The sequence below is a fragment of the Sciurus carolinensis genome, chromosome 14 (genome assembly GCF_902686445.1).
Source record: "Sciurus carolinensis chromosome 14, mSciCar1.2, whole genome shotgun sequence".
NCBI lineage: Eukaryota > Metazoa > Chordata > Mammalia > Rodentia > Sciuridae > Sciurus > Sciurus carolinensis.
In genome coordinates this window covers 60585478-60729656 of record NC_062226.1, presented here as the reverse complement: position 1 = coordinate 60729656, position 144179 = coordinate 60585478, and positions in this window count along the sequence as shown.

Sequence of the window (144179 nt, the reverse complement as noted above, 5' to 3'; positions counted from 1 at the left end):
TTGTCAATCCTTCCTATTTTTCAGGACTCAACTGTATGCAACCATTTCTGTGAAACAATCCCTGAATGATCCATCAGTGACAGGGCACTTGCAGGCAGTCACTCTCTAATGTACTCTCCTACCACCCTTACATTTCCCATTTTGCATTTCCCTTTATCACATTACATTTGCTAAATATGGTTGTGTTCACCACATATTATTGAAACTACCTTTTTAAATAGACTACTTTTTTTAAAGACATATTTTGATGACCTACTCAATGACTTCTCTGAATTATTTGCATATTTTGTTTTAGTTTATTCTGTCCTTAATGTCTCCACTGTGTATCATAGGGAACTACATTAACTAGTTTTACAAAAAGCTGACTTTCTGATATGCAAGGACTGGAAAGCAAGAACAGTGAGAAGTCAACAAATTTCCCCTATCTTTTTTGTCTCTGGTAGCAAGACATCTCTGGCAACTGCTGCATCCTTGGTATGTCTCTCTCTCTCTGATTCTCTCTGCTTCCATAGCCCTACCTTCTGCTGAGAGCTTCATACTGGTACCTTGTGGGTGAAGTAAATTTCTGTTTTTGCTAATCCACCTGGCCTCTTAAACTGCTTTTTGGCTTCTGAGTTCTTTCATTATATACCATGTTCTTTTTTTTTTTTTTGGGTGCTGGGGATCGAACCCAGGTCCTTGTGCTTACAAGGCAAGCACTCTACCGACTGAGCTATCTCCCCAGCCTCTATACCATGTTCTTTTATTACTGTCATTTTGTTGGAAATTCCTAGATTGGAATCTCTTTTCCTAATGCGATAGTGAAAGATATAACTATAAACCACTTGCAAGTAGAAAGCACCTTGTTCTTTAAGTCTTCTCAGTAATGGCACAATTATTGTGATCCGTTAAGCAATAATTAAATGTGCGATGAATTAAATTGTGTTTTATAAAGCATGAATTCTGAATGAGAAAATAAATACATAAGGAAGAATATTTTGTCACTTTGACATTTGAAATACAACTGATAATATCTGTCAATTAAAGTACTTCATTTCAAATGACCCAGTCTCAAAAAGAATACCCTTGTTTAAATAAATGCTTAGTCCATTATTTTACAATATTTTCCCACTCTCCATTAAGAAAATACAAAATTCCTTCTCTTTTTCAAGTAAAAAAAAATTCCATCCCTTCCTTCCTATTAGCTTTACCTAATCACTTGAGCAACCTGTGATATGGCACCATCATGCAAACTTGATTCATTAAACAATAAAATAAAATTGTGGAAATTTTTTTTTCAATTTGAAAAACAATCTTAAATTTCTTAAATTTTTCACTCATTTTCCATATTTGCCAAATATTGCCAATTAAGGTTAAATCAATAAAGGAAAGTTTAATAACTATTTGGTTTTAGTTTTCTCCATTTTATTTTCCTAATTGAAGAAGGAGGTCAAAATCTGCAAGAACTCTGGTTGTCACTATACACAGTAACATTTCTGAACAAAATTCATGAAGTAGAGCAAAATATGCAACCCAAACAAATCTTTTGTATAACAAGATCTATTTATAAAGACCACACAATAAAGGTTTTTCAAAAGATGTGTGTACTTTGGAGATAGCTTTTTGTTTTGCTTTTTTCTAAGGGTGATCTTGATTTCATTCAGTTAAAAATAATCACATTGTGCATCCTGAAAAAATATTAATGGCTGTATAAGAGAAGGGGCCATTTTCCAAATACCTTCATCCTCTATGGTATAAAGTAGATGTTCTGATCACTATGCAGGCCTTGACAAATTGGTAACATATAATGCAAAACTTTTGGTATAAAAAAGAATCTGGGAGCAGAGGTCCAATACAGCTGTTGTCTAGAAGCATACAGCTGGTCAATAAGCCCAGGCCAAAATTTCAGCTGCCAAGTGGTAAGATCATTTGTTATCCATTTAATGAATATCTAAGCTTTGATGGAAATTTATAATATATATTTTTTGCCTAACTGAAAAAGAAAACAAAAATCAAACTGGGGTTTACTCACTGATGGTCAAGTAAAAAGATTTTTATGAAAATTTACAGGTGCCAAAAGTTAAACAGATTAATAATGAATACAGCAATATCAACAACAAACCCTTGCTCTACTTTAATTTGACTTGAATTATCATGAACAAAACTATGAAGAATTATATTTTATATATTAAAATCCTCCCTGGACATTTATCTTTAAATACTGCTACATTTGCTGCACTTGAACTTAAATAACTACATTTAATACAAGAGATTTATTCCATCCTTTCAGGCATTTCTGTTGTGTAAATCAAATGCCCATGTTGTGACCAAAAGCCAAAGTAAACCAATTTAAGTTTTTCCCTAATGATCAGCAAATTTGCTCTGGAAGTCATAAAATTATCCTATTCTCCTGTTTATTCTTCTCTATCAGACATATGGTACATAATATAGAATGGAGATCCACTTAGGATAATAGATCATGGCAAATCTTGGAAGCAACTCTGAGTCTAGTTTGTATAGAGCCAGAGATGTGTTTTCCTCTTATTGCATCTCACTGTAAGTTTAACCAGAGAAACTGCAAAGGACTTACTGAACTCATGATCCCCCTTATTCAAATAGACCCAACAGTGTCTAGGAAAGACATAATTACATGATTAGCTATTGAAAACACAAAAGCCATCACTTCAATTAGTATGCAAGCTTTCTTCTGACAGAATAAATGCAGAAATCAAAGATGATTGAGCAGGTGATTATTTCTATTTTTCAGGGTACATGGATGAGGGGGTAAAAGGTTACTTTTAAAAGGTTTCTTAGCAAGAAAAAAATAATCTTTTTAAAGGGATAAACTATTCCCTTGAAAAGGTAGAAGGGTTATCCTCACATAAAGTAATCGTCTTTTAATCAAGACAGATACTTTTTAGTAAATTGCCACCTTTTCTTTTTGCATATAGTGAATATCTAATGCTTTGCAGTAATGAAAATGCAATTTCACTTCCCAATCAAAAAAGTTAATAGCTCTCTTTTCTTATCTCATGAACCTTCTTTAGGGAAATGTATACAATGACAATAAAAATCATGGCATCTTGTACTCATAAAATTCTTCCTTAAAATGTTAAATGCTAGGAGATGTACTAGCTTCCATTGTCCTTCACCCATGCCAATAGACAGAACCGTGTTTGTGGCTACAGAGATAATTTAATTGGTTTGCTTAATAGTACCCAATGTCTATGCTAAATCTAAAATATGGGTTTTAGGGTGCTGTATTATTGACTATGCAGTGCAAGATCAAATCTCTTGCTTGCTTTGGTGAAGAAATAACAGTCAGTAAATATCATGAATAATAATAATTACTGATGAGAGATAAAAGAGGTTTCCATGCATTCCTTCAATGGTAATGACAACTCAGGAAATGACTTTCTTTTTGACAAATCAAATTTCTCTTTTGGGATATAAATATGTTACTGCCCAACATATCAACTACTAACTTTTAATTAGTATCTCATAAATCATAGCAGAGGGACTGAACTTCTCATCTTTTAAAACAACAAGATATTCCATGTTTGACTTATTTCCTATTTATTAGTATCAGTAAATGGCCACAGTCTTTTCATGATATATAACTGTACATAAAATCCAACCAAGACTTCAAACAATTATAAAACAAAGTGTTGACATTTACAGATAAAGGTATGTAAGTGCTAGAGTATGATAAGTGAAAAGATCATAGTTTGTGTTAATACCTTCACCCTTTTATTCCATGTGTTGTTAAAGCCAATTATTTTCTTAAATATCATAACTTGACTATACTAAAACCATTTAAAAGGAAGAAATTTTTACTCAAAATGTTTACTGAGAAGTAAACAATTGCATTTTAAAGCATGTTTGTTATATGTAGTCTAGTTTTATATATCAATATATTTTTTCTTATAGATGTCAAAATTATTCATAGAGGTTGCATTTCATATCTTAGTACTCAGTATTAATATGATAAAGATTTATAAAAACAACAAAAACAATAAAACAAACCAAAATAAAGAGGACTTACAGACTTATTTTGGAAGGTTTGATTTTTCAAAGCAATGTTTCACATTTATTTTCCCAAACATTTTATGAAACCCAGAGACAAAGAATTGAAGTAAACATGTTAGCTAGTACATAATATCGAAAGTTCACTAAAGAGTATTTACAATTAAATTAAAAAGATAATGGGACTTCTATGATAATGAAAGGGTAAAACAGATTCACTCTAGTTGTTTTTAGGAATTAAGGTTCACCTACCAGTTTCTATTAGTGTCTACCCCCTCAAATAAATGACAAATGTAGATACATGTTGACAGAACAGAACAGAAGCATCTTGTGGACAAGATGGCTGAGGTGGGAACCAAGCCCAAGCCAGCTGCCGGTGGAAGTGAGATGATGGCCTTCAAATAGATGATCAATTTGTCTAAATAAGCTGCCTTCTGTAGAAGCTCATTTCCCTCTCAAATCTAAATTTGTGACAAGCCACCCACAATATGAAGCCCTAGTGTTGGATACTTTGGGCATTGTGAAAAGGGTATCTCCCTCCCACACCCATCAATCCCTCTTGGCTTGCTTTGGGCCAGGATTTTTTCTCTTCTTTATTAAACGTGATCTCCACGTGAGGTGCCACATAAGCTTCACAAATACTTTAGCATGACTTAATACAAGACTAGATGATGATGAAGAATAATGGAACTCACAACTGAAAAATTCTGATGGAATACAGGAGGATTTGGAAGCACATAGTTTCTGTGTAGTTACATGGTTTGGGCAGATGTCAGTTTGGAGCTGACACAAACTAAAACACAAACACAACATAGAGATAGAAACAAAATACAACTACTTGCCATTCTAGGTAGTGTGATAAAACTGCTCTTCAAGAAGTAGAGAGGTCTAAAATACACCACAGGAGAAAAATTCCTGCCACTGGAGGATTTCTTAGGTGATAAATGTTCAACTCAAAATTGCTAAGTCCCATTAACTTCCTTATATTCTATTTTTAGAAGAAATTTCCACATGATAGTCCTAAAAATAATTGATATATAATTGGCTTGTTCGATTTCCATTTTTCAACTGACAACCCAAATTTAAAAATTAAGTCCCTTCTCAGTTCGTTGCTGTTAAGTCTCTCTGAAGGCTTTCTTTTCTGGGAGCTATTTTTACTGATCTAACACAGCTGTATACTATAGGGCTTCAAAAGCATTGGCAATGCCATAAAAAATGAACCTACATGTGAACTAACTCAGAATTGCCCTGATCTGTCCATTTCATGGCTTCTCAGCACATTAGTTTACCTCTTTCTACAAGTGCTGCTTTGTAACTTCTAATCAGGGACTAGCTGGGGGTCATTTTTATCTGCCAAAACTTCATCAATACAAAGGGTCATAAAGTATTTTATCATTTTTTTTTTTTACTTCTACTTCAACAGTGCACTCATGTGTTGGATGACTCCACAGAATCAGAGTTGGCTTTCTCTTTCAGTCATTCAGAGACCTACTGAATATCTTCCATTTCCATGAAGTCTCACTTAACCAGAGTAGTGGGCTGTTGATTGTAGTGGAGGGGCTGATGTTGAAGTCTTTTCTAAACACTCCAACCTTAGTGGTAGCTATAGCTCTCACAAGTAGGTGCCCCCACATGTCTACCATATAATCATACTTGCTTCCACTGATTATGTATGATGTTATGTGTAACTTTTATTTGTTTACAGTCTACATGATAAATGTCTACAGGAATTTCAAAGCACCCGGGCATATGTCTATGCCTCAGTTCAATTTTAATCTTTGAGGGCACAAGTGCTCATGCAGAGAATGAGGATAACTAATTTCTAGTTCAAGGTTCTTTTCTTGGATCTACTCTTAAAGTGTATGAGAACAGAAACACAAAACAAAATACATGAAATTTTCTATGTGCCACTATCTATAAGAGAGAATGATGGAGCTGAAAAAAAGTGACTTTGCCTTGGGGATGGTTGTAAAATGAATTAAATTATATATATTCTACAAATATATTTAGAAGATGTAAAACAACATGAAGAACTGACATAAGGTCATTTTAAATCTTAAAAGCCATAATATAAATTTATTTATGTTGTGCTGATAGTTGTAACATAGACACACACATATCTGTCAAGTACTGGTAGGAAACATGGGAAAATTTTTATGTTCTAAGGTGGTGAGATAAGGGTGATAATTCTTTTTTTGTATGCTCCTTGTTTTTGTTTGAAGTTCTTTGCATGGTAATAAAGAATTGAAGAAAAATTACTACAAACAGAATCATATTATGGAGCAATCTAATACTGCCCTAGATAACTGTCATGACAATTCTTAAAATATTAGACTTAACTTTTGGGAGACCAAATTCCAAAAAATTAGGTGAATGCTGCAATTGAAATTAATTTACCTGTCCCCATGCACATGCACTCTTGTTGTGCAACATATAAGTTTTGTGCTGGGTCTTCATGGTTCCTGGGATAAGGTTGATGATGCCACAACTCTACTCTTAAAATTAAAATTGATTTTCCTTTTCAGTTTTCTTGCACCACTGTGTTTTATCATTTCATGTATGCCAAAGGAAAAAAGAATACTCAAATATGAATAACAGAAAGATTAATTCCACAGTCTATCTAAATAAATGCATATGCAACCTGTTTTATTTTTAATTCCTACCTATATTTACTTCAGACAAAGGATATATTGTAATTGGAGCAGTAACACCATTTCTCCCTTTTTTTTTTTTTTTTTTTTTGGTGAGAAAATGGTTCACAACTCTCAAAAGAGAGACAGTTAAAAAAGTTTCTCCTTTCTATAAACTTGATCAGGACCAGATGAAGAGAGTACATTATTTAGAGTCTTAACTTCTCTAATGGAAGCCAACTACATGGGAGATATCACTTATAACATTATAAACCTGTTTCAGAAACTATATTCTATTAGACATATGGAAATTAAATTACTTGAGCACATTTCATCTATACTAATAAATATGCATAGTTATGGACTCTGAAAAAAATCAAGGAGCAACAAGCCACCCAATCACTTAGATCAATCAAAGGGACGGCCAAAAATGAAAAAAAAAGATATAAATAAACAAATGTTCTAACACAAAATTGATTACAACAAAATACCACTATCCTCGATGAAGTCAGAGATTAAATGTAGTTAAGTAGATCAAAAATGTTAGTTAAATGATTGGAGAAATTAATACTATACCAAAATATTATTTTTTGCTAAATTATGCAGCATCTATGCATTCATTTATTCACTAATTCTCAATTTATGAGTCACTCTGTTAGATGGGGAGAAAAAAGGTTCCTAAGGAGAGTTTTTACCTAGCCCTACCCAACTCACTTGTTAGAAAGGAGAGACAACAAAATATAATTAGCACATGATTTAGATTGTGTAGGGTAGGAGAATGCTGGAAATTATGATGTCTAATTTTAAATTTTAATAAATGGATTGACTGTTTCTATGAGGACATGACAATGTAAGGCAGACTATTTGACCAAGCAACCAGTAAAGGCAAAACCACTTAGAAGAGGAAGAGCTAGAGGTGAGTAAAGATGAGCCCTATCATTTAGCACTTAGTTTTCCCAGGTTTTTAACCCCCTAACTTATGAATAAACTTGATGTAATTTCTTCCATTACAAATATCAACACCAAAAACACCTCGAGTATTTCACTGACCTATGGTTTGTGATTTTCACTGAAATGTTATAATCCTATTGACAAAGTTCAGCAAAGAAAACAATATTAAAAATTAAGACAGTCAGGATCATCAAACACATCACCATGTATTTTTTTCCATTGGGATTTAGTAAGTAAAGATTTCAAAAGAACTGGAGCATATTAACTGATAATGGCAAACTTCAAAACATTTGAACCTTAACTCTGAAAGTAATTTAGCAAACCTTGTGTTAGTATATTATGCCTAGGCTCACCATAGAAAGATTTACTAGGAAATAAACACCTTCAATCATATTTCTGTGTACAACTGTAAAAATTTAAATCCGTGTTGCATATGTAGAAAGAATATTCTAAAGTTAATTATTTAAATAACAAATATTTTATGAAATATTAGTTTATATTCAATATATTAATAACTATATATATGTTCTTTTTTCTTGATAAAGGTAGATAATATTATTATTAATTGGATATTTTGGAAGAGAACTCCAATATATATACCCATGCTCATAAGATATTTTAAAGGTATCACTTCAGAATTTACCATGTAGCAGACAATTAGGTGGTATGTTGGGGACTGAAACATGAAGTTAGGGACAAAGCACATCATAAAAATCATTTTATGTAATATTAAACATAAACTTCATCTTCAGAAAGGTTGGAAAAGTATTTCTTTATAACATAGGTAACACTATTTTCAGGATGTCAGAGGCTTCTATTCATACAAGCATTGTCAAAATTTGTTAGGATATAACTTATGGATATAAGAAAAAAATAGAAGAAAGATGCTTTCATAATTTTAGTTGTTCAAAAAGACTTCACAAAGCAACTTCCATACAAATGTAGTGAAGATGTCACAGGACTGGTCAATGTAGAAATTGATATTCTAGCAACACAAGTAAATGTAGAAAATTAACCACTGATTGTCCTGCCTTTAACAGGGTAGAATAACAAAAACTAGGGAGGTAATGGGCATTGAATATTTTCCCCAGTAAAGACAATTCTTCCTTTCAAATTGAATATGACAGATTTGTATGAAAGAGTTTTAATGTAATGCATGCCAGGTTGGCAGCCTGGAATTCTAAGGAGGAAGAAAAGCATAGAAGTCAGCACTTATTTTATTACAGTCAGGTAAGAAAGATTTACCTATAGGCAGGTAGCAGCTTCCTATCACCTGTCCTTGTTTCACATGACAGCTAGATGATCTCCATAAAATGTGTCTCTCTCTTGTATAATTTGCTATATTTTCTCTATGTTTAATATAAATATGTATTTTCTCATGATGTTCTTTTAATATACAGATTATTTATTTCTCAACAAATTTTAAAGGATTGAAATCATCTAAACTAGAAATATAGTGTAGTCAATCTAGATGTAAATAACCCCAAAATAGTCTCCATGTATTTTGGGAATAAGAACACCTGTATATTATACATAAGTTAAATAAGAAATCACAATGAAGCTTTCAAAATATTCTGAACTATATGACAATGAAATACAACTTATCATGTGAAATGCAGCTAAATCATACTTATTGGGCATTTTGATGCTTTTAGGTATATAATAAAAAAGAAGAAAGACTTAAAATCCATGATTTTCACATCTATCTCAAGAAAGCAGAAAAGATAAGCATAATAAACTCAAAGCAAAATACAGGCAATGAAGATAAGAGCAGAAATGAAAACCAGACAATGTTATAGGTTGATGATTGATTCATAAAAAAGACTAATAAAATTGATAAAACTCTGAAAAACTGATCAAAGAATGAAAAAATATAAAGGTATATGTATTCAATATCAGGAATATAAAAGGGAATTGAAACTGCAGATACTAAGAACACAAGAGGGTATTGTGAACAACTGTATTCAAAGAAATTTGAGAAGTTAGGAGAAAATAACTGTCTAGAAAAAAAAAAAGAGAATACCAAACCTAAGAATACCTAGAACTGAGCATAACAAAAGATATGCATAAGTGCATAAATAAAACATTATTAAAAATAAGTGAAAATATATATAATAAATGTAGTTATATAAGATAGTTCATCTATTGACAGGTTAAATATTACCACCACATTGGCTTACCTCTAATCAAAATCCTAAGAAATCATATTGTGAATCTGAACAACATGGTTCTATAATTTATGAGAAAATGGAAAGGACTGGAAAAGGCTTGCTCTACTGAAGATCAGATCTTATAAAGGTAGTATAATTAAGGGAATTTGGAACTCATATAAAAATAAATAAAATAATGAAAAAACCAGAGCCTTACAGTAAACCTATGAACATGGACATATTTCAAAGAAAATGGCGGGGGAAAAACCATTCTGGAACAAAAGTATATCCATGTTTTAAAAAAAGAGAAGACTACCACTTGGTCAACACACATAAAATTCAATCTCAGATTATTGGATATGTAAATATGATAGGCTGAACAATAAGATTTCCATGTTAAAAACAAAACAATATCTCTATGACTCAGTGCTTTAGCAATGATTTCCTAAACAGGACACAATATGACTAATATGAAAGAGGGAAATGATTTTTAAAGAGCTACAATAAAATTCAGATATCCTATACTTTAACACAATGAAAGTAAAAAGAGGAAAGATATTTACACCTCTAACCATAAATTCATAGATATTTCTATTTTAAAAATGAGCAAAATACTTGCAAATACTTCACAGCAGAGGTTATTCAAATGGACGATAAATATATAAGCTGTGGTTCAATATTATTAGTAGTCAGGAAATTGTGAATTAAAATCATACAACTACATGACTATGAGAATGGCGAAAATTTTTGAAACAAACAAACAAACAACAAAATACCCAGGTGACTGAATGTAGGCAGTCGTAGGAATACTCTCATACAACTGTTTCAAACATTTTGGAAAACCATGTGATGTTATCTACTGAAATGAATTCATAGATATACTATGACTTAATCATTCCTCTCCAAATATTTGGGCCTGGGATCATCGGGAGAAAAATAAAAATATGTTCAAAGCAGGACTGACACCAATGGAAGATTAGGTACATGGGTAGAATATTGTGTTAGTTATAGAGAATAAGGAGTATCTGGATTTGAACTCAGCATTGCTGCTTTTCAGGCACATGACCTTGGGTCATGTATTCATAATTTCTTCTTATAGTTTTATGTCTGCAAGAAAGGAGATCCTGTACCTATTTCACAGTAATCACATGAGAATTGAATGAGATCAGAAACAAAGTACTCATGATACTAAACACCTAACTTATGTTCTCAAATATGTTAGTTACTTTTAATAATAGCAAAAATCATGAGTTTTGTGAACTCTCAATTTCTTGAATATGATCGATTTTTCTCTTCAAGATAGCAGTCATTCAAAAAATTTTTAAGTATTTTTTGTGCCTAGCCATAAAAGAGATTAAAATTGAAGTACAGGTGTTTGTTCTCACCTCAATCTACTTTATAAGACAGTTATTATTTGTGCTGAAACTTAAGACTTCACATTTACTTTTAATATAATGTTTTCTGCCTCAGAGCACCAAATTTTTACATTTTAATATAAATTTCGAAGAATGATATAGATTATTTAACAAAATTTATGATACTTGGAAATGAATTTTGGACACCTGAAATATTATTAGAAGATTCTCTATTCATTGGATTTGCTCAAATACAGTATGTAAACAGTTAATAACATATGGAAAATACATCTCCATTAAACTGAGGAAGACAGATTTAAAGTTAATTTACATATTTCCATGCATCATGCATCTTTTGTATTTTCATGACTGGAAGAAATATGGTGTCTTTTTTTCCACTCAGCTGTTTAACATTTTATGCTTGTTTGCTTGCTCCACAAAAACTTCCAAAGGCTCAGAGTAATTTTGGAGAAATCTGGTCAAAAAACAGTTACCAAGATATAAATTATTTTCCATTTTTGGTATAGTCTACTATTTTGAAAGTAATTGGCAGCTTGGAAAATCTTTTTATAAAGCAAACAACTTCTCTCATTTTAATTGAATGTCAATAAAATTTTCAGTGTCAGCATGGGTTACAAAAATGTGGAATTTCATTAAAACTATCTACAAGTCATAGAATCAAGGGTTTATCACTATTTAAACAAATCTCAGCAGGAAGCAAGCAATGTCTCTGACCTGAAGAAGGGAGTCTCTAAATCCTTCAGCCACTTTCTCTAATTGTAGTCATAGACCAATTGCATGGGATTCTTCTAGGAAGCTTAAAAATGGTAGGTTTGTAGCCAATATCTGAATTAGATGGAACTCTGGATCTCCAATTTTAACAAGCTTCTGGGCTAATTTGTATACATATTCAAATCTAAGAATCCACCCGTTAGCTTTTGGTTTGAGGTTCTTCATAAGTGCTCAGGAATCTAAAAGCTAAAACTTGTTCTCTGACTGCCTGCGAGCTGCTAAGGAATCAGGTGGTATGTGTTGAACAAGGAAGCATGCTATAGCCAAAAAGGGTGACGAGGTGTGAGAGGTGCTTGTCCTCTTAGCTCTCAGAGTCTGCATTCCATCATGTTCCAATCTCTTCAGGTTACTAGACTATCCACCTAGGCCTATTAGTGCTACCTAGTAATTAAGCATAATCCTCTCATCAATCATTGAACCACTTTTTTTCAGCTTACAATGATCAGGACTTAGAAGGAAAAGGCAAAGGATCCTGTCACACATTTACTTTAAAATTTCCCATTATGAGCATCTGCATCATCAGTGCTGGAAAAACTTTGCAGATTTCTTCACAAGAATGCATTGGGAAGTATTGTTTCCTGAGGATGTACTTTATCCAAAGTAAGAACAGTGCATGAAATTACCCTTCACCTGAATAGGAGAGGAACTTTAAGTGCCAAAGGAAAAAGACATTTCCTTTAGGAAATGAGAAAACTATGCCTCACAAATGCCATAAAAGTGTATGGTCAGAACAATGTATACCTCTACTTAAACAAGAAGTTGAAGTTTAACAAAGTTAACAAGTAGAATTATTTCAAGGGATGCTGAGACATGGCCATTCTGTGGCGCTATCAGTTTACTCTAACAAACATGTTCGGAGTTTTCTTATTTTGTTTTCTAGCACTAGGGATTGAACGCAGGGATGCTCTACCACTGAGCTACATCCCCAGCCCATTCTGTTTCTTATTTTGTGACAGGGCTTCACTAAGTTGCCCAGGGTGGCATTGAACTCATGACCTTCCTGCCTCAGCATCCTGAGTAGTTGGGATTGTAGGTGTATACCACCACTTCCAGATCATTCAGTGTTCTTTTGAGGCTTATAATCACTATGATAAAATAATAAATACATAAATGAATAAGCAAAGAAATAAATATGTCCCTTCAAATAACTTTGCATCTTAAGAAAAAAACTGACAACATGTTAGATTTTTGTAATTTCATTTTGAATATCTGTTTTTTAGTTTGTTGTTTGGTATACAAATTAGCTAAAAGTAAACTTCAATCCTGAGTCAAAAACCCATCCTGGGTGGGGTATATTATGGTAGGGAGTCTCAAACATTTCTACAGCAGAATTATCTGAACATGATGATAATATAACTTATTTATCCAGAGAAAAGGAAAATATGTGAGTTCAGCTATGGTAAATAAAGAATACTGCTGATGTATTAGGAAAATCATGAAGAGTTTTAAATTCACTATCAGATAATATTATATTCTACAGAGTAGGTCTTAGAAAATGAAATAATCTGGATTCTATACCTCACCTGAGCAAGAAGAAGCGGGGGTGGGGGGGAGGACAAGGAAACTTGTATTCTCTTGGTGTTTTGTTTTGGCGGGGGTTGGTACTGGGGTTGAACTCAGGGACACCTGACCACTAAGCCACATCTCCAGGCTTATTTTGTATTTTATTTAGAGACAGGGTCATACTGAATTGCTTAGCAACTTGGTATTTTTGCTGAGGCTGGCTTTGAACTAGCAATCCTCCTGCCTCGGCCTCCGAATCTTGGTATAATTTCTTGTCCTCCTCTCTCTAATAAAAAAGGCTATGTGTTGGTAGTAAATTCCTCAAAATAAAAGTAAAGAGGTAATCATTTCAGAGTTTTGAACTGTGAAACTTGAAGCATTTCAGATTTAAGAGGCTAGTAGAGTGAAGAGCAGAAAATAAGTATGAATCAGAGGATTCCTATAGCTGGGCCACCTCCCTTTAACTAATAAGTTCTGTAATATTTATAACCTGAAAACAGCTACCTTGTAAAAGTAGATAAGAATACAAATGATAGAGAAGGTAGAATAACTTAAGGGTACAACTTTCTATTGAGGGAGGAGGACTTGTATACAGCAGAAAATACTACTATTGGCTATTTCTAAGAAGTAATCTAAATTAATCACAATTTGTGTTGTCAAAACCAGATCCCTCAAAAATCCCTTTACACATCCAAAATATATACAAATATGTATATATATTATATGTGTATTTGTATATATGTGTATGTGTGTGTATGTATGTATATATATGTATATATGTATATGTGTGTGTATATATATATATATATGTATGTATATATATATATATATATCTCCAGAAAAAAATTCACTTGGGTTTAAATTATGTTATTTTAGAGAAAGAGTTGTTTTATTTTTTTCTTGGAGAAAAGTATATTGTCATAGAATAATATATATGTGGATAATTGTTACTTTAGGCAAAGATTATTCTTAATTACTAGTAATTTTTCTTCACTATCCTCTGGCTATTATCCTACTATATGTTATTGAACAAAGCAGTTACCATACGCATATGAAGAATCACATTTGCTAAATATTTATGTCTCCTGAATATTAGAACAGAGATATTTTGTTTAATTCAATTATAAACATTAGTTTCATGAATCGAACGCAATCTGCTAAGGGCATTTTAGTAGCAAATAAATAAATATTGGATTATAGTGAGTTTAATCTTTCCTTGTCACAACATATTTATCTAGCTCCTGTTCCATCTATCTGTTTGCTTTTCTATAACTCTCAAGATATCTTCACTATCCTCTCAGAAGTCTGGCTTCTGCCCTCACTGAAATAGTGCTTGTTAGAGCAGTTGACTTTCCAAAGCAAACTTTGAAGAACTGTTTTAAGTCTCATTTACCTGAGGCAGCTAACACTCTTCCTGTGTGCCCTCCTTAAAATTTTCTTTGACTTCTGAGACAAAATACTCTTCTCATTTCTCACATCTCTCCTGTACTGGTTTTTGTTATTTTACTTCTTTGCTCATCCCTCAAGTCTTGATACTTCTCAGAGGGACTGCCATTTGCTGTTTTCACTGCCTGTTGCTCAGGGCCATATTTTTGTAATCATCCCACTCCAATTCTCAGTCCACAAGCATCAGATGGGCTGACATCAGGAGTGGGCAGGTGACCAAGATGGGCCAACCAGAGCATTGAATCTGCTTAGCCACAGTCATCAATCATTCACAGTTGGACAAATAACCCAGGGCAGTCAGTGAGAAACAGGATCAAGATCCTTCTCTAAATTGCGGGCTTCTAAGCCTGGTAAGATCTGCACTGCATTACCAGGAGCAAAGAGCCAGCATGACAAAGGAGCCAGCAAAGGGAAAAAAGTCTTGCAGAGAGATGAAGAGTCAGTTTCCTGAGGTTAATAGAAGTGTTTCTGGATTAGCTATGCCTGAAAAATGTGCCAGGATTTCTACATATCAATAGATTCCTCTTTCTCTCTCTTTCTTATAGCCATTTCCTTTTCAAATCTTATTTAATTTCCAGAAACTAAACTAAGGTCTAATAATGATAACTCAACTTTCCTAAGACCTACCTCTCTCATTTGAGTACATTTTTCCTATAGGGAACACACAACATTTGTTAGACACTATCTGAACTCAACAAGAAAGCTTTCTTTTCCTTTGTCAGAAACTCTCTGATTATTCCATATGTCCTTCAAGAATCCCAGAAACCAGATACCAAAACAGTCTCCGATACAGGAGGACAATGACTACTCTTCTTATTGTCCTTTTATCTTCTTTGGTTTTCATTGTATTATCTTTGATTCTTTTTGCAATTTTAATGATTTTAGATTGTATACTGACAATATTTTATGCAGGCTGCTTGCAGAAGAACTTCAGTCTTCTCAGTCACTTACTGCTTGCTATAACTTGGATCTTAAATGTCCCCTGAGGTCTTGTGTTAAAGACTTGGTCTCCAGGCAGCCCAATGGGGATGTGGGGAAGCCTTCAGGAGGTGGACCCTAGTGGGAGGTGTTTAGGTCATCGAGGGTGAGCCATTGAAGAAGGTAATGGGACTCCAACCCCTTCCTCTTTTCTATTTCCTGGCCATGAGGTTGGTGATTTTATCTTGTGTTTGTGTTCCCAGCATGATATGCCAAAGGACAGGCCCAAAGCAATAGCACAAACTAACCATGAACTGAAACCTCTAAATCCTATGATCCCCAAACCTTTTTCTCTTATTATTTTCCCTTATAAGTCTGAATTTGTCAGCTATTTGTAGCTGTAAAAAAACAAAACAAAACAAACAAAAGTCAAAAAAAAAAAAAAAAAAAGCACAAAACCAAAAAAAGTTCATTTATCTTCAGGTACTTCACAGCACCGGCCTTTTTGTCATTTTTCTCACTACTGTCTATATTCCTGCCTTTAATCACAGATCATATAAATCACAGATCTTATCCCTAACTATTTTGTTTCAATCAAAGAATGATTAGGGCTTATCATATATTATCAGTAGCAGTGCAACGTGGTCAATTTGTTCTTTTCATAAGGTAAGTAATAAATTGCAAAAACATGACTTCTACAAAGTTAGAGTGGTGTTTCACAAAATAAAAGTGTCTCATTAACGAAAAATTACATTTTCCCCATTAATTTGAGAGAAATCAAAATTTATATTTTCCCCATTAATTTGAGAATAATAAATTATTTATGTAAGATATGAAAACAACACATGGGGAAATCGACTGAGCTGCAATTTAAATCAAATTTTGTTCCAATAGAGGAGATTGAATCATAGGTTAATCTGTTCAGAAATGAGAGAAATGTTTAATATTTGCAAAGCAAATTATAAAAATGAAGCAGAGAAAGTCAAATATCTAGAAAAAGAGCTTGAAAACCTGTTATATACCTAATGTTGCAAGGTCATATATTTCTGAAATTACAACTTCTGCAAACTTTTTGTTATTATGGAAAGCATACATATAGACAAAAGCCTCAAATGCAACCTCACTGTTTTACAAATAATTATTGAGTATTTGTCCATGTAAGCCAACCTAGGTCAAGGGATGGGCTTTGCCTCCCTCTAGAAACCCCTCTACTCACCCTGTTTAACCATCGTGCCCTATGTTCACTTTTTGAGAACCTTATCTTTATTTATATGTAATAATTCCCATATGCTTTTTAGTTTTACCACGTTTATGTATTCCAAAGACTGAAGTTTAGATTTGCCTATTTCTCAAGCTTAAAAACATTACATTATGTGTACTTTTATGTCTTGCTCCTTTAACTCAACTTGTATTTGTAATCTACACTTAAGTTCTTGAATATGTTTTAAATATTCTTATTGCCCTATAATAGGATATTGTAATGGAAATACCACAATGAATTTATGCATTCTACTGGTGATGAGTATTAGGTCTCTTCCCTCTTAATTTTAACTCATAATTAGTATTTTATGTGTATTTGCATATTTATATGTGGATGCAGATGGACATGAGTTTCTCTAGGACATTTACCTAGGCTAAGTCATTAAGTATGCACGCTTTCATAGATTACAGCTAAAGTGCTTTGCAAAGGGGTTTTACATGGAATTATATAATTTAAAATTAAAAATTCTTGTTTTGCTTTAAAATGGAATTACTACAAATTTAGGGAAAGACACTTAAAAATATAGGTAATAGTTTCTTTGCAGATAGTTTACTATTAGTCAATCTAATCTCAGAGACTGATGGAGTGTCTCAGAAGTGTGTAACCAAAGTTGACCTATGATTGAACATGACTTTAATGCCATAATGAATTACTAGAGATGTGTAATCAAAGTTGACCTATAATTGGACATGATTTTGATGTCACAATAAATTAGGTAAGATATGCTGGTGTCATTCTTATATCTTTGATATTTTTAAACATGAAATATGCTTCTAAAAATGTAATTATTTGGAATATTTAAAAATCCTTTTGGCATTTACAAATGGGTTTAAATGAACAATTAATCAATAGTCTGAGAATAATTAACATTATCACTTCTAAATTTCTGACGACTTGAAGTTTAGCACCTTAAGTATAATTTATAATACTCCAAAAGTCTGTAGTTCTCAGTGTAATTCAGATGTTTGCATTTATTTTTATAAAATATTCCTTCATCTTCAAGTGAACTGTCAATCAAAATTAGAGTCAAGGATATATTCAAAGATGTACTGGACCGAAGATATTCAGTTTTATATGTTTAATATTTTTATCTTTCTGGGTAAAATATAAACAATTGAAATTCTTTATGGTTTAATAGCTGATTTAATTTAGCACCATAGTTCAATCACTTTTTATATACATATATGTTCATATTTTGTGAAAAGAATGAAATCACTGTTTAAAGTTTTAAGTGTACATTTAAAAAAGGAGTATAGATTATTGTCTAGAATAATTTCTAATCTACTTAAATCATTTGATTCTGTTTACATTGCATTGTTGTATTATCACCTACACATCTCTTTGTAGTGAAATCTATACCAAATTACTATGCATAGACAAAGTATGTTTTATTATACAGAATTTAATAACAGTGAAAAGTAGGAACTTTGCAATACTCCCTCCTGTCTAGACACCATTTGAATAGTGAGCACTTGTTGTGGTACTATGTCAGTATCTTGTCAGTAGGAACAAATGTTTAATACAACTGCTGCTTCATTGCAAAATAATATCATTTAAAAAAAATGTTAAGTCAAGAACTTGTAATGTTGGAATGATAAATTCCTTCCATTACTCTCTGAATGATTATTAAAATGTTTCCAAATTTCTTTGAAGTTTTTTTTTTTTGTCTAACATAATTCTCTACTCTTTAACAGTTTTGCTTTTCTTAGGTGTAATTCTTCAAGAATTTGTCTTTATTATTTTTTCTTTTAATATGTGTATTCTTTCCCAATAAATATCACATCTATCTTTATTTGAATTCTAGCTATATATTTCATTGAAACCTGAAATTTAAGTTCACAATGTTAAATCATACCAGAACTTCTGACTAGGATGGAAATAACAAACACTCTCCTGCCTGGTGTAACTATACCTCAGACAGTATACATAAAATGACATTTTTTCAGATATTGGATGTCAGGCAACACAGTTCTATGATCACTGAGATAACAGAAACAAAAAGTACCCTTCAATTATCCCAACTTCCCTTTCGTGATTTCTAGACAAACAAAGGAAGAGTCATGCTAAATAAAATCCAGCAATCTTGTTAAATTTGGGGAAGGTCAAGGAAACTTGAGTTTTGTGGGGTAGAGAAAGAGAGAGGATTGAGATCGGAGAGAAATGACTGTGAATCTGTGAAGATTCCAACAAATTTTTCACTGAGTACTACTTTGTGCATTCACAGAGGGCAGGGGATGAACCACAAGAAAGAGGTGAGTAGAAACATTCCTGAAGCTTTCACAAGGCTGAGAATAATTTATGTTTTACCCGTCAGAGTGGAAAGACTTCATAATACACTGGGCACCAGGAAGAATCCATAGGAGGATATTGCCTTAGTTTCAAAATTAAATTAGCCTTAGCTTACAGTTTTCTCAGGACATGTCCCTACCAAATATCAAAAATAAGACTGAAAAAACTAAAAGAACAACAATTTATATAATTTTTCTTCTGAAAAATAGATTTCACAGGAAAAAAAATGTTGTTGAAATACAGCTGGAACTCTCCTAAGTTGCTGAAAAATGTAAGTCCACAGATATGAGAAAAAAAAAAAAAAAGAAAGAAAAAAAGCAAAGAAATCACTTGAAGTATAATGGAAGAGTCAATGGTAAAGAAAAAATATTAAAGTGCATCAAGAAAAAAAGAAAGAGGAAGGAAGAAAGAAAGGAATGAAGGAAAGGAAGGAAGGAAGATTGGATATTGAGATAGAGAAGGAGAAAGGAAATTTTCATCAGGAACTCTTTAAACCAGAAGATCAGGGAAGGTCTCTTTATAAAATGCCAAACAAAAATCTGTCATCCCAGAAATATTTTCAACTGAAAATGTAAAATTATGGAATATAGAAAAGAACTATGTGACCTTGAAATTGGTGATTAACTACATTGAGCATAAAAAGCTCAAAACATAAAAATTTTAAATTGACTCATCAAGATAGAACTTTTAGTCTTCAAAAGGATACTAGTAGCAAAATAATACAAGCTTAAGAAATGGTATAACCATTTGCAATACATGTATGTAATAAAGTACATATAGCTAGAATACACAGAATCTTACAACCCAAGTAACTCAATTAAAATGCTTTTATTAGTTTAGTGATGAACTAATATGAAAAATAAACACATGAAAATGTGCTCAACATCATTAGTTATTAGGGAACTGCAAAGCCACACCACAATAAGATAATGCTACACACTAAAAAAATGACTACAATCAACAGAACTTTTAATAACAAGTTTCATTGAGAAAAGAACTGGGATACTCATTCATTGCTACTTTAATGGCAAAATATGGAAACTTGAAAGATTCTTTTAAAATTAAACATGCCCTATCTATATGATGGGGCAATTATTTTCATAAGTTTACCCAATCAAAATGAAAGTCTATGTTCAAATAATCTGTGTTTGAATGTTTATGCAAACTTATAAATAATAGTCATAACTGGAACCTAAAAAATATCATTTTAACTAAAGAAGAAGTTGTGACATAACCATGCCATAAAATACTACTAAACAGTAAAAAGGAGTGTTCTGTTGACTCATACAACAAAGTGGATGAGGTACAAAGGTAGTGGTGGTGTATTTCATCCCAAAGAAATGGCACTGATGAGGGAATAGAGGGGTGAGAGAATATGCAGCATAAAGTAAGTAACTTTTCATAATTGATAAATGCTTGTTCCTCTTGTGCCCATGTGATTTGGTTTGAATGAGAGAAGATACTGGTTCTCATGATATAATTTAGAATTTTATTTTCTTACACATTTGAAAGGAGTGGAAAAGTTATACAGAATTATTTTGATGATTAAATGAGTTCTTAAATAGGAAGCATTTAAAACAGTATTTGAAACAGGGTAAACGCTGCGTAAAAATTCTTGCTATCATCATTATAAGGTTGAACAGATTTGCCTTTTAAAAAATTTTTTTCAGCCCAGAAAATGCAGGATGTGTGAGAGTGGGTGCAATTACACATTGGAAAACACTTGGCAAGCTCTTTTAATCATTCATAAAGGAAGAAAGTAAAGTCTGAATAATTTTCCCTCTTCTCCAAGGGGCCTGGAATGCTCACCATTCCATTCCAACATAGTGAGTTATCAGGATGCTATCAGTAGTTCTAGACTCATGTCAATAAGTTCACATTTTTTGAGGACGCTGTCTAGTCTAGACCCACAATAAAATCAGTGTACTTTCTCTTTGGCTGTATCACTTCATTTGTTTGCTACCTCTCTTTTGATGCTTATACTTCTATAATCTTTAGTGTCAATTTACATATTGATCTTCACCTTCCAATGGCATGAGTTTGTGTTGTAATGGCCATGTTGACACATGGAGAGTTCAATGGCAGGCAAATTTTCAAATTATTTATTTTGAAAAAACTAACTTCATCAGAAAGCATTTCATTTCTCATGTTTAATTAAAAGCTGTTGCTCAAAAAGGAGAATACTCATTGGACTAGTTACTACAATTTAAAAAAATGAGAGCCATGTGAACTATGGAGGAAAGCGAATCATATTTGCTAAAGAGAATAAATGATTGTTTATTCAATGATTGTCGATGCTAATTCACAATAAGTGGGGTGGCTAGAAAGGAAAAGAGTTACTTTGGAAGAGGGGAGTGACAGGAGGGAAGGGGTACGGGGGTAGAAAGGATAGTAGAATGAATCTGTGTACATATATGACTACACACCGGTATGATTCTACATAATATACAACCAGAAGAATGAGAAGTTATTCCCTATTTACATATGATGTGTCAAAATGCATTCTACTGTTCTGTATAACTAATTAGAATAAAAAAGAATACAAAAAAGAATAAATGATTGTTATGTTTAATTTATACTCTATATAACAACCTTAAGGGGTTAAGGTTGGCTTTAGTAAAGGAAGAAATCTAAAACATAAATGATAGGTAGACCTAGAAAAGCTTATGTGAGTTCAAAATTTTATTTGCTGACCAGGTTCTGTGACATATAACTGTAATCCCAGATACTCAGGAGGTTGAGGAAGGACGATGGCTATTTGGAAGCCAGCCTGGGAAAATTAATGAGACCCTGTTACAATATAAAAATAGATAAATAAATAAGAGAGAGTGAAAAAAAGAGCAGGGAATGCAATTCAGTGGTGGAGCATCCCTGGGTTCAATCCCCAGTACTGGAAAAATAAAAAGATTTTGCTTTTCTTTTGTTAAGTCGATTTTCATTAAATACTAATTCTGGAATGAATACTTTTTATTGTGAGAAAATGTACTTAGAATTTAGATTTAAACCATTTCAAAATGTACAAACCAGTGTTGTTTAGTATATTCACAATGTTGTGAAACTACTGTCTCTATTTAATTCCCAAGTATTTTCACTACTTCAAAAGGAAATTATACATCCATAAATTACCCATTCCCCAGAAATTACAACTGTGTATCTTTATATATTTTCCTATTCTGGATATTTTACGTAGATGAAATCGCATAATGGGTGACTTTCTAACTTACTATAATGTTTTTAAGTTTCATTCAAATTGTAGCATATAGCAGTACATCATCCTTTTTATGGGTGAATAATATTTTTATGTGGATTATATCATGTTTTGTTTATCTGTTTATTAGACGATGGACATATGGGTTGTTTCTACTTTCAGCTATTATGAATAGTCATGCTAGGAGCACTTGTGTACAATTTTTTTGTTTGAACAGTTGTTTTTAATTCTTTTGAGTAAATCTGTAGGAGAATTGCTGGGGAAATCCTATATTTAATTTACTGAAACAAATCTTGTTAAATAAGATGTACTTTTTGTTATATTGATATTATGTTAAAGTTTATTGAAGATTGTGTGTATCTAGATATACCCTAATATTAATCTTTCTTGAAAATCTATTGTTACATATACATACATATATTTACAAAATACACATATGCAAGTGTACATATTTTATATGCATATATATTTACATATCTCTGGGGAAAAACTTGCATTAATACAAAACATTTCCATTACTATGGATTAATTAACTATATTGTTAATAATAAATAACTATATGTCAGATCCTATATTTAGCACTTAGCACTAAAAACATGAATAAGGCAAAGTCTTATATGTGGTTCTTGCTCTTAAATAATTTAAAAATCCATATGAACATAAACTATATACAGGAGAGTAAGGGAGAAGTACAAAAATGAAAGTGATTCAGATTGGAGATGGATAAATAACTCCTATATGCTTAGACTTAAAAAGATAAAATCTATGATATATGTAAAATGTAAACACATTTATATGAAGGTAAAAATCACTTAGACCATTTAGTTGGCAAAAAATTGGTACCTGGGACAGATGAAAGTTGGATTGCTTCAGAGTCTAGAAGTAAGGTCTTACAACTTGTCTTTATGAACTTAGATCCAAACTGGCATCCTGCCTGATCCCCTCTAAAATTTGGAACTGGCCTTTCTGCATGCTGGTTTCCAACATGGAGTCATGTTTTGGTTAGGTCCCCACCCTGCTGGAAGCACAGATGTAGTAGTGGCTGAAAGATTCTTCTGAGACTGACAAACCAGATTTCCTTGAGAATTCAGGGAAGTTATGTGAACAGCCTTTCCAATTCATAGCAACTTTGGGTCTGTGCTGCTGTTCCCCATGAAAATGGGAGAAAATATTAAAGATTATGAAGCTCAGCTGTTTCCACAGGCTAGTAGTACTTGAAACTCGTGATGTAAAGATGATTGGTGATTTACTTCAAATAAATCTTCTATTTCAATCTTGTATTCCAGTTTTGCATCCCAGAAATACACATAAGCACCCTTGGTATCATCATTGAAAAAGATACTTACAACTGCATAATCAGTTGCAATATAATATGGCATATTTTATATGACTGGTTGTTTATGAGCTTGCAAAATTTCTATTAAAATGGCCATTGTGTGACTATTTAAATATTTTGGTTTTGCCACATTATTTCCTTCACTTGTTTAATAACCACCAAATATACTAAAGAATTAGGTGAAAATAGTGATGAAGAACTTAAAAAAAATAGCATCCCTAGGTTGGTTTATGGATACAGATTCTGACATGCATATAATGAATAGATAATATCTATAAGCATTTTGTACATGAAGAGTATTAATATTATTTCTTTATATTTTTCTTTCTTTGACAGAGTAAGGAGAATATGCCTTCTTCATTTCTTTATCCAAACAATTCATAGACATCAAACCTACGGGTAATTCATAAATGATTAATCAAAAAGAATGAAGATACAAAACTCCAAGTTTCTTAATAGTTGTCAGTGATGACTTCCAGGTAGTTTCTAGCTAAACTCTTCTTTTAATTTTCAAACAACATGTTTTCCAATCAATTACCTCTTATTACACCATGGTTTTCCTGTTTGGTGCTCTGGTATTTTTTGGTCTGTTTTAATTTTTTTCCTCTAATTAATGTTGCCTGTTTTTCAAATTCATTATTCAGGGTTGCTTTTCCTTTGAATAAAATGAATAATATATGAAATGACCTTTAAAGTTTACAAAAAAGATACACTTCAAATAACATTGAATTCCATATAAATCGTCAAATCTGATTCAATTGTCTTTTGTTTCTTTGTGCTTATAAATTCACCATGATATTATTGGTAATGTTATCTCGCAGTCACTAATCATATAAATTCATGAAGACCTTACCTGAACTTTGAGCAAATAATAATGTTATTTCTTTTTCTTTGTATTTATGTACATGCTTTTCTGTGGAGGAAGGAGAGTAGAATCGAAGGAAGAAGGCAAACAGATTCAAAATATTTTTTCTACTCTATTTTGAAAAAAATTAAAATGTACTAGTTTATTCTTGTCTCATCCATTTTTATTATATCTTTGCTTAAGATGAAACTTGATTCATAATAAATAATTAAGCTGTAAAATACTTTAAGCTCATTCTTTTCAAAATTGTGATAAAACTGCTAAATAAGTCCACAATCTAGCCAGAAAGAAAACACAGATGCAGACACACATGTACACACACACACACACACACACACACAATCAAATAATTATAAGACTATAGTTTAAACTGGCAGAGAATGTAAAAATGGAAGCAAAAGGCAGTTCTTTTATAAATTGCTGATCTCCTCATTCATCCTATTTCTATGTTGGCCATTTTGCCTAATAGTAAGGAGGATCATTCTGACAGCTACAACTTGTTAGTGTTTCTTTATAAGACATGACTAGAATATTATAGGATATTCTTGTTATCTGTTTGACATTTTAAGAATATTATTTATACAATACTGAAAGAATGAGGACACAGTAGTCACATGTTCTTTATTCACCAAAATTAGTCATCCTCAATCACTTCCTTGGCAGTATCACATTCATTTCTCAGTTAGCTTTGTTTAGAGAATTGAAATCACTCACTCCCTCACCTCACAGAGCCAAAAAACAACTGGGAAATAGGAGGGTGAGAGAAATCACGTAGTAATACTTATTGACAAAGATCATCACATTTTAATATATATGCAATAAATAAATGTGTTAATGTTATTTATGTACCAGTTAGGAAAGCACTCCATTGTAATACCAGTTTCTAAATAACATTGTAAGACTTTATACTTTATTTACTTTCTATGCTTTGTCCAGTAGCAACACTTATTAAATTTTGCTGCTGAAAGGAAAAAAAATTGTGCTATCCATTACCAGCCTAATACCAGTTAATAAAGTGTTAGTGAACCTCCCTGGAGCCTTCTAACTACTCAGGTGGGCACTTTTAGTTATCCAAGTGCTCCTCCTTTTCACTTTTGCCTTCGGTATATATGACTTGTTTATTTTAAAGTGTTGCTATACTTCCAGTTTCTCTCTGTAGTCACAGTCTTCACAGATGATACTTATTTGTTCAGCAAATATTTGTTAAATGTCTCCTATTGATTGAGGTACTAAGATATAACTATAAATACAATGAACAAGTTCCTGCCCCGATGAGCCTAATAGACTGAAGTAGACAAGGAATTGTCAACTAAAGTGCAAAATATTAGTGATAGCATCTACAAATCTGAAATAAAAAAGTTTTCCTTCTCCTGAGTGGCCAATGTGAACATATACATCCCGCTGGACCAAGACCCCACCTGACCTTGGTCTTCAGTCCAGCCCAGGAGTGATTTAATCTGGGAATTTTCTTTAAATAGATGGGGCTTACAGATGTGATGGATTCATTTTTGAAAACTTTTATAGAAGGTGTAAAAGATTCTATTACTTGTTTTTAGGTAGAAGATGAGTATTTCAGAGTCTATGGAGTAGAGATAACCAAGTGTTAAACCATCCCAAAGTGCTACACTTGATCAAATGCTCTGAAAAGAGAGTATAACACATAAAAGTCAACTAAAAAGTTGTTAACCTACTACCATGTTTACGTTAATAATACTTGTAGTGTGAAATTAACATGAAAAATGAATACCCGAGTGAAGCTCAGAGCAGCCCTGCTGTGTTGCTAAAAGTATCCCCATAACAGTTAAATAAAGAAAGAAATAAATTGCTGCCCAGAGAAGAAGGAGCTTTGAAAATAATATATACAAAGATTAAAAATAGGTCTGTTTTTCAAAAGTAGCATATGTGGTCAAGATACAATTGTTTGCCCCACAGCCTCGCCAACATCTATTAATGTTTGTGTTCTTGATAATAGTCATTCTAATTGGAGTAAGGTGAAGTCTTAGAGTTGTTTTAATTTGTATTTCTCTAATTACTATAGATGTTGAACACTTTTTCACATATATTAATTGCCTGTATGTCTTCTTCTTTAAAGTGTCTATCCATTTCCTTTGCCCATTTATTGAGTGGGTTTTTGAATTTTTGGTGTAAAGTTTTGTAAGTGCTTTATAAATTTTGGAGATAAGTGCTCTGAGTATATGTGGAAAAGATTTCCTCCCACTCTGTTGGCTCTCTCTTCACATTCTTGATTGTATCCTTTGCTGAGAAAAAATTTTTAGTTTGAGTTCATCCCATTTATTGATTCTTGCTTTGATTTCTTGTGCTTTGGGAGTCTTGTTGAGGAAGTCTGATCCTAAGGCACATTTTTACATTGCTGGTGGAGTTGCAAATTGGTGCAGCCACTCTGGAAAGCAGTGTGGAAAATCCTCAGAGAACTTGGAATGAACCCACCATTTGACCCAGTCATCCCACTCCTTGGCCTATACCCAAAGGACTTAAAATCAGCATACTGCAGTAAGACAGCCACATCAATGTTTACAGCAGTTTAGTTCACAATAGCTAGATTGTGGAACCAACCTAGATGCTCTTCATCAGATGAATGGATAAAGAAACTGTGGCATATATACACAATGAATATTACTCAGTCATAAAGAAGAATAATATTATGACATTTGCAAATAAATGGATGGACTTGGAGAATATCATGCTAAGTGAAAAAGTCCAATCCCCAAAAACCAAAGGTGGAATATTTTCCCAGATAAGTGGAGAATGATATATAATAGGGGTGGGGTGAGGGTGAGAGAAGAATGAGGGAACTTTAGATTATGTAGAAGGAAATGGGAGGTAGTGGGATATGAAAAATGGTGGAATGAGACAGACATCATTACCCTATGTACATGTATGTTTACATGAATGGTATGAATCTATATCGTGTACAACCATAGAAATGAAATGATGTACATTTGTGTACAATGAATCAAAATGCAGTTTGTAAAAAATTAAAAGACAAATAAAAAAAGATACAATTGTTTTTCATAGTGTATGCCATTTTAAGCTCTGTTTAGCTTGATTTTCACTGTACCTATTACAGTTCAATATGGAGAAGTATATCGAGTAGGAAAGTGAGCCCACATTAAAGATTTTAGACGTGCTGGAGGAAAGAACTCTCAGAAGGGATTTCCTTTCTATGTAGTCAAGGACAGAAAGACTGGACCGCTCCTGCTCACAGGGAGTTCAACAGTTTGTGTGCAGGGGATGGAGGGGCAGGGATTGGCAAGGAAGATGGTGAAGCCAAGTCTTGACAAATCTTTCCACTGTTCCTATAAGACTCTCTATTTTAATGTGCTTGTTCAACTGTTCCTAAGAGAAATCTTGTTCCTAGCCAAGAAAGGTAATGTCATATCAATAAAAATATTCAGTCACACATAGAATTTGCTGATCTGGTAATTAGGAACAAGGATACTGGTTAGACATGCACTGCTTCTGTTACTCTCTCCCTAAGAGAGATCAAGATAATTGCTTTTTGTGCTTCAGTAATAGTCTATGCATAATATTTCACTTGCTGCAATATTATGCATAGAATAATTACCTATTTCTGTATATATCTCTTTATTTGACTTTCCATTTCTAGAACCTACCTCAGATCTTGGCAGAAAGTTGACACACCATGTTTACTCAATAAATGAATATGTTTACAGGTAGGTCAGGATTCTCTATGGATATTCAAGTTACAATATTCTTTCTTTAAATCCTATCTAAATAGAATTTTCACATTAGAGAGAAAATTGATTATTAATTATTTGTCTAAGAAATAAGGAGTTTGGATGGCATTAATCCAATGAAATCAGTAACATTCATGCTTCTGTTGAAATCTAATCAACCCTTTTAGATTTCAAATTATGATCTCAAATGTGAAAATGATTGGTAGAAGATTATCAAACCCACTGGGCTGTACAGAGCAGTATGTCAGCACCTTTGCCCACATCCACAGCCTGGAGGTTTTTGAAGGTAAGCAGCGCCTTCATCATTCTGGCATTCTATTTTAGTCTAAGTCTACATCAGAAGCCTGCCAGGGCTCTGTGCTGATAACAAAGCACTATCGCTTTTCAAAGTGACAGAGCACAGTGACATATCAACACTAGGACTTAAACGAAAAGCCCCTTCTAATTTAACTGGGAATCTGCTGAAGCTGTATTCAGTCTAGCACTCTTGTTTTCAATTAAAACTTTCTTGTAGCAAGAGAAAAGTTTGGCATATCCTTTCCTTTTTAGAGGCAGTTATGGAATCCAGTGGAAAGGACAGTGTAATGTCAGCCCCGTAACATCTGGTACAGATCAGCTCTTTTCATCTACTAATTGCAGTTCCTATGGTTCATAGAAGTTTTACCTAAGGACTCATGTTGTCTAACGGATCTTTTCTATTATTACCACTGTTCTTCCAGGAATGTCTTTCTGATACATTGCACAAAGCAACAAAGGGGAGATGCTATATCAGTTACTGAGAACCTACTATGTGCAAGGTACTACTGGGATGGAGGAGAAGAGCTCTTATCCATCATAGTTCATGCAATTTCTACTTAGGGTTATGATATAGGTAGGATTCTTCCCTTTCTGAGAAAGAAATTTATTAGCAAAGAAGTCACTTCTGTAGGATCGCACACCAAGTATTTGGTAGAGCTGGAATATCTATGCATATACATGTCCAGTCAGATGCATGTTGCATAGTACCTACAGTACTGATAACATTTTAAAGTTGGTAGCTATGGGTAGCATCAACACACTAACATCATTAAGAATTTTTTTAAAAAATTGTTTTAAGGCACAGTTCCAGACAATTCCCAGGGTGCTAACTGCAGAGAAGTGGCTAAAGGTGTTCAAAAGATAGCAAAACTGATACTATCTTATGAGACCCAGAAACAGGTGCATTCCTTAAACCCCAGTGCCAAAACAACATTTCTTAAGGAAACCTTTCTTAAAGTGCTGATATTTAAAAGCTGTGTATCTCATGGATACTGTAAATGTATACTGCACTTTCACACTTTTTGCTTTAGTCACTAATAATCTCAAAAGTCAAGTTTATTCCCCATTTCTGTGACCTTCTAGAACATTTTATTCATATTGAACTTTTGGTTTATTTTAATCACTTCTGTTTATTTCTCTTTTCCTTGAGGTTTTTCACCTCATTTATTATGTACTATTTTATATGTATATATATATATTTTTTTTTTACAACTATCTCAGCTACTTTGGGAATGGGAAGAGCTATTAATAACTAAACAGAAGTTGGACTGAAGTCACAGAAAGGGTGTGGGTCAAACTTCTTGGTATACTTTCTACACCATTAGATCATAATGAGAACATCTTTCTAAATTGTTAAGACTGCTAGTAGTTCAAGAATAAACTATCCTACTTCAGGAGATAAAAGCCCTCAGCACTGTTGATAAAGAATAATTTTAGTCACACACACGAGCACAGCACCAGTTAATATTTTGGAAGAAGCATTTCCCTTTAGGGATAAAACAAGTTTCTGGCAATTTGTCTCTGAGACAACCATTAAGTACAAAGAGAATTTATAAACATATTTATATATTTAGGATAGCTTATACTCTGCCCCCCACCCTGGGATACTTGGAGCATATTTTTCTCCAAGAAAATATTTTAGTGGATTGGATCCATATCAAATCTCCGTCTTTTTTAAAATGGCATGAGTCAGTCTGCCATCATTTGATTGATCAAAACTTGGACCAAAGAAGGGCAGCCATATGGTACCCAACTCAGGGATGCTATGCTGCAAACTGAATAATCTGGAATCAGCAGATGCCAAGAAGCGGAATGCATAGTGATGTATGAATTAATGCAGACAGACAAGAATAAAAATATTGATGTAATTTAAAATTGATATTGATAAGAGTACATCAGAGAATAGCTTCAGACTTATTTTCACTTCTCAATAAATACGCTAAATAAAAAAACTTCATTTTTACAATCATCTAAATTTGAATATACATTTAATTTCATATTGTTTTACTTGTGAAAATTGTAATAAGACTAGCATTTGAGATATTGCGTGGGTCTAAAATTCAGTCATTCAGCAACTTATTTACTGAGTGCTTCCTAGTACCAGATACTCCTTGAGGTTCTAGTGATGCAGCAGTATGTAAGATAGTCATGCTTCTGTGATGTAGCACATAATGAATATAGGCTATGAAATAAGTTCTGCGCAAAATAGTTTCAGGTAATTACTGTGAGGAACAAAATATAAGGTGATGTAATAAATAATGGGTGGGGTGGAAAAGGAGTTAATTAAGACAGGTACTTAAAACTGAATATTGGTAGAGACCTGAATGGAGGAGTCAGTAATGAGAAGACAACGGGAGAGAAGGTCTTCTGCAGGAACAATAGCAAGAACAGAGGGCACTGAGGTGGAATAAGCTTGGAATGTTTAAGTTAGAAAGAAAGTTTCTGTGGCTTGAGCACTGAGTGGAAGGGGAGGTGGACAGCATGAAATGCATCTGGACAAGATGGGAGGCTCCTGCTGCAAGCGAGACTTAACTTTTCTGGACTTTAGGTTTTTCAGAAGTATTGAGCTGATCTTTGAGATCCCTCCAGCATCAAATATCCTATTAATATAATTCTTAAGAGTTCTAAATATTTTTGGTAGTTCATGCACAATAAATATTTCCAACCTTTAGAAATATGCAGTCCTTCACCAAAAGGGTTAAACCAAATCTATTACCAATGCACCACATTTTTAAAGCACAAGGAAAAATGTACTTATAAAATCAGTTCTCCCAAAATGCTCACTACCATTAACTGGGAGTGTTGTCCATATTTAGAAAATGCATTAAACTCTTTTAGGGTGATAGGATTTTACTTAGTAAACTGCTATTTTGGTTCAGGGAATAGGAAAAGTGTTTCCAGTTAGCTAAACTCTAAGCACATATAGGCGAATATATAAAAGCAATCAACAGTTAAGAAAGCAGGTTTTCAGTCTTTTTCTAAATATCATGCCACTCTTATATATCCCATTAGAAATATTCCTAGAGGGTGAAGGGGATTATCCCACCAGGGCATTGCACTAATTTAAACTTTTTGGAATGAGATTCATTCAGCTAAAAAATTCCTTTGTTTCTACTACTGCACTCCTGCATATATAGATTTGGGGGGTGGTATTAGGGATTGAACCCAGGGATGATTTACCACTGAGCTATATTCCCAGCCCATTTTATTTTTTATTTTGAGACAGAGTCTTGCTAAGTTGCTAAGAGTCTCAATAAGTTAATGAGGCTAAGCTCAAAGTTGCACTCCTTCCACAGCCATTGGAGTTGCTGGGATTATAGATGTGTGCCACAAAACTTGTTTTGGCTTGGCTTTTACAATTTTGACCACTTAACATTTTGTCACCTATCTAGTATCTCCTAGGCAACATGTTAGTGTAGCATGATCAGATGATTCACACAGTCATTTAATTTAACCTACTTTTATTGTGTTCACACTGAGTGTTAGGCACTGTGCTGGGTGCTGAGGACAGAGTGTGAGATAGAGAGACATGATTTCTACATCATGATCCAGTATGGGTGTACTTGTTGAGGGTGGATTGGGAGACAATTAATGGGCTAATGGACAAGGGCAATATATCATGATAATGTCTATTTTGGAGGAAGTGATAAGTGAAACAGGAGCACCAAGGAGTGGTATCTAGCACAGGTTAAATAAAAAGATGTTCCCAGAAGGAATATCTTGATAGCATTTTAGGGAAAAGAAGCAATAGGGAGGGTAAAATGAGACCTGACATATTTCCAAATAGGGTGTAAATAAAATAGACATGGTGGTAAGAAAATAAGTTATTTAAGCTTATCTATGTCAGATTAAGTTATAGACTGACTTTATAGATTTGGTAAAAGGAACTTGAAATAAAACTTCCTATATTGACTTGTTTCCTCTGTACCAACAGTAAATGAGATCATCTGCTTAGGATAAAGTGGAAAGTTATAGGATCCTGAAATATTAAGTACAGGTGAGAAAGTATAACATGATAGCAGTGGGCACTTTAAGTTTAGATGCAAAAGTTGTAGCAGAGATTTTTCATTCCTATCCTAATCCTAAAAGTAATGTATAATATCCAAAAATCATCTTTTGATTTTCTATCTGATCATACGAGACAAATTTACAAGGACTAAATAAGGAAATGAATTCCATCTCCAGTTGACAATATACCTTGAGTTCTTTTCAGCACTTGCTTAGTGATAGAATGAGGAGGATTCCGCAATAGATTTTGAAAAAATAGAGAAAAAGTTACCATGGAAGCCCACAATGAACCAGCCCTCCTAGGCTAGAAGGTCAGACTTGCTTTGGTCAAGGCAAAGCTTCAAGTCAGTAGAACCTTGAAATGTACTTGCACTCTGCAGTTTATCCTTTGGGAACACTCCCTGTTGGTGTCCAGGTGCTCTGATACATATAAAGAAATTGAGGTTTTACTGCTAGATTGAGAGGTCATATGGAGGGAACCTGGAAGATAAAAGATCATGAGTAAAGAAGTCATATGAAAAAGAATATGAAGGCCCAACAAATAACAGGACATCTGGAACTTCCAACACAACTCAGCTACCAACAGAATTCAGTCACATAAGTAATATCAATCATTATCATGTGGAACAAAACTGCCTTGCTAACCGGAATCATAATATATGTTAATGTTGAAGCTAAAGTTTTGGGACAGGTTATTACACAGCAATAGAAAACTGATAGATCAGTTGAACTTTTAGAGCAGATTTTAAATTGTATGCATGGCATGCATGATGAATTAGAACCACAAGGAGGTTTAGCTACATAACAAATCCTAATTCAGCCACACACGTTTTTTCCAAGGGCATTCACCAAGGGCACAGAACTGTTACACGATGGCTAGGGGCAGGAGGAAGAGCTTCCCCCTGAGGCACCTGGAGAATTCTTCAAATGTAAGTCAGCTACCTGGCAGAAATGATGAGACTATAACTATGATGTACATTGAAATTTCACTGAGTAGTCAGCTAAGTTTGGAATAGAAAAAGTTTGATAGAAATCTGAAATCTATGACCTAAGATTCTACAGAAGGTAGCTGAAATAATAATAATAATAAACAGAAGAAGGTAAAGCAAGAAAATAATCAAGATAAGAGCAGAGGTCAATAAAATGGAAAATAGACAAAAGTGCAGAAAAAATAACAAAGCTGAAAGTTGGTTTTTTGAAAAGATTGAGAGAAACAATAATTTATACATTTTTTTCTAATCAAGGAAAAAGATTATAGGAGAAAATGAAAAAGAAAAATAGATGAACACAAACTACTAGTATTAGGAATGAAAGAGTGGTTAACACAGCAAATCCTACAGATATTACAGAATAATTAGAGACTATCATGACAACAAATTGGATGAACTATATAAAATGAAGACATTTATTTAAAAATAAGCATTGATTCCTGTCTCAATGCCAAACAGTAATTTGAGATGGATCATAGGTTTTAATGTTAAAGCAAGAAATAGAGAATACTGAGGTATTCTCTTGAATACCTCAAACCTTGAGGTAGTCAAACATTTCTCATACAAGACACAAAAAATTTACCCTGGACATAAAAATTTTAAACTGAAATTTCAATTTGAAGTTCGTCAACATTAATGCCTGATTATCAAAAAGTCATCATTAAGAAAGTGAATGAGCCTACTGGCTCATTAGTTTGGTCAAGTTTACTCTCCAAATATAAGACAATGGAAAACTGAGTGTGGCATATACTAGCTCTGCAATAATTCTGAAACTGTTTTGAAATGAAAAGTTATTAAAAATTAAAAGCAACATAAAAGAAAATGAATAAGCAAGTGAAACTACAAATTTAGAGAAAATGTTTGCAGTACTTTCTGGCAAAGGATTACATACAGAATATAAAAGAATTCTGACAGATCAACAATACAAAATCAAAGCAGAATTAAATACAAGAAAAAGACTGAAGAGCTATTTCATAAAAGAAGATATATCAATGACCATCAGTCATATTAAAATCTGCTCAATACTGCTAATTATTAGAGAGAAGCATATTAAACCACAATGAGGTACCATATTTGTTGACTAGAGTCCTAAAATTAATATTTCCTAATGCTAACAAAGTTGAAGCAACTGAATTACAAAATGCTAATGGTTCCACTCCTAGTAGTATAAAATTGAACAATTATTTTAGAGAACTGCCTGGCACTTTATTATAAAGTTAAACAAAATCTTACCCAGCATTTTTCAACAATTTGAGCGATTCCCTAAAAGGTATTTATACCAGGCACAGGAAAACTTATATTCACAAGAGATTTGTTTAAGAATATTCACAGCAATTGAAAATAATTCAAGTGGTTATGGGAAAATTGAACAAAAGAAACCATACATGGAAGAATGTGTATTTTGAGGTTCCATGTACATGGACTAAGGAACAGTAAAACTAATTGTGGGTAAATTAACAAGAAAAATTTGCTACCTGTGAGTGCTGAAATGATAGAATTGATTGGAAATTTGCACAAGGCAACTTTCTAAGGGGATGCAGATGTTTTATATTTTTCTTCATAGGGTAATTCCAAGGATATATACAAGTGCCAGATTCACTTTAATAATGTTAATGAACTTAACATTATTAAATCATATCAATATCATAATAAAAGTTAGTACCATTATACTATACCATATAAATCATGTTGTGATAAAGATTACCTAAATCTCAATATAATATTTACTCATTTATACAAAATAGATTTAAAATGATGCAAAATAGAGATAAAATTATTTGTTTAAAATTTTGTAAGTCCCACAGACCATCTTAAACAATAGATAGGCCCAAGATGAAAACCACTGGTCTTGAATATTACAGGAAACAACAAGAACAAAAAGAATGAGACAGAGAATAAGTGAATTTTGGTGCTAGGCTCTGTATTTGCAATCTACTTCCTACTATAGTATTGAACACTTGATTTTTCTAAAAGCTTTTTACCTTAAAACATTAAAGTAATTGCTTTAATGGAATCAGAAAAAATACGTGCTTAACTATTTTTAAAACCATTTGTGTTTATTAAATGTGTATTGTTAGAATCTATCATTTTCCAGAGCTTTTAATACAAAATTTGCTTTGAGTCCAAATTTTATCAGGCAACTGTCAGATTAAAATTCCTCTGCCTTCAATTTTGTAAGCTATTCCAAATTTCATAAAACTAGACTTAATCTGTTCTCTTGTAGGAAATACATCTAAGCCACTGCCCATATCTCTGTGATATACTTTAAAATAACCTTGGTTTGAATTAAGCTTAAGGATAAATGGTGAACATTTAGAAAGGCTGCTTAATACCAAACTGGTCCCTATAAAATAGTAGTTCATTTATACCTATATATTTTATTACTTTTCCCTAAAATGTACATCATCAGAATCAATTCATAAAATAACTGTTATTAATCATTTATAATATTAATTTTGTGGTATCTTAATATAATTAAATGTTTAAATTTCCTTATGTAAAAATACATGTTAATCAATGAAGGACTCCAAAATGATTACTCAGTATAAGTATTGCAAATCATATATAATTTTGACTTCTTAGCCATGTATGACACAAATTTTTTAAAAATTTTATTTAGGCTTATATATTTAATTAAGAAAGGTTTCATTCAAAATATTCTACTTTGATAGGCTATATATTTAGTTCAATGATGCTTACTTTTTGGAGAACTCTTTTGAAATTGTCTTCATATCTATTTTGAAGCAGAAAGCACACCAGTCACCTGACTTTGTTATAAATTATTTAACCACAAAAAATATTACTTTAATATCTAGCTATCATTTTTTCTTATATTTGTATGGACTTCTTTCCTATATGCACAATAAAACTTTTCTTGGATTATGTACTTAAAAATGTGGACTTTTTTAAAGGGGCAAGTCTGAAAGCACTAAATTTTAGGCATTTTATTAAAGCAACTTCATTTTATACTTTTAAGAACTTTGTAATTTTATTAAGTTTAACTATAACAGCAAATTTTTTAAATGTAGAAATTCTGCAAATTCTAGTCAATAGCCCACATTTCTGGTTAGGGTAGGAATCTGAATATATCTGAATTGAGGTAGAAGTTTAAGCTAACCTGAATCTCATGTTATTTTTTAATAGATTTGTTTTGTAAAGCAGTTCTACATTCAAAGCAAATCAGAGGAGAAGATACAGAAATTTCAAATATACTCCACACATGCAAAGGCTCCCTCTTCATCAACGTCCCTCAACAGTGTCCTATTCATGACAATTGATGAACCTGTATTAACACATCACTCTCCTTCACAGTCCGTTCTTTACATGAGGGTTCATTGTTGGTGTTGTCACCATATGAGTTTGGTCAAATACATTATGGATGACATGTATCACCATTAAAGTATCACAGAGAATAGTTTCTCTCCTCTCTTTGTAGTCTGTGTTCTACCTATGCATTCTGCCCTTCTGGCAACTCCTGGAAACCTTGATCTTTTTTCTGTTTCCACCTTTTTTCTGTTTTTACCTTTTCCAAATGTTTGAATCATCAGTAGGGAACCTTTTCAGATTGACTTTTTTTTACTTAGTAACACACATTTAAGTTTTCTCTGTGTCTTTACATGACTTGATAGCTCATTTTCTTTTAGCACTGAATAATACCCCATTATCTGGTATACCACGGTCTATTTATCTGTTCTCCTATTAAAGGATTTAGTTGTTTCCAAGTTTGAGTAATTATGAATAAAGCTGCTTTAAACAGCTGTGTGCAAGTTCTTCTGTAGACATACGTTTTCAGCTCATTTGAGTAACTACCAAAGAGTGTGATTGCAATATCATATGGTAAGAATGTGTTTAGCTTAATAAGAAATTGCCAAACTGTTTTCCAAAGTGGCTATACCACTGTTTTCCTATCAGCAATCCATGAGAATTCTTGCTGCTCAACACTGTCACAGCCTTTGTAGCCATCCATTTTACAGACTTTGGGCAAATGCATGGGTATGCAGTGGTGTCTTGTTTTCATTTGCATTTCACATATGACATATGATCTGGAGCATGTTTTGATGTTTATTTGCCATCTGTGTATTTTTTGGTGAGGTGTCTTTTAAGATCTTTGACCCAATTTTTGTTGGGTCGTTTGCTTTCTTTCTGTTGAGACTTAAAAGTTCTTTGTGTACTTTGGATAATAATTCTTTATCAGGTGTCTTTTGCAAATATTTTCTTCTATTCCAGCTTCTATTTTCATTCTATCCACATTATCTTTCATAAAGAGTTTTTTTTTTTTTTTTTTTTTAATTTTAAGGAATCCCAGTTTATCAGTTATTTCCCTCATGGATTTTACCTCTGGTGTTGTGTCTAAACAGTCGTTGCCATACCCAAGGTCTAGAAGTTTTACAGTTTTGTGTGTCACATTTAGGTCTATGTTACTTTTTTCTGAAAGTTTTAAGGACTATATATCTAGGTTAACTTTTTTTAAGCAGGTGCAGTTGTTCCAGGATCATTCATTGAAAACACTTTCTGTACTCCTGTACTCAACTGTGTTATGGTTGTTTCTTTGTAAATTATCAGTTGATTCTATTATTATCTATTTCTGGACTTTTTTTTCTTTTCCATACCGGGGGTTGAACCCGGGAGCCTTCTACCACTGAGCTACATCCCAAGCCCTTTTTGTCTTATTTGGAGAAGGTTTTGCTAAGTTGCTCAGTAGGCTTTGAACTTGTGATCCTCCTGCCTCAGACCCAGGATAATATAAGATTACAAGCATATACCACCATTCAGGCTGGGCTCTTTATTCTCTTCCATTGATGTGTTTACCTATTCTTTCATTACTATCACACTATCTTTATTATTGTATGTCTTTAAATCAGGAAAGATGATTCATTCAACTTTGCTATTTTTCATCAATGTTGTTAGCTATTTTGAGTCATTGCTATTTCCATGTAAAGTTTAGAATCACTTGGTCAATAGATACAAAATAATGTGCTAGTACTTTGAGTGGAACTATATTAAGTCTACAGATAGTTTTGGAAGAGCTGACATCTTGAACGTATTGTCTTCATGTGCATGAACATGGAATACATCTCTAGTTCTCAGTTTTTTTTTCAGAACAGTTCTGCTGTTTTCTGTATATAGAACTTGTATGTATTTTATTAGATTTATACCTAAGTATTACATTCTTTTAATTGTCAATATAAATGGCATTGTGTTTTTAATTTCCAATTCCACTTATTCATTGCTGGCATATAAGAAAGCAATTGAATTTTATGCATTAACCTTGAATTCTGCAGTACTGCTATAATCACTTATTAGTTACAGAAGTATTTGTAGATTCTTTTTGATTTTTTTATGTAGAAGATCATGTCATCTGCAAACAAAGTTTAATTTCTTCCCTCCAAGTCTGTATAGCTTTAATTTCTTTTTATTGTTTCAGGACTTTTATTGCCAGGACCTCTCATGTTATTTTCAAATCAAAATAAAATCTCAGATTTTGTTGAAGATGCTCATGTATTTCTATGTTATTTCTTTTCTCTATGTTTCAATTGCTCTAATTAATGCTCCTTTATAGTTTCCTCCTTAGTTAATTTTGCATAAAGTCTTTGGTTTCCTCATTTAGTTTCAAAGTTATTCCTTTCACTTTATCTTGTATTAAAGTATTGTAATTTAACTCTTTGATGAGGTCTGTATCCAATTTCCCATTAGTGTAACTATATATTACCCAAATTACCTCCTTCATACTTAAAATGCTGATAGCAACATAAAAGTTTGAAAATGTCCCTATTTTTGCCACAATATTCTGTTTATAGTAATAGTAATAATTATTAATGTTTATTGACTATAATGTATTAAGTACTATATTAAATACTAAATACCATATACTGTGCTATACATGTGTTTTCCTATTTGAGCTATAATGAAAAATTTAAAACCTTGAGATTCATTGAATATGTATAATCTAAATAAACATGACAGAGATATCTGAAAACAATGTTCCTCAATAAAATACCTTTAAAAGCACCAGAGAAGTAATGGAAATTATGACAAGAGTAGAGAGTTGAGTTCACAATGCAGATTCAAAGAATTGTAATTTTATTCCAAGGGCTAGGCTTAGGGAATGAGTTACTTAACCTGCTAAAACCTCAGAACCCTCACCTGTAAAACATGAGTAATAATAGGTTCTATGTAAGACTGTTTGAAAGATAAAATGCATGTGAAATGCCTAGTTTGGTCACTGTCACTTCCAAAGCTATGGCTTATAGTTGTTTCGTCTTGTACTGGCACACCGTAAGTCATCTACATAAAGGAACTTTGCACTTCAAATTATTTGACTCTTCTTGTGACCCAAAAAAAAACTCATATTGTGTCACAGTTCTCCTTCACTGAATGAATGGAGTTAAATGGTTACATTATTTTAATTTCAAATGAGGAATATAGAACCCAAGAAAGACAATCATCTTTGTTTTCCCAGTTATATTTTCTTTATCTTTTTTCCAGTTTAGATAGCTTTCTTTAAGACATGTACCAAGAGGTATGTCTGATAGTGGTAATTACTTTCAGGCTAAAATAAACCAGTTAAACATTCATGGGAAATTAAAAATTCCAGAGAAAATAGCTTACAAAATACTACAAGTGATCATTATGCTCACATGGAACTCTATTTATCTGCCTGATTTGTTTGAAAAATGAATAATCCTTGAAGTAAAAGAAAAAAGGCATAGAAAATATCATGCACAAAGTTAAAAGATGGAACACTGGGAATAAATGTGGGGAGTTGTGAGCCCAGTGGTGATTCTGCAGGTCACACAAGAACGAGGGGAGCAGAGCTCTGATCATCTACAGGCAGACGCCTTTAAACATCTGAGTCTTTCAAGAAAGATTACAGAAAGGCAAGAACTTAGGAGTAGAACTACTGTGCTCTGACAAACTCTAAACTCCAGGCTCCCAAAATCATGCTAGCCACCAAGAACGTAACTGGCAGTCAAAATGAAACATTTTTCAAAAGAATACAACGTATGCCATTTTCCCCAAATCATAGTATTCATGATAACAAGCACATAATCAGAAATCACTAGACTTATGAAAAGACAGAAAAGTATAGGTTACATCCAGGAGATAAAAGCAATCAATAGAATATGCACCTTGGAATTGTCAGACAAGGATTTTAAAACAAAGGTTCTAAATGCAATCAATAATATTTTTTAAAAAGATACATTTAACAAATAGGTAGGGAATTTTCAACAATGAAATTGCTACAAAAAAAGATTCAAATGAAAAGTTAAGAAAGAAATGTAATATGAAAAATTCCCTAGGTAGTCTTAAGAGCAAAATATATGCTCTTATATATATACAGAAGGAAATAATAAGTTGAGTAGTGCAAAATGCCTAAACTGAAGGATGCAGAGGAACAAGGGTTGACACGTGTCTCACATACTTGGAACATTTGTGATGCAACATACATTTAACTGATGCATGAGAGAAAAAGAAAAAAAATGTTTGAGGCAGAAAAAATGTTCAAAGAATATTTTCCAAAACTTTCTAATTATTTTCCCAATTTGATAAAAAGTACTAAACTACAAATCTAAGAAATCTCAGTGATATTTAAATACGATAAACACAAATAGATATACACACATTTGGAAAAAGCCTAAGGCATATCATAGGGAAACTGCTAAAACTGAAAAATAATGAGAGAAATTTCAAAGAATCCCAAAGAAATAAGCTTATAAAATTAAGGATAAAAATTCTGACTATTCTTAGAAACAACACGACAAAGTACAATGAAATAGTATTTTTCAAGTGCTAAAAGAGGAAAAAAAAAACTCATCCAAGATTTCTTTATTTAGATAAAGCAAAGTTTAAAAAACACATTTGCTGAGCAATAAAATATACATTGTCGTCTACAGATACATACTTCAAGGAATGATTAAAATTATTCTTCAAAACAAAATGGAAATTATATCAGCAAGTACAATCCACAAAACCAAAGAAGAGTGCTGTAAGTGGTAAATAACAAATGGGCATTACAGAAAATAGCAAGAATATAGATCCATACCCAAATTTACCCATTATTTCATTCTATGAAACTGGACTAAAATTTAGGCTATTCATTGAAATGACAAAGATGGTCAGAGTTTATATGAGAACATAATTCAAGTATTTGCTCTTTATGTAAGATATATTGCTAATATAATTATATAAATAAGTTAAACACATAAGGATGGTAAGAAATAGACATTATAAATAATGGTCATAAGAAACATGGAGTGATGTGTTATACAAAGTTGACTTCAAGACAAGAACTACTATCAGAAATAAAGGCTATTTTAATAATTATAAAATAGTCAATTCATCAATTAGAAATAGGCAAAACTAAATGTGTATATACTTAATAAAAACTTCAAGAATAAAAAGATGACAAGAGTAAAGGGAGAAATAAAAAATACCCTGATTATATTTGCTTACATTTTTATAATTGCTCTAAGTCAGGAAAAGTAAGAATATATAGTATAAAAAATATAGAGGATAAAAGATTTGATTAGCACAATTAAAACTATTTGATATATTTGATATTTTTAGAATACAACCAATGTCAGAATATATCTATTTTTTCCAAGAAGAAAGCAGAGAAAAATAAGTTTAGACTAGGCAAAAGTTTTTGAAAAGACACAGTAAGTACAAACCTAAAATTAAAATAAGTTGAAAATTGTGCTTTATTAAAACTTGTGAAATTCAGCTCATTAAAAGAAACTGTTAAAATGATCAGGCAAACCACAGAATGGGAGAAAATTATGGGTGTAAAGATGTATACACACATGATATCACCTATTATATACTTACATATAATATATACATATATATACATATATACAACTATGTATAGGTACACATATATAATATATACATACAGATATATACATGTCATAATATATTTACATACATGCATATTGTACTCAAACATGTACACAAAGGAGTTACACTGATAATATATGAATAATTGCTCCAACTAAATAAAAAAAACAAATGGAACAAAAAATTAAACACTTTAAAATAAAACTGTACAAGTAGCCATTAAACATATAGAAAAATCTTCAGTGCCATTAGTCATCAGGAAAATGCAAACTGAAACCATGAAGAGATGCTCCTCTACATCTACCAGAATGAATAATGACTACTACTGGTGAAGATGAATTTTAAGTATTTCCTATGACCTAGCAATTCCTTGCTTTGTTATTTACTCAAGAAAAATTAAATGTCACAAAACACTTGAAACAGATCTACACAAATATACTTTCATTGAATTTTTGACAAAATGTAAAAGCAGTTCAATGTGATGATAAAACAAATGGTGGCAGAGACATTGGACATATATAGGCAAAAAAACAAACAAACAAAACAAAACAAAACAAAAAAAACCTTGACTTAAACCTCATATTTTTGATGAAAATTAGCTTTCAAGATGGATCATAGACTTAAATCTAAAATAAAATTATAAAACTTTTTGAAAACAAAATTCACAGCAAAATATCTTGAGGACCTAGGGCTGGGCAAAGATTTCTTAGACATGACATCAAAAGCAAGATTAGTTAAAGAAAAAAAAATATATAAATTGGACTTTTTGCCAGATAGATAAATCAGATTAATTTTTGGTGTCAACTTGGCTAGACTATAGTGATCACCTGTTTCATCAAAAATGTACCTAAATACAGTTGTGAAGGCATTTGGTAGATGTCATTAATGTAAATCAATGAACTCTGAATGAAGCAGATTACCCTCCATAATTGGGGATGGAGTTCATCTAATCAGTTTGAAGTCTTAAGAGCAAAGATTGAGGTTTATTGAACATGAAGAAATTCTGCCTTCAAATACAGCATACATGTTTTCCCTGAGTCTTCAGCTTTCAGACTTTAGGCTGCGATATCAACACTTAGTGAATCTCCATCCTGTCAGCTAGTCCTATGGATTTCAAACTTGCCAGATTCTATAAATGAGTAAACCAGTTCCTTAAAATCACTCCCCTCTAAATACATGCCATATCTAAATATTTTTATATATGTTCCTCTCTCTCCCTCTCATATACATATATATGCATATACTTGGTTTTGTTTCTTGTAAGAACCCTAACATAGAGTTCATTAAAATTAAACATGTTTGCTTTGTGCAAGGTCCCATGAAGAGAACAGAAAGATTCACTCTGGGATTGTTTGCAAATCACATACTTGGCAAATAACTAGTATTGAAAATAAAGGACTCTGAAAATTTAACAGTAAAAAATGAATTAGAAAATGAGCAAAAGGCATGAATAGGTATTTTACCAAAGAATTTACAGAGATGCTAAACAAACACATGAAAAGATGATCAATATAATTAGCCATCAGACAAATGTAAATAAAACTACAAGAAGATATCACTGCATACCAATTAAAATGACTAAAATGAAAATTAGTGAGAACACAATATGTTGGCAAGGAAGTGAAGAAATGAGATCACTCATACATCTCTGGCGGGAATGTAAAATGGTACAGTTATTTGAAAAAGTAGTTCGGCAGTTTCTTAGTCTTCAAATCTAATCATGTCAATAATATATGACTCAATGATTTCACTCAATGTGTAATTCACTGATATCCCAGAGAAACAAAGAACTTTACATTAACATAAAAATCTGTATATAAATATTTCAAGGAACTGGGGCATGGAAGTTCTCTTTTTTAATGCTAACCAACCTGACCTTTAATAAGGCTTATAAAATTACAATGAAAGGATCAGTAAAAGTTTAATTGCTAAATATTATAAAGCTGACAAATTGAGGTCAATCCTTATAATTTTTAGAAATATATTATCTAAGATAAAGGTCTCTATTCAGTAAAGGTAAATAATTCCAGTTACTGTATTATAGTTCTAGCTTTCCAATGATGGTACTAATGCTGATTATATTTAATCTTTTATTAATACTAGTGCCTTATTGCATACATGATAGCATCTTAGTGGAACAGTGCTAGACTAGATATGACAAACATAAGTATGGTTTTAAAATAAATGTATATGAAATGTCTATTGAATGTTGATACATTCAAAATTTTACATATATATGGTAAAAAAAATCCATATTCAGCTATCAGAATTCTGAAACATGTTTCCATGAAACTGGCTATGATCTTTGAGAGCACAGGCTGAAGATACTACATTCATGTTTGGCCCTTGTTTGGCAGTTCTCATTATATCCTCTACCCTTTAAGCTTTCCTTAATTCAGCTGGACTCCCCATTTAATGCCAAAAGAGTACATGCCAGTGCTACTACATGTAGGTTGTGATAAAAAGCTGATCATATTACTCTACCAACTAAGCTCCATTGGACTAGACCAGAGTTAGGCACAGTACCTCAAACCAATGTATGCATCTGCTAGTGGTCAGTAAGATAGAATGCTGCAAGAAGATACCCAAAAAGAAAATAAAGACCAAGTGGAACCAGGAGATGATCTCTCAGGGAGAAGGAAATGAAGATAAGAAGAAATATGCCAGACAGAATTAACAGAGATTAAAAAGAAAAAAAATGTGGGACAAAAAAGTAAACTGAAGTCATGAGGTCATGAGGTAGAAGAAGCCATGAGGTGAAAGAAGTATTGGATATGCAGAAATCATAAAGTTGTATAAGCCTAACTATTCATCACCATCCACTGAAGAAGGGTTTTCTAGGTATACAGATATGCCCCACTAAAGAATCTACTCTTAGTTTGAGAATAATCGATATTCACAATCAATATTCACGATCTCATTTGCTCCTCAGTTAGGACATGTACCTGTATTTAACCTTTAAAAATAAAGACAAGGAGGCTTAGAGTGTTTATGGATTTGTTCAGTCCCTCTGAATCCAAAATCCATGCCATTTCCATTATTCTACGTCAACTCTTAAACAAAACAAAACTGAAGAAAAATGAGAGAAGTGATTTTACTTTGATGAAGTACCTTGGTGAAGTTATCTTGTGACTTAATAATTTGGAAAGTGAATTTTTCAATCAAATCCAAAGAAATATTGAATATTGAATAATATTACAATTTTGTTCTTTGCACTTTAGTTCTGGTTTTGAAACAAATTTTACCAATATTCAGGAGGCCTTCTTTTATGAATAAATACTTGCTTCTATCTAGTGAGCAAATAATAAGTTCTTTTTAAGAATACTCTGAAATTCACCTACTAATCTTCAGACATTGTCTTGAGCTCAGGATTAGTGCTTGAGAAGATTAGAAATTCCCAGGCTCAAGGTTAGCACTTGAAAGGACTCTAGATATTGCTATGTTTTAATGGAGCAAAATCACGTTGTGCATGGGTTCATCTCAAAGGTGAATGCTTCGTGCGGCAGTTTGCTTCATTTCCTAATACAATTGAAAAGTCATTTGCTGACTGTAAACCAGTGGCAGGTGTGCTTTCGTGTTGACAGCTGGGGTTCTGACATGGATCACAGACAAGCTCTGCTGGCAGCACTAGAACATCTGGAGCATTTGGTCAGATTTCAAAAGCTAATTTGAGTGGACTGTCTTATTCCATTTCAGAAAATAAAAGGAGTTATGGACACAGGGACCACATTTGCATTGTGGTAGCTCAACAATTTATTCAATTTCTTATTTATTAAATATGGAGGCGAAGGCAGCAAAGCATACCAACAACCTTTGTCTGAAAATATAGTCCGCAACATAGTTTATTTCAATCCTTTGTTTTTATGATTACGTCCTTTGAATATTTTAACAGCAAGTAATTGATAGAAAACAAACTAAAATTTAATTCTGAATCATTCATTTCTGAGAAATCTTGATAGTGGTTTATGTACAGAAGACATTTAATAATTATTGAACTAGTAAATAGTTCTTTTCTGATTTCCTAAGAACAATATTCATTGCTACCAATATTGCGCAAGACAGTATCACTTAATATTCAGAAATGCTCAATGAGATTATAGCAAATGCCATCATCCCCATTTAACCATGGGGATTCTTAGACAATTAGGACAGTTGTCCAAACCCTATGATGGGGTGGTAGAAAAATGGATTTTTCCCAGGTTGGGATTCAAAACTCTTGCTCTTTCTACGGTTTCTAAATGACATTTTGGGGACTTAATTTGCTGAATTTATGAGGTTGGTAAAGAGTACACTTTTTTTGAACTACCAATTTAAAACAAATATTCCAGAACACATTGTGGACAATAAAGGAATTTCTACCACTTTGTTTATGGTGTGAGCCATTTGCACCTTGAAATTGTTAGAAAAATAAATATATCTCAAAGTTTGGTTGTTACATCTAGACTAAAAAGATAATGATCACGAATTTTTGTCATCTATCATTATTTAATTGCTAATTATTGGGCCTTTTGAGACTAAGGAAGGAAAGTAGAAGCTATAGGTTCACACTTTCTGACAGCAGAGTTTATATATGGTCATTTTGCTTGCTATAGATTCTGGGGGTTTTAAGAGGATCTAGATTGTGATAGTTAACATGACACCTGAAGATTAATGTTGTTTTTGGACATTCATTTTGGATGAGGTAGAAAAGTTAAATTCAAACTTCACCTTCTATTTCTCCATATTACAGTATTTCAAGGGATAAGCAGGCAAGAATCCAAAAATATTAATTGCAAACTCAATCACTGTGCTCGTGTGGGTGTATGAAATACAGGAAACACTACCAAGTAATTTATCTTCACTGTTGTGCCAATAGGTATGTGACTTCTTATGGTCCACACATCAGAGGACGTCCATTCAAATGAGATTTGAACATTTTATGGATGAATGTGTGACTAATGGATGGAGACTAATATATTCTCTGGCCCCCACATTTTTGAGACCAGAGTATTTATTAGTGTACACTGTGACAAATGGTTCTATTTTAATTTTTTCCTTTGATCCTCACTCATTTTTTAGATTACACTGGTAGCCATTTGAATAAAAGTTTTTTTTGACATGATTTTGTGAGGGTGGTATGTCAAATAGTACAGAGGTGAATATCTTGAAAGCATTGCCCTCTGGCACCACCCAAGAATAAAAGAACAATCATACCCACCCTGGGACCTGAAAACACTGTTTGGTGTTTGGTACCTGAGAAATTACCCATGAAATGAACACTTGGGTCTGACTCATTATAATTCAGGTTTAGTGTTCTTCAAATGCACAAGAATCTCTACATAGATACTGAGAAGGAGAGATAAAAAGAATTGCAGATAAAATGACAATTCTTAAGCATGCAGGAAACGTGGATTTAATGGAATTTGTTCTATAACAAACAACATCTAGGAAAGATCATAGGTCAAAATAGTCATAAATTCCAAACCAGGGAAACTGAAGTATTTAATTACTCAATGAAATGAATTCTATCAGGAAAATATGGATTTTAATGTAATCTGCTTATTTATAGTTCTATGTATTCTGTACTACACAAACTTTATTTGATATCTATAATTTAGTCAAACTAGGACTGGAATTTTATCCTGCAAAGAGCATAAATACTCCAAATGAAAATTTAGACTTGAATCTAAAATTAGGTTTGGTTAAAAGACACAAGGACATAATGCTTCATATGTTAGGTTTGAAGGTATTATGACTGCCAGAATGCATGTCTCATAAATATGTTGTGTTCACTGTCTGGAGAATATTTCTTATCTGGTATTACTGATTTCTTATGCTTCTAGAAGAATGTCTTATATCTTATTTTCTTAGGGAAGATACATGACTGCATTCTTGTCTTTTTTTCCTGTGTGCACCTGCGTGTTCTCCATACTCAGGAAACTAGTTACCTTTAAAGCAGGATTATACATTACTAAGTTAACTATAGTGAGGGACTGAATTATTGGTTATATATTGGACAACTCTAACTATTATAGATGGGACATGGTTTGAATGTATCTCCCATTCTGCCAGATTTCATGTCTTAGAAAGAAGATCACAGTGTATTGAAGTTGGGAGGTAGCGAAATATTTTAGGTGGGTTAGGTGTCAGGTTAAGTTACTGAAGGCAATGCCTTCAGGAAAGATTAAGGTAGTTCTTGTGCATATTGTGAAAGTAGGTTGTTATAGAGGAGCAAGACTGGTCCCTTCCCTTCTCACTGGCTTCTAGTTTGCCATGTGATCCCTTCTGCATGTGCTCCCGCCAGGATGCCACCTGCCATGAGCCCCACACCAGAGGCTGCATCAATGAGGTCATAAAAACTTGGACTTTCAAACTCAAATAATATGAATCAAATATGCATTTCTTTACAAAACACCAGGGTTGGGTGTTTTATATAGCACCAGAAAATAGACTGATACACTAAATAACACTTTAGAGTGATTTCTTGAATTTGGCTTCATTGTATTATCATTCCGTTAACTCTACAAACCTGTCCATAAACACACACACACACACACACAATTATACAATATCTCATGTAGTATCTACAACCCTACCTCAGTATCATTTTCCCTAATTGCCTTCTTCCCTGGTTGCTTTCTGTTTTAGAAACAGGGTAAGATCAATACTTGTGGATCTAGTCTATACAAAGAACTATAGTTGACATTAGGTGATAGAATGTATCTCAAATCTATTTTCTCAAGTATAAATGCATGTAAAAGTAGAGACAATATTAGTCATGAAGTAATATGTCCTACTACATAACATGTGGAAAGAATTTATTTGAATCTAATTCCTTACAATAGATACTGCAAATATTCAGAAAAGAATATATCTATCACAGAAAAATATACAAATAGAATGTCTTTTTTTAAATTTATTGTTTGTTTTCTAAACTATTCCCATTTATAGCCTTGTATTGTACTTTTCATTGTCTATAGTGACTGTACATAGATTGTAAACTCTTGAAGGGTTTCGGTTTACATTTCACACTTTGAATTTAATCTATTTCTTGACTCAGTGCCTTGCTACATTATAGATAATCAATAATTTTAATGTGTTATTGTTATAAGGTCACCTGTTAGATAATGAGTGGCTTAAGATACGTAGCCTTTATTTCTTTAAGAGTTGACACAATCCAAAACTCTCATTATTTAGGTGATCATACTACTAAATTAAATCCAAATTTCATAATCTATTCCTGGCAAGAAATTATGAGTTCTCCAATTCATCCTGTTAATGAGAAAGTAAGGTCTCAGAGATTCTCAGTTTGTTGCAAGGATCCTTATTTTTCAGAAAAGGATAAAGGACCAGAACTCTGTATTGTAACCTCAGACAATATCTTCACTTCTACTGAAATGGCATGACTTGATCTGACTTGATCTGAGATGGATCCAGTGGTTCAATTTGTTAACTGCTCTGTCACCATAGGTAATTGACCTAGATTCTCCAGGCCTAGTGCTTGATCCACAAAATGTTGATTGAATGATTATCGTGAGCATAAAAGGCAATGTGCATAAATGAAGGAAAAAGTAGACTCCCAGCACATAATCTGACACTCATTGCCATTCATTAAATGGCCACTACATTTTTCATCACACTATTTGGGGAGAAGTGATAAGTTGATAAAGAACAAGCAAATGAGATAGTATTCTAGTTAAAAATTTTAAAAAAGAATATTCTTCTATTTTTTAGAACTATGGTATGAAATGTATATAGGGAAAGGCACATTAATTCAAGTCTTAACTGAAATAGAATATTCTACTAATTTTGAAAGAAAGAGGCTACTTATTTACAGAATGCCTGTACTGGAGAGACCTCTTTCCTTTCCCAAATGATAGTATCCTTTTCTCTTGGCTTCAAGGACCCCAAAGACTTTTTGTTCTCCTCCTACCCTAGTTTTGTTTTCTTACTTTATCTGTTGGTTCCTTATGTTCTCCCCCAAATCTGGAACTTCTTCTCAAATGCTGGAGTGCCTCAGGACTCTCTTAGACATTCTTTCTCCATGTCTGTCTAAAGAATTTTCTTTTATCCTTGGACTTTAAATACCATCCCTATGCTAATCAGCATCTGCCTCTTTATCTTCTGCAATGACATATTTCAAACTTGAATTTTAGAGATCAAAATGCCTATATGATACCTCACTTGGGACTAAAAGACATCTTAAATCAAAGTGTCCATACTGATCTCCTGATCTTTTCTGTTCCCTAGTTTTGCTTCAGTCACAATCTTCTTTCTTTGTTTTCATAAAAGATCCCTCCATCCTCAAGTTGCTTAGATCCCAATGTAAGTCACCTTTATTTTCTCCTTTTCTCATATCTCCATCCCATTTGTTAGAAATATATTGGCTAAACTTTCAAAATTTACCTACAATCCAAATATTTCTCCATGCCTCTCTGCTACCATCTGGTCCAAGTTGGCATCACCTCATATCTGGATTACTCTAGTACCCTTTAAAAGTTTATCCTGCCTCAAGTCTTGCCCCTTATTTGCTGTGTTCAGCACAGAGGATCTTGCCTTTAAAACATTGCTTAAACACTGCACTAACTTCCCAATGCTCAGACTTAAAAGTCAAATTCATCCCTGAAATGCACTTCTTCCTGCCCACTGGCAGTGACCTCAGGTCTTCCTCTTGCCTCCTTGATTCCAACATACTGACCTCTTTGCTAACCCTCAAAGTCCTTTGAGTTATTTCTCTTAGGATTAGTTCCCTCTTCTCTGTGATATCTCTATGGTTAAGACTTTTATCTCCTGGAAAAATTTGCCCAAATCTCTTCTTCCAATAAAGTCAAATCTAAGGACTATATTTAAAATTGTGACCTCTCACTCCATATTCCCCTACATGCAAATCTCCTGATTCCCCTTAACCTGTTCTACTTTTTGTCATTTTTTATAAAAAATACATAATCTTCAAACATGCTCAGTCATCCACTAATTCCGTTACCATCTCTTTCCACACTAAAATCTCAGCTTCAATTGGGCAAAGATCATTACCTCTCTTGATTATAATGTGTCTCAAGCAGAAAGATGATGACCTGGAATGCAGTAGCTACTCACTAAATATTTATTATTGAATGAATAATTTGTAGTTATCAAGAAAACAACATTTATTTTTTTTCAAGTGTGTATAAAATTTTAATTAATTACATGGCTTCTGTCCTGTGTTATGAGATATACAGAACCAGTGTTTCAACTGGCCACTTCTCTTTGATGAGACAATGAAATGCTCAGAAAGGAAATAAAGGGAAGGAATATGGCTCAAGATACATTAAAGAAGGTTGCAAGGAGCAAGTTTGTCCAGTAGATTTCAAATGTGAGAGGAAATATGGCTTGGTGTGCTATGCAAATTTGTTGGGTTACTTCATTTTGGAATTTATGGATAAATTTTAAGAAGCTAAATATCATAAACTATATTTTGATGTAATCAGCATAATTTTTAATAATTTTTTAAAAAGTTTTCTTTGATGCATATGCTAAATATGGATCCCTCTGTCTCCCTGCCTCCCGCTTCATTCTGCATGGACAAGAAAACTATAATGTTGGTAGGTTCTGGGACTATTGGAAGTAATGAAAAATTTACCAGTTCCAGAACACAGGAAGAGTCTATACAGCTAAAGCATAGTACAAAAAAATCGAGCAGCCCAGATTCAGTGGGTCAGGCTAGTTGTTGATGCTAGGCTCTTATGCCAAGGACAAAACTTTATATTACACTAAAATCATTCCACAACCACATAAACAAAACCATAAATTTTGCATTAAGTAATATTCTATGCATCCAATCATAATCTATGAAAGGAATCATTGATATATTAATGTGCTCAAGTAATATTTTCCCCTTGTCTTTCTCATGATAAAGAACTAGGATTGACTCATCCTGACAAACAACACACTTTACCTGAGCATTTAAACCATGACTCTATTTAATCTTATACAATATTTTTGCTTTTTCCTCCACATAATTTAGTCCAATGGTTCTCAAACTGAGTTGGTATAAGTCACTTCAAGAAGTAATAAAGGACATGGAAGTTCAGGCTCCATTAAATAGGTGAGGAGTTGGTTTGTTTCGTGTTTACCATGTACTCCAGGAGATTTTAATTCCATGAATGTTTGTGGGCCATAATATATTCACCTGGAGCTTGTCTCCTAAGAAGCAATAAATTGAGTAAATCTTAGCCACAGAACTTACTAGAATCACCTACTGAACTTTTCAAACTTTGGGTATCTGTACCTAACTTTGGAGATTCTTATTCATCAACAATGAGGTAGAGGATGGAAATCTCCAAACAGAAAAGCTCTCTGAGTGATTCTGATCAGATTTTCCAATGAAGAAACAGTGCCCAAATTCTTGGAGTACACTTCCTTCAAATTTTCATTAGGCTGGAAGAACATTTCTACTAGAATAATTTATGAACAATATGGGTCATAATCTCCCTGTTGTGGAGGATGAGGGCTAGAGATGAGGAGAGCTCTAGTAAAAAATTCAGAATTTATGACTCCACCATAGAACAAATAAATTAGAATCTCTAAGAATGAGATCTAAGAATCTACCTTTTCAATCAGCTTTGCTAGATGGTTCTCCTGCACCCCAAATTTTGAGACCCTCTAATTCAGAGTTTGATCTTCCTTTAAAAATTTTTTGAACTCATTGAGCAGAATCTATGCAATAGGATACGGGAGTTTGTATTTCTTTCTTAAAATCTTTGAGTACATTTTTAAAAGGAATCATATTTATGAACCCATGCTTTAATATGCAAATATGCAATTCATGATTTCTCATCTCCATGAGTTTTTTTGTTTTATTTTTTGACTAACTCTTGTCCACAGAACAACAGAACAATGGCTCTGTTTGGATTTAGTAGCACTTTTAAAACGAATTATGCAGTTTGACAGTTACATTTTAATTTTCAACCTTTCTCTTCTTCCTCCAGAAATTCATGCTAAGCAAAATAGAGATTAATATCTTCAACTTCTGTGATACAGATAAGGTTAACCTATGATTGAACATGTAAAATTTTCTTAAAAAATTTTAGATGAATGATACGTACTTTTTGAATTGCATGCACCAGAGGTCTTCTGTTTCCTTTTAACTATGTTAATCATATATAGTCCCAGTCTAATAAACACAGTTAATAAATATTTTATTAAAACTTGATAGTAGTAAATAGTTTCATAAAGTGGAAAAAATTACCTAAATTGATAAATATAAAATAAATGTATTTATTTCTATCTAATTTTGTCACTCCCAGTAAACAATTTTAATCTCACCAAACTCTTCCTTCATCTGTTTGATTAGAAATCTTTCTGAACTGAAAAAATAAACAGATTCTTAATTAACAATTATGAAGATGATGCAGAAACAGAGATAGTCCAGAGTGAAAATGTTTAAAATGGAAAGATTCAAGTGCTGTGGACTAAGTGATCAGCATGAGAGTCTGCACAAGGACTGGAAGAGAAGCATGGAAATATTGTTCAACTGAATTCTGCAGAGTCTGCACACAGGGGTGATGATACATTTATGGAGGTGTCCTCTTTCCTCTATTTGTTTTTATTTTTGTTTCTTTTCATTCTTAATGATACCAAACTTTTTATTGGCATATGAAAAATATTTGACATTTTAAGATATAAAAAGTAAAATAATGCTTCAATAGCTACAAATATTAAAAATTATATTTTTAAGTATATTAAGTATATTTTAATAATCCCTTTTTACATTTTTCATAGCATATTCCCAGAAAAAATTATGTGCATTGTTCATTTCTCATGCAATTATGGAAACAACCAAATGTCCTTGATGAAAAGAAAACAGAACATTAAACTTTGGCCCTGCTCCCTGGGATTTGGAAGACCTTATATATTGGAGCTGTCAAGGATGGAACAAAGTTAAATAAGATAAATGAAAAAGATCAAATAACTCTCCCTAAACCTCTTACTTGATGTCATCTATAGTAGAGAATCCATAATTTCATTTTTCTGTTCTCTGATAGGCTGGATGTCAGGTAGATTTATAAATATGCTATGATGGACATAGGATGAATCATTTATTGGTAGCCTTCTCATTTGTGAAAGCTGAAATGCTATGTTGTTAGGACGCCTTCCCCCAGACTTTCTATTCTCCAATGAAGTCATTTTAATCTTTTTTTTTTTCTTGGTTTCCAGTACTTATCTAGAATCCTCATACTCTACTAATTACATTTATAAATAGTCCACTGAAATCAAATTATTGTTTTATTTTAAAGGCTGTTATTGTCAATTTATATGTATTTTTTAGTTCAGGAGAGGAAAATAATTTGTACAGGTTTATCTTTCAAAAATAGCAATATTTATATGAGAATAAGTTAAAGAACAACCATAAGGATTTTATTTTTGTTTAATGCACAATAAAGTTAAATTAATTACTCAAGAGCACAGCAATTAGCAATGATGTTGTGGACAAAGCTTTACATCTCACAGATTATTTTCTACTCTCAACATTCATACTTTTTAACTAGAGAATTGAACCCATTAAAGAGCTTATGTTTCCTAGAGTATCAGAACAAACAAGGTGATTCTTCCTGTATAATCAGTTTCACATGATGATACATTAACATTATTTTATGCTAAACTAAACCTGTGTATTTTATGACATAGAGTGTATCTTTACTATGGTCTTAATGATTAAGTATTATGAAATATAAAAGTGGCATGACTTTGAAAGATTTAAACACTAGAAATTTGAAAAACATTTACATTTGCAGTGGGGTCATTACTGCTTATCGTCCAATCATTCCTTGTATATTGAGTTTTTGGTTAGAGAAACATTTGGGAATTTATGGAAAGTTTTGAGAAGCACTTCTCTAGTCTCTCTTATGTTCTTATTATGGAAAAAGAAAAAAAAATGCTCCAAGTGTTTGTTTGGTTTATGTATACTGACCCTAACACCATTCTGTTATCCAGGCATGCTCTAGAAAACATATGATGAACCTCGTCTTGTGCCATTTCAGAGTGAAGGACAAAGGCTGCAAGAACAGCATCTTCACTGATGAAAAGTGGAAAGTCAGTGCAGAGAGGGGTCATCAAAAGTTAAAAAAAAAAAAAAAATCTATCCAAGGGGAATATAGTAGTAGTCCAATGGGAAAATAATAGAGCACATAGGTGACCTGAGGATTCATGAAATATTCCACAGAGGAAGTGGCATTTCAACGGCAACTTGAAGGAATGGAAGAAAAAGTAGTTCTCTTTATGTCAGTCAAATGTGAGAGAGTAAGTCATGTTCAGGGGAAATTTACAAGGAAGATGAACTGGAGGAAGAGGGTGATTGTTGTGTTACGTGGAGAAGGCAGGAGACTAAAAACAAATTGCATCTTTACAGGTGGTTGTGGATGGGAAAAGCAGCATCATTGAAGGAGAGACCATATTTTTATTTTGTACATTTTAATATCAGTCTCTTGTAAATGAAGAGTTGCTAAAGAATTTTGAGAGGAAATATGAATGTAAACAACAGGAATTGCCCACTTAGTAGGCAATCACCTATTTCATTTGAATTTGATATTCCTGGAGACTTTTCATTTCAAAGTAGACCCACAGTTTTTTTTTTTTTTTTTTTTTCATCATATCCTTGGGGAGAATGAAAATATTCATTCAGGAAGAATGTAGTACACCAAGGAAGTATAATAACAAAAACCCCTGATTGCCTGGCCTAGAGCCATTTCTACTATTTGGCTTCTTAAGGCAACTTTGGTTTATTTAAGCTCTCCATCCTTCTCTGTGCAGCCTTGAGCATCCATTGCCTCAGAGCATGTTTTTCAGATGTAGAGGATAAGCATGATTTTTTTAAGCCACTGGCAATTGGTCCTTTTAGGCTGGAGTATATGATACATTTAGTCAATAGATGTGAAGGGATGGATAGTTGCCAATAGTAGGTAGTTAGGTATTATTCTTATAAAAAGTCATCTTAATTTTAAAAGGCAAACAAAGAAAACAAAGTCCCTTTTCTATCTACTGAGGAAGTGGTATCTGAATATAAAACCTGAAACCATGGCAGACATCTCTCAATGCCAAGAGGAGGTTGCCAAGGACAAACCTATGTCAGGAGACAGGTCCTCTGTGGTATCAGTGAGTCATCCAGGAAATTCTGTTTGTATGTTAATAAACTTTTCTTAGAGTCTAAGCAAGTTATTTTCCTGTTCCTTATGATCAATAGTACACTCAGTAATGCAATTAGAATAAACTTAAAGCTTGAAAATTTTCAAAATTCAAGTGCACATCCTTCTTCTTACCTGTTTGAACAAATGGAGAACCTGAAAAAATAAATGACTGTGTGAGGACACACAATTAAGTGCAAGCCGAATTGGTGTTCCTAAGATCCACAAATATTCTGTCTGCCCATCTTTAATAAATTTTAATCTTTTAATAAGAGCCTTATCTTTTTTGAATAAAACCATCCTCCAGATGTGATAAATAAATATTCAGTAAACATGATTTTCTGACACAGAATATGTATCCTATTTCCAATTTTACCCAACTAGTAGGGAGTTTTGACATTAAATATCCAACCATGACAAAGAAGAAATACATGTAACTTAAAACCCAGTGAGGTAGCCTTCTGTGGATGTATAACTTTAACTACACGCTTTGCTCCATGATGCATAAATATGTTCTTTACCATTCTCAGAAGCCATGTCCTTTAACTACGATTTCATGTAAAATGGCTATTTACTTCTCCTTTACTCATATGGGTAGCTGTATAAGACATGTATACATCTCATAAAGAACTTCCTTGGTGATGATGTTTTAGGAACTAGAGGATGAATTAGTTCTTGCAAGCTTTCCAAAACTGTAAATTCCCTCAAGGACTGGTAAAATAACTGTTCCCAACACTAGCTCAGTGCCTACAGCATACAGATGTCCAGGTGCATTTTTCTGAATTGAAGAACAGAAGGGCAATAGAAAATATATCTATGACAGAGAACAGTCAAAAAATAAAAAAATAAAAACAAGGAAAAGACAAATACATTAGATAAAGTTATTAAGAAAAATACCAATTTTCTAATTTTGTCAGGTAATGGACATGATGCCAAGTTTGAAGTAAATCTTTTTCCTTAATATTTACTCTCTGTATTCATCTTCATAAAATAAAAGCAATAGTAATAATACTACTAAACCATCTATACCTATCTGAACTCTAGTGATAAGAGTTAATGCCCTAGTGATGTTTGAAATATATTAGCATAATGAAATTAAATCATTAATTAAATGGCAGAATTTCTACAAGGCAGAAGGGAGAAACAGATAGTTGAAAAAGAAACTGGTTTACAAAGTAAAGATTACTTTAAAAAATACATTGGAGTTTCAAATTCAAAAAAAAGGCATTCACCAAAGATTGGTATCAAGTGATAACAGTGGCAGTTTATTAATAATCTGTCATGTAAAGCTGACATATTAGAAGCCAAATTCTGCTCAGCTTTACAATGAAATCCCATCTATTTTATTGCTAGCAGAATTAAATATATTTTGTTGAAAGGCTTTAGTAAGCTTAAATATGCTCTAAAAACTCTTTTAGAAATACATTTACTGCTTTTCTAACTCCTAACTATCAACAAGCCAAATCAACAAAAGTCTAATCTTGATTCTTCCAGATATCCATGGTATATCAAACAGGGAGCAAGATAACATATGTATTCTTATACAAGTTGATAAGTTTGCCTTTAGACAAATGGAAAAGCCTTAGCAACTAAATTACTTGTTTCTGACATGTTAGAAGCAGAGGCAAAGCTAGATATAGTGTGGAAATAATATAGAGTAAGTATTAAAAAGTTAAGCCTAGGGGATTCACAGGTGGATAATTTATTTAATCAGAATTTTGTGTGAGCTAGACAGATAGGGACAATCTATCCAAAGGTGTGAAGAGTTGCTAATCCATATGTATTCAGAGCAAAGGATTTAGGTGAGGAATTTTATAGCAAGTAAACATCACTGAACCAGTATTCTTGAAATACCAGTTAAAAGTGAACATCACAAGTAGAATTTGGTCTGGGGATGTAGCTCAGTGGTACAGTGCTTACCTAGAATGCATGAGGCCCTGGGTTGGATCCCTAGTACTGTTAAAAATTTAACACAAAGAAAGAGTAAGAAAGAAGTAGAATTTCCTCTTCTCTATATGTTGGGAAACTTGTACTATGTCACCCTCAATCAGTTAACATATACAGACCTGTGCTAACCTCAGACTTCTAAAAGCATGCTGACCCCTAAGAGTAGGGTTATATAAGATAAAAGGTTTATTCAAGAGCTGGCAGAAAGATTTTCAGAGTTGACTGTAGAAGTAAAGAATTGAGTGAAGTCCAGGGATTTTGATTTATGACTTCCATGGTAATTAGCAAAATGTGTAACACAATATGCTATGAATGTGTTTGGTTAGAGTGCTAGTTTTCACTCATTGAATAATTAAAAGTATACAGATTACTTAATCCCAGTCCATAATATCAGATTCATTTTCCCTTATTCTATGAGTAATGTCTTAAATGAGAGACGTAAGGTTATTTTAAAAAAATTTCATAGTCAATATCTAAAAAGTTGAAAAATATCTTGAAAAATATCACATTAGACTCCTTTGCCTTTAAAATGACATTCACCAGGTAGCAAAATTTCAATACCTACTAAACAAGAGCACACAAGAAGAGGGAGGGATAAAATGAAATCCAGGAGGTAAGCATGTTATCTGAGATTAAAAAAAAAAAAAAAAAAGGCTATGATAACTAGAGATGGACGTGTGTGTGTGTGTGTGTGTGTGTGTGTGTGTGTATTTTTTGCTTATTCTCTAGAAAAGCATTATGTTAAAAAATGCTTAGAAATTCAGCATCTTTCCAAGAGGAATTTTTAGAAATTCAGAAGATCAAAAGAAACTTAGTCACTGTAAACCTCAGTTTCCCCACTTCTCAATTCAGATATTAGGAATGAAAATTTCCAAAGTTTCATAGTTCAAGGACAGATCATTTGAAGTGAATTTCAGTATACCAAATTTGACTTGTGGTAACTGGCTAAGTGGTTAAACTTTACTCACCAGGGAAAGTTTAGCCAAAATAAGAGTGACTTCGCTATATAGATTGTTCCTGACTTACAATGGTGTGACATATGATGTTTTGACTTCACAATAATGCAAAAGTGACACACATTCAGCACAAATAAGACCTGGAATTTTGACTTTCCTCTTTTCCCTAACAGTACGCAGTGCGATATGCTCTTGATGCTGACATAGCATCTCTTATTTTTGCCCCTTTTCCATATCATATTTTCTCATTTTCTACTAGACACTTTTCTTTTTATATAAAAATATGCTCTGTTCTTCATTCCTTTCAAAAATAGTGCTCCTCGAGGCATCGTCACAATGTACACAGAATCACCTTGGAATCCTGGATGAATATGTCCGTTCCTGTGCCTCACTCTAGATCTGGGGAACTAGGCACCTTGGATGGCAGTAGTTCAAGATCTGTTCTATCCAGCCTCCTCTGGGGGAGGCATTGTGCACACATTTGCAGACCACTTCTCTGAACCATTATGCTTACGCAATGTTTTTAACAGTCCTGCATTCTGTGTTTTAGTGTCTCTTCTCCAAGAAAATCTTAATCATAACTGGCAGCCTGCCTTCTAAATTAGACCAGAGGAAGGCTCCAAGTGGGAAATGGAATTAATTTCACTTAGCAACTCGGCCTGGGTTGGGATGAGGCAGGAATGCATTTCACAATATATCACACTAGGAGTCTATGGTTAACTGATTTTTGACCCATATTTTGAATATTTTTGTATTCCTTGTTGCTAGTGCTAAGAAATACCTTGATTTTTCAGCTATTTTAAATCCTAACTTTAGGAGAAAAAAGTATTGTTATATACGACCAAAATTATAAAGAAAGAAGTCTGTGGTTAAGACAACAAATTTGTTATCTCTTTTTTAAAGGGAGAACATTCTAAATGACAAAGCAACAATATGATGAAATAATTTTTTATGTATTTTTTAATTTGTAAAAGAGCTGCCTAAATATTTCTCCTTATTTATGCTTTTATAAATAAAAAAATAAAACTATACAGAATTACTATGGCACATATTTAATATAAAACTGACTCATGTCAAACAGTTCAAATAAAGGGAATGAAATCACATATATAATATTTTGTCCAGTTGTATAAAGATAACTTTTAAATACTATTATACTAAAATATTGGCTGGGTTTTCAGTTATATAATTATTCTCTCAAGGAAGTACACAGAATTTGGATGAATGAGGGAAAAAAACACGTTGCTGAGCATGTTTGTAAAATCACTTTTGTTTCAGATATATTCACTGAGGCCAACTGGATAAAATGTTATTGCCTTTAATTTCCCAGTTTCCCATTCTCAGAAAACAGGTTAATTTTGATTTTGATTTTGATAAGTAGATTAAAAACAGTCCTTAAGAATTGAACAATTATTTTTTTCTTTCCAATGTAGTTTTAGCCAGTAACGATTATTATATAGATCATTCCTAAATTAAAGAGGGTCAGAAGCAGGCCATAAAAGGAGACTTCACATTTTCTTATTATTCGGTGTTGCGTCTGCCAAAATGCACTGGTCAATGTTAACGATGTGACTTTTTCTTGGAAATGCTGTCCATCAGGTACAAATGACTAAACCTGCATCCTTCTGAAACCAGGCAGGCAATCACTTCCTATCTTTCTTTCATACTATATCCCTGCTGTATTATCAGATGATTTTGTTCCATAAGCAGTTTCTCCACTGAACATTTTATAATCAAATTTTTTTAAAATATGGAATATTGTAGGCAGCTAAAAAAGTGTCTTCATGCTTCTTTTCTGATCTAGCTGTACTGTTTTAAGTACAAATCAGAAGACTTGTCTATCAGGAAATATTAAAAAAAAAAAAAAGAACATCCAAGGGTCTTGAAATGAATTCAAGTGTGCTTACCTTGTTTTAATTATTTCCTCCATTTTATATAGAAACATGTAGACAATATTTTCTTTACGAATTCTTTGACTTTATAAGTAGCATTCAATGGATTATATTCATTATTGTTATTACCTAAGAGTAGAATACCATTGTAGATAATCTTTATAACATAGTTACAAAGTTAAACACAGAGTCACACATATTCATATAGTCAATAAATAAGTTTATCAAAATGCTCATTTAAAAATAAACCTCATTTAGCATGGTGACACACTCTGGCAATCCCGGCAGCTTGGGAGGTTGAGGCAGGAGGATTGCAAGTTCAAAGCCAGCCTCTGCAACTTAGTGAGGTCCTAAGCAACTCAGGGAGACTTTGTCTCTAAATAAAATATAAAAACAGCTAGCAATGTGGCAAAGTACTTAAGCACCCTTGGGTTTAATCCCCAGTACCAAAAACAAAACAAAAAACAAACAAACAAACAAAAAACCTAATATGCCGAAATTGCTAAGATTTCAATGACTTTCTCCTGGTTGAATCCACTGGTCTTTTCCATTATTATTCCATTATTATCATCATTATTATGTTTGAGGCACTAGTTGCTATTACTATTCTACTTATTAACATGACTATTAGTGCTGTTGCTTACTATATGTAGTCTTTGCTTTGTGTCAGGCATTGTATTAAATGAGTGCCTTCACATATTAAAACCTGAATAATCATTTAGGACCCACTGCAGTCTTACCTACCACTGAGAAATGATTAACAAAGCAAAGAGTAGGACTGCCTCAGTCAAGCTCCCCGAGGAGAAAACAGCTGAATAGGGATTCAAATATAAGCACTCAAGGCCTGAGAAGTCTTCTTTGCCCTATGCTTTTCTGAATTTCTGATTCTTTATTTCTTCTCAAGTTTCTAAGCTTTGTGGCTCTTCTTTTTATCCTGGGAGTTGTTGGTTTCAGATTCCTCACTCAAAGCCATGCATTCCAAACACCCAGCTTCACTTGCATATACTAGGGTGTTGCTTTCACATGTCCCTTTGATTACAGCAGTACTCCTCAACAGAGATATTCTTACTTATACACAGTTTTAAATTGCCTTGATGTGATTCAGATTATTTTGATACTTTACATATATATGTAAGCATACATATTTACATAAATCAGATCATCAAGTATGTATTGGTCCATTCCAGTATCCTGGGTCTTAGAACTCTGATTTGCCATGCTTTTTCATTTGTTCCATTCTCTCAAAACACTGCCTTAAATGAGAACATAGGTTTTCCTTGGCTGATAAATGTTGCTGACATCTTATAAATATAGGTTATATTATCAACTTTTAGGAAGCCTTCCATACAAATTAATACTTTCTGGTCACTCGGCATCCTGTAAGAATACCCCATTCTCTGGGAAGGCACAATGATAGCAATATTCCTGTATGATTCCTTTACCGCCTTCTGAGTTCCACTGACTTTCTCTGGGAACCCAAGTAGTTATCAACCACCAGCACTGTGCAAACAGCTCTCAAGAACTAGAAATACACAGGCTCTTCTGGATTATGGAAATCCCCCTAAAACCTGAATATTATCCAACTGGAAACATATCTTTTAAAAAAGTGAAAAAAGAGAGAAGCCCAAACTTATAACTGTACTTGGGACTATAGAATCTTGAGCTGTCATCCTCCATCATAGATTGGCTAGGCTATCTTCTTTTGCAAGAAGATAAAAAGATAATAGATATTATTTTGGTCAATTCCTTGCTTTTACTCTTTTGTAACAATTATCAAAGTTTTATCCTACAATCTTTTTTTTTTTTTTTGTACCAAGGGTTGAATCTAAGTACAACCACTGAGACTTTTGATTGAATGCTGGGTCATATCCCCAGAACTTTTTATTTATTTTATTTTGAAACAGTTACTTAGAGCTTCCCTGATTGCTGAGACTGGCTTTGAACTTGGAATCTTCCTGCCTCAGCCTCCAGAGCTGCTAGAATTACAGGTGTGCACCACTGTGCCCAACTCTCCTACTATCTCTTAAAGAAAAATGAATTATACATTCATGAATTATACATGGCTAACTCTCTTTAGGAAAAAACAGATGTAAATTTTGTCCATTCACAGGATAAAAGAAACTTTTGTTTTTCCTTTTGTGGTATAAGTGGCATACTATTAGGAGTTTCAGACAGTTCAGCATTTAATCAAAAGGCTCTTCTTTTGTTTTTAATAGATAAATCATCGTAAAATTCTAGAACTAAAGAAAGGTCTTGGCAATTGTTCCACTATCATATATATGTGTGTGTGTGTGTGTGTGTGTGTGTGTGTGTGTGTAGCAAAACTGAGGCTAGAGAGGTTTACTCCCAGGTAGTCTATTTTCTTATCTTTCTTTGCCACCTAGCAAACTTCATATCTTTCTATAAGAACCAGCTCAAATGTTACACCTATGCCATAGGCATTTCTCATTAGTCTCTCCCATAATACCTGTTCCATGCCCATTTCATGGGGTCTGTCCTCTGCTACACTACAACTAGGTAATGAGCAAGTTTCTTATCTAAGTTTTGGTTTTATTGGGATAAACAGTCCCTCCCTCACAATGCACTGTGAGGATTAAGAGAGAGAATCATGGTAAGGTTGTCTTACAGTTTTTGTGGTTGTGAGTCTTTGCCTTTCCTACCCAGTGTTTTCCAGCGTGAACTATTACTCAACCTAAAGCCAAGTGCCTGCACTGTGTGAGAGACACAGTTCACTTCCAACGAGTCTCTATTGAATGAAGACTTTAGGGAATTAATATTCTCACCTGAGTGGTTCCTGTTGAAATCCTTCTCTGTGGGTCCTTTAGAATAGGTACAATATCTTTGAATTCCTTATGTGTCCAGTATCAACCAAAATTATTTCCGAAAGTTTGAAATCTCGAACAAGTCAGTGCTTTGGTTATGTGACCTTAGCAAAGTTATTTTTACTTTAGAAATTTGATACCAACTTTAAGAAATACATCCTTCTTTGATTTCTCAAGAAGACAATAAAGTCCCTGTCAAATATGTAGAATTTTATCCTTTATTTTCTATTCAACCTTTTCCTGATGCAATGGTTTGACCTTAAAAATTTGCAGTCATCTCTCTATTTCATGCATGGGCAAATACTCTAGCAATAGTATGCAAGACAGTTTTGCTTGATAAGCCTTTGATATAACATATTACTCATCACACTTGAAATTTACATTAGAGAACAATTAACTTCTTCACTTAATTATGCTTCTAGGAACTTTGAAAATTCATAAATAAAATTAAAATTCATGAATACTTTGAAGACTCTTACTTCAATGATTAAATTAAGAAATGTGTTTAAATATATGAGTAAATGTATTTTTTTTCTGGGAAAATATATTTGTGAAATTTTTAAAAATCACTGTTCACAGTGATAAACATATTATTGTGCTATTTTAAGCAGACTCACTATAAACTGATTCACCCTAATGGTATCTCTGATAAAATGTTTATATCCTGTTAGACATACAGATATTCTATAAACACAGAAAACTAACTTTATTAATAAGGGGCATATTAAAATCTTTTACATATATGTAATTCAAACAAACCTCAAAATATGTCTGTTTGAATGTAGGTATCTGTTGATTATAAATATGATCACTTATAATAAGAGATAAGTATACTTCAGGACTTAACACTTTGTTTCACAGACATTAAAATAAGTGACTACTCTTTATTACTACTGATTTTCATATAATATTTTCAGGGATTGGGTCTACCTTGGTTCAGTTCATTTCATAGATTTTTATAGTGGAGACAAAAAAGCTCATTTAAAAAAATCTACACTTAAAAAAGAAAACTGTCCCCAAATGAGAGATGTCCAGAGAGCTTACAATTTTCCAGTGTTTCACAAATACTGTTACCTGGTGTTTTTAAAGTAGAGGCCAATAGTGGGAAGATGGATCCTAAATATGCTCTTTCAAATTTAGAGCATCTGTAATTTCTGTCATTCACACTATTTCATAAAATAACACATACTCCCTATTTTCTTACTCCATATATTCAAAATAGAAATCAAAATTCAATAATTATTGAATTTGTTCAAAATTGCCATTTATTTGGGAATAATAACCAACTCTTTTCCACTTCCTTAACCTTTGCCTTACCATACCGTTCCGGTTCTTTTTAAAGTGGTGTCCTGCACACCCAGCAACAGTACTAGTAATCCAGCAGAATTTCTATGCCAAGTTCTTATTGATGCCATTATATTGTCTTAAAATAATTTAAAATGGGTTAATATATGCATGAACTTACACTAAGCTTATAGGAGACTCCTAAATTCAACTCTAAAATATATTTCTTTCTTTCAATAAAAATATATTCACCCCTTTGAATAGAAAATATGCATTACCTCTTTCAAAAGCAAAATAAATGAAAAAATTTTCTCAAATTTAGTTCAAGATGAAGAGGGGTTCATAATGACAACATCTCTTCTTCTAATTTACCATATTGGAAAAAAAAGGGCAACAACTGAAATAAATACATATTGTGGAGTATTTTAAAGATAATATACTTGCATTTTTAAAATAATTTCATATTGAATAGCATAGGAAAAATTTCTAAGGTCATTTTTCAGGTGAATAGTGTTGAAAATGATCAGAATATGACACTGTAAATGAACATGAAGAATAACATATTTATGCTATTAAATAAGTTTTAAAAAGACAGCAAGAAATGCTCACTGCAAACAGAACTTTGTGGCAATCAGTTGTCCCACCATAGACAATCAGGTATGAGCAACAACACCTTTGATTTTGTCAAAGAAGGAGGACTTTACATTACTGAAAACTCTTGGAAAGTTGATAAAAAGAAGGAAAATTCTATTTTCATTCCTCCTCTATGAGATTTCCTCAAGTTGAGAGGTGATGCTTTCTTGAGGAAATAATTGCAATGACAGTCTTTAGGGAGTTCTAATTTCCACTTAATGCAGTGAATTCTTATTCCCTGTTTCATCTTTTGCTTATATTTGGTAATGAGGAGGTCACTTTGAGTTTGGAATTATTTACGCATTGAATTATCTTTTCCAACTTACTCACTTATTAAAATGTCTAATGTACTCCACAGCTTTCGCTACCTCTTTCCTTTCAGAGACTGCCTCCAAATCCCTATAGATTTGTTCCAAAAACCCCAGAATGTTGAAATCTGTTGATTTAAACATATACTTAATACCAGCCTTTCCACAGCATGGTGAGGTCCCACTAGATACCACTCATCTTTGTGATTTCAGTTCATCTATATTTCTACAAATATCAGACCAGGAACATTATTTCTAGCACAGCACTTTGCCAGGTAATTTGGTATAAGGATGAGTTCTTACTTCTAAATCCTATTATGGTATGCATCAGAAGAACTGCAGATCACACCTTGACTAGAAAGAAGCAAAACAGTTCATTTTTGTTGTTGTTTTAAATTCCAGATGGAATTATTCTCTGACTATAGCCTGCCTTCCAATCCCTTCTTGCCCAATGCAGTTATCAGTGACTTGCTCTGCAATGACATGTTCAAGCCTAGAAGTCATGCCTGTTGTCCTTTTCTCTCACCCTCTATATGTAATCAATTATCCATTCATTTAAGTTCTGCTTCTAAAAGAGACAGAAAATCCATCTCAGTGACTACATTCTGTACCAGGAAAACATACCTCTTTTTTGAAAGTGTTCATCTGCCTCCTCACAAAGTTGTTTCCACTTCTAGTCTGACTCCTCACTAAATCATCCTCCTCAGAGCACTTATCTTAAAATACAAATATTGTGTCCTGTTATTTAAGAGAATTCAGTGGTTTCCCTTGGTATTTACAATAAAATCCAATATTTTTATAATGGTCTGTGAGTTGCAGGGAAAAGAAAAATAAGTTTTCCTTTAAGCTTTCTGAGTTCTTGGCAGGTTCACTTATAACAAAGACTATTATGGTTTGAATGTGAGGTGTTCCCCCCAAAGCTCATGTATGAGACAATGTAAGAAGGTTTGGAGGAGAAATGACTGGGTTATGAGAATCTTAACCCAATCAGTGAATTGGTCCTGTGATGGGATTGAGTGGTACCTGAAGGCAGGTAGGGTGGGACTGGAAGAGGTGGGTCCTTGGGGGTGTGCTTTGGGGTATATATTTTGTATGTGGTGAATGGAGTCTCTCTCTGCTGTCTGATCATCATATGAGTTGTTTTCCTCCACTACACTCTTCCAACGTGATATTCAGCTTGAGCCCTGAAGGAGCCAGCTGCCTATAGACTGAGACCTCTGAAACCATGAGTCCCCAAATAAACTTCTCCTCCTTTATAGTTGTTCTTGTTGGATTTTTAAGTTACAGCAGTGAAAAAGCTGACTAAAACACATATCAACAAAAGAAAACCATATAAATTTATTTAATGTAAGTTTAACATGCTGTGGGAGCTTTCCTGAAGAAAGGAAGACCCAAATAAGTGATTAATCCTAAGTGTTTTATGTAGAAGAAGTGTAGAGAGATGTGAAAGGACAAGGTCTGAGGTAGTTGTATGAACTTGGGGGATATTAACATAGCCCCTTTCAGTCCTCCCTGTGTCCTTTCATATTCAGAGATAAGGATGATGAAACCTCACTCACAAGGGTTTTATGATGCTTCAGGCAAAGGTCACATACTGTTTCTGAAACTCTTCAGCTCATGTAATCAATGTGCCAAGCTCCCATATTTTGGTGAAGCATATACTGATGCCCATCAAAGCCTGCCTCATCCCTCATCCCCCTCTCTTCTACACTCCCTCTCTCAGCTACACTCCTTGCAGGTATCCTTTTTCTCAGATCCTAGAAACTTCTTAACATCCCATCACTCCTCATTCCCTCATGTGGTCAACTCTCCCTTTTAAAGTAAGAACTTAAATATCAATTCCTCAGAAAAGACTTTTCTTTTCTTTTCTTTTTTTTTCTTTTCTTTTTTTAAATTTTTATTGTAAACAAACGGGATACATTTTGTTTCAGTGTATCCACAGAGTAACAGCATACCATTTGCGGAATCATACATTCACATAAGGTAGTGAGGTTTGATTCATTCTGTTATTTTTTACTTCCCAACACCCCTCCCACCCCTCTTTTCCCTCTATACAGTCCCTCCTTCCTCCAGTCTTGCCCCCCTCAAACCCCCATTATGTGTCATCATCCGCTTATCAGAGAGATCATTCGTCTTTTAGATTTTTAAGATTGGCTTATCTCACTTAGCATGATACTCTCCAATTTCATCCATTTGCCTGCAAATGCCATAATTTTATTATTCTTTACAAATATTCCATTGTATGTATGTATGTATATATATATATATATATATATATATATATATATATATATACCACAGTTTCTTTATCCATTCATCAATTGAAGGATATTGAGGTTGGTTCCACAGTCTGGCTATTGTGAATTGAGCAGCTGTGAACATTGATGTGGCTGCAACATTGTAGTATGCTGATTTTAAGTCCTTTGGGTATAGACCGAGGAGTGGGATAGCTGGGTCAAATGGTGGGCCCATTCCAAGTTTTCTAAGGAATCTCCATACTGCTTTCCAGAGTGGCTGCACTAATTTGCAGCCCCACCAGCAATGTATGAATGTACCTCTTTCCCCACATCCTCTCCAACACCTGTTGTTGCTTGCATTCTTGATAATCGCCATTCTAATTGGGGTGAGATGGAATCTTAGGGTAGTTTTGATTTGCATTTCTCTTATTACTAAAGATGGTGAACATTTTTTCATATATTTGTTGATTGCTTATAGATCTTCTGTGAATCGTCTGTTCATATCCTTAGCCCATTTGTTGATTGGGTTATTTGTATTTTTGGTGTAGAGTTTTTTGAGTTCTTTATATATTCTGGAAATTAGTGCTCTATCTGAAGTATGAGTGGCAAAGATATTCTCCCACTCTGTAGGCTCTCTCTTCACATTGCTGATGGTTTCCTTTGCTGAGAGAAAGCTATTTAGTTTGAATCTATCCCAGTTGTTGATTCTTCCTTTTACTTCTTGTGCTATGGGAGTCCTGTTAAGGAAGTCTGATCCTAAGCCAACAAGTTGAAGATTTGGTCCTACTTTTTCTTCTATAAGATACAAGGTCTCTGGTCTGATTTCAAGGTCCTTGATCCATTGTGAGTTGATTTTTGTGCAGGGTGAGAAAAAGGGTTTAGTTTCATTCTGTTTCATATGGATTTCCAGTTTTCCCAGCACCATTTGTTGAAGAGGCTATCTTTTCTCCACTGCATATTTTTGGCACCTTTGTCTAGTTTTAGAAATTGTTTTTATTTGGGTTTGTGTTTGTGTCCTCTCTTCTGTACCATTGATCTACCTGTCTATTTTGGTGCCAATACCATGCCGTTTTTGTTACTATTGCTTTGTAGTATAGTTGAAGATCTAGTATTGCGATACCCCCTGTTTCATTCTTCCTGCTAAGGATTGCTTTAGCTATTCTGGGTTTCTTATTCTTCCAGATGAATTTCATGATTGCTTGTTCTATTTCTGTAAGGTATGTTATTGGGATTTTAATTGGAATTGCATTGAATCCGTATAGCACTTTTGGTAGTATGGCCATTTTGACAATATTAATTCTGCCTATCCAAGAACATGGGAGATCTTTCCACCTTCTAAGATCTTCCTCAATTTCTTTCTTCAATGTTTTGTAGTTTTCATTGTAGAGATCTTTTACCTCTTTGGTTAGATTGATTCCCAAGTATTTTATATTTTTTGAGGCTATTGCAAATGAAGTTGTTTTCCTCGTTTCCCTTTCAACTGTTTCGTCGCTTGCATATAAAAATGCTTTAGATTTATGCGTGTTGATTTTATAGCCTGCTATTTTGCTGAATTCATTGATGAGGTCTAGAAGTTTTCTGGAGGAGGATTTTGGATCCTCTAAATATAGAATCATCTCATCAGCAAATAGTGACAGCTTAAGTTCCTCTTTTCCTATTTGTGTCCCTTTAATTTTTTTGGTCTGCCTAATTGCTCTGGCTAGAGTTTCGAGGATAATGTTGAATAGGAGTGGTAAAAGAGGACATCCCTGTCTTGTTCCCATTTTTAAAGGGAATGGTTTCAGTTTTTCTCCATTAAGAACAATGTTGGCCATGGGCTTAGCATAAAGAGCCTTTACAGTGTTCAGGTATAGTCCTACTTATCCCTATTTTTTCTAGTGTTTTGAGCATGAAGGGGTGTTGTATTTTGTCTTACGCTTTTTCTGTGTCAATTGAAATAACCATATGATTCTTATCCTTAAGTCTATTGACATGATGGATTACGTTTATTGATTTATGGATGTTAAACCATCCTTGCATTCCAGGGATGAACCCCACTTGATTGTGGTGCACGATTTTCTTAATATGTTTTTGGATACGGTTTGCCAATATTTTGTTAAGGATCTTTGCATGTATATTCATCAAGGATATTGGTCTAAAATTTCCTTTCCTCGATATGTCTTTGCCTGGTTTGGGTATGAGGGTGATATTAGCTTCATAGGATGAGTTCGGTAGCGTACCCTCCTTTTCTATTTCCTGGAATACTTTGAGAAGTATTGGAATGAGTTCTTCTTTGAAGGTCTTGTAAAACTCGGTTGAGAATCCATCTGGTTCTGGGCTTTTCTTGGATAATAGATTATTAATAGCTTCTTCTATTTCATTGCTTGATATTGATCTGTTTAAATTGTGTATGTCCTCCTGGTTCAGTTTGGGAGGAGCATACATATGTCTCTAGAAATTTGTCAATGTCTTTGGTAGTTTCTATTTTGTTGGAATACAGATTTTCAAAGTAGCTTCCCATTATGTTCTGTATCTCAGTGGTGTCTGTCGTGATATTTCCTTATTCATCACGAATTTTAGTAATTTGAGTTTTCTCTCTCCTTTGTTAGTGTGGCTAAGGGTTTGTCTATTTTGTTGACTTTCTCAAAGAACCAACTTTTTGTTTTGTCAATTTTTTGAATAGTTTCTTTTGTTTCAATTTCATTGCTTTCAGCTCTGATTTTAATTATTTCCTGTCTTCTACTACTTTTGCTATTATTCTGTTCTTTTTCTAGGGCTTTGAGCTGTAATGTTAGGTCATTTAGTTGTTGACTTTTCATTCTTTTCTGGAATGTGCTCCATGCAATGAATTTTCCTCTTAGTACGCTTTCATAGTGTCCCAGAGATTTTGATGTGTTGTATCATCGTTCTCATTGACCTCTAAGAATTTTTTTATCTCCTCCCTGATGTTTTTTGTTATCCATGTTTCATTCAATAGCATATTACTTAGTGTCCAGGTGTGGGAGTAATTTTTTTTTTTCTCATTGATTTCTACTCTCATTCCATTATGATCTGATAGAACAGAAGGCAGTATCTCTATTTTTGCATTTCCTAAGGGCTGCTTTGTGGCATAACATATGGTCTATTTTTGAGAAGGTACCATATGCTGCTGAGAGGAAAGTGAATCTGCTTGTTGATGGATGGAATATTCTATATATGTCTATTAAGTCTAGGTTATTGATTGTGTTTTTGAGTTCTATGGTTTCTTTGGTTAGTTTTTGTTTGGAAGATCTATCTAGTGGTGACAGCAGTGCATTAAAGTCACCCAGAATTATTGTGTTGTGGTCTATGTGATTCCTGAAATCGAGAAGAATTTGTTTGATGTACAGGGATGCACCATTGTTTGGGGCATAAATATTTACCATCGTTATGTCTTCCTGATTTATGGTTCCCTTAAGCAGTATGAAATGTCCTTCTTTATCCCTTCTGACTAACTTTGGCTTGAAGTCCACTTTATCTGATATAAGGATGGAAACCCCCACTTTTTTACTGAGTCCATGTGTGTGGTAGCTTTTCCCCATCCTTTCACCTTTAGTCTGTGGATGTCTTTTTCTATGAGATGAGTCTCTTGCAGGCAGCATATTGTTGGGTCTTTCTTTTTAATCCATTCTGCCAGTCTATGTGTTTTGATGGATGAGTTTAGGCCATTAATGTTCAGGGTTATTATTGAGATATGATTTGTATTCCCAGTCATTTGGCTTATTTTTGGTTTTTAAGTTGACTTAGTTTCTCCTTTGAGTGGTTTTTCTCTAAGGTAGTTCCTCCCTTTGCTGACCTCCATTGTTGTTTCTCATTTTCTCCTCATGGAATATTTTGTTGAGAACATTCTGTGGCACAGGCTTTCTATTTGTGAACTCTTTTAACTTTTGTTTATCATGGAAGGATTTTATTTCATCTTCAAATCTGAAGGTTAGTTTTGCTGGGTATAGGATTCTTGGTTGGCAACCATGTTCTTTCAGAGCTTGAAATATGTTGTTCCAGGCCCTTCTAGCTTCTAGAGTCTGGGTTGAGAAGTCGGCTGCTATCTGTATTGGTCTCCCCCATATGTAATCTGATGCTTTTCTCTTGCGACCTTCAAAATCCTATCTTTATTTTGAATGTTAGGCATTTTCATTATAATGTGCCTTGGTGTGAATCTGTTGTGATTTTGTGCATTTGGTGTTCTGTAAGCATCTTGTATTTGGATTTTCATTTCATTCTTCAGGTTTGGGAAATTTTCTGATATTATTTCATTGAATAGGTTGTTCATTCCTTTGGTTTGTATCTCTGTGCCTTCCTCAATCCCCATAATTCTTAAATTTGGTCTTTTCATGATGTCCCATAGTTCTTGGAGATTCTGTTCATGATTTCTTACCATCTTCTCTGTTTGGGCAACTTTATTTTCAAGATGAAATATTTTGTCTTCATTGTCTGAGATTATGTCTTTGAAGTGGTCTAGAGTTTTGGTGATACTTTCCATTGAGTTTTTTTATTTGGTTTATTGTTTCCTTCATTTCAAGGATTTCCGTTTGGTTTTTTTTTTTGAGAATCTCTATCTCTTTGTTGAAATGATCTTTTGCTTCCTGCACTTGATCTTTCAGCTTATTGGTATTATCATTCATTGCCTGCATTTGCTCTCTTATCTTATCCTTTGCTTCGCAAATCATCTTAATCATGTATAATCTGAAGTCCTTTTCTGACATTTCTTCTAACATACTGTCATTGGATTCTATTAATATAGGATCTAGATTTGTTTGGATCATTTCCTTCCCTTGTTTTTTCATGTTGTTCATGTATCTTCCCCTCTAGCAGTGCAGATCTGGGGTATTGCAGATTTCCCCCTATAGGCTTACAGTGGCCCTATAGTTTTCCAAAACCCTTTCTTTAAGGGGAGATCAATATTAGCAGTGCCCAATTCAGACACTATGCAATCCTAGACCAAATAGCCCCTATGAGGACAATAACAAAATTGTCATAATAAACAGAATGAGTTCAAATATTATCTTCAGTAAAACAAACAGATTTGCAGTAAGGTCTGTAGTTTCAAATGGAGGACAACGAGGATGCAGAGGGATGTAGAATGTGGCTGTTAATGGGATAAGAAAAGAATATACAGAAGTTCTAGATAATAGAAAGGGTGAGAGTGTAATCAAAAGCAATTGGATGTTAGCATGCAAAAAAGGGAGAAAGAGACTCTGAGGGAACAGGTAAACAAAAGGAAATGAGAGCAAGAAAAGTAAAGAAATAAAAACTTAAATTTTTTCAATAAGGAGAAAACAGAAAATCTACAGTATAACAGTCATATATTAATGAAACCTCCCAGAGTTCAGTAGTCTGATGCATGAAAGGTATCTGACAATGAGCTTCAAGCCTCTAGCAGGCATCTCAGGATGGGTTTTGCCTCACCTAATGATCGGAGCTATGGCTTCCAGGATTATCCAAGATGGCCACTCTGGCTTCCAAATGTGTTGGCAAATGGGGAGCTGCAGCTCAGGGTGTGGCTGTGGTCAGCAGGAGGTCCTGGAGGCCTGATGCGGTTGGTCAGGCAGGGGTCCTAGAGGTCGGGTGTGTTTGGTGTGGTTGTGGGATCCTGGAGGCTGTGTGCAGTCAGTCAGTCTGGGGTCCCGGTGATAGTGCGCAGTCAGTTGGTCTGTGTGTCCTGGCAGCAGGGAGCAGTCAGTCGATGTGAGGGCCCCAGAGTCAGGGAGTGATCGGTTGGGCTGAGGGATTCTGAAAATGGGGCTCAGTTAGTCCAGCCAGGGGTCCTACGGGGCCTGGCTGTTGTCTCAAATTGGCGGTAGCCACGTGTAATCAAACCTGCAGGTACTGTAACAGTGAATTTCCAGGCAACAGGAGGCAGCTAGAGCTCCACTGGTGGTGGGTGATCAGTTTGCTGACTGTTTTCAGAGGATCAGGAGGTGAATCTCATGCGTTGGGCGATGGGCAGGCGAGAGGCAGGCAAATGGTGGATGATGAAGACTTTTCTTAAGTAAGTATTCTCCTGTCCAAGTTATCCTATATTTGAGGATGTTTTACTCCACAATTTTGTCAAAATTGAGATCTATTTTGTGTATGCATTTGTTTAATCATTTAAAAATTTTCTATTAGACTGTGGAATCAATAAAGTACACCCTTACCTGTTCTACTATTGTAGTGTAAATCAGGCATTTTCTCAACACATAGTAAATGCTTTCTCAGAAATATTTGTTACCAGGGGTGCAGGGTTGGAAAAAAGCTATGTCTGAGAAAACAAGTATTTAACTTAGCAAAATAAATCCAACATCTTTTCTTTAGTGTATATACAATTTTCCAGATAGCAAACTACAGAAACCACCTGCTATTGCCAGATACTGTGGCAAGCACTGGAAGATATTTCTACTTTTCAGAAAACAAAGCACAAAACACTAGACTTAAACAGATCAGTCAGATCAATGTAATTGACATATTATTGAAAATGAATTTTTAAAAAGCAGAGGAAATGTCTTCATCAATAACTTCATTTATATTAACAAACTTTATATTAACAGAAATTTTATTTATATTAACAAAATCAAAAAAATTGGTTTTTTTTTTCAGATTATATTTTCCTTTTTTTTTTTTAATTTTTTTTTTTGCCTTTCAATGAAAGCTCATGCTTTCAGATTAGAACTTTTATCATGTTAATCAATCTTTTAGTTCTGGGTTCACATTACGCATTTCTATTATTTTTCTCCATGTAGGATATAAATTGCATTTTTGAAATTTCTTTGTCCCAGTGCTCTGTCATTACTGTGAAAATGAGCTAAAGTATATTTAACTGGCATGCATTACCTATATATGTGGTCTGTGTCTCTGAACTGGATTTTTCTCCTTTGCTATCATTTGCCTTTAGACATGGATGAAATATATCCTGAAATATTTATTTTTGGAACCTAGGCGGTACTTCACAAATGTATTTAGCTATTTGGAGTGGTTAGTGGAGGATCAGAATGATTATTGCCACTTAAAGTCTTAGACTCAATCTTCAAGACAGATTTCTGTATTTCTACTATTTTCCTTTGTTGCAGAGACTCCTAACTTAGCAAAAATGAAAACCACTCAATTAACTTTTAATTAGTACACTCTTTTATCATAATTGACTTCCTAAAATGAAAAGAAACTCTTAAAATAAACACATGCTTTACCCAATATCCAAACCTATGGAATAAAATGAAATACATATTTCTTCAGTCTTAAGAATTTTAATATATGAACCCCAAAATTTCCTTATTGGATCTTTTTGCTATTATGAAGATTTGATACATAATAATTATTAACAACAACATGTTATTCACATTGCTTCAGCACTTCCTTGTTTTTTGTTGTAGGTTACTCTGAGGTCATGACATGGCTTGGATCAAGGACCCAGGGATGAAAAAGATAGAGTCTAAATGTGATATGTGCCTATTGAAATGATTGCTTCCATTTAAAAATAATTATTTAATTTCATTATGTTTCATTATATCTTTCAAAAATTTGAATTATTATGGATAAAAATGTATGTATTTAAATCAAGATTATTATTACTTTCAGAAGAAAAACATGCAATTCAAATACCACACATAATAGGACAATATAATATGTAGTAAACATTTGCATTATTGACTCAGAATTTTAATAAAGAAAGAATACTGGTTTTTATACCATCCTTCCTATCAGGCATAAAACAGATACATGAAGCGCTATTGTGCTTTCCATGAATAATTAAATATAAGTATATTTAATAAACAGTAATTGCTGAGTATATGTTAATATTCTATTATGAAAGATGTAAATATGGAGATATTGATATAAATTTATTAATTTACTGTAAGCTATTTAGATAAGCATTTTTTAATACCTTAAGTTAATACATGTATTATGCATTGTCCATTATAAGCTTTACACACCAAACTTAGTTACGTGGATACAATTTTGAAATAAAAATTCAGTAGTTAATGATTTAACTTTAACCTTAAGTGAGTTGTGATAATTTATTTGCAGCATATGGTGTTAAGCATGCCAAAAATTTCAATTCAAATGTTCTACAAGATAATGAAAAAACTCAGAATAATAAGCTAACCTTTAGGTTTTCAAATAAAATTATGGTTGAAATTTGTGTATTGCTTTAAAAATATTGTGCTTAATAAACTGCTTAATCATATACCAGTCATGACAAATGCAGCCTAAAAGATTTATTACATAATATTATTATATGCATTTAATTAAGGTTTTACTTGCCTCATGAGTGTGTATGTGTATTAATTTCCTACAACCCAATATAGACAGACTAGTAGAGAAGGGCAAAACTTAGGACACTAAAAAAGAGAGTGTCTTCATGACAATAAGAATAAAAACAAGTTTTAATAATACTAGTCTTTAAGATATCAAAATCAAAATACCACTATGCACAAATCAAAATGGCTAAAATTACAAAGGCAAAAAAACTTCAAATGTTACTGATTATGGAGCAAATGAACTCTCATATCCTGCTTCCAAAAACAGATAGCTACTTGGGGAACTGTATTTGTTAAAGCAGAAAAAATGTATTTCCTATACTCTCAGCCAAGTGCATACAAGTGTTCCTAACAGACTAGTTTCTGATTATCCATATCATCACTATTCTTAAGACTCAAAGTCTGAAAGTTACTCAAATGCTGATCTATGGTACAATGGTTCAGTAATTTGGTATATTCCCACAGGTGACTATTATGCAACAGTGAAAATGAGTGATTTATCACTGCATACAAAGATCTTACAAACACAATGTTGAAAAAAGGGAAGTAATATATACTCTGTAATTTCATTTATAGAAGGTAAAAATGGAGGTAAATTATACCTCTAGAAGTCAAGATATTGCTTATATTCTGGGAGTATATTGAGACCAGTTAAGGGCATAACAGAGAACTTTTAATTTTTAAAGTTTATGTGAGCACTGGCTATAGGAATGTGTTTATTTTCTGACATTTGCTGAGACTGTACACTTAAGATACTAGTAATCTTCTGTAAACATATTATGCTTTTATAAGGAAATTTAACTCATTAAAGATGATGATAATTTTTAAGAAATGTTCCATTTTATAAGTTGAAATAATTTGTTAAGAAAGTTCATTTAGGACATGCACTTCACAGAAGAAATACAAATGGTCAACAAATATATGAAAAAAGGTTCATCATCTCCAGCAATTAGAGAAATGCAAACTAAAACTACACTGAGATTTCATCTCACTCCAGTCAGAATGGCAATCATCAAGAATGCAAGTAACAAATGTTGGCAAGAATGTGGGGAAAAAGGTAAACATACATTGCTGGTGCAATTACAAATTGGTGGAAAGCAGGATGGAGATTACTCAGAAAACTTGGAATGGAACTACCGTTTGACCTAGTTATTCCACTCCTTGGTATATACCCAAAGGACTTAAAATTGACATACTACAGTGATGAAGCCACATCAATGTTTACAGAAGTCCAATCCACAATACAAAACCATGTAACCAACCTAGGTGCCCTTCAACAGATGAATGGATAAAGAAAATGTGGTATATATGCACAACAGAATATCACTCAACCTGAAACTAGGTCTTTTTTTTTTTGTAAATGGATAGAACTGGAGACTATCATGCTAAGTGAAGTAAACCAGTACCAAAAAAACCAAAGGCCAAGTATTCTCTTTGATATGTAGATGCTAACACACAATAAGGGGTCAGGGGGAGAATAGACGTTAACTGGATTAGACAAAGGGGAAAAAAAGGAGGGGAGGGGAATTGAGAATAGAAAAGACAGAATGAATTGGATATAACTTTCCTATTGAATACATGATCAATGAAACTCTACATCATGTACAACCATAAGAATGGGATCCTAATTAGAATAAATCATACTCTATGTATGTATATGTCAAAATACACTTCACTGTTAAGTATATTTAAAAAGAGCAAATAAAAAAGAAAGTTTGTTTAGATATATTTGTAAAATATAATTTATAATTAAAAATGTACATTTTCAGGGTAAAATTATTACTCTATTCATATCGAAATAATTCATCAAATTTTCCTCAGTTATCAGCAAAATCCTCCTGGTATGGCTAAGGAATATCCCCTTGCTTCCATATGACACTCATTTCTAATAATGTTATGTTGAATGTTTCAGAAAAATGTAACCAAAAAGTACACCTTAGAGTTCTCACAGGTAGTTGTTGACTTCAATGATTTAAAACATCTTGAAGATACATTTCAATAAAGCCTCATGCCCAAAATGAACAGTTTTAGTCCATTGCCTTTGTTTTCCCAAGGATACCATATTTCTCCAAATATAAAATGTATGACACAAATGTCCATATCACCTAGATTTTATATATTGATAACAAGTTAAACCCTTATCATGTTTACTATTAAGGAACAGATAAACTCTGAAAGTTGTTTTGCTAAAAACTGAATTCATTAGTTTTACAACACAACCTTACACTTATATATATTCTTTAGTAATCAACTATTACTAAAGAATACATAAAGATTAAAATACATATTTTTATCAAATATTATTGAATGAATTCAACCACAGAAGTTAATAAACAAATGACTGGAAAACTCTTAGAAGTCACTTACAATTTCTTATTTTACTTCCATATTTATACTTTCCTTTCAACTCCCTAAAGCTCAAACATCAGACCTTCATAAAGAAACCCAGTTTGAATAATTCTTGAAAGATTATAAAATAAGTTTTATTTTAAACAGCTCATTGCCTCTATTCACTGGCATCACATAATATGTACTATGAGCAACTTAATATATAAATTGTCACTCATGCCCAAAGAACTTTTTTCTGTGGTATAAAACTTTACCTTTCCATATCATGCCTTCAAATTCATTTGAGTCCCATCAGAAACTATATCAAACACCTACTACTGTAATTTAACCAAGAACATAAACATTTTGATAGAAAATATTGCATAGTTTCCTCAATGTTTATGGTAAACATCAAGTGATTTATCACAACTTCCTTGACTTTTTAAAACTGAACACTATGAAACAGGAATAACAGGAAAAAAAAGTAATATTAAAATTAGGTACATTAACTATAATCTTACCATAAGCTCACAGGTTAGGAATTCAAAGATAAAGTTCGCCACCCTGAGACCTAGAAAAGTACAACCAGAAATGTTCTTTATTAGTTTTGGCATTCAACTTTAATTCACACACCAAAAAATGTTAATGATTCAATATTATGAGAAATTTTATCATATGAGTAATTAATGTACATTTAACTTGACAGTTTTGACTATAATATTTGTCTGCAACAGCATTATCAGTTACTCGGCTCACATCAAATTATTGTGATTTAAGATTACTTTAATTTGGGCTCTGTAACGCAGAATGACAAACAAGCAGAAAATCTTTGTTGTCTTCTTTGCTTCCTGTGAGACTATGGGTGATGGATACATTTGCAATCACAAGATATTTTGCATATATTATTTTGGAAAGCCTTCTTTGTTGCATTCATTTGACAGTGTCAAGTATACATACATACATCTGTATATACATACACATGCAATCACATTCATGTACATACACTCAAATGTGTTTATCATACTGTAATCCCATTTTCATTCTTGTTTCACTTATATTAATCATTGAGTAATGTAATATAGAATTCTCCATGAATGTATAGACTCTATATTATCATTTTAAAGATTGCATAGTACAAGGCTGTAGTTGTGGCTCAGTGGTAGAGCACTTGCCTAGAATGGTGAGGCACTAGGTTAGATCCTCAGCACCACATAAAAAATAAACAAAATAAAGGTAATGTGTCCATATATAACTAAAAATATGAAAAGGAAGATTGCATGGTACTCTATAGTTTGCTATACATCCTAAAATGTCTAGAATATATTAATAAAAACATTGTGTGACACTGGATAGTATTGTCTTTAATAATATAATCACTCACCATCATGTGTGACACTTAATAATTTTGCATACTTTGCAAAAATTTTATTTTGATGCAGTGGTACTGGTGAATAAACATTACGAAGTTCTTAATTTGCTATCTTACGGCAATGAGTTTGCAAATACCGCTAACTTCTTCTTGTAGGACAGAGATTAAATCTTCATTTGATTCTGTAGAATAGTATCTACCTATAAAGGAAGTCTTTCTAAAGACTCTACATGGTGTGATTTGAAATGCTTGTACCTCAAAAAGTAAATTGAGAAGTCACAGGGGCCTTCCTTCCTACTCTCATTTTCTTTTTTTTTTTTTCAAGAAATGAAGCCAGTGAAATTTTGGTAAAATGAAAAAAGACTGAACGTTAGAATCAGTATTTGAGTCCAACTAAATATTGTCATTGCAGAATAAACTTCTTAGATAAACAAATTATAATTTCTAATTGTTATTACTTTTATTAAAAATTTAAAGTTAGGCTTTAAGCGTTTGACACCACAGTGCTGAAAAAACAATTTATTTTTAATTTCTTTTAGCACTATCAGATGTTAGATTACTCCTGCAGGCACTGTGTTTTATATTTGTAATATTAAATTTATGCATTTAGCTGAATAATAGAATTTCAACATAAAGAGCACACAGATATTTTTGTGCTCTAATTACATCTAGAATGCTTATGTGCATGTGAAAGTGAACATTTAGATATTAATAATAAATCCAAAGGACATCTTATTTTATATTACTGACATTATTACACAATTACATAGTGGGGATACAAATGATAAGTCCTTATTCATATTTAAATTTAGGGATTTCAGAAATGATATTGAAAGCATTGGCTAGTTGGTTCTCCAAGGCTAAATTCAAATCAGAGAGGAGATTTTAGGTATATAAGAAACCCAATGCAGAAATATTAAGCACTCCAACTTTAATTTACTGTTTCAAATGATTTGTGAAACTGGACTCAGGCAAGAATATTGTGTATTGGAATATGCTTAAAGAGGAAAAAGTCAATTTTAACATAACATTCCTAAACAGCTATTTTTAGAGGAGAAACTCATGATGAAGGACCAGCAATTAAACTGTCAGTGACATTGGCACTGGGTTAGAGTTTTATCCTTGATGCATTTCATGAAGTTTTATTTCACATAAGATTCTAGCTAAATGAATTATACAAGACAAACTTCCCTATTATAAAATAGTTCTTTGGAGGCACAGTCATTCAGAAAGCACTTAAGGTTAAGTCAAATAAACAAACCTCAAAAGACATTGTTGGTATTTTTATCATTGTAATAACCTAAACCTATCTCATTAAAGAAGAAGTCATTCAAAGTTATATTTATATGACAGTTAAATTGTTACATAAATTTTGAAAAGTTGTACCTGAGTTAGTATTTCTATAGGTAAACTAATGCCATTAGTGAATACATCCAATACATTTATTGGATCTATGATTCAGCATTTGGGAAAAAATTCATGAATTGACTTGTCAGATGGAGATTTCTTTGATGTTAAAAAGGAGTACTGGAGATGGCAAAATGGCAGATAAAAGGAAGGGTGCATGTCCCACCAGCTCCCCAACTCTGGACTTAAAAAGAGAAAAGATGGTTTTTTAGCAAGGTGGTAACTAAGGGAGCTAACTACTGAACTGTAAAAAAAAAAAAAAAAAAAAAAAAAAAAACCAGAAACAAAAACGAACTAAAGAGTCACAGAAGTCAGGAACGTGAACCTAAGAAATAATACATTAGAGAAGTGTCAGCTTGGGTGCCAGCTTGGCTGCCAGTGGCAGTAGCAAAGGGAAGGTTAGCACAAACAGACAAAGGAGATGACATGGCTGGCAGAGAAGGAAATTGGAAAATAAAGAAGAATTGACTGGGGGTAACTTGAGGATTAGAGTGGAAGGCTGATTTTAATATACACAGCAAAGGTAGGGAAAGCAAATCAGTGAAAGCAAATCCAAAAATAGCTCCCATGGGAGTAGAAGCATTCTGGGCACAGAAAATGGCTGCCAGGCTCCTGAAGAAGCTCCCCACTGCCAAGGAAAGCACAGGCTCACCCTTCTAGACAAAGTAGCCTCCTGCTGAATCCCAGTTGAAAGAGAAAACACAGGCTCTGGCTTCTGGAGAAGGTGGCCATCCACTGCATTTCAGCAGCCAGAAAAAAGTATACTCCTGCTACCAAAGTGGCTGCCTGCCATATTCCTACAGTTCTTGCAGGTCAGAGAAAGCAAATGCTTGTGTGGCTCCTGCTGTACTCCCACTGCCTACAGAAATTCCCCACCAGGAGACAGAAGATCAGGAACCCCTGAAGCTGACCAAAAATTCTCAGAAGGCAACTGAAGCAGAGAGGCCAAAGTAGGCACAAAGAAAAATTTGTCCATCATTCAGACTTTGGATCCCAAGGGAGAAGTCTCCCACCACCGTTGCTGGGGCAGAGTTTCCAGGTTTCATATTCATAGCAGCAAAGGTGAAAAGACAGGGCAAGAGTCAGGTAGTCAGCGGAGACAATAAATGATCAGGTCAGAAAGATGGGAACTAATTATCAAAGGAAAAGAAACAGAATGCTAAAACTCCAGAGCACTGCCCCCCTCTCAACCAGTTACAACAACTCCAGGGACTCGCTCCTCCCAACACAAGCTAACGAATACCCCGAGTGGCTCTTTCCCTGCCTTTTGGGCAGGTATGGAGGATAATGAGAAGCACCCCTGGGCAGGTCTATGCCTGCCTTTTGGTCACTTAATGGGAAGAGGTGGGGGAGGAAAGGAAACCTGAGATCTATAAAGGGGCAAGACACCCCTCCAACACAGACACAAGTTCTGGGTTCCCTTCTCTCAGGAGAAGTCTACTATTTCTGTTCTGTCCCTTAAATAAAACTTGTTTTCCATGCTTGCCTCTGCATTTCTCAGGTGTTTAATATTCAACACCAGGGAAATGAGGATCTGACCCTGATTTCCAAGATGGGTATCAGTGACACCTGTAGAGGTTTTGTCCTTAATACCTTAAAAGTAGATTTTACCAGAGACCCTTGAGATCCAGACATCCTGCAGATACTAGCATCCCCCTCCAACTCTCAAACACCCACCCACAGAGTTCAAAAGTTCCATCTAAACTAAAACCGAATTACTGGAATCTCTAATTTAGAACTCTGCAATACCCACACATAGAAGGGTACAATTTATCAGCATCCAAATTGTGCTACCCCACCATATACTGCTGTAGCTCGGGGACAAAGGCAATCAGTGCAGGTAATGAATGATTGGGCCAGAAAGATGGGGGCTGATTCAGGAGGAAATCAAATGTTAATACCTTCAGGGCACTTCTTCCTCCTCTACCTGTTGCTGAGGATACCTGGCTCCAGGGAATTGTTCCTCCTTGCTGGGAGTTGTAGGAGTTGTTAAGGAAGTACCTCCCTGGTGGCTCTTTTCCTGCCTGTTTGGGCAGACGTGGAGAGGCACCCCTGAAAAGTTTCTTTCCCAAGTACTGGTCACTAAGATAAGGGGAGGAGAGGGCACGAGAACAAAGAAAATCTAAAAAGTATAAAAGGGGCAGGACACCCCCCTTCCTTGGACACCCAGCTCTGGGGCCCCTTCTCTATAGAGAAGTCTATCTCTGCTCTATCCTTTTAATAAAATTTGCTTTCTATGCTTGCCTGGGAATTTCTCAAGTGTTCAGTTTTCAATATCTGGTGAAATGGAACTCAGCCCTGACTGATTCTCATCACGGGTAGCTGTGGAAGCTGAGATCCTGGAAGCTGACAACTACTACAACCAGCTTTGCCTCCCAGCCACATAGGCTGGCAACTAAGAGAAGAAGGCAGAGGAATTAGGCCATAACAATTTCTTTCTTCAACCCAAGTGTTCCAAAGTCAAATACAAGTACAAGAGAATGAAAAATCATCTCCAACAATAGATTTGACAACCCTGGTGTTAATAAGCCATTTATTCTTCAGCAAGATCTTACATTAAATTTTATTTTCCTTTCCTCATTACTTATTGTTTTTCTTTTCTTCATACTCTCAATTTAATTCTTTATTTTATTCTTCTATTCTTTAAAATTTTAACATTTAAAAAATCTTAAACACAATTTTCTTCTATAGTATTAATTTTTATTTTTTCCATAATGTATGATTTTGTGTGAATATATGTGGGTGTGTTTGTGAGGATGCACTTTCTATGCAGAGGTTCAATAATATATACATATTCATGTAAGTATATCTTCACATTAATTACTTCCTTCTGCACTTATTATTTAGCTATGATCTGTCTTAGGTAGGGCTTAATTATATGTGGGTTTGAGCTATTTTGATCTTATGGTTGCTGGTTTGTCCATACCTTGGTTCTCATTTCTCTTATTTCCCCTTCGTCACTTTCTTTCCACAATAACAACCAATTTTTCCTATTCCCAGGTCCACTCTGCCTTTATTTTATTACTTTCTGTAAATCTTTTATTTCTTCTTATTTACAGCCAACATCTGCTACTTACCACCTGCCTCTCCTTTGATCACTTTTTAAAAATATTTCAGTTTCTCTCACCTTCACACCCTGTTTTTTCTTTGCTTAAGAAAGTATACCACTAAATAATAGAATTACATAGTTTATGTCATTCATACCTCATTCATGTTGTTGTGATTATTAATACAGTGGATAACACGGAAACCTGGTGTTGGATGCCTGATCTAGTGCAGTTTTGTAGTGCAAATACTAATATTAAATGCTGACCCCACCTTTACTATAAAGGGGCAATTAGTGTTACAGATGCCAAAGTAGACACTGGATATTTATCTCAAAACTGAACATCTGCCACTGATATTAGTGCTACTCTGGGCTTCCCCCTCCAAGAGGGGATAGAAAGTGACTGGAGAGCTTGCTGGTGAGAAGCACAATTCATCCAAGCAACAGTAAGTTTCACCCCACAGTATGATCTAACCCCTTGAGTCTAAACTTTACTTCAACTCAAAGAAGTGGAGAAATAAAAATATCAAATGCAAAACCAGGCCCTGTGGAGGAATCACCGGAATGGAACTCGGGCCCCACCCTTTGACATCTACTCATATACCCAAAACAGAGACAAATCCTAGAATGTGTGTAGAAATAACTACACGCATAAGAAGACACATATATAAAAGGAAGGTGACTCCATCTCAATGGATGCGTAAATCCAGGACTTCTGATAACACGAGGAAACAGGCAAAAAAAATCTTCTCCCCAAATTCACAATCCTCCAACAAAGGATCTCAAGGGTATGAAAGAAGACAAAATTCTGGATAAAGATTATTTAAAAAAAAAATCTGATTATTAAAAGGTTCAGTTAACTAAAAGAAGATCTAAGAAATAAATTAAGAGATCAATATGGAAGATGAAAGACTATTTTAATAAGAAATAGAAATATTGAAAAGAAACCAATTAGAAACCCTGGAAATGAAAGACATAATTATTCAAATTAAAAATTCACTTGGAAGCTTCACCAGCAGATTAGATTGCATAGAAAATAGAACTTCAGGACCTGAAGATAAAACCTCAAACCTTGAAGACAGGATAAATGAATTTGAGTACGGAAAATAGAACAAATGGGAAAAAATAGAACATGATCAGAACATATAGGAATTCTGGGAAACCATCAAGAGACCAAAACTAAGAATCATTAGGATAGAGGAGAACATGGAAATATAAGCTAAAGGCATTAAAAATGTTTTCAATAAGTTACAGAAAGCTTTTCCCATATCAAAGAGGAGATAGATATACACATAAAGAAGTTTTACAGGACCTGCAATAGACCTGATCAGAAGAGAACCTTTCCAAGACACATAATAATCAAAATGCCTAACATAGAAAATAAGGAAAGAATATTAAAAACTACAAGATAGAAATACCAGGTCACCTTTAGAGCAAACCAATAGGCTCACTTTTGACTTCTCAACTCAAGCACTAAAAGCAAGGAGAGCCTGGAATGAGATGTTTCAAACCCTGAAAGAAAACAATTCTCAACCAAGTCATCAAAGTCCTTTCATATTCAATGAAGAAATAAAATACTACCCTTGACAAAGATAAACTAAAAGAATTCATGACTACCAAGTCAGCACTACCAAGAATTCTCAAAGATAAACTGCACACAGAGAAACCCAAAAACAAATCCCCAAACTCCCAAACAGATACATATAAATAGAATACTAATAACCTAAGTGAGAATCAATATAGAATTAAACAGAACAAAAAAATCATAATGGCACTAAACCACAAACATATATCCATAATAACACTAGATATATATGGTCTCAGTTCCCTAATTAAAAGACATATATTATCAGAATGGATGAAAACATAAGATCTAACTATATTCTGTGTTCACGAGACTGATCTGACAGGCAAAGACACTGGCAGCTCGAAGGTAAATGGAGTTCATAAACAAACCAGAATCACTATTCTCATATCTTAAAAAGCTGATTTCCAAGTAAAAATCAATCAAAACAGACAAAGAAGGTCAATACATCCTGATAAAGAAGATATAAGTTCCCAACAAGAAGATAGAACAAAAGTAAATATATATGCCTTAAATGTCAGCATGTTCAATTACTTAAAAAAAAAAAAAAAAAAAAAAATCTCTACAGTAAATCCCAGATAGACACCAATAAAGTAACACTGGGTGACTTCAAAACATCCCTATTACCATTAGATGGCTCATCAAAGCATAAAATCAATAAAAGATATCCAACCCAAATAGTACTATAAGTCAAATTAACATAATATACATCTACAGAATATTTCAAACCAAAGTGACTGAATTTACCTTCTTCTCAGCAACTTATGACCTTTTCCAAAACAGACCATATTCTAGGTTACAATGTTAGTCTTAGCAAATTAAAAAAAAAAAAAAAGAAAAAAAACGTGATCCCTGGATCCTATTGGATCATAATGGAATGAAACCAGATATCAATAGTAAGAAAAATAAAAATCACATAAACACATGGGGGTTAAACAATACTCTTTTAAATAAAAAATGGATCAAGAGTAAATGAGAGAAGAAATTAATGAATTCTTAGAAATAAATGAACAAAGATACAATATATCAAAATCTCTGGGACATATTAAAACAGAACTAAGAGGAAAATGTATTGCATTGAGTGCCTGCATCAAAACCAGAGAGCTCCCAAATAAATAAGCCTGTGCTCCACCACCAGGCCCTATAAAAAGATCAAACTAACTTCAAACTCAGTAGAATGGGGGAAATAATAAATATCGGAGCTAAAAATAATAAAATTGAAAATGAAAAAATACACAGGATCAATGCAACAAAGAATTGGTTCATCAAGCAGATAAATAAGAGTGATAAACCCCTAGCCAAACTAACTGAGAAAGCAATAGAGAGAGAGGTAGAGGTAAAGAGAAAGAGAGAGAGAGAGAGAGAGAGAGAGAAAGAGAGAGAGAGAGAGAGGATGACATAAATCAGCAAAATTAATGATAAAAAGGAGATATCACCACAGACACTTCTGAAATCCAGAGGATCATTGGAAACTATTTTGAAAATGTATACTCCAAGAAACTTCAAAATCTTTAAGACATCGACAAATTTCTAGACACATATGACCTGCCCAATTTGAACTAGGAAAATATAGAAAACCTAAACAGACCAATATCAAGTAATGAAATTACTACAGCAATTAAAAGCCTACCAACAAAGAAAACCCCAGGACCAGATGGATTCTCTGCTGAGTTCTACCATACCTTTACAGAAAAATTAACACCAGTCTTTCTCCAATTAGTCCATGAAATTGAAAGTGAAGGAACACTGCTAAATGCATTCTATGAAGCCAGTATATCTCTGAAACCAAAACGAGATAAGGACACATCTTGGAGAGAAAACTACAGGCCAATTTCCCTGATGAACTCAGAGGCAAAAATCCTTACTTAATCTATTAGCAAACCACATTCAAAAACATGAAGATAATAAACCATGACCATGTGGGATTCAACACAGGCTTGCAAGTTTGGTTCAACATATGCAAATCAATAAATGTAATTTGCCACATAAGCAGAATAAGAACAAGAACCATATGATCAACTCAATAGACAAATAAAAGGCCTTTGACAAAATATAGCAACCATTCCTGTTAAAATTGCTGGAGAGAATAGGGATAGAAGAAAATTACCTTAACATTATAAAGGCTATGTATGACAAACCCAAAGTCAGCATTATACTAAATGGGAAAAAACTGAAAGTTTTTTCTCTAAAATCAGGAACGAGAAAAGAATGTCTACTCTAACCACTTCTATTCCATGTAGTTTTTGATACTTGAGTCAGAGCAATTCAGCAAGAGGAGGAAATAAAAGATACAAACAGGGAAAAGAAAAAATCAAATTAACACTGTCTGCTGATGACATGATACCATATCTAGAAGACCACAAAAAATTCCACCAGAAGACTCCTAGAGCTGATAAATGAATTTAGCAAAGTAGCAGGATACAAGATCAACACTCGCAAATCAATAGTTTTTTCAGTACTTCAACAGCAGTTCGAGAAAGAAATCAAAAAAACCGTCCTTTTCACAATACCCTCAAGAGCAAACAAACTTGGGAATTAAGATCTAACCAAGGTAGTGAAACATCTCTACAATGAAAATTATGGAATACTGAAGAAAGAAATGTAAGAAGACGTCAGAAGATGATGGAAAAACCTCCCATGTTCTTGGATAGGCAGAATCAATATTTTTAAAATGGACATACCATCAAAAGCAACATACAGAATGAAAGCAATACCCATCAAAATACCAATGACATTCTTCATAGACCTGGAAAAAAAGTCCTTAAATTAATTTGGAAGAATAAGAGACCCAGAATGGCCAAAGCAATTCTGAATAAGAAAGGTGATGCAGGATGCACTGCAATGTCCGATCTCAAATTTGTACTACAAAGATAGAGTAGCAAAAACAGGATGGTACTGGCATCAATATAGACATGAGGACAAATGGAATAGAAGACACAGAAACAAACTCATATATTTACCGTCATGTGATACTTGTCAAAGGTGTCAAATTTATATGTTAGAGAAAAGACACCCTTTATAACAAATGGTGTCAAGAAAACTCTCTACATACATGTACAAAAAATGAAATTGTATCCCTATCACTCTATATAAATGTCAAGTTAAAATGGATCAAAGACTTAGACTTAGGAATTAGACCAGAAAAGCAAGCACTGACTTCTTCAACAAGACCCCTAAAGATCAAGAAATAAAGCCTAGAATCAATAAGTAGGATACCATCACATTAAAAAGCTACTGCACAGCAAAGGAAATGATTAAGAGAGTAAAGAGAGAACTTATGGAATAGGAAAATATATTTGCCAGATATTCCTCTGACAGGGGATTAATATCTAGAATATATAAAAACTCAAAAATTAATGCTAAAAGACTCCCAAATAACCCAATCAATAAATGGGCAAAAGAACTAAACAGAAATATCTAGAAACACAAATAGCCAACAAACATGAAAAGAAAAAGTGTTCAACATCTTTAGCAATCTGGCAAATGCGAATTATAACTACACTAAGATTTCATCTCATTCCAATCAAAATGGCAATTATCAAGACTAAAACAATAATAGGTACTAACAAGGATACTAGGGAAAAGGTACACTCACACATTGTTGGTAGGGTTGCAAATTAGTACCACCACTTTGGAAAGCAGTGTGCAGATTCCTCAAAATACTAGTTATGGAGATACTGTATGACGCAGCTATCCCAGTCCCTAAAATAATTAAAATTGGCATACTGTAGCAATACATCCACTACAATGTCACAATAGTCAGATTATGGAATCAACCCAGATGTCCATCAATAGATGAATGTGTCAAGAAAATGTGATATATACACACACACACACACACACACACAGAGTGGAGTTTTGCTCAGTCATAAAGAAGAATAACATTATGGCATTTGCTGGTAAATGAATAGAAATGTTAAAAATCATGCTTAGTGAAATAAGCCAGACATAGACAATCAATAATCCAATGTTTTCTCATATGTCGAAGCTAAAGGAAAATAAGGGAAAGAAGACTGTGGGGCACTGGATAGGAAATCATAAAGATATAGGGAAGATCAGTGGAGTAGGAGAATTAGAGGAAGAGAAGAAGGAAATGGGAAAGAAATATAGAATGAATCTAACACAATCATGTTATATACATATATAAATGTACCAAAGAGAATTTCACTTTTATGTATATGTAGAAGTACCCATCAAAAACAAACAAATAATGGAGTAAAAGGAAGATCAGTAGAGGAAAGGAGAGAGGAAACGGGGAGGGAGCGAGAAAGGTAGAAGAAGGGGAATAGGGATTGAAATCAAATTCCTTGTACGTATAATTTTGTCAAATGGAACCCAACTACTATATATAATTTTAATGCTCTAATTAAAAAAGTAATAAAGACATGATATGACACCTGACCCCAGAAGGAGACTGTGTACATCTTCCTTTTTCAGTTTGGCTGAGAGTTAATTTTTTGTGTGTAGGAAAGAGGAAGCTGAATATTCAAATAACTTGGAAATCTAAAAATTATGAAATCATCCTAATGATACTTTAAAATAACTATAAATATTTTTATGTAATTATTAATAGTTTTAAAGGAAATTTGTGGTTAGGAAAATAATGTTTAATTGGCAAAATAATCAGTACTGTGATGAGATGATACTACATTTTTTTTTTAGTATCATCAGTTAATGCTCACAAAAGTCTCATGTGTTAGAGATTATTTTCCATATTATTTTTAGAAATGAGAGTGAAAACTAATGGTTGCCTGAATGAACTCTAAAAAGTCTTACCACTAATGTATTTTGGAATCCAAGTTTAACATAATCTTAAATTCTGAATTTCAGTCTTATAACATGATAGGATAATATTAGTATATAACATTCTTCAAATGCATGATATTTGTCAGACACTTTCACATATTAACTCATTTAATTCTTACACCTATAGTCCTACTTTATGTATAAATAAAACTGAGCCACGACACATAGTCATTGTATACAATTCTTGCAATTACTATTTCAATGAACCTATGTATTTATTCTTTTCACATTTAGGGGTCATGTATTTATTATATGTCAAATGCCACCTTAGTTGATTGGTTCTAGGTGATAAAAAACAATTACCATTATTGAATGCATAATGTTTGCCAAGAAATATATTAAGCATTTAATTACCATAGCAATCCCAACAGATATTTTGAATATCTACATAACACTGGCAAAAAATGATTAAAGAATTTAACAAATGCATACTAGATTACCCAGTAGTAAGTGAAAAATCTCATTTTTAGACATAAACTCTCTTACTCTTATTTGTAACATAGAGACTCTTTTTTTAATGAGAAACATGTTAAAAGACTTAGGGGATTCCAATTTAGTTTGCTAGAAAGAAATACAAAATTTTCAAATGCATAAAGCAGAGATAGGACTACACACTCAATTTTAAATAAATCTATAAGAATGATAAATTAAAAATTTCTAGACTTATAATTCCAATATATTATGATTAATTTTAGGTAGTGAAAGCCCACCATACTTACTTCATTATTGCTAAATTAAAACTATGTATTATTTTTCAGACATGACAAATTTTTGAAGTTTTCTGTCAATAAATTTTAGGATACTTACAATTTGACAAAATATGTAAATTTTATGTAATATATGAACAATTTGACCTAGGTTATCAGAAACACACTTTTCTTGAAAAACAGATTACTTCCTATCCATTTAGGAAAAATGTAAATAATGCTTAAAAAAATACTTTGAACTCAGTTCTTTCAAGTGTCAAGCTTATCATCTTAGAAACACAGCTTTTATTATAATTGCAGGCAATGCGTTTAGAAAAAAATGTGGACTGCTTCAGTGAAACTTAGCATATTCCAAATTCTCAATAAATAACTAATGAATATCTAAATGCTACAATAGAAAATAATCACTGGATAGACTGTGTGCCTTAGCTTAATAATATCCAATAATATCCAAGCCATCTTAGTGTCTTTTGATGTTTAGATAATTTCTGACAAAGCCAGAAAGCTGCAATAACAGGCAATGATGGGTGGTCTATCAATCCATCCTATGATTAAACTATATAGATTTGTTTTATAACATAATGCAGTATATAATGGCAATAACTAATTCATTTATTTAACAAATATTTATGAGAAATTATTTATAAGATATTACTATATTAGAATGTAAGTTTGAAGTGATGAATAAAACAAGTGTGGTCTGCTCTCATTGATTTTATATGCTGGTTACTTATTATTTTTATTACCCCTATTTAATGCACCTATAATCTAGTCAGTCCACCCTAGTTTGAATGGGCTAACCTAGTGATAACTCTGGTTGGTGGTGTATACCTGAATGAGGTGGGTCTCTGGGACATGCCCTCGGGGATTTTATCTGTCCCTCTGCAACCGCTCTTTCTCTCCTTTCCAATTGCCAAGAGCAGAATAGTTTTGTCCACCATGCCTCCCTCCAGGATGTTTTGCCTCACCTTGGGGTCATAGCAATGAAGTCAGTGAGCCATAGATTGAACCTCTGAAACTGTAAGCCAAAAATAAACTTCTTCCTTTCAGTAGCTCTTATTTGGTATTTTGGTCACAACAATGAAAGACTGACTAGCATTCTGTCTATGATCTATTCTATAGCTTCTCCTTTAGGTGTTCTAGACCCTATCTTAAGAAGCTTTAAAGAAATTCAAGTGCCTACAACACTGTGGCAGAAAATTCGACTTCGCTCCCAATGTTCATTTTTCCTTGCTTTCTATCAGAGAATCCCTGATTTTTCAGCAAGGTATGTGAGCACTTGGAGTAAGAGAGTGATCTTAAGTATCAGTGTCATGAGATTAAGTTCTGGTAAAAGCTTGTATGTGGAAGTGGAGTAGGTAATATATAAAAAGTGTCATTGAATGTAGGAAGACTGACCATCTTTGGCCCTGCTTGTTTTTAATTCCCAGCCAGAATGCAGAATTAATTGTCTGAAATGTCAGCAGTCATTCTGTGTCATCAGAGAACTCCTCACTCTCATGGTTCTCCCAAGCTCCAGCAGAGTGATAAGATAGGAGGATAGAACATGCTGTGTCATCTCAGACTTGCATGGATTGTTTCAGTATGAAAGAGAAATAACTGCTAAATAAACGGAGTGTATTGGTGGATTTCAGGGAATACAGTGTTTTAGGAGTAGGAAATAACTGCTAATTGCTACAGGTTGTTTTTTAGGTGATAAAAATACTACAAGAGAAAATGGTACTTATACAACTATGAAAACACTAAATAAAAAGATCTGTATATTTTAAAAGGCATCAAAAATATTAACTTATGGTATGTGAATTACATTTAAATCAAACAATAGAATTATTATTAAAAGTGCCTTGTGTTGCTCTATAGTTTAATTTGGTCTCATATAATTTAGGTACATTTCTGTGTAGCGTGTTTTTTGGAGGACTTAAATTTGTCTGAATTAACTTCTTACTATGCATCAACACATCAGTAAATGTAAGGAGAAATAAAAACAACAACAGAAAATGACAATGTCTATCTCTTACAGTCTAAAATCTACTAAGGAAAGAGGCTATTCATAATTAAGTAGCACCAAATCAAACCACTAACCTTCCAGGACTTTTGTGAGGCTTTTATTAGATAATTGAACATTACTTGAAATCTACTACATAACAAACTGTTTACTTAGAAATTTCTGAAATGTGTTGACAATAATGTGGGGAAGTACTGGGGAATGGAATCAACTACATTATGATATATCCAGGCATTAATATACCACAATGAATATATTTACATATATAATGTACTAATTAAAATAGTTATTAATAACAGTCAGTAAAGTAGAAGAAGATATTGGGGGAGAGAAAGAAGGGGCAGGGTAAGTTATGGAAGGCAGGGAAAAAGACTGATCAAATTATGGTATGTATATGTTCAATTTTGACATAACAAGTCCCCCTGTTGTGTATAATTATAATGCACCAAAAAAGTGTTCACAAAAAGTATCAAAGGCTAGAATTTTCTGTTGGTAATGGTGCCTTAGCCATCCTTGTAACTTAATATATACCTGTATTTAAATTGTGCTCATAAATTCTAAAATATCAAAACCTCTTAATAAAGTTGTATACTCATGAAAAAGTTATAAAGTAGTGATTATAAAAATTTTTGATATCAAAGACATACCAAGAAAACCACATTAAATATCTTTTAGGGGTAGGATTTTTGTCTCTCAACCCAAAATTCATATTTCCTTATTCTCAACAGCTGAACTCATGAACATCACTCTTCTGAAAAATGTATCTCCAAATTATTGAAAAATTATGTTTTTATAAAAATGTTTGATGCTGTATTGATGTAGATGGCAACAATAAACTCAAACTACAAATGGGTATATTATACTCCAAAATCTTCTTCATGAGTGACAAATATTTTCAATTTTCTGCTACAGTAATTGATAAAACTTAAAGAAATAATAATGCTCATCAAACAAGTTACTGTTACTTAAACGCATATATAATTGAGGAGAAACATAGCAAATTCTAATTCTGAGAATAACACAGTGATCCTTCAGTTACTGGAAATAGTCATATTGAAAAACCTGTAAGAACGTGTGAAAGTTCACAGAATTAGTTTAACCTTTATGTAAATTAATTGGTAACCATAGTAACATCCTTTTTCATCTCACGTCAAGGATGACAACAGCAGAGATAAACTTAGAGACTGTCTTATGATTGCCATCATGACTTTTAGATCCTTATCCCTCCCTATCTAAAAGGAGATAGTAGTGTTTGGATGTTACTAGTCCACTTCTAACTTACTTTCAATGGTTGGCTACATCAGTAAGTCCAAGAAGACACATATTCTTTTATTTCTTACCAATCATTAACTCAGAGGCAAAAGTAAGACATAAAGAGCTGTCTCTCAAACTTAAATGCATATACAAATAACTTGTGATTTTGGATAAAATTAGATTGTCAACGATAACCTTGGACTTGTTTAGAAATGCAGACTCTCAAGAACATGGATCTGAATCTTCACTTTAATAATACAGGCAAGCTATTTAAAGCTTTCCAAAATACAGTTTCTTTATCACTAAACAAGTGGTCCTAAGGTCATGAATGTGAAGTCTCCCCCAACTTCTTTCTCACCTTAATATCTCCTCCACTCAAATTTGCTCCATCTCAATTAGATGATGTTTCATAAAATCCCCTCTGACTTCTAATCTGTCAAGGGAAAGCTGCAAGCTGCTACATTAAATCTTCTTCTATGTTTGTTTATTTGTTTGCTATGGTACCACACAAATGTTTTGCTCATGATTCACCATTATTTCTCCATAATTACTTAGACATCATATTCCTAATATCCACCTAAGTGAAATATTTCTGACTTCCTCTCATTTTGAACCTTCTTTTCTCTCATACATTTTTAAGTAAATGAAAGTTATTCACGCAAATAACTTCAATTTTCCTATTCTTTGCTTTTAAAATACGTGTGCATCTTCATGCATTCCTCTTCTGTTACATTATTTCTAAGAAAGAATCTCTTTCCTCCTTGCATTCTTGTTTTGAAACTCTCTTGCCCGTCCTGAATTACCATGTGTACTTTGTGATTTTTCTAATGACAACCAATTTCTCATTCTCCAGTTGATCTTTCTTTTCAGCCTGTAATTTCAAGCCTTACCTCTCCTGGAGAACTTTGTCCTTGACTGTCCTAACTCTTCAGGCTGTCTTCCATTTTCCTCTTCGGTGAGTACTCTACATTTACTTCTTATACTTTACAATATTTTTCTCACCCTAAAAACTCTAATGATACTCTTTACTGAAAATCTCCAATGATGCTAGGACGTCAAATCCCAAGTTCCCCTTAAAGTCATCAGCACCCTGGAGCATTTGTAGCATGCAATGAATGTTAAACACTTCTTCCTTCATAAAAGTCACTTCTTCCAGAGATTCCATCATTGCCTTCTTATCTGTTCTTACTTTTTGTTTTGCTTTTACATTATGATGATGCCTTCTTATTGCCTTTGCCTTGCTTTTCTCTCTTTCCCAGCATCTTTAAATGTAGACAATTTTCTTGCACAGCCAAGTTCAGTGGCAGACAAAATGCACAGGGACACAGCTGTGCTTGGGAATTTTTGAATGAAGACATGAATCAATGTATGAATCTATTTTACAATCCTCTCCTCTTTCTACATGTTCCTATTGGAACTTACCTTCAATCATTTTGTTTCAATTATCATCTTTACAAGGAATATTTTCAAATTAATATTTCTAGACCTGACTCTACTTCTCAGTTCAAATGCTATTTTCTTAACTTCTGACTTGATAGTTTTGACTACACATACCCCAGTTGTCATGAACTCAAAGTGTCCCAAACAAAATACATCCCCCTTGATGGCAAAACCAATTTTGCTTTCTGGATTTTTTTCTGTCATTGACACTTTGAACTCATCATTCACTCAAACAAAAAATGTTATTACTGACTCTTCTGTTCTCAATATCTTTATCCAATCACTTATCAAGCTCAGCAATTCTACTTCTGTTGTCTTGGTGGAAATAACGACCACGTGCATTTGAATAAACAGATGTTCTTTGTTTGTAGTTGGTTACTACAAGGCAGTCAAACATTGTCACTTGCTTGGCATAAACCCACTGACAGGGGAATAGGAAAGTGTATAGTGAAAAAAGGAAGGCTCTGATGGGAGTGTTAGCATGGGGAAGCTGTAGGTGGGATAACTTGAAGCAGAGTAACTTCTGAGATTCCTTTGGGAAGCATATTTGGCTTTCTCTGGTTGGTCCTGTGGGGACGTGGAAGTTAGAATAGGGAAACTGGCAGTCACTGATCTGAAAACTGCCTACAAGTCTTGACCATCTTGAGTCAACTACTGCAGAGGTTGTGGTATGATCTTCCAGGATGGGTGCTGAAGAGGTTGTAGGTCAGAGTTAAACCGTCATATATGGTCTGGCTTTATATATTCAGATTCTTATCTCACTCCCACCACCTTCCGATCACAGGGCCATCCCTCAATTTAGACAGTGGTTACAGTGTGTACTACTTTATTTGCTTCTTAAGAGCAGACTCTCAGATCATCCCATACCCCAGGAGTACAGTACTAAATTCATACAGGTTCAATGAATATTTGTTAATACAGAAATCTAATTAGCATAATGGAAGTTAGTATGTGGTCATAAATACAAGGAAAATTTATAATTTTATGAGTTGAATTTTGTGTGTCAAAGCATTGTTTTCTTTTAAATAATGAAAATACTTTTGTTGAATAATTCTATTTCTTGCAGATGTCAATTGCCCAAAATGAAATCTACACATGGTATATTAAAAACAAGTTAGTCTCAAGGCAAACATTATTTTCCATACTCCTTTGAGGTAAGACATCTTTCTTTATTCAACTACTTAAATAACATTTTAAAAATACTGTTATGGTTTGGATATGAGGTATCTCACAAAAGATTCAGGAGGCAATGCAGGAATGTTTAGTGGTCAAATGATTAGATTATGAGATCTATGACCTCAGCAGTGGATTAATCCATTTGATGGATTAAAAATTTAAAGGGATTACTGGGTGGTCACTGTAGGCAGTTGAGGTTTGGCTAGAGGAAGCACACCACTGGGTGTGTGTTTTTGCGGATTGTGTTTTGTCATGGTTCCTTTCTCATTCTCTCTGTTTCCTGGTTGCCACAAGCTGACTAGCTTTCCTGCATACCAAACACTTCTGCCATGATGTTCTGCCTCATCTTGGAACAGTGGAGTTGGCCAACCATGGACTGAACGTCTAAAATCATGAACCTAAAATAAATTTTTTCTCCTCTAAGTTGTTCTTGTCAGATACTTACAGTGACAAAAGGTGCCAGATCACAGTGACAAAATGATGACTAACATTAATTGTAAAAGCCATGCACATTTGCATGTTTCTCTATCACTTTTAGAAGCTACACATTGATAAGTGGAAGGCATTTCTTAGATACCATGTGGACTTTTAGTCATTTGTACATACTTCGGCTATTCTGACATGTGCCTATCAAAAATAGAGGAATAGAGAAGAGATAGTCTTTAATATAATTTCTATAATCTCTGATTCCATTGCCATTTTGAGACTGAATACATTTCATTAGTTTCTGAATATTTGGATGCAATCTTATTCCTCCTTACCAATCAGAAAGTAGTTATTGAATATCTAAAACGTGTCTAAGTTGCATGTCAGATACTGGGAGGCATAAAGCACTAGCCCTTCCTTTGATGCTTATATAAAGAAGCCACTCTTATAGCAATGTTGAATAATCCAAGATGATGAAAAATATGTGTATATAAATGACAAAGTATGTGACACCAGAATCTTTGTTATACATAGTGGGAGAGGAGAAAAATTTTTTTTAAAAAGACCTATCTTTAAGAATAACATCACTATTCTAGCTGCATTATACCTGGTAATTTATTCAATTTTCAGTAATACTTATAATCAATAGTAATAAAATAGTTATAATTGATAAAACCAGTAATGTTGAAAGCAAACATACATAGAAATTGCATGTGCTCTAGGATTTTTCATACATTTGCCCATTTAATCCTCCTAACAACTCCAAGTGGCAGGTACTTCTACTTTATCTGTTTTATAAATAAATTAGCTCAGGAACAGAGCAGTTAAATAACTTGCCCAAGGGCATCAATCTCGTTAAAAGAGGAGCCTGATAATGATATAGTTTTATATGCTGTTAGAATTTTTATGAGGTAATTTAGTTGAAGTGCCACTGCAGTGACTGATTCTGTATCTGCCCAATCAACATCAGTTTACTTCATTCCAACTAAGTATAAGTCACCACAGTCTTCTCAAACTTCAGGCTAGAGGGCTTAGTAACACCCAGAAGTAGGAGTAATTTCCCCGGCTTTTCTGATTTAATAGGTCAGAAGTAGTACCCCCAAATCTGTATTTCAAACAAGTCCCCTAGTGATGTAAATCTGCTGACCAAGGGACTTTGTGAACTCCTGACCTGGTGTTTACTAAAGAGAATTATACCTCTCCAGTGCTCTATCTGTTTGACTGTTTGAGAATAAGTAAAGACTTGCCCAAACAGAATAAAAGAAGAACAAATACAGATACTAGTGAAATTATATTGTTATATTGTGTGCATGTGCATCTATATGACAACAAATCCCACTGTTATGTACAACTATAATTCATCAATTAAAAATGTGTACAGAGGAAAAAGAGACTAAAAAATTAAAACCAAAAAAGGAGAAAAATCATCAATGAAATTTTCAAGAAAAATTCCCAGAACTGAAGAATGCAAATTTCCAAATTAAAAGGACCCATAGGTAAATCAGAACAGTGGATAAATATCAACCCAAAGCACATTCTTGTGGTATTTCAGAATACTGAGGACCAGAACTGAGTTAAAAAAAAAAATTACACAAACCAAATAAAAGAAGGATAAATACAGATTGGATAGCAAATTAGAAACATGTCAATGCAAGTTATTTCCATGTTTAATAATCAAGTCTGCTTAAAAAGAGGCATTTCCAGTCTAGGTTTTTGAGGATCAGGACAACAAAGACTTTAGGTTAAGTGTTCTGGAAGATGTTATATTACAAACTCAGAGAAATGGTTGAAACTAGAATTTAGAAATGTGAAATTTTAAGCATGCAACCCAGTTCATTTATCTACTTTGTATTCTTGCAGAATTAAAATAACCTGCCAAGGTTAAAAAGTATGTCAAACTTTACCCACAAAGGACCTCTTTTCTGGGCAGCAGAAGACCGAAGATACCTTCCTCTGAGATCTTTCTCTTCAACAAGAAATATCTGATCATTGGCAGTATATACAGATGTATTAAATATGTTTTATAAAGGTCAACTTTCTCTGAAACTTGAAATACGAACCTGACATGATGGGTCTACAAGTCTGGCTAAATCTTAGATAGCTCTAAAATATTTAAATGCAGAACATTCTTCTGAGACTATGAACAACAGATTTTATTCACAATGTGGGCCTTCTATCCTTGCAGCTTCTGTGCCTGAAAAATCTCAGCAACCACTGAAATATTCAGAAAGAGATGCTTTATGGAAAATGATTGAGATTCTGGTATCCACTGAATAAAAAATATATTGAAGGAACAAAAACAATAACAATGAAAATACCTACTGTATTTGTTCTCTAACTCAGGTTAAGGATACTCCCAGGGCAATTGCAGGTAAATATTTATCAAATACCTATTAGGTATCAACCAAGGGTATACAAAAGGATGAATTATGGGACTTTAAATTCCCTTTGTATTCTGATTCTATGAAATATAGAAAGTGTTATTCACTGGACTTTTAGTTCTCTGTATTTTTCACTGCTTGACCACAGATAAATTCATTGCTATCAGGAGAACAAAATTTGTGGATACCATTTATAGTAGGGTGGCCTGATAAGACACCCAAGGTGATATTTGCAATATGCTTCTACTAATGAAGCATTTATTGTTCATATGAAATTAAAATTTATCAAGACATTTTTTCCAAAACCTGGCAACACTTAAGCTTCTTCACTAGATTCGTAGCTTTGCAGTTTAATACAAAATTCCTCTATGTGAGTAGCATCGGCAATATTTCTAATGGGTCAATAATTAACCAAACTACTAGTTACCAAAATGTTCTCATCCACGTCATGCTTGGAGCATTTTGTCTGATTCCTGTTTCAGCAGCTTTTTTTTTTTTTTTTTACTCTAAGATAACCTGAGACAATAATTTTCAACATTTAACTGTTTCTTAAATATAAATTACATGTTTACACATTATATATGTTTATATATGTATTTATTACATATAATATATAATTTATATAAGCATTATAAAAAATGGAATATAAGTTTTGTTTCCTAAAAGTCTTCCTTTGTTTTAAAAGGTTTTTGTTAATTTAAATCAGGATACAAGTTCTCTTTTTCTCCGAAGTATCATTTCAGATATAGGAAAAATGTACTGATCTGTAACAATTAAGGGAAATTGTGTTTCTGACTCATGGAAAATGGTATTTTTCTTAGGTACTTAATCAATATTCTGTGTCAACATTGAGCACATAGTGTACCAGTGGTATTTCAAATCCAGTCATATTATAATAGCATTAGATAACATTTAGAGTAATTATGACTAGTATGCACAGTGTAGCACTACAATTTATGAGTTGTTGTGTTTATTTTTAAATTTTACATGCCATGAGTTGTAAGCCCTACCATTATTTTATAATACATTACAAAAGAAAAAAGTAGGTAAATTATATAGACAGTAAACAGAGACCACTGCTGTCACTATCAGTAGATGGTGAAGGAATGTTTAAGAACAAGTGAGGGCTGGGGTCCTGTCTCAGTGGTAGAGCACTTGCCTAGATATGTGAGACCCTGGGTTCCATTTTCAACACCACATGCAAATAAATAAAAAATAAAGGTCCAGGGATAAATTTTAAAATATTAAAAAAAAAAAAAAAAAACAAATGAGATAGGCTCAAGCACATGGCTTATGGTAGTAGAAGCTGAGACATTGTTACTGGAGATCAGTTGGTAATACCATTCAAAGCTTAAATCTACTCATACATTGTTTTTTTTTTTTTTTTTTTTTTTAACAATTACCAAACTTTAATGAGAAAGTTGTGGGTAGGGTGGAGTTAGGGGAAGTGGTAGAGGGAAAACAGACTTTTCTGTTTAAATTTTACTTTCAGGTGATTAGGGGCTGTCTGCGCCAGTTGAGGCCCTTTATTCTTCAGTGCTATCCCAGAATTCAAAAGGATGATTTCAAAAGCACTTGACTAATTAAATGATCTTCCTTTAACACGGGCTCTCCAGGGGTAGTATTTTTAGTACACTGAAAGAGAGAAAGTTCTGGCCCTGGGCAAACGTTAAGAACATTTTTGCCAGAAGGACTAAGAACACTGTGTGTTGTCTACTCATACATTTTGACAATAATTCCTCTTACCCAGAAGACAGTGAGCAAACATTTAGGAGCAAAGAGATTTTTTCATTCTTTCTTTCTTTTCTTTTCTTTCTTTCTTTCTTTTTTTTTTTTTTTTTTTTTTTTTTTGCTGTGTATGTTTGTGTGAAAGAAGAGCGATACTGGGGATTGAACTTGGGCACTCTCCACTTGGCTACATTCCTAATCTACCCACCTCCACCCCTTTTTTGGAGGATGGTCTTGAACTTTGGATCCTTCTGCTTCAGTCTCTCAAGTAGTTGGGATTACAGAACATACACCACCATTGCTGACATGCAAAAAGATTCTTAAAAGTGTTATTTAATAAGAATATTTATGAAGTAAAATTCAAATAGAAATAAAATCCAGTTGACTAAATATATTGTGACTGTGCAGTGATTATGTTTTCATTTTTTGAAACATATCACAAACAAGACTCATAGAGCAACTGCCATCTTATAATTATTTTTATATAATACAACACAAGCATTTTTCTGTATTATGACAGAATGTGAGCTACCCATAGGTTGGTTCTTTTCACTAATATGTACTAAGTGTTTCACATGGTTTAACACCTACTGCACAAGTAATGTTTGTAAGACACTCTACCTGTGATGTGCGGTTCAACCTTATAAAAACAGTATGTAAAGAATGCTGACAATATGATCTCAAAGTTAACTATTTTGTATGTACATGTACATTATCTGTATTCTTATTTCTATTGTATTATATAGATCATATTTTTGTAATGTACACGAACTAATCAGAAACCTAAAATGTGTCACTTTAAAAATAACAGTCCTATTTTAGAAGACTTTCGAGGTAAGGTAACAGATATTACTCTAAAATGAAAAAAATTACATTGAAGAATAAGTTTAAACTATAGGCTGACATCTATATATTACTTTTTTTTTTTTGGCGGTGCTGGGGATCGAACTAAGGGCCCTGTGCTTGCAAGGCAATCACTCTACCGACTGAGCTATCTCCCAAGCCCTATATTACTTTCTTAAACAAATTTAGAAATGAAAAAGATTCCCTCCACCCTTAGACTGTCAATGATTTTTACTTGCTTTGTAAGAGTCCTCTATATGTTAATAATATTGGTCAGTTGGGGCTGGGTAAGGTGATGCTGTCTGTAATCCCAGTAGCTTGGGAGGCTGAGCCAGGAGGACAGCAAGTTCAAAGCCAGCCCCAGCAAAAGTGAGACACTAAGCAACTCAGTGAGACCCTGTCTCTAAATAAAAAAACAAAAAACCAAAATAGGGCTGGGGATGTGACTCAGTGATCAAGTGCCCTGAGTTCAATCCCCGCTAACCCACCATATATATACACCATTTGCTATATACAGGATACATTTTCTCAGATTGGCATTGGCTTTGGTTATCATGATTTGGAGGCATAGCAGATATAAAGTTTTACATAACAAAACACATATTGGGATCTATCTTGGTATCTTAATTAGAATGCCTTCTATGGTAAACTGACTGGCTCTTCAGGGTAAAGATATCTATACCCTAATCTCTGGATGCTGTAAACTCATTAGCTTACATGGTGGAAGGGATTTTAGAGATACAATTAAGAGTATGTGCCTTAAAATAGGGAGACTATCTGGGTATGTCCAATCTATCCACAAGTATCCTTAAAAAAGAGATTTTTCTCTGGCTATAGATAGATGTGGCAGAAGTCAGAGAGGTTTAGTGGAAGAGATGGGCAATCTGCCATCCCGGGGAGTGTGGGAACATATGGAAGGATGAGTGGGGATGTGGGCAGCCTCTAGGAACAAAGACCACTCTGCATGACAGCCATCAAGGATGTGGACTCTGTCTTATAAGTCCACAGAAGTGACTAAGGTTAACAGGCAGAGTGACCTTAGAAGCTAATTCATTTTGCATCCTCCAGAAAGGAACGCAGCACTGCTGATAGCCTGACTCTAGACTTGTGGGATGCTATAGAGGCCCCAGTCGAGTCAGACTGCACTCAGACGTTTGACCTTCAGAACTCTGATTTAATAACAGGGTGCTGTTTTAAAACACTGAATTTGTGGCAGTTTGTTATGGCAGGAATTTTTTAAAAATATCCTAATACACTTATAGTAAAATAAGCTTATAAATATTTAGCTATGCCTTCTCTTCTACCTTTCAGTTTCATTTTTTGCAGCTAAATATTTTAAATATTTGTAATTAAGTTTTGTTTTTATGTCATTTTCAATATGGACTTCAAAATATTTGTTCCTCAAATTATTTAGTCATTGTTAAAACACCTGTTATAAAATAATGGGCAAATCATTTTCCCTACGGATTTGACATGTACCTTTAAATTATACAAAATCTTAAGTATAATTATGGCATTTTGCATAATTTACATTCTGTTCCATTTCCTTGCAGTATGTGTGTTTGTATGAATGAAGCATAGATAATAACAGGACAAAACAAAACAACATCGAACTGTCTTCGTGTTCCTTTATGTATGTTTATTTGTTCAGATATAATTTCAAAACTACTTGGAGTTCAAACTCTCAGTATGTCCAATGTAAGTGAAGACTGACACTGTGGAATATATTATTTGACAGTAGGACAAGGGAAATAAAAATTGTAAACTATTTAATATGAGAGAGGAATTAAACATGGAGCAATCAATCTGAGAATATTTTCCTGTGAGACAAAACTCAGGAACTTTCCATTCCCTTCCCCATTCCCTACTCTTGAAAGGAAGTATTAATTCTCTGGTAACCACAGTGAATTTCTTTCCCCACAGCAAAGAAAGAAAAATGGGAATTAGCTTAAATTGAGGGATTGCAAGGACTAATATCATGTCAATAGCAGCATGATTTGTACAGTGATAAAAATGAACAATAATAAAGACTCAGAATGTTTACTGCTTGCTTTCAGTAAAGGGGAATTTCCTACGGGATGGCCACACAAGATCATTCACACTATTTTTGATGGAAACTGAGGTTTTGTTTTGTTTTCATTTCCTTGTCTTTGTTCTTTCTGGTGCAACGAAGGCAGATACTGTATGTAACTTGTACATATATATCAAATACTGTTATCCATATGTATTTGCCTCTTAAAGGGTCTGACTACTGAGTAATCTATGTCCTTGAGAAAAGAGCTCCCAGTCCTCTTGTTGTGACTTAAACTCTAATAGTCTAATAGAGGAGTCTTATGAGAACACATTGATAATGGGGTTTAGGTGAGAAGTAGTGCCTTCAAGCACATGCTGATCATGTGGGAGGGAATCACCTCAGATTACAGAAGGCTGGAGAACAAATGCAAATAATCAAGTGTGGAAATATTTCCAGACAGCAGCCCAAGAGCATTTCCAGACAGCACCCCGAGAGCTCTGAGAATTTGCCCAGGGGAGAAGACTCTATCCTGAAGGTCAGAACTAGGTTACCACCTGAACAAAGGTCATTGAGGAAGTTTAGTCATTTTCCACCTGATCATTAGCTTTCTCTAGATTAAGAATTTCTGGTCATCTAATTCCACCTTGAGAAAGCATTCATTCCTGAGCACATTACTCTACCTACTGACTAATAGGAGGTGTAACCCCCTTGTGACTTAATTCAGTAACCTTTCATACCTAATGAAGACACCTGCAACCTCAGGAAAGGTGACAGAGCTCTGGCTATGGACAGACATGTTAGCACAGGATGGCACAGTGAGTGACCCTTTGACGTGGTCAATGACTATAGTTAGTGATCTGGTTATTTCAATTCTATAGTATCTGTTGCACTGAAACTGTCAGGTCAATACGAAGTCATTGTGGAACACAAAAGAAGAGTACTTAATAATCTAACACAATAAGTTATTTAAAAATTAACATCAAAGGCAAGCAAACTAGAGATTGTTTTCAAAGATACTTATGTTAGAGTATTTTGTCAATTCCCTGGATGGGTTAAACAAGGAGTTAATGTAAGACAACATTCTGTAACATCCATTGCAAAGAATTTTGTTTTTGGTATTACCACATGAGCACACACATTCTTTTCCAAGTGTCTGTTTTTAACTAAGCAAAGATATTTTCAATTAGACGTGACCAAAGTACTTACATCTATGCATGAGCAAAGGCAGACACATATGTATATGTATGCTTAAGGTAAACAGATAATTTATACTTTATGTTTAATCTAAAGTGGAGGTCAAACACAAAAGAAATAGGTAATGTCTTTACTGAATATTTCTGTGCAGAGAGGCCACATAAAATAAATGGCATATCAATAGAATAATTCCTGAAGAAGAATCTTGTTGTATGTTCTGCATGTTTCACATGTATTATATATAAATACCTTTATATATTCAATAAAATATTCAGAGGTATCCTTTGTATTTCCTTAATGGTTTTTGGAAGGATGACCTCATACTGTATTATTTTTTATTTTTCACTGTAAAGGAAAACTTATCTTTTTATTTACAGAGGTCAACTGTTATTGTTAATATACAGAAATATTTTTAAACTCTCACCATCACCTCATATATCATTTGTGATGTTGGCCTCATTTTTCTAAGACTAGGCAAATGAACAAGAAATGATTGATTGCCAGAGTTCTTTCAGATGATGCAGTGACAAGTAAAAAGCTGAAATCCTATAGTCTATGATGTGATTAAATATTAAAAATGTTATTGTGTGAGCTTGTCCATAACCTTCTAGCCAGTATCTAAATAACTGAGGAGGCTTATGCATATGGATAGGACAGTGAATCAAACTATTGTTAGCTTAAATTCATTCTAAATATTTAGATATAAAGAGATATAAAAGTATAAAACATATACTTCCTGCAATTTAAAATGTCGTTTAGAATTATAAATTGCTAGGTATGACATCATTTATAAATCATACAAGTGGGTTCACAAAATTAATCATTAGTGAAATTTGAATCCAAGGTTTTTCAAGATTATTTTGCTCTGAACAATCTGGATAGTTCAGAGTAAGAAAATGCCTCAGGACTGAGGAAGAAGTAAGTAATTAGCAGGAGGGGAGATCCACTGACTTATGTCCAGGAAGGTATAGGTAGGAAGTTCCCAGTAGTCACTGAAAAAAATAACCAAAGCAAAGTAGAAGAGAGAATCAGTTTTAATCATCAGCCTAATTTCCAACACTATGGCAGTAGGACATTGGGGATGGGGTGGGCAACAAATCTTAATTAAAAGTGAAACATGAGCAAAGAATAAAGGAAAACATCTGCCACCTGCAGCTCTTCCACTGCAGAATATCAGCCCATATGAAAGGGAGAAGAAAAAACCAAAACCTTGAATAAAGTGAAAAATCTTTATTGCTCTACTGAGGACAGCATATTAATTCTGTGTATTGAAGAACATTTTGTATTTGAAAATGACTAAAAGGTAATGTAACCTGGCTTGAATTTCATCATCTAGGAATGAAGAACTAGTTCTCCACATTAGTCATGATGGGAAAAAAAAATGTATATATACACACACACACACACACACACACACACACACACACATAGTGAAGCTGCTTTGGGATGATATCCCTTGAGTGCTGACTGTTCAATTTGATGATTACAGAAATAAAGAGTGTGTGTTAGAGAAATACTTAAGAGCAAAAGGACTGTAGAACTCTAAAACTAAAGCAAAGGATAATTTTGTAAAGTTGGGGAAAGTCGACAGCATCCAGTAGAGAAGGCAAGAAGCAGGACAATTAAAAAGGTCACTGGCTTGTGGGAGAAAAGAGATGTGTTGGATGATGGCAGGAAAGTTTCAGCTCAGTAGTACAGATGGATGGTAAAATCAGGTGTGTAAGAAACAGGTAATTTTATACACACACGAGAAACTCAAAAGTAAAATAGGGAAATAATGAAATGTTATAAAGATCAAATATTGAATAAGCAATATTAAAAGAATACAATCTTGTCATAATTTTGTTACTCAGACTAATACTTTTTGTGAGTATCTTATATTTTTCTCCATCACTACAAAGGTTAAATGCAAAAGCCATGTATTTAAAGACCTGCTATGGTTTATCTACAAGGTGTCCTCCCAAAGCTCATGTGTGAGACAATGTAAGAAAGATTTTAAAAGTCAAAAGATTGGATTAACCTTAAGGTAACCAGTGCATTATCCCTGATAGGGATTAACTGGGTGGTAACTGTAGGCAGGTAGGGTGTGACTGAAGGAGGTGGGTCAGTGGGGACATGGATTTGGTGAATGTATTTTGTCCCTGGGAGGAACTCTCTCTGCTTGCTGGGAGCCATGTTCTGAGCTACTTTCCTCCACCAGACTCTTCTGCCATGACATTCTGCTACACCTAGTCCATAGAGTAATGGAGTCATTCATCTTTTAACTGAGCCTCTGAAACCATGAAACCCAAATAAACTTTTCTTTCTCTAAAATTGTTCTTTTTAGGTCTTTTGGTCACAGCGATATAAAAGCTGAGTAAAAGAAGACCTTTTTCCTGCAAATGCTCCTGCCACTTGTGCAGGACTTGAGTTGCACATGACTTGGGTAAGGAACACAGTATTAGACTAGTACTATCACTATCCCACTACCCCTTCAATATCAAGAGCATCACAGTCAAGGCTCCTGCTTCCACCATGGTATGGAGATACAGGAACAAAGAGTGGGGAGGTTGGCAATGAGAAAGTAGCTCTTTCCTCCAGCTGGATGTGTCCCTCATCAGGGCTGGATTAAAGCCTTCCTTCATTGCCTTGCCTTGCACAAGATCCCTCGTATACTACACAACATGCACTACTGCATGAACAAAAGGGAAAATGGGGAGTGAAGCAGGAGGAGATGACTTAGAGGACCGTTGTCCTTCATAGTTGTCTTACTCCTCATCCTCATAAAACACTGCTCTTCTTCAGAAGAAAACTCTAATAAAATGGTCATTTTTTTTCAATGAAATAATTAAAAATACACTTTTCATGGTAGGAAAAAATATGGAAACAATTCTAAAAATTTTTTTTTTTCTGTTTTCATTTGGTGGTGCTGGGTAGTATGCCCAGGTTCTCATGCTTGTTAGGCAACTGCCTACCACTGAACTATATATACAACCATTCCTAAAAATGAAAGTTTTGAGGTAACTACTATAGTCCTTTGATAAATTCTTTCCTAGATGCTTTGGAACTTTTAAGTCTCAAGTCTTAAGTTTGTTATAAGCTATGTACAAATTTATATCCTTTTTAAAAGTACTATTTTTTTTTTTATTAATTGTAAACAAATGGGAAACATGTTGCTACTTTTATATGGTTAGACTTTTTGTGAGGTTGTTGGGGGTGGAACTCACAGCTCTATGCATGCCATGCACACGCTCTACTACTGAATTATACCCCAACTGATAAATTTTAAGTGCCATTTCCTTCTTTGTCCCACCTTCCAGTTACTGAATGTCCCTCATAGTGGCTTGTAACAGTAATTTGCACAGAGGTGCATATAACTTGAATTCTGGCCTCATCACTTCCTGGTTGTGCCATCTTGGCAAATGATTTTTTGAGCTTCAGTACTTTTTACTTACTGATTCCTGCCCAATATTTGACTCCTCATAATTTTAGTCCCTGAACTCCCTGAAATTTTAACTGATTAATGAAAATAATATTCTCTCACTAGCAGCAATAGCATGCATAATAATATTCTGTTCTTTGCTTTTTTTTTTTCCTCCAGAAAACATTATTATCTAGTCATATGGTGATTAAGCTTTAGAATATTATTTAGTACCTACACCTCCATACAATAAATAATTAATACTGCATTTCTAGAATCCAGTAATAGATGACATTCCTTGAGTGTTTTAAGTTCCAGCCACAACGCCAAAATAGCACCTTTTTATTATCTTAGTGAGTTCTATGGCAACGCATAAACAAGGAACACTTTTAACAACCATTTGGAAGACAGGGAGACTAAGCCTTAGAAAGACCACGCTCTTTGCCAAGTCCACTGATTATTTAGTAAATGTCTGAGTTGGGATTTTTAACTAATACCAAAGCAAACTCAAAGTCCACATCCTTAGCCACACTGCCTCAAATGCCCAGTTCCCCAATGGCTGCAGCTTCTGCTTCTGTAACTTTTCAGGACAGGTACTGTTTTCCATTCTAGTCTCCAGGTTTCTCAGTTTATTCTTCTCAAGCTTTTATCTTTATCTCTCTGCATTTCATCCTGATTCATTTCCTTAAATTTATCTTCTAATTTACTGTTTTTCTCTTTGCATTCTTTAGCCCATATTTCTAAAGTATCAGTTGTTATAACTGTCATTTCTAGAATTCTTGTGATATAAAAACACCAGTACATTTCCCTATTCCCACAAGAAGTTGAAAATAAAATTGAATATAAGTTACTATTAATAGAAATATGCTATAAAATGGCTGACTGTTAATCAAATGAAGAATATTTAAAGATTTTATGAAGTTGTAAACCTCTATTGAAGGATATTAATAAGACCTCAATAAATGGAAAGATACATCATATTAATAGGCAGAACTATTTCACATTGTTAATGTCTCAGGTACCTAAATTACTCCTTTTTCTCTCTGGTATCATTTCTTTACTAATATGTAAAATGCATTTCAAGTCCAAATAGCAGAAAAATAATATCATTTGAGGTCTGCTCTTATGCTGTGTTTATGTGTGTGGGATACACAGACTAATCAAATAGAAGGAAAATGACAGAGATACCAGAGAGGATTGGAACAAAAGGAACTTTCTAGTTAAGACTTTGTGACAGAAATTATTTGAAAAGATAAAAACGAACTTTTTAGTTGAAACTGAATAATTCAAAAGTGACAGTCCAATTGACAACTTCAAGTTGAAATTTATACCCTTGTATGCTCCTTCTTGGAACAAACTTACAATGAAAAGATACAACCATAATAAACTTTTCTTCTCCAAGGATGCGACTCACAAATCAACAGTCACTTATTCATTGTGTCCAATAGCCTCTGTTTTAAAGATTAGGCATATCATCAAAAATTAAAGTTCTTGCCTAGCATGCTGGATGTGAATGGAGTGATTTATTTCAGTGTGAGTCATGTCTAAGGGTCAGCATCATAGAGGCAGGAGCTGTGGACATTATTTTGACATCAGTCTACTAAATCTTGTCCAACCAATAAGAGACTACTCCATGGAGATCCACTGTCAGTGGTTTTTTGAATCACTTTTAACTGCTTTTCTCTATTATTCTCAGGGTGAATTCAATAAGATTATTGTGGAATTGTTTACCCTTTTGTTTTCATTCACTGGTTGAGAAATTAGTTTTGTTGGTAAAAAGGAAAAATTTTTCATACTGAAATTTAATAGGAATTCCCTAAGAGTTCAAATATCTTTTTCCTTCTAAGAAAATCTGAACTATCTTCTCACATTAGCTGTTTATTTTCTTTTAATTTTTTTTTTTTTTAGTTGTGAATGGGTCTTTTTTATTTTATTTATTTATATGTGGTGCTGTGTATTCAACAGGACCTCACACAAGCCAGGCAAGTGTCCTACCATGGAGCCACAACTCCAGCCCCACATTATCTGTCTTCTAATTAGTTGCTGTGATGAAAACATACCAGTTAATGTCACAATCTTTTTGCCACTTGTACGTTTTTTGGTAGTTACGATCATTTCTTTCTTCTTTATCCAGTTCATGGTGTGGTTAAAACCATCTAACCATTGTTAATGACACCTGGATGATTTAATTGAGGAATGACCCAAAAGCATAGAAGGGTTTGATACTAAAAATTAAAAATATGATAACAACAATGAAAATCAACCAACCAAAGAGAACCATGAATATCACCCAGGGTTAATACACTGCACTAAGAGTTTCAATTTTGTGGGTTTACGTGTAACCACAGAATTTAGAATTTGCTTACCACAATGTTTGCTAAAATTACTTGTGATAAATTATTTTCATGTACTCAAAGATGAAGCTTTGTAAGATATTAAAAATTCCATTCACCCTTAATTAAACTTTTAGTCTATGCTAACACTGAACATTGATGTCTCGAGAAAAGGTGGCTTTGACCTCCCTACGCTGTAGTTAAATCAGGAATCTATTTTGAAATCATGTAAGTAATACATGGTTAGTGTCAGATCATAGGTTCATCCTCAAAATGATGAAAGTAATCACAATGTATTATTTTTTAAGGGACATAGGATGTTCATATCTGTAATTCAATGCCAGGCTCTTAGCTCCAAATCCATATTCTCATTTTTAAAGTGAGATTATCTGGCCATCATAAATCTATTCATTGGTTCAAGTAATAATGAGGGACTACTTGGTGTCAAGAACTATTCTGGATGTGTTGCCAAACAGAAGAGACTAAGATCATGGCCCTTGCGGAAGCTACATTATACCGGGTAGAGCAGACAGTAAACTCTAAATGTAATATGTAAATAAATTATGCAGAATACTGGATGGTGAAAAGTACTATGAAGAACAAATGAGCAAGGTAAAAAGGAGTTGAGTCCTTAGAGTGAGCATGAAGGTAGAAGGGAATAAATCTTGATAGACTCTTGGGGTCATCATAAATCTGTGAATTCTGCATGTCATACCACTACATATGTAAAAGTGTTTTAACTAATTAGAGGATTGGTGTGTGCACACATGAATCTTCTTTTAGATAGAGGACCTATTATTTTCATTAACTTCTACAAAAGGATCACATTCCAAAATAAAAAGACTGGCATTTTCAATATATTATTTCTCACAAAAGTAAACATAGTCATCTACTTCTTTCTTATTACTTTACTTCTGTTATTAATAATTTTGAGAGACACGTTGGTGAAAACTATGTTTTCATTAAGCATATTAATACTTTCAGTCTGAAAAATGAAAATAATAAAATTCATGATCACATGATATTGGTTAGTTTAACTGCTGATCTTTTCAATTTTAGGAGTAGACATGCTTAGAAATATTGAATAGAATCACAATGTTGATTACATCAATATATTGAATTTCTCCTTTTAAATCAATGGTGATTAAAAACAACCTACTCTATATAATGAAATAATAATTTTAGGTTTTAAAATATTGGGTAACTTATTTTATATAAAATTACATTGTTGCAGTTATTTATCTAAAATGATGACAGTTATTCCTGCCTCAAAAGATTGCTACGGGAATTAAGTGGTACATAAATAAATAATTATATAAATGCACTACTACCCTCATATCATAGTCTTTCACTTTCTTTTTAGAACTATGTACCTGTGATTTTAAAAAAATTTTTTCAATTTGTTCTAATTTGTTGTACATGACAGTAGAATACATTTATACATTTTGATAGATCATATATAAATGGAGTGTAATTTCTCATTTTTCTGATTATACATATTGTAGGAACACATCGGTCCATATATACAAGGATTTCTTTGCTAAGATGGAGTCTTTCTTGACATGTGGTCCTTTAATTTTAATGCACCTCTCTGTAGATAGTCTTTGAAATGTTCCTTCACTAAAGTTAAAAACTGCCTTCATCCTAGTCTTACTCTCCTTTTTCATAATGAAGATCAATAATTCAAGCACTGCTCATTTATTAAATTTTCCTCAAACTATCTCTATGTGAAAAATTCAGCAACTACCTATTATAAAGTTGTAAATAATTTGAATGATAAACAACTTTCACAGTCCATAGAAAATTATGTTTCTAAAAATTACCAAATTGGGTGCCAGGTTTTACAAGATCAGGTTGTTTAAAATACTCGAGAAGAAGAATAAGGGGTAGGACATGGGCAGGGAGTTCTCTTAAAGAGAAAATTTAGGATGAATCATAAATCTGTGAGCACAATGATTAGGTTAAATGCTGTAGAAATTTGGTGAAGGAGAATTTAGAAGAGGCAATGCCTATGTGAGACAAACTATAAAGACATGATGCTTCTGAAAGACCAAATATCCAGAATGTGTGACCTGAATACCTTTGTCTTGCCACAGTAGGCAGGGAGTGGAAAATAAGCTGAGATCCTTTTGAATGGCCAAGGACATCAGACCCCAAACAAACTAAACAGTCATAGGACGTTTAAGGACCAGTTTTTATATCCAGGTTTGGGGTCCCAAGTTGCAACGCAATGAGAAACAGTAATATAAGATTACTTAAACCCCCACCAGGCACTAAAATATATGGAGATATTAGGATCTTTGAGAAGAGTATAAAATTTGTTACTGCTTTTCTTTAACATAAATCGCAATAGATCCCAAAAAGGAAATATACATTTTTAAAATATTATCTTATTTAGGTCTTGCTGTAAAATTTCTTTATTTTGAAAAATAATAGCCTCAGTTCAATTACATAATTGTCTTAATTTTATCTTTTTTAAGTGCTGGGAATTGAAACCAGCACTAAGCTATGTCCCCAGCACCCATATGCTTTTTTTTTTTTTTTTGCAATCCTCCTGTCTCAGCCTCCTGAGCTGCTGGGGTTACAGGTAGAAACCACCACATCAGACTGGTTTAATTTCTAAAATATTATTTTCCTATAAAAAAATAAAAATATTATTTCTGACTTATTGTCTGGGTTTCAATCATTAACAGTAGAGTAAAAGAATTATACAATTTGATCAATCTATGTAAATATGAATCACTCTCAGTGACAAATCCTCAGTTGTAGGTATAAGCGCTTGATTAAGCCCTCTATATTCATCCATTCAATTCGATTTTATAAAAATGAAAACACATACCATAGAAATACAAAATAATCTATTCAACAATTGTAAGTGGATTCTTCAAATTCCTTACAATAGGAACAATCTTGACAATCAAATTTAATTTACCAATTTAAAATTCAACTTAAGTTGTGGTATCTTCAGAGTATGTGAGAAGAATACATATCCTTTGTCATCTACCTGATTTGTATGAGAGGTCAGTAGAATTTTACCTGACAGTACAAATAAATTTATTTGTATGTTTCAAAAATGAATGCTTTCTCTTAAAAATATGTTTTATCTTTTAGCATAAGAAACCATTTTGATTCTCAAAAGTTATGAAAAATTCATTACATTCCATACTGTTCTTAGACCTGGACATCTTACTCTGGTTTTGCCCATAACCTTGATTGTTACAATGCTTTAATTTGTCAAAACATATCTTTTCTCATTGTTTATTCGAAAATTTCAACAATTTCTATGTGGGGGTGGCAAATTTTCAAGGGCTTACATTTGGCAAGGTCAAATATTATCCAAGTCCTTGGCAATTTTCATTTCTGTTTTTTAATCACATGTGCTGCAGGTCTTAAGTTTACTGCCAAATGAACATGAGCTACTAGAACAAATGGTGGCTGATAAATTTTAATCATTCATAGAAAAAAATTTCAGCTCTCTCCCTCTGAAAAACTAAAAGGATAAAGGTAAAATTCTATAAGGAAATGTAGTTTATGTTCACAATCTCACAATATTGTCTCAATAGGTTGTCCCTGATATTAGTTAAATAAAATCTAATGGGCCAATGCTTATTTTCAACTGTGAAATAAATACTCATAAACTCAGATTGTTACTTTTTTCTTCTAAAATTGTTTGAATGGAACTTGTAAAGCACTCTATTTTCATGTTACAAAACATTTCCCTTCTGTTTTGCCCAGTATTTTCACACGATTTGTGCATTGGAACTATACGTTAACAATATTCCCTATATCTATGAGGCAGTTTTGTATTAAACAAAATGCTGTATATTTCTCATACTGAAAAAGTAAAATTTAAAAAATTAATTATGATCTACCTATTATTTATGAAGTACTAGGCTGTGAATGGAACAAAATGTTTAAAATGTGTGGCCCATATAAAATATTTTCAGATATGTTTTGTCTCTGACTTCTACCTTCTACTTTCTACTGTTTTTGTCTTTGAAAGCTGTGAGCTCCTCAAATGAACAAGGAAAATAATATTAAAAAACCGAACCAGAAGGAATTGGAACATCTACCTCTTAAGAAATTTTTGGTTTATTTTCATATGTTTTTGCATTATTTTAAAAAAACCCTGGTTCCTTCAAAAGCAAGGTTGTCTCATCTTTATTGTTTGCTAATGATTTAGACTCTACCAGACAGGCAATGCCAGGGAGAGAGTCGTCACAAATGTAGAGAGAAGAAAACAGGGGGAGGGAGGAGGGAAGGAGGAGAACTGGGGACTGAATTGGAACAAATAATATTCCACGCTTTTGTATTTGTTAACATGAATCCTCTTGTTATGTATAACTTAAAAAATAATAAAAACAATTATGAAAATTAAAGGATGAAATCAGTATGGCAGACCCTCAATGTAGAGAATGGATTTAGAATTGAGATTGGAGTCAAGGAGAATGAGAAAGTAAGGTGATAATAAAAAGCGAGAACTATAGGTTGAAATCCTTTGCTTATTCAAAGTCCTAGTAAATTTTAGTTATTATTAGTATTATTATTGAGATTAATGAGTCTGGTAATTAAACCTCCTTGGATTAGGTGGAAGAATGAGCTGAGCTGCTTTAGATGGATTTCCTACAACAATTGGTCTTGTCATGAAGAGACTTCTTCATGTTATTTTAATGGTAAACTGCAAACTGAGCTGCTGCCTGTTTTTGGGCTACAATGGTCCAGCTGTCTACTTGAGTAACTCCTGATACAAAGGAATTTGGTATCATATTAACTTCTCTTGGTGCTATGAAGAACCATCTAAAAGTGTTCCACAATGAGTTAAGAGAGATCCTTCCATGTCAAACAGAATGAATTTTCTAGAAGTAACCTAATTTAAATGGTATGTAAATCTTCAATTGGCCATTTGCTGTGTAGATAACCAAGAGTACTCTAATAACATGTAGGTGTCATTACACTTGGTCAAATTTACTATTAAATGACTAGCTAATAGACTTGGAAAATTTTGCATCCTTTATCAATGAAAATGCCATTAAAACCAGACCCTAGAGCTATTTTTTGAATTTCATTCTAAAATCAAAGCACATTATCATTATCTGGTTCTGTCTCATTATAATTAGTTAGTCTCAGTACAACAGCAATTTCTTTAAACCTTATGGAACATTAGAATGAAATCTGGGAATATGGTTTGTTTTCTTTAAATATATAAATAACTTTCAGATTTCTTCCCTCTACCTCTTACCATGTATCCTCCACTATTAAATTATTTCACATGGCAAATATGAAGATCTCCCAATATTTGAGAAGTATGCTTCTGATAATGTCTGACAATCTTGGAAAAAAGCTGTGAGACCATACGTTAAGGAAAAGTATCTTTGATCATATAATTGTCCTAATACTGTGGAATTTTAACCTGTAGAAAAGATCCCACAGTAATCATTTATACCTATCACTTGAGGTAACACAAAACTCTTAAAGAGGAGATTGTGTGCGGGGGCGTCCGGAATTTCATCCAGTGCTTGACAAAGATCCTCTGGAGGATGATTGCAAAGGCTCATCCTAAAAGGAATTGCCGGATGTTTTGCTCCAAAGCATGGTGTTTTTTCTGCTGTGTTTTTCTGATAATATATTACTCATTTCAGTCTGAACGGATTGCTTAAGGGGATGAAGGGAATACAACAAAAATTCCAGAAAATATTACCTACAATCTGAAAAACAATGGGTCTTTACCACTAACAAAATTAAAAATAATTTTGCAACCGTACAATGAGTCCCTGAAAGCCTCTGGAGAAAATAGTCGTAGATCTGCCTTTGTCTCCAACAGGCTGGTTAAATTTTAACGATGGTTTTGTTCATGTGTGGTGGTGAGGTAAAAGAATAAGGTTTCATAACATTCCTTCCTTCCTACAAAGAATATGTCACCCCTATAATAAACGTTGGAACACAATTACAATTGGGACCACTGCCCTACTGTACCCCTTAACTCAGCAATTCAGATATTAACCAGATGGACCTAGTAGAGATAGTCACATGAGATTACTTGTCTATCGTTTTAACCACGAGAATATTAAGAATAGTCTTAGGTCACATAGAGTTTAGATATTAAGGAAGTAAATATTGTATTAGTTCACCAAGGTAGTTAGATATTCTTAAAACAATTGTGAATAGGTAAGGATAATCTGTAAGGTTACTGTTTTCTCATAATTTTCTGTTCCTTGTTAAAAACAATTTCTGCCTATGCTTTGAAAACTTCTTTAATATTAACCACAAGATTGTCATTATAGCCTGAAGAAAAATGTATATAAACCCAGCCTTCCCCAGAATAAAGTGGGATTGATTACACCAGAACTAGAGTCTGTGTCTTTCATTCTCCATCCATCGCCGATGCTGTCTCCCCGCACCCCGTTTACCAGTGTGGAACCCATGGACTCCTGCTAGGGCTGGACCCCGGCAATTGTGTACATTTAAAAGAGTAGATAGATACAAATAAATTCTTGAGACTCAAGAAAATAATTTATCATCAAGCATGCATAGACAATGATAGACCACTAAGCAGAGGTCTTCAAGCTACATTATTTTTTAAATTTATTTTTAACATTGCATCATAATCATACATAAAAATGTGATTTGTTATGTCATATTTGTACATGTACACACAAGCTAATATTGTTCTTCTTCAGTAGTTAATGGAGACAGGGTAACTTAGAAAGCTAATTCTGGTGTAATATCTGATTCCTCAATACACTTAGAAAAATAGTGTGTTTCTGTTATTCAGAAGACTTCACTCTCAAATTCCACAGTGTCAAGTTCATGACTGATAATATTGTTTACATCTGGGTTTACACAAACTGACTGTAATGGGGTATTCATTTTTATTACAGTCTTTTGAAAGGGAAGATTAGAAAAAGTAGCAATAAAATTTTAGTAATTTATGGTACACATTTAATTATTAAAACTCCAATCACACTGGAATTTATAGTGATGTTTGAACATTTATATTTTATCCAAATAATAAAAGCCTTGTAGAGAATATCCCAATAGCTTGAAATTTTTAGTTCGTACTTTGCTCTGGACACTATGCTACATGAATTTAACTAAATGAATGCTCAAAATAATTGGAAGAAATTAAGAATACTGTAGTCTACAAATGAGACAACTAGCATGAGGCCATATAACTATTCTGAGCTGAGAGTCCTTTTAAGTCTGACTTCTTCTTTTAAAGGCTCAAAAGACTAAAAGATTAGGTGTACTTTTTCCCAGTGCCAGTCTATCAGAAGACACCAAAAAAGATGCACTATATTTTGCATTGTATTTTCTTTAAAAATTGGATTATAGATCTATGAGTACACATTGCTTTGAAGTACTTTGGAAGAGAAGGTTTTACCCCAAAGGTTCCTGCAAACACTTATATGGAGAATGAACTAAACTTTCATTGGTGGGTGCTTTGAGAGACCTGTTTTGAGAGATTCAAAGTTTTCTCCAATGAATGCAAGGTGTGCACCGTAAATAGGTAATAAATGACAAGAAAACGCAAACCAAAACCCACCAAACCTCAGAGTCCTCAGAGTCCACATTTGTACAATAGGTACCTAATCAATAGAAGACTTAGAGGAGTTTTAAGATCCTGATTCCATAATGAGACTGATCAGGTTTAAATATCAGATCAGGTTCCAATGTCATTTAATCTGTATTTCCACATTTTACAAAATAGAGGCAATAAATGTAGCTACCTCATAAACTGACATAAAGATGAAAGGAAACATCTTGTGAGGTATGCAACACATGGTTTTTAGAAGGAGTAGTTAATATAGTTGTTAATATAATTATATCAACATAAATATAATCATTGCTGATATACTTAATTAGGTAACATAGGCAATTCTAAAGCATCTGGAGTATGGTATTTAACCTTATTGACACTTTGACTTCATTAATACTTATCTAAAATATTGTACTTAAAGTGTCAAATGAAGACTTGCCCAAAGGGGGCACTAATAGTTCTTAGGACTGGTGAACCTACAAGTCAAGCATTCTTTCTCTAAACACCTCCTTACCCATGAAGTAACCAATGGTCCTTTGAGCCATGGGCAGTGCTTCAGGAAGACTAATTGACACTACTTTTTAAAAAAATTTTTTACAGATTGCTTTTTGATTCACCGTACATAAATGGGGTACAACTTTTCGTTTTTATAGTTATACACAATGTAGATTCACACCATTTGTGTAATCATGCTTTTAACTCATGTGTATGTGGTAAATAGAGTGTAGATATGCAGAAAAAGAAAATGCCAGCCTTAAGGCTATTGAAAGGAGTGAACCCTGCTTCACACAACATGCAATCTTCCCGTTTATGCATTTGACTTTGTACCTACTCAGAATGTCTTTCCCCTGTCCTCAGGTGACAGTGGTTGTACCCAGGCTGACAGTATGATTTTCTTTTCCAGTGCTTTATTAAGAGTTTTAGATTTACCAGATATAGTAGAGTTTCCTTGATGTTTTAGATTATTCTGTACATTAATTCCTAAGAATTAGCCTCTTCCATGACTCATTGACTTGCAGTTATAAGTCACTAGGACTTACTGTTTATTCTTGGTTTGGAAAAAAAAAAATCTTCCCTTTGTTCTGATTATTTATTTGTTCAGTCTACTTTCAAAATGCTAGATTGCTGTGATTATATGGGGTTTTTCAAATTCTGGATTTATTATGCATTGTATTTTCTTTAAAAATTGGATTATAGATCTATGAGCACACATTGCTTAAGTAGCAAGGGAGTTGGGAGTATGATTTGTGCACATACACTTAATTTCTCTATATTCTTGCAGTGATTATCCTTGACATTTATGAACCTACATTGATTTATTATCAAATGAAAATTTTAAAAGCTCAATAATTTTAAAAGGCAGCATATACTTAAAATAATGAACTTAAAATGAAATCATCTGATGAAACATCCATAAACCTGACAACAATTCAGACTGAAAACATCTTTTTATACATACTTGAAAATTCTGAGTCTTTCTTTAAAATGTTTTTCTACACTATCTTAAATAAAAAACCAAAGCCAAAGCAAAACAAAAGATTGGTAAGAGGAGTATTATAAGTGACCATTTACAAATTTTTATAAGCTTGAACTCCCCTTGTGGAAAGACCAAATCTATGTTACTGGTATGCCATATTTAGTCAATTCATCATTTTTTAAGTGGGAAATCTGATATTTAAAGAGTATATTTTTAACTTACTAAAAAATCAGCAGAAATAGGCTAATACTCCTAATTGGCAATATTAGAAGCAGATAAATATTGGCTGTCCCTTGTACTCATAGTACATATTCTCCAAATGCCTGTTGGCCTTTTCATCTCAGCTTTCTGTATTACTCATGGTAGTAATTTGGTCTGTATAGCCATTTGTGCTGTGGACCACTGACGTAAAGATGAAGATGTGTTAAAATGACAATTAACAGTGTATCATCCAGTAGAGACAGATTAGGAATCCTTCAAGAGGTTTTACAATGGAAGTGATTACAATATAAGAGTCATAATGCAAATAAGGATAATTACCCACTCACCACCTGAAGAACTATAATAGTATGCACCCATTAAGCACGTTTTCAAAAAATGCCATATGCATAGATGAAGATGATTGTAAATAACAAAATCAGATTTGATCATATACTTGTAAGTAAAGGAGTATTGGCTTATATTACAACGCAAATTCAAGCTTGATGTGCACTATCAAGGGAATGCTGTCTGTGAATGGATAAGCACCCATAATTATTGAGCTAAATTGTTCTAGGGAAACCAATTCTAGACCAAATGTTAATATTTGTACGCTGTTAATGTTTAACTATATTTTCACTGAAAAAATTTTAGAAGAAATTTGTGAGACCAGTGCTCCTTTAGAATAGGAAGGGAAAAATAAAAATCTATCATATTAGTATTATCTGGATTTTAAGAAGCAGAGAGAATGATGAAACACCTGGAAAGGACTAAAGATCAAGTTTATCTGACATTTATGGATATAGTACATCAGGGGCTGGGGAGATGGCTCAGTTGGTAGAGGCTTGCCTTGCAAGCACAAGGCCCTGGGTTCAATCACCAGCACTGCAAAAAAAATAAATAAATAAATAAAAAATAAAAATAATAATAATAATACAGTACATTTTAAGAAGCATCGTTATTCTTTTGATAACATTTTTGTTGTTATAAGAGTAATTGATTCTCACTGCAGTTTTATTAAGGGATGAAGATACAAATAAGAAGATAGGCACCTATAATCTTATTCTTAAGATTTTTCCTACTTTTCTTCCAGGTACTACTAAAACATCTACTGCATGAAGACCTGGGGTGTCCATTTTGCTCACAAATATTTCCAAGTATATAGACAGTGCTTTGCAAGAACAAACAAAAAAAGCAGCTTCTCAATACCTATTTAGTGAATAGGTACTTTGAAAATTAGGGTTGTATCACTCTTAATTTTGTTTTTTAATTTTTTTATCTTAACATCACATTGTTAATATTATTCTGTCATTAAATGTTCACACAAAATCCTCTTTAAAATGGCTACATGATGAGCTATAATTTCTACAGTTGAATATGTATGTTGTCTCCAAATTATTGTCATCAAAATGCCTCAGTGAACTTCTTTGTATATGAAGAAGTTGGTGTCTGTTTAATTACAACACATAAGTAACAGAAAGAATAATCTAGATCAAAAATATTTACAGTACTTCCTCTCTTTGCTATGCATCTCCACCAGCATTGCCTGTATCCTAGCCATTCAAGGAAACCTTCTGCACTGCAACCCCAGGACAAAAATCCGGCTGCTGCTGGCCATCTTTCAGATTGAGACTCAAGTAATCAGTGGCAGATGTGTCTGTCTGCAACTGCGGCAGGATCCATCTGTAGTTTGCACCTGTTGTTTTTCTGAGGCCACCGTGCAGGTGTGAAAGTAAAAACTCAAAGGGCAAGTCAACAGGAAAATTAAGAAAGCAGTTTTTTCTCCCTCAAGATCTTTTTTCCTTCCCTTCCACCTCAAGATTCAAGATGTTGATAGGATAATAACCCAAGGTCGGCTTCAGCCAATTATCCTAACACAGTAATTATCATAATTTTTCACTACAATATTTGAAAAAAAAATGGGAACATGTGAAAAACAAATTTGAAAACCAAAAGAAGAAAAGGAGATAAATTATTCTTCAAGGGCAGCCCCTGCTTGGACTATTTTGATTCATGTTGATATAAGAAACACTATGCTGTCAACAGAAATACTGCTACTGTGATTACATATTCAGCTTTTCATTTTTTTTTTTTTTTTTTACAAAACTTATTTGGTTTAAATATTCTTTTGAAAAACAATACTGACAGTTACTTTTTCTTGGATCTTTCAATGGCTGATTAGAGTTCAAAGATCAGAACTTCTTGTAGCCCAGTGCTTTTCAAATTACTGCACATGTGAAAAATCACTATTTACACTGCTAAATTACAGATTTAGGTTTGGGTCCTTGCATTTTTTTCAAACCTTTGTCTTTTTATTTATTAGTGTATTTTAAATATGCATAATAATGGAACTTGTTACATATTTGTATGTGCATAAAATATAACTATAATTTAGCTAATATCATTCCCCATTATTTCCCCTTTCTCTCTCTTCTTCCCTCCCCCTGGTTCCTTTCCTCTACTTTACTGATCTCTCTTCAGTTTTCATGATTTTTATACAATAACCATTCTACCTTTCTTCTTTCTCTCTAGCTTCCGCATTTTAGAGAAAACACGTGACCCTTGACCTTCTGAGTTTAGCTTATTTTGCTTAACAAATGTTCTCAAGTTCTACTCATTTTCCTGCAAAAGACATGATTTTATTCTTCTTTGAGGTTTAAGAAAACTCCATTGTATATATACATACATTTTCCTTATCTATTCATCTGTTGACAGACAACTAGGCTGCCCCTCAGACTTGTCTTTCTAACAAGCTCTTGGATGCTGCTGATGCTAATTTGTTTGTGGATGACATTTTATATAGTGAACCTGGAGATCAAGTATGTTATTTCATAACACGAATCATGTGAAATTATCTTGAAAACAGTAAAGAAAAAAATCACGCAGTAAACTAACACTTATATGTTAGAAATTTTAGAAGTGGATTTATATAAACAATGGATGTTAACTAGTTATGTAACCTTTCAAATTTAATGAAAAGTTATTCAGTCACTTAGTAGGGGCATAGATTAGGAGGGTATTAGCATCATAGGCTTACCCGTGACTTTATAAAGATCCTCAGGTGACTTGTATGCACATGTAAATTTAAGAAGCAGTGCTCTGGACTATAGCACCTCTAATTATTGAAGTGTAATTCTTTACTTTGACCTTGAATGAGAAACATGCCTAAAATCAGTGGGTGCTTTGGAGACAGATACCTCTCCAAGTCCTAGAACTTCAGGTGAAATAATGTTCTTCAGCAGGTAATTCAGCAATTCTCCTAGTTCCCTTCATCTGTGGAATGATGAGAATAACAGCTTTTTCACAAAGCATTGCAGTAAGGGTGTGATGACAATATAAAGTACTCAGGACAGCATCTGGCATGCAATAGGTGATCAGTGTTTGGTAAAAAATTAAAAAAATGAAGCAAAGCAAGGTTAAGTTGTCAGTGATTAGTTGTAGATCTTTGTCAATCAATACTGACCAGATAACCAGTGTGATTTGTTCTAGTACTATGTCACTTTGACATAATAAGTCACCTCTCAGCAGTTGAACTAATTTTATATCTGCAAGAATTCTTATTTTCACTAGCCTCATGATCAGCATAGTAATTTTTCTTGTATTTTCTCTGAGAGACAATTTTAGGTAGTGTGAGGGGAAAAAATGAGCCCTCTCTTTCAATACATCAAAGCAATGTAAAAGACTATTTAAAATATATTTCTTTGCAAAACATATTAAATGGATCATTATTTACATGAGATTTTTAGAAGTCATTATGGAGTATTGTGCAAATTTTAAACTGACACTGGATAGGTAAATTATGTTTAGGCAGTTTTCAAAATCTGGATTTTTGATTCAATAGACCATAGCTTCTCTTTGATGTGCTATTTTGTAATTCATCAAATTATTTTGCAGCAAATGCTAAGCTATCTTGATGTTAATGGATATTCATATTTAAATTAAGAACTGAATTTACCTTACACCTAAATAAGCTGATTTTTTATATCAAAAACTGAGAACCAAAAGAGCTATAGAGCAGAACACAGTATTTGAACACATTTTTATGGTGTTGTGATTTCTAGATCATCTCTGTATTTGTGTCACTTATCAATTTATGGCCTCTCAGCTCTCAATGCACCCTTCAATATGATAATAAACAGAATTTGTTTTTAAGCATTTTTCCTTTAAAGTGAATATGATGTTAAACTTTCTTACAGAGGGTAGGAAGAGGAAACTGGAGGAGAAAGAAACTTCCTGAAATTTCCAGCCCAGGCCAGAAGGGCCCATGGGTGTGGGTGTGAGGACATCTGCTAGAAACTGTCCCACCAGTCACCAGCCCAGCTGGTCCTTCCATTACCTTGCTGCCTCAACTTGGCACTATTTTCATAGGCAGTCTGAACTCCTGGGCAAGCCTCTCACCTCCTGCATGCAGCCACCTGTGTACCAGAGGGTCACACCAGCACATGGCCATTCCTTCTTCATTATTAAAGCTACTAAAGCTAGTCTTAGTGTTGCTATATAGAATCTCCTTATATCCTATGTTACACTTATCATAATTCATTCTTTATATTAAAACTATCCCTCTTTAACTCACCTTATGGTTTCTATCTCCTGGTTGGATCTAGTCCATTATATTGGTTTTCTATAATTAGAAGGGAAAAATGTCCTAGAGATTCATTTTGTTAAAGCAAGGGCTACAATTTACTGTGAACCATATAAGTGTCAAGTTCTTTAAAGATATTATCTCATTTAATCCTAACTAATCTACTATGAAGTAGGTATATTATCCGCATTTACAGATGAAGGAACTGAGACTTAATATAATTTTCTCATGGTGAATTCACTCTTGCTTAAAAACAAGATCTGTTAGTACTTGGCTATGTTTTTTTTTTTTTTAATATATGTATTTTTAGTTGTCAATGGATCTTTTATTTTATTTATTTATTTATATACAGTGCTGAGGATTGAACCCAGTTTTTTAAACATCCCCAAACAGTTTAAACATCCAAGAAGTCTTCACTTTTTCTGGAATGATTGATAAATGTAATATTTTATATAAGTTTTTATCCCCATTGAAATTAAAATTTTTCTAGAATGTGCCACACTGCAGTGTTTAAAGAACATGGTCTTTACCTTCTGAGCTTTCTTGGTTCCCTGAATTGATAGGATGATATCCTGATTTTTAATACAAAAAAATGTAAAACTCGGAGAAGAATAAGCTTGTCAGATAATATATACAATGTCTGGGTAAATTTGAATTTCAAAAACATAATGATTTTTTTTTAATCTAACTATATACCAAATACTGTGTGGAGCAGTTATACTGAAAGATTATTTGCTTTTCCTCTTAAATTCAAATTTAACTTTGTGCCCTATGTTTTTATTTGCTATATCTGGCAATCCTAAAAGGGAAGGGTCTCTTTGTTACTGTGTATACAAGTTTCAGAGAGCTTATCTACATCAAAATAAGCTGCAAATAAGATAGTCGATGTAGAATAAGTTTCCAAACATAACATTCCTCACCTCAAGGAGACTATTTCCTTTCTAAGATTCCTAGCAGATTTTAAGAGTCAAGTAATCCCTTATAGATGTAGTTTGATTATCTTGTCATGACCTCTGATCCTATCCACTGGTGTTGGTAAAACTTTTAAGAGCCTTCTCTCCCACAAAGTTGTTAGGGTTGCATGGTAATACTTGGCTAAAAGAAAAATTCATGATCACATAAGGTAATAAGACATTTAAGATAATCACTTATTCTTGGCCAACTAAAACCATCCTGACAATTTATAGAGATGTTGAGAATGATTCTTAACACAGTTAACGCTATCAGTTTTCCATCCTACCTGTTGCTGGTCAGTAGTTACAGATAGTAGTTATTTCCAGGGCTTATCGTTCACATAATTCAACTATTGGATCCAAAAACACCTATAAATGGGACTCATTTTTGATTAAAATGATCTATTATCCTCCTAAACTTTACCAATAAGAACCTGGATGCCTTGCAATTTAACAGAGTACATTCTGAGTTCTCCCTTGCAGCTAAGTATGATTATAGAAAGTTTTGGTCAATGAATTGTAGCAAAAGTATCCTTAAATGAAGGAGAGGACCCATGTTTGCCTCTTTCTTCTCCCTACTGGCTGGTGTGAGGATAAGATGACTAGAGCTTAAGCAGTCAACTAGAATCATGAAGCAGCATGCAAAGGATGATGCAGATTTAAGAGAGATGGAAGCCAGGGTCCCAGTGATTATGGAGTCAACATAGCAGACTGGGACTCTTTTTCTTCGACAACTTTTAAGTAAGAGGGAAATGAATTTCTTCTTTGCTTGAGCAACTGTTAATATTGTTATTACATGAAAATGAGTTGAATCTTAATGGATACAATGTTACATCTGGGAGTTTCATCAATATTATTTTTTAGAATTTATTTGGAGGTGAAAGTTTGGTGAGAAAGTTAAGCTTCTACCTAGATCTTCAGATCAAAAGGAACCAGATGGCTCAGTGGAAAGAAGACAGATTCCTCATAGATTCTGTCTAAAAATTAACTCAGGTTAGTTTTAATTAAAAGCATACTATTAGAAGTAGGTTTACAAAATGGTAGTATACTAACAGAAGAGGTTATTTATCTACTGGGAAAAGTATATTAGAATGCAAGCAATTAGAATACAGTGTGTAAAACATCACAATTGTGGTGTGCACAGCTGTTAGGAAAATAGAGGCTCCTGGGCACTAACAGAAGCAGGTGACAAAATTAGCAAAGGTATATAAATTGAATATTGAGGACTGAGTGGCATTTCATTGAATAGGGGAGAGAGAGTCCTGGGTACACTGAAAAGTCTCTATAAAGGTACATGTCCATGAGAAAATAATGCACTTTGAAAGTATGGTAAATATTTCCTACAGCCAGAGCTCAGTGTTTGCATGGTGGGGTGGAACAGGGTGAGTGGTAAGAGATTGGAATGGTGAGAGTACTTTCTAAACCTTGGTACAGTGTTTAGATATTTCATAACTGTCAGGAGTGTCACTTTCTTGACTCTTTCAGAAATACGATTTTGTCCTTTAGGGTGGAGAATAGATTGGAGAGAGTAGAAGCAGATTATCTCTTAATCAAAAAGCTGTCTTAAGCTTTAAATATGTATCTCCTCTCTGCCTCATCACACCAACCCTACAGGAAAGGGGTTGTCCCTTCTTAAGTTGAGATTTAACAAAATTAGGGATTACTCTAGTCATTAAAAGCTAGACTCTAACCCAGGTTTTGTTGTATCCTGCATAGCTATGGATTCATAAAATATAAGAAATGACTTGGTACTTTATTATTAGCTACATCAGCAATTGACTTTGCCAAGTAATCCGGAAGAGAACATGAACTGTGGCAGTGACATTACAGAGAACAGATGGGAGATATTAGGAAAGTAGAACCAACTGATCTTGATGTGGAGAGGATGAGAAGATAGATATCCCAATAATTGGAAATTGTGCTGCTAAAAAGAGAATAGGAAGAAGTAAAAGGAGTAAGTTGATAAGCTTTCTTCCTGATCAATTTAATGCAGGATAACCACTGATTATTCTCATGGAAACATCAAGGAAGATTGAATAAACACTTCTGAAACCCATGAAGGAATTTTAAATAGATTTTTTTTAGGTAAGAGAGAATTTTATGCAGGTGTTTGTAGGTGCTTTGGTTTGGCTATTTTCTGTGTATGACCACCAAGGGTTCATGAGTTGGAAACTTGGCCCTTAGTGTGGTAATGGTGGTGGAATTTAAGTGGTGGAAACTAGTAGGAGGTCTCTGGGGGTGCTGCCCTTGGATGAGATTAGTTTAGTTCACATGGGACCCTTGTCACTTCCTGTGAGAATGAGTGTTTATAAGAGAGCAAGACTGTTCACTTTAGCAACACATATACTAAAAGAGCAAGCCTGTCCCCTGAATTGCTCTCCAGGTTCCCGACATACCATGTGATCTCTCCCTAACATGATGTCATCTGCCAGGATATGAGGTAATGAGGAAGGCCCTCCCAAGAACTGGCACAATGCTGTTTGAACTTTCAGACTCAAAACTGTGGGCTAAAGAAACTTTTATTTTTGTAGTCTTCAATGTTTTACTATAGCAATACTAATAGAGAAAGTCAGTTTTCAGGTGATAACTAGAATATAAATGAACATAAATGGAATCACCCAAGGATCATGTATAGAAAGAAAAGTGATGAAGGTTGTGGAAGGTCCTAGGAAACACTGTCACTTACAGCACTAATGGGGGGGAATCTCTGTAAGGGATTGAGAATAAATGCCAAAAGATGTAAGAAAAGGCAGGAGAAACTTGTATCTTGGAAGCAAAACAAGAATAATATTTCTGTAAAGAAATGCTACAGAGGGGCAGGGGTTGTGGCTCAGTGGTAGAGTGCTTGCCTAGCATGTGTAAGGTACTGGGTTCGACTCTCAGCACCACATAAATAAATAAAGGCATTGTGCCCATCTATGACTAAAATATTTTTTTAAATGCCACAGAGAAAACTACAAAGAAAATGAAAATGTGTGCTTTGGCTTTAGCAACATGGAGGTCATTGTTAGAGGAATGGAATGGTGGGGATAAATTTCAGATTACAGTAAGATGAATACATAAAATGTTGAGAAGGTATAAACTCCGAGCAAGACAACTTTTTCAAGATGCCTGACTCTGAAGAGAAAGGTGATGACTATTAAGGGTCAAGGAGGTACTTTTTTGGTTGCTTACTTCAAGATGAGAGACTTGAAAATGTTGAAATGGAACTGAGACATTTTGAAATCTAGATGTTTAGGACATAAGATAAAGGAAATAATTGTTCAAAGAAAATCCTTGAGAAACAGGAAGTAGAGAAAGAGGAGGTTTTAAACATTATATGAGGTGGTTGAACTGAAATAGTCTTGGGGCTTTTTTTCCCCTTTTTATTTTCTTTCCTATATTTTCATTGGTGCATTATAATTACATATGATGGTAGGATTCATTGCTACATAGTTATACATGAGTCTTGAAGTTTTTTAAATATTAATTTTGATATTCTCTGATCTTGACATGATCCTTCCTAAATCATGAAACCCAATTTAAATATGCCCATGGATATATACATAGACACACTTACCCATCTACATGGGGGGTAGAAAGCAGTAGAGAGAGGTGGAGAAATGGTTTGTTTTCAACATGTAAAGTTGAAAACATCATTAACCTTTTAGGATTTTTCTTGTCATTAAAGCCCTTCTAACAGAAAACTCCAATTGTCTGTGAGCCATAGACGTGGCTTTTGGAGTTTCTCAGTACCAGGGCTCCAGGTAGCAGAAGCAGCTGAATACATAAATATGTTTAGTGTAACAGAGCCCCGAAGTCTGAATTAGAGAGAGAAAGTGTATATTTTTGAAATGTAAAAGAATGTGGACACATACATTCAATTATACTAGAAGCCCCTTGAAGGTAAGAACTATGCCAAATCATTCTTTTAAAATTTTTTTTTTAAATCAATTAACTTATTATTCCAAGCTGGACTGGTAGTTAATGAAGCTTGTTTTAGTCAACTTCTCATCACTGTGACCAAAAAGACCTGACAAGAACAACATAGAAGAGGAAAAGTTTATGTGAGGCTCACAGATTCAGAGGTCTCAATTCCTAGAGGGCTCAGGGTCCAAGGTGAGGCAGAAGGGTGTGGCAGAAGGGCATGGAGGAGGAAAGCATCTTAGATCATGGTCACTAGGAAGCAGAAAGAGCTCTGCTCACCAGGAACAAACCATAAATCCAAAAGGCATGCTCATAGTGACCCCTTCTCTTATAGTCACTTCCCCCCTGCCAACATTTGCTGCCTAGTGAATCCATATCAGAGGATTAAAACACTGATTAGGTTAAAGGTATCATAACCCAAAAATTTCACCTGTAAACTTTCTTGCATTATCTCACATATGGGGTTTTGGGGTCATCTCATATCTGAAGCACAATGACAACCATATTCATCCTTGTGTCCCGGGAAGTTTGGCTTCCATAACATATGTTTATGAAGAGCTTTATCTGTCTGAGCTGATTATTTTTCTGAATTACACCAAACAAAATACTAAGCCACACCCTTTCTCAGAGTATTCCAAGTATCACTGTCTTGTTCATCGTCCTTTTTACAGACTTTATTCTTTTTTGATCAACTCTCTTCTACTCCCTATAATTTCCAAGTTTGACTTTTCAACATAAATTTTAATGCTATGACCTGTGTTTACATTGGAATAACTTTTTTTTGTCTTTTACTATTTTGACAAAATTAAAATAGGTTCTGGCTTCAGAAAAAAAAAAGTATGTTAGCACTTCGTTTCCTTCTAATTTTAGAAATTCAAGTGATGACATAGTACTTTATCATTGGCTACATCAGCAGTTAGCTTTGCCAAGTGAGGTTGCTAGCTCTTCTAAATGCAAATTAAAAGAAAAAAAAAGAGAGAGCAAAGCATTAGCAGGCAGCAAAATGATATGGTATGTGGCCAACAAGGTAATAGCTTTTATTGCAAGTCAGTGCTCCAGAGATGCAGGGTTATCTTCTCAACAGTGTGAACCTCAGACCCAGTTCCCCTTGTGTTGGTGTCTGTGGAGGACAGGGGATAGAATACAGAGGAGGAAATAAAGAAATCACTCACTAACTAGTACTTGATATTCTTCCTTAACCACCACAGAAGAGGACTTAATACCTTGGAGAGTACTCACTGTCCAGGCTGCAAGGAGGAGGACGTGCATAATTATCATTTCTTCTGTGAATACTTTTGGCACTGAGAAAGAATCTGCAGTGCCCTCTCCCTTCACAAAGGACAATATGACTATATATTATCAACCAGTGGATATTAGAAGAGTGTCTCATCTATTTTTAGAATTTTATTTCATGTTCATAAAAACATTCCCATTTTTCTCCTGTAGAGTACCACTTGAACTGAAATTGCCAGTGACTTTCCACATCCCTCATCCTATTTCATTATAGAAACACTCATAAAGACACAGTTTTCTCCTATCAATAAATATGTTTGATGTTCCATAGAAGTTCTGTGTAATACATGCAGAACAATTGAGTCAGACTCTGGGATAAATTATTATCAAAACAACTTTAAGCGATGAGCCTGCCTCTGGATGCTCCCCATGGATGCGCTGTGGATGCTCAGTGTGAAAGCAGCATTCACAATAAAGCCTATGAGTAATAATCATAAATCCCAAACAGGCATTACCCTTTCTTAAGACATTTTTAAACCCTCTGAAAAAGAAGACTATAAGGTGCAATCTGCTTTTAGAGGCATTCTATTTTTTTAATACATTTAGTTAAAGTGTGAAGTGGAGCATGCCTGGCCCGGGCGACTTTTTCATACAGAAGCCTCAGCCAGCGGCTTCAGGTGGATTGTGGTGGTATAATGGAAATGCTGCGTGTGCTGCCTGGGATGTTCTGGATGGGGCTTTATCCTTTGCTTTATTTTGGTTTGTTTATATTAATATATTCCTCTTAAGAGCTCCTAAAACCTTGTACCCAGAAAGTGTCTCAAAACATGAAACTATCTGGAAAACATTATGGAACAAAAATAATTTGATGTGACTTGTTTATAGAATAGGGAAGAAAAAAAAGGACTAATGTTTTTCAAATTAGACCCTTAGATCTGTTGCATTCAACTCTGATTCCACCTGTTTAGCACTCATTAAAAATGAAATTCAGGGTACTGACTGCCAAGATAAACACGTTTATTTTCTGTGTTTATTTTTTTTTTCATGAGGGAATATACATAAGGACTAATTTCAGAACTACACACTTCGTATTGAAAATGTCATGCTGAATATATCCCCAATAGTACGTTGAGTCATTATTATGTAGGAAATTTAAGTTTCCTCCTTTTTCCTCTTTGTGCCACACCAGTTACATACTATAAAAATAAGTACTACTACATCTCAATGGAAAAATGCATGAATCTCTGTCAACCAAACTTCTACCAACTTATGACTGAATTTTGCAATTTTCATGAAGCTTAGTACAAGTTCAATAAGGATTATGGAAGCCTACTGTCATGTAGAGTAAAATTTGAATATTTCTGTGATCCCAAGATAAAAACATTATACTGTCCCTTTTGAGTATTAGTAAAATATGTTCCCAGTGATCAAATATCAAGGATACAGTGAGGCCATGATGATTTTTAAGGATTACCCTGCTACAGTGTGCACTGAACATGGTTGGAGGGACAGGGATCTCAGTGCAGGGCTTTTTATTACTTCCAGCAGCTTTACCAGTTAGTCAATAGTTCCTGCAGCTTGAAGAGAAAAGATTCTCAAAGCCCAGATAGAATGACACTAGTTTGTAACCCCAGGTCCCATAGATTTCATGCCACAGAGACAGGCAACCTGTGCCTCCTTCTTTGGAAATTAAACAGAGACCCATTTGACTACTATTGGGGAAGAGACATGAACTTAGCAACCAAACAACCATACTGAAAGGGCATGGTGAGGAGACCTAACCATTCCTATAAAGGAGGAAGAGATTTATAATATCATTACTTGTATGTGTATGCTGTCTTTCACAATTCATTGACATACTTTCACATAATCCCTTAACATCATAACATGCAACAGGCAAAATATTATTTTTGTAATTTTGTATTATTGGTATCTCCATTGTACGAATCAGGGAACAGTGACTTATAGTTCCAAAAAGCCAGAGGTTGACTGTTCTCTCTGATATGTGGATGTTAACCCACCACAAGAGAGGATAGGGAGGGGAAGCATAGAAATTCATGGGGTTAGACAAGGGGAATGATGGTAAGGGAGGGGAAAGGGAGTAAGAAAGATAGTAAAATAGACACAACTTTCCTTTGCTCATAAATGAATACACAACCAATTGTGTATAGCCACAGTAATATGCACCCACAAGAATGGGATCCTAATTGGAGTAGGTTGTACTCCTTGTATGTATACTCCAGTGTCATGCATATCTAATAAGAACAAATTAAGAAGAGGAAACAGTGGCTTGTAAGAAACCGGATGGTTCCTTTAATGCTGCACATTTAAGATGTTTTAGAACAAAAAGTCAGTCTCTTCTAGTCCCTACCAATTATCTCTTTATTAACATTTAAATATTATTTTGAAATCAAGTTTTCACTTTTCTAACAGCCTTGTTAGATTTCATGTTCTTTGGAAGCATCAAGTATACCCAACATTTTTTTCCCGAGTATCTACAATAATGTTTATTACATGACAGCACTCATTGAGTACTGCAATAATGAGTCACTAAATAAATGAATGAATACCTCACATTGCCCCTATTAGCACTTCTGATTATCCATTCAATTCATTTCTTACTAAATACCCAGCACCTTGCCACACTGTAGGATATAAATGATACAACAATCAATTATGGGGCTACTCCAATGAGCCCAATGGCCCAACTGCAACCATCTGGCTGCTTGTTACAAATTCAAATTCCTGGGTCTCATCCCAGATTTCCTGAATCATAATCTCATGTATACTGAAGTTTGAAAGCATTGCACAATAAGTTGGCTGTTTTCTCGTAAAAAGTCAATGGATTTTTTAGAAATGTACTGAAGAAGCAATATGTATCATTCTACAATATGTTTGCTGTGTGATCTCCCTTAGTTATAGATTGCCCAAAACTAAATCTTGGTGATTTGACAAAAATAAAAACATATATCCATATATGAATATAGAAAAGTTATGTCTGATTCTTTCTAGTCTTTCCTAATGCTGTCTCCCCTTCCTTCCCTTCCTTCCCATTTATCTAATCTAATGGACTTCTGTTCTTCCCCTCCCTACCCTTCCCTTATTGTGGGTTAGCATCTGCCTATCAGAGAGAACATTTAAACTTTGCGTCATGTACAACCACAAGAATTGGATCCTAATTCGGGTAAGTTATACTCCACGTATGTATGTCAGAATACACTCTAATATTATGTATATCTAAAAAGAATTCTAAAATTTCTTTGAACATGCCCTCATGAAGTTTTAATTTCCAAAACAAATCAAATGTGGATCAACCAGTGGTATGAGTCATGAATCAATTGACAATTTGTGACCTTATGTAAACACTATTATGTAGAAAATTCAAATACTTACTAGTGGATAAAACGAGTTAATTGTCATCATTTTAAACTTTGTTTTTAAAAACTGCACTGTTGCCCAGAGAACCAGGCCCACCCCAGCTGGACCCCAGCCCACAGTCTAGCACCCGTGCTGTGGATGACCATCTGTCAACACGTGGAGGCGCCTCTGCCCACTAGCAGGGATTATACCCCACCTGGAGGCTACCATCCCTAAAGGGGCAGCATCCTTTTTGGGTCACTGCATTATCAAATTACTTCAAGACATCAGGCTACTGAAGACTAGGAGGTTTGAACAGTACTGTATAGTTTTACTTTAGATTTTTTGATTAGTAGTAAATTACAATTATTCCTATTATACCTACTATTATTCTTACTTTTATTAATATTTTTCTCATCCACTCTATATTCCTCTTATCTGTCTCCTTGGACACTCTTTCTCCCTTTTCACATGCTAACAACCAATTTCTTTTCATTCCACTTTCACTACTCCTATGACATAGTACCTCTATAGATAAACTTCTTATCTCATTAACATTGTATCCTATACCCCTCCCCATCCTCTTTGTCCACCTTTAAAAATCATGGTCCTTATGCCAAACCTATTGGCTAAACTGTAGATAATAATTGAACTCATAATCTCTGCTTATTAAGACAATATGGTTAATAACTTAAAAGGGACTATTTGAGTTAAGGATGCATATTGTTTGTATGGTGTGCTGCTGATATTGATCTTTCACTTCAAGGTGAGGTATTGGAAAGCTGCAAGGACTATAAGTCCACAGGGGGAAAACTGCAATACCTCAGGTTTGCCCTGCTAGAGAGGAAGATATGAGAATACAAAGGAAGAAAGTGTTCCAAACAAACCCAGGTGCTACATCAATAAAATCCAAAGACAGCATGGCAGAACAAATGTCTGAAAGGGAGTTCAGAATGCACATAATTAAAATGATCAGAGAAGCAAACAATGAGATAAGAGAGCAAATGTAGGCATTGAATGATCCCATCAATAAACAGTTAAAAGAGCAAATGTAGGAAGCAAAGGATCATTTCAAAAAAGAGATAGAGTTTCTGGAAAAAACAAATTCTTGAAATGAAGGAAACAATAAGCCAAATTAAAAACTCCACAGAAAGTATCACCAATAGGCTAGAACACCTGGAAGACAGAGTCTCACACATTAAAGACAAAATATTTAATCTTGAAAACAAAGTTGACCAAACAGAGAAGATGGTAAGAAATCATGAATGGAACCTCAAGAATTACAGAATATTGTGAGAAGTTCAAATTTAAAAATTATTGGGACTGAGGAAGGCACAGAGAAACAAACCAAAGGAATGAACAATCTATTCAATGAAATAATATCAGATAATTTCCCAAATCTGAAGAATGAAATGGGAAATCAAATACAAGAGACTTCAAGGACACCAAATGTACAAAATTAAAACAGACACATGCCAAGGCACATTATAATGAAAATACCTAACATACAAAATAAACATAGAATTTTAAAGGCTGGGAGAGAAAAAAATCAAATTACATTCAGAGGGAAACCAATACAAATATCAGCAGATTTCTCAACCTAGACCCTAAAAGCTAGAAGGACCTGGAATAGCATTTTTCAAACTCTGAAAGAAAATGGATGCCAACCAAGAATCTTATACCCAGCAAAACTTACCTTCGGATTTGATGACAAAATAAAATCCTTCCATGATAAACGAAAGCTAAAAGAATTTACAAATAGAAAGCCGGCACTACAGAACATTCACAGCAAAATATTCCTTGAGGAAGAAATGTAAAACAACAATGCAGGTCAGCATAGGGAGGAACTACCCTAAAGGAATAGCCAAATAAAGGAGAAATGAAGTCAAGTTAGCCAAAATGACAAGGAATATAAATCATATCTCAATAATAACCCTGAATGTTAATGGCCTGAACTCATCAATCAAAAGGGATAAAGAAGGACATTTCATACTGCTTAAGGGAAGCACAAATCAGCAGGACATAACAATCATAAATATTTATGCCCCAAACAATGGCTCATCCATGTACGTCAAATAATATCAAATAATTTCTCAATTCCAGGATCCAAATAGACCACAACACAATGATACTAGGTGACTTTAACACACCCCTTACCACTGAACAGATCTTCCAAACAAAAATTGAACAAAGAAACCATAGAGCTCAATGATAATCGATCATTTATACTTAACAGACATGTATAGAATATTTCATCCACCAAAAAGCAAATACACTTTCTTCTCAGCAGCACATGAATCCTTCTCTAAAATAGACCATATGTTATGCCACAAAGCTACTCTTAGCAAATATAAAACAATAGAGATACTACCTTGTGTTCTATCAGATCATAATGGAATGAAATTAGAAATCAATGACAAAATAAACAACAGAAACTGCTCCAATACCTGGAGATTAAATAATACACTATTGAATGATGAATGGAGAACAGAAGACATCAGGGGGAAATAAAAAAAAATTCTTAGAGGTAAACGAGAACAAAGGTACAATATATCAAAATCTCTGGGACACTATGAAAGCAGTACTAAGAGGAAAATTCATTGCATGGAATGCATTCAATAAAGGAAAAGTCAACAAAAAAATGACCTAACATTACAGCTCAAAGTCCTAGAAAAAGAACAACAGATCAACACCAAAAGTAGTAGAAAACAGGAAATAGTTAAAATCAGAGCTGAAATCAATGAAACTGAAACAAAAGAAACAATAAAAAAATTGAAAAAATAAAAAGTTGACTCTTGGAAAAAAATAAACAAAATTGATAAACTCTTAGCCACACTAAAAAAGAGAAAAAGAGAGAAAACTCAAATTACTAATATTCGGAATGAAAGGGAAATATCACAACAGACATTATTGAAATACGAAACATAATTGATGCTATTTTGAAACTCTATACTCCAACAAAATTGAAAATCTTGAAGCCATCAATAGGTTTCTAGAGACATGTGATCCACCTAAACTGAATCAAGAGGACATACACAATTTAAATAGATCAATTTCAAACAATGCAATAGAAGTCATCAAAAGCCTACCAACAAAGAAAAGTTCGGAAACAGATGGGTTCTCAGCCGAGTTCTACAAGACCTTCAAAAAAGGAGTCATTCCAATATTCTTCAAAGTATTCCACGATATACTCATTTTATGAAGCTAATATCACCCTGATACTGAAACCAGACAGAGACACGTCAAGGAAAGAAAATTTCAGACCAATATCCTTAATGAACTGAGATGCGAAAATTCTTCACAAAATTTTAGCAAATTGCATGCAAAAACATATTAAAAAGATGATGCACCATGATCAAATGGGTTTTATACCAGGGATGCAAGGTTGGTTCAACATCCAAAAATCAATTAATGTAATTCACCATATCAACAGACTTCAAGTTAAGAGTCACATGATTATTTCAATAGATGCAGAAAAAAGTATTTGATAAAATATAGCTCCTCTTCATGCTCAAAACTCGAGAAAAAATAGGCATAGTAGGAACATTCCTCAATATTGTAAAGGCTATTATGCTAAACCCACAGCCAACATAATTCTAAATGGTGAAAAACAGAAAGAAATCCCCCTAAAACCTGAAAGAAGACAGAGATGACCTCTTTTACTACTTGTATTCAACATTGTCCTTGAAACTCTAGCCAGAGCAATTAGACAGACCAAAGAAACTAAAGGGATATGAATAGGAATAGAAGAACTCAAACTATCCCTATTTGCTGATGACATGATTCTATATTTAGAGGAACTGAAAAATGCCACCAATAAACTTCTAGAACTCATAAATGAAATCAGTAAAGTAGCAGGTTATAAAATCAATACTCATAAGTCTAATGCATTTTTATTCATAAGTGATGAATCCTCTGAAAGAGAATTTAGGAAAACTACCCCATTCACAATAGTCTCAAAAAAATAAATAAATAAAATACTTGGGAACCAATCTAACAAAGGAGGTGAAAGATCTCTATAATGAGAACTACAAACACTAAAGAAAGAAATTAAAGAAAACCTTAGAAGATGGAAAGATCTCCCAAGTTCTTGGATAGACAGAATTAATATTGTCAAAATATCCATACTACCAAAAATGCTATACAAATACAATGCAATTCCAATTAAAATCTCAATGATGTACCTCATAGAAACAGAGCAAGCAATCATGAAATTCATTTGGAAGAATAAGAGACCCAGAATAGCTAAAGAAATCCTTAGCAGGAAGAATGAAGCAGGGGGGTATGGCAATACCAGAACTTCACCTATACTACAGAGCAAGAGTAACAAAAATGATCTGGTACTGGCACCAAAATAGACAGATAAATCAATGGTACAGAATAGAGGACACAGAGACAAACCCCCATACATACGGTTTTCTCATACTAGACAAAGTTGCCAAAAACAGACAATGGAGAAAAGACAGCCTGTTCAACAAATGGTGCTGGGAAAACTGAAAATCCATATGCAGCAGAATGAAACTAAACCCTTATCTCTCACCCTGCACAAAACTCAACTCAAAATGGATCAAGTACCTTGGAATCAGAATAGAGACCCTGCACCTTATAGAAGAAAAAGTAGATCCAAATCTTCATCATGTTGACTTAGGATCAGACTTCCTTAACATGACTCCCAAAGCGTAAGAAATAAAAGCAGGAATCAATAACTGGGAAATAAAAGCAGGAATCAATAACTGGGATAGATTCAAACTAAAAAGCTTTCTCTCAGCAAAGGAAACTATCAGCAATGTGAAGAAAGAGCCTACAGAGTGGGAGAAAATCTTTGCCACTCATACTTCAGATAGAGCGCTAATTTCCAGAATCTATAAAGAACTCAAAAAACTCTACATGAAGAATACAAATAATCCAATCAACAAATGGGCTACGAAAATGAGCAGACATTTTACAGAAGAAGATCTACAAGCTAGATCTAGAGATGTTCAACATCTCTAGTGATGAGACATGCAAATAAAAACTACCCTAAGATTCCATCTCCCCCAATTAGAATGACGATTATCAAGAATACAAGCAACAATAGGTGTTGGAAAGGATGTGGGGAAAAAAGTACACTCACACATTGTTGGTGGGGTTGCAGATTAGTGCAGTCATTCTGGAAAGTAGTGTGAAGATTCCTTAGAAAACTTGGAATGGAACCACCATTTGATCCAGCTATCCCACTCCTTGGCTTATACCCAAAGGACTTAAAATCATTGTACTACAGTGACGCAGCCATATCAATGTTCATAGCTGCTCAATTGACAATAGTTAGATTGTGGAACCAACCCAGATGCCCTTCAATTGATGAATGGATAAAGAAACTGGTATATATACACAATGGGATATTATTCAGCCATAAAGAAGAATAAAACTATGGCATTTGCAGGTAAATGGATGCAGTTGGAGAATCTCATGCTAAGTGAGAAAAGCCAATCTCCAAAACCAAAGACCGAATGATCTCTCCAATAAGAGGATGATGATGATGATGGAGGAAAGATGAATTGTAGAGAGGAAAAATAGGGATGGGAAGGGTGGGGGGAAGGAAAAATAATAGAATGAGCAAACATCATTACCCTATGTACATGTGTGATTACACAAATGGTACAACTCTACTTCATGTACAACCAGAGAAATAACAGTTGTACCCCATTTGTGTACAATGAATCAAAATAAACGAATTTTTAAAAAAAGAAGAAAAAATTTCACTGTTGTTTCTTTTCTCTCCTCTACTGATTGGCCATTTTTGTTACTGTTTTCTAATAATTGTTTGTTTTTTTAATCTACTGTCATTGTTTTGTAACTGTCAAAACTGGGCTGAGACCTGGTTTGGAGTTTAAAAACCTAGTGTTTCTACTTTCTCAAACATGTTTCAGGGGGATCTAGTCATTACTAACAAGGAGAATCAGACTCAGGGATCTTCTAGTAGTCTCAATTCTTAAAATTCTGGTTGTATTTATTTATGGTCAGTTTTTAATAGATAAACTGAATATATTTGTGAGGAAAAAAATATAGGGATGTTAGAGTGAGAAGGACTGTAACTTACCAAACTCACATACATTTCCTTTCCTCTAAAATTTGGTCTACTCAATATTAAAGAATTATTGCAAGGAAGAAAGATATACTTGCCTTGTACCTACTGATTAATAGTGCCAAAAGAATAACCACTTTTCTTGTATGATTCCTGAATACATAGCTATGACTTAGGCCTAGAGGGATAAATTAAATGACTCACAGTCACTGAGATGGTGAAATACGGAGGTAGCGTTGGAGTCACCTTTACCTATCCCTGGTCTGGTGTGCTCTATCAATTACATCTTCCAAAGTCAGAGCTGGGTCACAGACATGAGACACAAGGCTCAAGGAGAGTAGAAGTAGATAGGGAGCAGAAACATGTGCTTCATGGATTTGGGGAAGAACAAGAGAAGCCTGCTGGTGTGAACATGCAGAGCTGCCTGCATCCTGCAGCACACATCAGAGAGGCCAGGAACAGGCCTTGGAATATCAGTCTGTGTGGCTACCACCAGGAGTTCTTGTTTTCAACCACACACAGCTCCAGGTTCCTGCTTAGTCTTCAGCACCACACAGGCTCCTCTGAATTAGACTCAGATGAATTTCTGAACAAAAACTGCTTCTTTGTAATGAGGTGGGGCAGAGGGAGAATTTAGAGAAAGAGAGAAACTGAACAACATAGGGTTCAAAGTATGACACAGTCACCCATTTGTGCCTACAGGAAATCTTGGTTTGTGCAGATGGTTTGAGCTTCAGTTACTCAGAGAGGTTGAGATCTTACAGGATATTTTGGGAAGTTGCTTCACAAGCAACAGGAGCATATAACCTATTTGAAGCTCAAGAAAAGCAAAGAAGAACTCTTAATTGTAGAGAGAAGAAAGCCAGACAAGTCCCTGGCTTGGCTAGGGAGCCGGCACTGTCATGGATACTGGTGGAGAGATTTCCACAAGAACAAATGACTATCAGAAAGCTACCTGTGATGAGCAAGACAAAATATTTTGACTTTTCAGGACATATGGTTTTGGTGCAACTCCTCATTTCTGCTCTTGTGGCACAACAAGCAGCCATAAACACTAGGTAAACAAATGAGCATGGCTGTGTTCCAGTACAAACACAGGCAGAGCTGGTTTAGGCCTATGAGACATAGTTTACTAGGCTTGCACTAGCATAATAAAAGTTCATAATGGGAAAACATCCTTAATGTTCCTAGCTCCGCTCCTCCACCTTAGCTATTGGGAAGATTGGCATTTATCATTTCCTTCCATAAAACCTAGAAAATGCCTGTGTGTGGTAATACAGTGCTTCAGTGTGCATAGGGTGGGGGTATATTCTATAAAGATGCTTGCAAAGCAGACTAAAAACTAAGGCTCTGTCTGATTTTATACCCTGTAGCTTCTCAACACCTAACAAGTCATGTGGTTTAATAAATGTATAAAAAAAAAAAAAACAAAAGTCATTCACAAACAGGCAAATTCATACTCCAGAACTACTCATTTACTTCAAATGGCTTAAAATATTGAATTCTACATTAGTGCTTATTGCTGAATGTTTTGGTCAAAATTTAAATAAGCACTGGAAAAAAAAAAGGGAAAGAGGGTAAAAGGAAAGGAAAGAAGCAAAGAGAAAGAAGGTGGGAAAGGAAGGCAGGAAAGAAAGGTGGGGAGACAGGGAGAGGGAGCAGGGAAGAAGAGTAAGCGAGAGAGAAAGAGAACATGGAAGAAAGGAAGAGTGAAAAGGAGAAGGTGATTTTTCTGGAAAATTTCATATAGCAGTATGTGTGTGTAAAACTAATTGATGAGAACCAAGAGTTTATGATACTTAAGTACTTTACATATGATACTTAATTTGAAACTGAAACACTGTGAAATAGAGATCATGATTTCTATTATAAAGATGAGAACAGGTTTGAAGAAAACAAGTTTGGCACAAAATGACTTGCCCTGAATTACCTACCCATGTGAACACAAATTCAGACAATCTTACCTCAAATATGTTTTTATCACCAAAAAAACCCGTAACTATATGATGTTCAGTGAAAGAAAATGCAGGAAACAACAGAAGCAAATTCAATGCATTAGGTGTCAATTTTCTATGAGTTTCAGAGTAATATAAGAATACTATAAGATAGCCAGAACTTCCAAAATTCAAGGAAAATTACATATTCTATTGCAATAGTAACGTCAAAGCATGTTGTAGATTTTTAGACAATTCCTCTGCCTGATTTGCTTGTAGTCAGTTTATTTCCCATTTATGTTAATAATTTATTACTTTGCTGACATGATGAGAGAGCTAGAGATAAATGAATTAATTTGAATGTACATGATGGGATTTCTCTCTAAAAAAAGCAAACATGATTCTGGAACAATAAAATTTCTCAGCTTATTCAACTCTTCTCAGTAAGATGGGACTACACTTTTGAGGTAATTAACAAAGTGGAA